Source organism: Anolis carolinensis, chromosome 4, assembly GCF_035594765.1.
Source record: "Anolis carolinensis isolate JA03-04 chromosome 4, rAnoCar3.1.pri, whole genome shotgun sequence".
In the NCBI taxonomy this organism is placed as follows: Eukaryota; Metazoa; Chordata; class Lepidosauria; order Squamata; family Dactyloidae; genus Anolis; species Anolis carolinensis.
In genome coordinates, this window is record NC_085844.1 from 3,031,306 (window position 1) to 3,171,518 (window position 140,213).

General features: G+C 41.8%; 6 protein-coding genes across 11 annotated transcripts in view; 3 read left to right on the forward strand and 3 right to left on the reverse strand.

Moving 5' to 3' along the window:
• Positions 1-3,395, forward strand: part of LOC103281576 (forkhead box protein H1) — a 22,045-nt gene extending 18,650 nt beyond the window's left edge. Inside the window, exon 3 of the mRNA XM_062979324.1 lies at positions 1,372-3,395. Coding sequence (XP_062835394.1) covers positions 1,372-2,155 — 784 coding nt within the window. The 3' untranslated portion in view covers positions 2,156-3,395. The remainder of the gene's footprint in view (positions 1-1,371) is intronic.
• A 5,863-nt stretch (positions 3,396-9,258) lies between these two features.
• On the reverse strand, positions 9,259-21,554 carry LOC134298742 (mucin-2-like). Of its 4 annotated transcripts, none has more exons than XM_062979879.1 (2): positions 20,615-21,554; positions 9,259-20,488 (listed from the first exon to the last, which is right to left on the reverse strand). In XM_062979879.1, exons 1-2 carry the CDS (start codon positions 21,552-21,554, stop codon positions 17,076-17,078), a joined length of 4,353 nt encoding a protein of 1,450 aa, XP_062835949.1. In that variant the 3' UTR covers positions 9,259-17,075. The 4 variants fall into 4 exon arrangements, with proteins under 4 accessions (XP_062835949.1, XP_062835950.1, XP_062835953.1 ...); XM_062979880.1 differs by having other exon boundaries at positions 9,259-18,850; positions 18,977-21,554; XM_062979883.1 differs by having other exon boundaries at positions 9,259-16,960; positions 18,095-21,554.
• On the reverse strand, positions 9,259-89,965 carry kifc2 (kinesin family member C2). Its single transcript, XM_008123437.3, has 19 exons — positions 89,665-89,965; positions 71,442-71,535; positions 62,243-62,397; positions 58,831-59,086; positions 57,863-58,050; positions 56,006-56,071; positions 54,988-55,125; positions 54,531-54,728; positions 52,949-53,122; positions 51,119-51,266; positions 49,111-49,241; positions 46,188-46,299; positions 41,633-41,817; positions 37,895-37,999; positions 36,243-36,373; positions 32,819-32,942; positions 30,348-30,477; positions 25,701-25,930; positions 9,259-24,028 (listed from the first exon to the last, which is right to left on the reverse strand). Exons 1-19 carry the CDS (start codon positions 89,815-89,817, stop codon positions 23,897-23,899), a joined length of 2,850 nt encoding a protein of 949 aa, XP_008121644.2. The 5' UTR covers positions 89,818-89,965; the 3' UTR covers positions 9,259-23,896.
• A 1,375-nt stretch (positions 89,966-91,340) lies between these two features.
• On the reverse strand, positions 91,341-121,017 carry LOC103281575 (probable flap endonuclease 1 homolog). Of its 3 annotated transcripts, none has more exons than XM_062979884.1 (11): positions 120,835-121,017; positions 115,774-115,859; positions 112,468-112,570; positions 110,587-110,632; positions 109,296-109,399; positions 108,158-108,291; positions 103,535-103,595; positions 100,794-100,925; positions 99,052-99,203; positions 98,710-98,857; positions 91,341-93,767 (listed from the first exon to the last, which is right to left on the reverse strand). In XM_062979884.1, the coding sequence occupies exons 1-11, from the start codon at positions 120,991-120,993 to the stop codon at positions 93,702-93,704; spliced, it is 1,191 nt and encodes a 396-aa protein (XP_062835954.1). In that variant the 5' UTR covers positions 120,994-121,017; the 3' UTR covers positions 91,341-93,701. The 3 variants fall into 3 exon arrangements, with proteins under 3 accessions (XP_062835954.1, XP_062835955.1, XP_062835956.1); XM_062979885.1 differs by having other exon boundaries at positions 109,296-109,381; positions 120,835-121,015; XM_062979886.1 differs by having other exon boundaries at positions 115,774-115,864; positions 120,835-120,969.
• A 4,186-nt stretch (positions 121,018-125,203) lies between these two features.
• Positions 125,204-130,913, forward strand: tmem276 (transmembrane protein 276). Its single transcript, XM_008123435.2, has 3 exons — positions 125,204-125,363; positions 125,626-125,726; positions 128,453-130,913. Exons 1-3 carry the CDS (start codon positions 125,246-125,248, stop codon positions 128,981-128,983), a joined length of 750 nt encoding a protein of 249 aa, XP_008121642.1. The 5' UTR covers positions 125,204-125,245; the 3' UTR covers positions 128,984-130,913.
• Positions 130,914-131,047: 134 nt separating this feature from the next.
• The window catches only part of LOC103282879 (ras-related protein Rab-19), a 31,203-nt gene continuing 22,037 nt past the window's right edge, over positions 131,048-140,213 (forward strand). The window contains exon 1 of the mRNA XM_062979912.1: positions 131,048-140,213. This exon is cut by the window's right edge and continues 889 nt beyond it. The gene's annotated coding sequence lies outside the window, so the exon portion shown is untranslated.

Genomic DNA, 140,213 nt, shown 5'->3' on the forward strand with positions numbered 1-140,213 from the left:
AAACACACACTTTGCCAAGCAAAGTGTGGGGAAATGACAGGGTCCTTTAGTCCAATGGAGCTTGACAACAAGGCTGGAAGCAAACTAGATTCTTGGCAAACAAGGCTTGATACGTGGCAACAAGAGGCAAGAAGCAAGAGCAAGGTCCGAGGCAAGGTCCTTGGAAACAAGGAAGCTTGATGCTAGAACAAGGTCCGTGAAACAAGGCTTGGAACTTGGTCCTGGAGGCAAGGGACTGGAGTAGCGTAGTCCACACACGATCTCACTCCACAAGGTGACGAATTGACTCCGCAAGGATTTCCTTGCGGGTAAACACCTATATAGGATCTTGTTTTCCCGCCAAGGAACACTTTCCCTGGGGAACAAGAAACGAAACCCATACTGTGTCCAGATGCATGACTCCTTAAGATTTCCCAAGGGAAACAGGCTTAATCAGCTAATTGTCTGGCAGCGATCCTGGCGCTTCTGCGATTCGCCTCCCTAGCGCCTCTATCTCGATTATAATAATCCCGGCGAGAAAATGGGGGAGATTTCTGCTCAAGGCTTGTTTGGCTGACTTCTTGTGGCCAAACATCTTGCAGGTTCGAGGGCTCCGTTTCTGGCTGAAACGGTGGGAAACCCAAGTTTTCCTCTTCATCTGCCACCATAGTACTAGGAACGGGACAACATGGCCCATGAGTCATCACAGTGTCCTTGAAGGACTGGCTTGACCTTGAAGGAACTGGGGGTGGAGATGGCCGACAGGGAGCTCTGGCCTGGACTGGTCCACGAGGTCACCAAGAGTCGGAGACGACTGAACGACTGAGCAGCAGCAATCCTTATCTGCTTGATTTTATTAATTGAATTGATCCAGTATTCAATGTCCGAGTCATCAATGTTCCAAGTCCTCTTTCTGAAGGGGTCACTGAACCAGAGTGACTCCATTTTAGAATGCCTGTCTGCTTGAAACCAGAGATCAGTCTCTCTTCTAGGAATAAAGAGAAAAATTGCAACTTGCTGTCTTGCGACAAGATAGCATGTGTCCTGTATGTTTAGCAAGAACCAGTTGTGGTTAGCCGATTCTGAGAAATGTATGAAATACATGTACCTTTGCCTAACCTGTTGAAATGTTCCACAGTTCGTGGTGAGCTACATCCTGAAGTGATGTACAGGTCAGGATGTCTGCCCACCACAAACCGGGCTGGTGGTTTTTCCAGTAAACCCAGTCCAGAATGAGGAACTAGAAAAGTGGTAAACAAGTAGGGTATATAAGACCCCGAGCAGATTCGTTCGGGGCAGACAATTTTTGCCAGCTTCACTGCCGTGTCGCTGTTGTCTGTCGGTAGCTACCTAAAATAAAGGTGTTTGTCCTCAACTTCATTGGTCTCCGAGTGGTGCTCATAGCGGCTTGGCAAACCCGGGGATTCATGTGATTGGGGTACTCCCAAATCTCCCCTTTCATTTCCATATCTCGGCCAATGTCTGTTTCAATTTATATTGTTTTTCAATTAATTTCTTATTCAATACCTGCTTTAGACTCCTAACTTGTCCTCCTCTGGCCCTTCTGCAGGAGGAGAGCGACAAGTGGAAGGGGAAGAGGAACTTCTGGCGGGTGGACGTGAGCCGCATCCCGTTGGGGCTCCTCAAGCGGCAGAACACGTCCCGGGGCCACGAGCGGGGCCCCCCCTTCGTGCCGGACCTGGCCCCCTTCGTCCTGCAAGGGAAGCCCTACCCGCCCGCCCCGCAGGAGGGTCCCGACCCAAACCGGACCCCGACTAAGCGGGACCTTCCTTCCCGCGGAGCCTCTTTCCGCATCGAGGAGCTGGTGCCCGAAGCCACGAAGAAGAAGACCCCCGAGGAAGAGAGCCCCCCGATCCTATACACACCCTGTTTCCGGCACTGCCCCCCTGCGATGCCCGGCCACTGTGGGGTGGGGATGGATGCCCACTGTGTGTCCCCTTTCCCGCTCCATCCTTTCCATCCCTTCCCACTTCCTTCTCCCTCCACCACGTGCCTCAACCCCGCTTGCTCCTTGCTTGTTGCCTCTCCCGCCTTCAGCCTCCACCTTGGGCACCCCAGTGGTGCAGAAGCGGGGCATGGCCTCCATTCGACCCCAATGGACCCCCAGCTTTGCTGTCTCTCTTACCCACCAGCGCCAGGTTGGCTCCCCTACTGAAAGGATGGCAGGGGGAGACTGGTTGGACTGGTCTTAGCCCACATGTGATGCAGCAACACAAATGGCCAATGCGATTCCAGGCTTTAGCAATAGGACTCAAATGAGATGCAGAGCTATACAATGGATGGCATTTGGCTTGAAACTCTATATGAAACGGATTTAGCCAAGGATGAGCCAACCATGTGGTGCAGCAGCACAAATGGCTAATGCGATTCCTGGTTTTAGCAATAGGACTCAAATGAAATGCAGAGTTATACAATGAGTGGCTTTTGTCTTGAAAGTCTATATGAAAGGGATTTAGAAATCTTAGTGGAAGCTGAGGATGAGCCAACGTTGTGATGCGGCAGCACAAATGGCCAATGCAATTCCCGGTTTTAGCAATAGGACTCAAATGAGATGCAGAGCTATACAATGGATGGCATTTGGCTTGAAACTCTATATGAAACTGATTTAGCCAAGAATGAGCCAACCATGTGATGCAGCAGCTCAAATGGCCAATGCGATTCCAGGTTTTACAATAGGACTCAAATGAGATGCAGAGCTATACAATGGGTGGCATTTGGCTCAAAACTATGAAAGAGATTTAGCCGAGGATGAGACAACCATGTGATGCAGCAGCTCAAATGGCCAATGCGATTCCAGGCTTTAGCAATAGGACTCAAACGAAATGCAGAGCTATACAATGGATGGCATTTGGCTTGAAAGTCTATATGAAAGGGATTTAGCCGAGGATGAGCCAACTATGTTGTGCAGCAGCACAAATGGCCAATGCGATTCCAGGCTTTAGCAATAGGATTCTAAAAACGTAATGCAAAGAAATAGGATGGGTGGCAGCTGGCTTGGAAGTCTATATGAAAGGGATCTAGCGATCCTAGTGAACCAGAAGCTGAGGCAACAGTGTGATGCGGCAGCTCAAAAGGCCAACGTGATTCCAAGCTGCAGCAATAGGATATTTGAAAGGATGTCACTGTCTTGTACTTCAAGTCTCCTTCTCTGGAACAGGCTGGATGTCCATCTGTCGGGAGGGCTTGAATGGTGCCTTCCTGCCTGGCAGAAGGGGTTGGACTGGATGGCCTTTAGGGGTCTCTTTCAACTGATTCCGGGTCTACCCCCTTTCTTTGCCATACACTAAATGTATTTCTTTGCATGATACGAATTGTACAAATCACAGCTTCAGAATGTCCGGTGGAGATGAAATGGTGTCAAAATACGTATGTCTGTAAAAATTAATTTATTGAAATACACCTTTTTTATATAAAAAAAAGAAAGCCTATGTGATTTTTTAAAAATTCCTATGTGTTTCTCTGGTGTCAAATCCATTCAGGTGTGCTGTACTGCACCTCCCATGATCCTCAAAACAAACAGTATGGACCCCCAGTCCGGAGCCAGCATTGTCCATAGACGCCTCCAAGGTCATGTGGCCACTGGCATGATTGCATAGAGTGCCGTTACCTTCCCACCAGAGCAGTACCTATTGATCTACTCACATTGGCATGTACATAGACCCCTCCAAGGTCATGTGGCCACTGACATGATTGCATGGAGTGCTGTTACCTTCCTGCCAGAGTAGTACCTATTGATTTACTCACATTTGCATGTTTTCGAACTGCTAGGTTGGCAGAAGCTGGGGCTAACAGCAGGTGCTCACTCCGCTCCCCGGATTTGAACCTGCAACCTTTCGGTCCGCAAATTCTGTATAGATGCATGCAAATAAATGAAAGCAAATAAATGTTTGCCCTAAACCATAAATGCCCTTCCAACCACTTCAGGCTTTTCTAAGTTGAATGGCATCTGGCAATTAATCTAGATGATTTATTTTGCAATTGTATTGTACAGCTGTGTGTTTCGACTTCCTTTTCTTCTCTCTGTGTGTATAGGCATAGGGATCCTATCATAGAGTCTCTTGGAGGATCTAGAAAATGACTAGAGAGGACAGGAACATACTATAGGGTCACCTTGGGGATCTAGAAAGGGCCTAGAGAGGACAGAGGGAACATACTATAGAGTCACCTGGAGGATCTAGAAAAGGCCTAGAGAGGACAGAGGGAGCATACTATAGAGTCACCTGGAGGATCTAGAAAAGGCCTAGAGAGGACAGAGGGAGCATACTATAGAGTCACCTGGAGGATCTAGAAAAGGCCTAGAGAGGACAGAGGGAGCATACTATAGAGTCACCTGGAAGATCTAGAAAATGCCCAGAGAAGACAGAGGGAGCATACTATAGAGTCACCTGGAAGATCTAGAAAAGGCCTAGAGAGGACAGAGGGAGCATACTATAGAGTCACCTGGAGGATCTAGAAAAGGCCTAGAGAGGACAGAGGGAGCATACTATAGAGTCACCTGGAGGATCTAGAAAAGGCCTAGAGAGGACAGAGGGAGCATACTATAGAGTCACCTGGAGGATCTAGAAAAGGCCTAGAGAGGACAGAGGGAGCATACTATAGAGTCACCTGGAGGATCTAGAAAAGGCCTAGAGAGGACAGAGGGAGCATACTATAGAGTCACCTGGAGGATCTAGAAAAGGCCTAGAGAGGACAGAGGGAGCATACTATAGAGTCACCTGGAAGATCTAGAAAATGCCCAGAGAAGACAGAGGGAGCATACTATAGAGTCACCTGGAAGATCTAGAAAAGGCCTAGAGAGGACAGAGGGAGCATACTATAGAGTCACCTGGAGGATCTAGAAAAGGCCTAGAGAGGACAGAGGGAGCATACTATAGAGTCACCTGGAGGATCTAGAAAAGGCCTAGAGAGGACAGAGGGAGCATACTATAGAGTCACCTGGAGGATCTAGAAAAGGCCTAGAGAGGACAGAGGGAGCATACTATAGAGTCACCTGGAGGATCTAGAAAAGGCCTAGAGAGGACAGAGGGAGCATACTATAGAGTCACCTGGAGGATCTAGAAAAGGCCTAGAGAGGACAGAGGGAGCATACTATAGAGTCACCTGGAGGATCTAGAAAAGGCCTAGAGAGGACAGAGGGAGCATACTATAGAGTCACCTGGAGGATCTAGAAAAGGCCTAGAGAGGACAGAGGGAGCATACTATAGAGTCACCTGGAGGATCTAGAAAAGGCCTAGAGAGGACAGAGGGAGCATACTATAGAGTCACCTGGAAGATCTAGAAAATGCCCAGAGAAGACAGAGGGAGCATACTATAGAGTCACCTGGAAGATCTAGAAAAGGCCTAGAGAGGACAGAGGGAGCATACTATAGAGTCACCTGGAGGATCTAGAAAAGGCCTAGAGAGGACAGAGGGAGCATACTATAGAGTCACCTGGAGGATCTAGAAAAGGCCTAGAGAGGACAGAGGGAGCATACTATAGAGTCACCTGGAGGATCTAGAAAAGGCCTAGAGAGGACAGAGGGAGCATACTATAGAGTCACCTGGAGGATCTAGAAAAGGCCTAGAGAGGACAGAGGGAGCATACTATAGAGTCACCTGGAGGATCTAGAAAAGGCCTAGAGAGGACAGAGGGAGCATACTATAGAGTCACCTGGAAGATCTAGAAAATGCCCAGAGAAGACAGAGGGAGCATACTATAGAGTCACCTGGAGGATCTAGAAAAGGCCTAGAGAGGACAGAGGGAGCATACTATAGAGTCACCTGGAGGATCTAGAAAAGGCCTAGAGAGGACAGAGGGAGCATACTATAGAGTCACCTGGAGGATCTAGAAAAGGCCTAGAGAGGACAGAGGGAGCATACTATAGAGTCACCTGGAGGATCTAGAAAAGGCCTAGAGAGGACAGAGGGAGCATACTATAGAGTCACCTGGAGGATCTAGAAAAGGCCTAGAGAGGACAGAGGGAGCATACTATAGAGTCACCTGGAGGATCTAGAAAAGGCCTAGAGAGGACAGAGGGAGCATACTATAGAGTCACCTGGAGGATCTAGAAAAGGCCTAGAGAGGACAGAGGGAGCATACTATAGAGTCACCTGGAGGATCTAGAAAAGGCCTAGAGAGGACAGAGGGAGCATACTATAGAGTCACCTGGAGGATCTAGAAAAGGCCTAGAGAGGACAGAGGGAGCATACTATAGAGTTACCTGGAAGATCTAGAAAATGCCCAGAGAAGACAGAGGGAGCATACTATAGAGTCACCTGGAAGATCTAGAAAATGCCCAGAGAAGACATAGGGATCCTATCATAGAGTCACCGGAAAAGCCTAAAGGACATAGGGAGAATACTATAGAGTCATCTGGAGGATCTAGAAAATACCTAGAGGGTACCCTAGGGAGCATGTAGATACCTGGAGGATCTAGAAAGTGCCCAGAGAAGACGGATCCTATCATAGAGTCTCTTGGAGGATCTAGAAAAGGCCTAGAGAGGACAGAGGAAGCATACTATAGAGTCACCTGGAGGATCTAGAAAATGCCCAGAGAAGACATAGGGATCCTATCATAGAGTCATCTGAAAAGCCTCAAGGACATAGGGAGAATACTATAGAGTCATCAGGAGGATCTAGAAATGCCTAGATGGTACATAGTGAGCATATAGATACCTGGAAGATCTAGAAAATGCCCAGAGAAGACATAGGGATCCTATCATAGAGTCATCTGAAAAGCCTCAAGGACATAGGGAGAATACTATAGAGTCATCAGGAGGATCTAGAAATGCCTAGAGGGTACATAGTGAGCATATAGATACCTGGAAGATCTAGAAAATGCCCAGAGAAGACCTAGGGATCCTATCATAGAGTCATCTGAAAAGCATCAAGGACATAGGGAGAATACTAGAGAGTCATCTGGAGGATCTAGAAAATGCCTAGAGGGTACATAGTGAGCATATAGATACCTGGAGGATCTAGAAAGTGCCTAGAGAAGACATAGGAAGCATACCATAGAGTCACCTGGAGGACTACAATTTATATATTGTAATTTTACATTGTATTTAATAGTTTTAACTGATTTTATGTATTGTTTGATTGTTTTTGTATAAGCATCGAATTGTGCCAGCGTTGTAAGCCGCCCTGAGTCCCTTCAGGTGAGAAGGGCGGGATATAAATATTGGAGATAAATAAATATGTGTTCATAGATAGATAGATAGATAGATAGATAGATAGATAGATAGATAGATAGATAGATAGATAGATGGATTGATAGAGGAATGATGGATAGATAGATGATACATGAATGGATGGATAGCTGATGGATGCATAAATAGTGGAATGGTATATAGACTGAGGAATTATTTATGTATTTATTTACAGTATTTATATTCCGTCCTTCTTTCTCATCCTGAAGGGGACTCAGGGAGGATTACAATGCACATATACATGGCAAACATTCAATGCCACTATCAGACATACCACATACACAGACAGACAATAGAGGCAATTTAACATTTTCCAGCTTCCGGCTTCCTGAGGGTTTGCTCAATTCCGGCCACAGGGGGAGCTGCCGCTTCATCATCCACTGTGACCCGAGTCCTTTTTTAAATCATAGTAGTACTTCCTCATTGCTCTTCCCGTTTTATGGTGTTGTAAATTAAGTTAAATTAGCCTCCCCACAATAAGCGGTACCTAAATTCTCTAGGCACAGCTTGCGGTTGTTTTCAAGCTGCTTAGGTGGACAGCAAGCTAGGTTATTAAATGGTCGGGAGCTTAATCTGACATGGGCTTCAAACCAATAACCTTTTGGTCAGTAATGATTTTTTGCTGCTGGCTACTAACTAGCTGCACCACAGCCCAGCCCAAGGAATAGATAGATAGATAGATAGATAGATAGATAGATAGATAGATAGATAGATAGATAGATGACATATGAATGGATGGATAGATGATGGATGCATAGATAGTAGAATGGGGATAGACTGAGGAATGAATGGATAGATGAATGGATGGAGAGAGAAAGAGATGCGGAATGATGCATAGATGACATATGAATGGCTGGCTAGATGATGAATGCACAAATAGTGGAATGGAGACTGACTGAGGAATGAATGGATAGATGCACAGAGATGGATGGATGAATGGATAGATGACATATGAATGGATGGATGAATAGACAGATGACATATCAATGGATGGATAGATGATGGATGGATAGATAGATAGATAGATAGATAGATAGATAGATAGATAGATAGATAGATAATGATTGATAGATGACATATAAATGGATTGATAGATGATGGATAGATAGATAGATAGATAGATAGATAGATAGATAGATAGATAGATAATGATTGATAGACGACATATAAATGGATGGATAGATGATGGATAGATAGATAGATAGATAGATAGATAGATAGATAGATAATGATTGATAGACGACATATAAATGGATGGATAGATGATGGATGCATAGATAATGGAATGGGGATAGAGGGATGGATGAATTGATAGATGTATGAATTGACAGATGGATAGATAGATAGATAGATAGATAGATAGATAGATTGATGGATTGATTAGGAATGATACATAGATGACATAGGCTGAATAGATTATGGATGCATAAATAGTGGAATGGGGATAGATTGAGGGATGAATTGATAGATGTATACATGAATAGATAGATAGATAGATAGATAGATAGATAGATAGATAGATAGATAGATAGGCAGATAGGCAGAAGGGAATGATTGATAGACGACATATAAATGGATGGATAGATGGTGGATGCATAGATAATGGAATGGGGATAGAGGGATGGATGGATGGATGGATGGATAGATAGATAGATAGATAGATAGATAGATAGATAGATAGATAGATAGATAGATAGATAGATAGATAGACAGATAGATGACAGATGAATGGATGGAAAGATGATGGATGCATATATATATAGCAACCATGGATAGATTGAGAATGAGAGGTGAATGGATAGGTAGAGAACAGAAGATAAATGCATGGACAGGTAGATGAGAAATCTGCCCATGCAAAGGAATAATTGTACTGCAACTCCCAGCATCCTGCAGCCCAAGAGTCCATGCTGGTTGGAATCTGGGCAGAGAGAATCCTCAAATGGGAACTTTGCCATAAGGACCCCAAAATTTCTCTGTCTCTCTAGGAACCTCCAATGTCTTGCAGTTGGAAAGGTGGATAACATGAAGAAATGTAGACAGAGAGGAACTTCCAAGAAAGCAGGCACAGCCGAGGAGACGGATTCTGGTTTATTGACCTAGACAGAGAGCATCAGGAGGAAGGGATGTACGGAAAAAACCAAGTCCAGAAGCACAGCAGCAGTCCCTTTATTTGTTGCCCCGCTGAAGCTTGAAGGCCAGGGAAACGGGGGCAATGGGGGTCTTGCATTAGGTTGAGGTGGAGCTGCCCCATATCTGAGAAGCAAGAGCCCCGATTGCATAGCCAGGACCCCAGAAGGAGGCGAGGAGGAGGAGCATTTCCTGGGGAAGGGGTCCCAAGGTGGGCAGGAACCGAGAAGTGGGGTGAATGGTGAGAGTGAATGCCATTTGGGGAGGGGGCACAAAGGGGCAGGCCAAAGATGCCAAGGATTCATTGGGGATCTTTGGAGAGAGATCCTACTTGCCTCTATCCCTCCATCGGTGCCGTTAATGTCTGCACGCACTCAGAAGAAGACCTACAAGCCACTCTCAACACCTTCGCAGAAGCAGACGAGAAGCTCGGCCTCTCACTGAACATCGAGAAAACCAAAGTGCTCTTCCAACAGGAACCAGCCAATCCCTCTGCAATGGAGGAAATACAACTTAATGTTGTCACATTAGAAAATGTTGACCATTTCCGCTCCCTTGGCAGCCACCTCTCACAAAAGTCAACATTGACACTGAAATACAACACCAACTGAGCTCTGCGAGCGCAGCATTTTTTCGAATGAAGCAGAGAGTGTTTGATGACCGGGACATCCGTAGAGATACCAAGATGCTCGTATACAAAGCCATTCCCCTCCCAACCCTGCTCTACGCCTGCGAAACGTGGATGGTCTACAGATGACACTGAAATACAACACCGCCTGAGCTCTGCGAGCGCAGCATTTTTTCGAATGAAGCAGAGAGTGTTTGATGAGAGGGACATCCGTAGAGAGACCAAGGTGCTTGTTTACAAAGCCATTCCCCTCCCAACCCTGCTCTACGCCTGCGAAACGTGGACGGTCTACAGATGACACTGAAATACAACACCGCCTGAGCTCTGCGAGCGCAGCATTTTTTCGAATGAAGCAGAGAGTTTTTGATGACCGGGACATCCGTAGAGAGACCAAGGTGCTTGTTTACAAAGCCATTCCCCTCCCAACCCTGCTCTACGCCTGCGAAACGTGGACGGTCTACAGATGACACTGAAATACAACACCGCCTGAGCTCTGCGAGCGCAGCATTTTTTCGAATGAAGCAGAGAGTTTTTGATAACCGGGACATCCGTAGAGAGACCAAGGTGCTTGTTTACAAAGCCATTCCCCTCCCAACCCTGCTCTACGCCTGCAAAACGTGGACGGTCTACAGATGACACTGAAATACAACACTGCCTGAGCTCTGCGAGCGCAGCATTTTTTCGAATGAAGCAGAGAGTGTTTGATGACCGGGACATCCGTAGAGAGACCAAGGTGCTTGTTTACAAAGCCATTCCCCTCCCAACCCTGCTCTACGCCTGCGAAACGTGGACTGTCTACAGACGTCACACCAAACTCCTGGAGCGATTCCATCAGCGTTGCCTCAGGAAAATCCTGCCAATCTCTTGGGAAGACAGGCGGACAAATGCCAGCGTGGTGGAAGAAGAAGCAAAGACCACCAGCATTGAAGTGATGCTCCTACGCCATCAACTCCGCTGGACTGAAGGCCACGTTGTCCGAATGCCCAAAGATCACCGTCTCCCAAACTCCGAACTCAAGAATGGGAAACGGAATGTTGGTGGGCAGGAAAAGAGATTGAAAGATGGGCCCAAAGCCAACCTTAAAAACTGTGGCAGAGAGACTGAGAACTGGGAAGCCCTGGTCCTTGAGTGCTCTAACTGGAGGTCAGCTGTGACCAGCAGTGCTGCGGAGTTCGAAGAGGCACGAACGGAGGGCTGAAGGGAGAAACGTGCCAAGAGGAAGGAGCGTCAAGCCAACCCCGACCGGGACTGCCTTCCGTCTGGAAACCGATGTCCTTACTGCGGAAGGGAGAAGATGCAGATCAAGAATAGGTCTCTTCAGCCACCTACGGATCCATCCCCAAGATGGAAGACAATCATCCTCAAACTACGAGGGATCGCGTAAGTAAGTAAGCCGTTAATGGTGTCTCTGCGCATGGACTCGAGAAGGAGAACATGCGCAGCAAAGGGAAACACACAAGCAGACGCTTTGCAGTGAAGCACTGTTTTGGTTGGGAAGGGGTGGAGAAAAAAAGCTAAAATTCATGGCAAATACAAGAAGACCATAAGAAAAAATGGGTTCCCAAGGGCTTGAACTAACAAGTGTCCACTAATGGAATAATAACAATGTATTAAATGTCTTTAAACATTGTATTGTGTACAATAAATGAATATAAATTTTAGATAAATGGTTACAAATGACAATCAAACTGTTGCATTCACAATATGATGAATGGTAGTTACATTCACAACGGAGTAAACTTTCTTGTTTATTTTCTTGTTTCTTCATAAAAGATGAGTAGACCCCTGATCCACAATCGGTTTTGACTACTTATAGTCTTCGTCTGGTGGTAGGGTCTGCTGGTATTGTTTTAAATGCAATTTTTTTATCCTGTATTTTTGTTTTAATTGATATATTGTATTACTGTTTTATCTTTTTATAGTGTGATTTGTATTATGTTGCCTATATTTTGTCCTATGTTGTTTGGGCCTCTGCCCCATGTAAGCCGCCCTGAGTGCCCACGGGGAGATGGTGGCGGGGTATAAATAAAGTTTTATTATTATTATTATTATTATTATTATTATTATTATTATTATTATTATTAATATTAGTATTGAGTAACATTAATACAATTGTACAAAGTGTTTTCTGGCTTAGTAAAATTGATACCTCTTAATGCATACTACTTACTTTTGTTATTTAGTTTAAACAATTCAAGAATGTTCTCAATGAACTGTAAAGTCTTTCATAGATATCGTGGAACCTCTTGGGAACATACAGTGGCTTACAAGTTGTTCTCTTGATACATTAAACACAGAATGGATAAAAATAAAATAATGAAAAGATATTATGTCTATACAGTAGAGTCTCACTAATCCAAGCCTCGCTTATCCAAGCCTCTGGATTATCCAATCCATTTTTGTGGTCAATGTTTTCAATACATCGTGATATTTTGGTGCTAAATTCGTAAATACAGTAATTACTACATAGCATTACTGCGTATTGAACTACTTTTTCTGCCAAATTTGTTGTAAAACATGATGTTTTGGTGCTTAATTTGTAAAATCATAACCCAATTTGATGTTTAATAGGCTTTTCCTTAATCCCTCCTTATTATCCAACATTTTTGCATATCCAACATTCTGCCGGCCCGTTTATGATGGATAAGTGAGACTCTACTGTAGTATGCATTAATAGCCGTCAATTTTACTAAGCCAGAAAACACTTTGTACAATTGTATTAATGTTACCCAATACTAGCAGACCCTACCACCAGACAAAGACTATAGGTAGTCGAAACCGGTTGTGGATCAGGGCTCTACTCATCTTTTATGAAGAAACAAGAAAGTAAACAAGAAAGTTTACTCCATTGTGAATGCAACTACCATTCATCATCCTGTGAATGCAACAGTTTGATTGTCATTTGTAACCATTTATCTGAAATTTATATTCATTTATTGTACATAATAATAATAATAATAATAATTTTTTTATTATTATTATTATTCCGGTCCCGGTGGTGATGGGCACACTGGGTGCTGTGCCAAAAGATCTCAGCCAGCATTTGGAAACAATAGACATTGACAAAATCACCATCTGCCAACTGCAAAAGGCCACCCTACTGGGATCTGCACACATCATCAGAAAATACATCACACAGTCCTAGACACTTGGGAAGTGTTCGACTTGTGGTTTTGCGAAACGAAATCCAGCATATCTATCTTGTTTGCTGTGCCATACAACGTCGTTGTGTTGATAATAATAATAATAATAATAATAATAATAATAATAATAATACATCACACAGTCCTAGACACTTGGGAAGTGTTCGACTTGTGATTTTGTGATACGAAATCCAGCATATAGATCTCGTTTGCTGTGTCATACTCTTGTCTTTGTGTCAATAATAATAATAATAATAATAATAATAATAATAATAATAATAATTTTATTCTTATACCCCGCCCCATCTCCCCGAAGGGACTCGGGGCGGCTTACATGGGGCCAACCCCGGACAGAACAATATAAAAACCCAATACAATGTTTAATGACATTTAATACATTGTTATCCTTCCATTAGTGGACACTTGTTAATTCAAATACAAGAAGACCCCCATAACCGCAGAAACGATATCCAGTTTCACAAAGCCACATCTGGAGGAAAATAGTTTTTCTATGGATTGGCCACGTCCACCGGATGATTTTATGATACACTACCCACCAATCTCTAGGTCCTCCAATGCAACTCTGGTACACTGTGACCACGTAATCTATCTATACACATAATAAAAGTGTCAACTTACACAGATAGCCTCCCACCTCCACAAAGAGTTATAATCCACAGTGCTGAGGAGCCACCAAAAGCACCTCCTCCAATGACACTTCAGGTTATAGTGAGCACCATGAACATGGAGCCCAAACCCTGCCCGTGTCCCCCACAAACACCATACAACCCCCCCACCCAAGTCAAGGATTTCCTATCCGATATTTCATGGTTTTCCTCCACAACTGGCATCCCAGAGTTCCTTACTCTCTCCACTGCTGTGGAATTTGCATGACCCCGCCCACTACCTCTCCCTTAACCCTTTCCTACTCTTTTCAACTGTCTGCATAACAAACAGAGCAGGACTGAGCAGAAACTGAACATACTGGAGGAGTTTGAGGTACTGATTCCACATGATAGAATCATAGAGTCATAGAACAGTAGAGTTGGAAGAGACCTCATGGGCCATCCAGTCCAACCCCATTCTGCCAAGAAGCAGGAAATCGCATTCAAAGCACCCCCGACAATAACAACAACAACAACAATAATAATAATAACAACAACAACAACTTATGCCTCAAGTACCACCTCCCAGCAGTAAAGAACTGGTGGGATCACAAACCTGCAAAAGTATTGGAAAATGAACACGCAAAGATACTGTGGGACTTCTGAATCCAGACTGACAAAGTTCTGGAACACAACACACCAGACATCACAGTTGTGGAGAAGAAAAAGGTTTGGATCATGGATGTCGCCATCCCAGGTGACGAAAAACAACAGGAAAAACTCAGCCGCTATCAGGACCTCAAGACTGAACTTCAAAGACTCTGGCAGAAACCAGTGCAGGCGGTCCCGGTGGTGATGGGCACACTGGGTGCCATGCCAAAAGATCTCAGCCGGTATTTGGAAACAATAGGCATTGACAACATTATGATCTGCCAACTGCAAAAGGCCACCCGACTGGGATCTGCGCACATCATCCGAAAATACATCACACAGTCCTAGACACTTGGGAAGTGTTCGACTTGTGGTTTTGTGATACGAAATTCAGCATATCTATCTTGTTTGCTGTGTCATAATAATAATAATAATAATAATAATAATAATAATAATAATAATAATAATAATAATATACATCACACAGTCCTAGACACTTGGGAAGTGTTTGACTTGTGATTTTGTGATACGAAATCCAGCATATCTATCTTGTTTGCTGTGTCATAATAATAATAATAATAATAATAATAATAATAATAATAATAATAATAATATATCACACAGTCCTAGACACTTGGGAAGTGTTCGACTTGTGGTTTTGTGATACGAAATCCAGCATATCTATCTTGTTTGCTGTGTCATATGATAAAATAATAATAATAATAATAATAATAATAATAATAATAATATGGAAGTTGTAGTTCACCCTGCATCAAGACACAGCACTGTGACCCCCACCGACAATGGACCAGGACCACATTTGGGACACAGACCTTCCATGACCAACAAAACATACTGGATGGATTTGGATGGAATTGGCCTTGACATTTGGGAGTAGTAGGTTCTGGAATTTCTAGTTCACCTGCACTCAAAGAACACTCTGGACCCCACCAACGATGGACCAGGACCAAACTTAGCATACTAGAAGGAACTGGAGGGAATTGGCCTTGACATTTGGGAGTTGTAGGTCCTGGGATTTATAGTTCACCTACAATCAAAGAACACTCTGGACCCCACTGTCATGATCTCCAATCTGTGACCTCTCCCAACGATGGACCGGGACCAAACTTGGCATACTGGAGGGATTTGGGCGGAATTGGCCTTGATATTTGGGAGTTGTAGGTACTGGGATTTATAGTTCACCTGTCCTCAAAGAACATTCTGGACCCCACCAATGATGGACTGGGACCAAACTTGGCATACTGGAGGGAACTGGAGGGAATTGGCCTTGACATTTGGGAGTTGTAGGTTCTGGAATTTCTAGTTCACCTGCACTCAAAGAACACTCTGGACCCCACCAATGATGGACCGGGACCAAACTTGGCATACTAGAGGCATTTGTGGGGAATTGGCCTTGATATTTGGGAGTTGTAGGTACTGGGATTTATAGTTCACCTGTACTCAAAGAACACTCTGGACCCCACCAACGATGGACCGGGACCAAACTGGGCATACTGGAGGGAACTGGAGGGAATTGGCTTTGACATTTAGGAGTTGTAGATACTGGGATTTCTAGTTCACCTGCACTCAAAGAACACTCTGGACTCCACCAACGATAGACCAGGACCAAACTTAGCATACTAGAAGGAACTGGAGGGAATTGGCCTTGACATTTGGGAGTTGTAGGTCCTGGGATTTATAGTTCACCTACAATCAAAGAACACTCTGGACCCCACTGTCATGATCTCCAATCTGTGACATCTCCCAACGATGGACCGGGACCAAACTTGGCATACTGGAGGGATTTGGGCGGAATTGGCCTTGACATTTGGGAGTTGTAGGTCCTGGGATTTATAGTTCACCTGCACTCAAAGAACACTCTGTACCCCACCAACGATGGACCAGGACCAAACTTAGCATACTAGAAGGAACTGGAGGGAATTGGCCTTGACATTTGGGAGTTGTAGGTACTGGGATGTATAGTTCACCTGCACTCAAAGAACACTCTGGACCCCACCAATGATGGACCTGGACCAAACTTGGCATACTGGAGGGATTTGGGCGGAATTGGCCTTGACATTTGGGAGTTGTAGGTCCTGGGATTTATAGTTCACCTGCACTCAAAGAACACTCTGTACCCCACCAACGATGGACCAGGACCAAACTTAGCATACTAGAAGGAACTGGAGGGAATTGGCCTTGACATTTGGGAGTTGTAGGTACTGGGATGTATAGTTCACCTGTCCTCAAAGAACACTCTGGACCCCACCAATGATGGACCTGGACCAAACTTGGCATACTGGAGGGATTTGGGCGGAATTGGCCTTGACATTTGGGAGTTGTAGGTACTGGGATTTATAGTTCACCTGTCCTCAAAGAACACTCTGGACCCCACCAATGATGGACGTGGACCAAACTTGGCATACTAGAGGGATTTGTGGGGAATTGGCCTTGACATTTGGGAGTTGTAGGTACTGGGATTTATAGTTCACCTGCACTCAAAGAACATTCTGGACCCCACCAGTGATGGACGTGGACCAAACTTGGCATACTGGAGGGATTTGGGCGGAATTGGCCTTGACATTTGGGAGTTGTAGGTACTGGGATTTATAGTTCACCTGTCCTCAAAGAACATTCTGGACCCCACCAATGATGGACCGGGACCAAACTTGGCATACTAGAGGGATTTGTGGGGAATTGGCCTTGATATTTGGGAGTTGTAGGTACTGGGATTTATAGTTCACCTGTCCTCAAAGAACATTCTGGACCCCACCAATGATGGACTGGGACCAAACTTGGCATACTGGAGGGAACTGGAGGGAATTGGCCTTGACATTTGGGAGTTGTAGGTTCTGGAATTTCTAGTTCACCTGTACTCAAAGAACACTCTGGACCCCACCAACGATGGACCGGGACCAAACTGGGCATATTGGAGGGAACTGGAGGGAATTGGCTTTGACATTTAGGAGTTGTAGATACTGGGATGTATAGTTCACCTGCACTCAAAGAACACTCTGGACTCCACCAACGATGGACCGGGACCAAACTGGGCATATTGGAGGGAACTGGAGGGAATTGGCTTTGACATTTAGGAGTTGTAGATACTGGGATGTATAGTTCACCTGCACTCAAAGAACACTCTGGACTCCACCAACGATGGACCGGGACCAAACTGGGCATATTGGAGGGAACTGGAGGGAATTGGCTTTGACATTTAGGAGTTGTAGATACTGGGATGTATAGTTCACCTGCACTCAAAGAACACTCTGGACTCCACCAACGATGGACCGGGACCAAACTGGGCATATTGGAGGGAACTGGAGGGAATTGGCTTTGACATTTAGTAGTTGTAGATACTGGGATGTATAGTTCACCTGTACTCAAAGAACACTCTGGACTCCACCAACGATGGACCGGGACCAAACTGGGCATATTGGAGGGAACTGGAGGGAATTGGCTTTGACATTTAGGAGTTGTAGATACTGGGATGTATAGTTCACCTGCACTCAAAGAACACTCTGGACTCCACCAACGATGGACCGGGACCAAACTGGGCATATTGGAGGGAACTGGAGGGAATTGGCTTTGACATTTAGTAGTTGTAGATACTGGGATGTATAGTTCACCTGTACTCAAAGAACACTCTGGACTCCACCAACGATGGACCGGGACCAAACTGGGCATATTGGAGGGAACTGGAGGGAATTGGCTTTGACATTTAGGAGTTGTAGATACTGGGATGTATAGTTCACCTGCACTCAAAGAACACTCTGGACCCCACCAACGATGGACCGGGACCAAACTGGGCATATTGGAGGGAACTGGAGGGAATTGGCTTTGACATTTAGTAGTTGTAGATACTGGGATGTATAGTTCACCTGTACTCAAAGAACACTCTGGACTCCACCAACGATGGACCGGGACCAAACTGGGCATATTGGAGGGAACTGGAGGGAATTGGCTTTGACATTTAGGAGTTGTAGATACTGGGATGTATAGTTCACCTGCACTCAAAGAACACTCTGGACTCCACCAACGATGGACCGGGACCAAACTGGGCATATTGGAGGGAACTGGAGGGAATTGGCTTTGACATTTAGTAGTTGTAGATACTGGGATGTATAGTTCACCTGTACTCAAAGAACACTCTGGACTCCACCAACGATGGACCGGGACCAAACTGGGCATATTGGAGGGAACTGGAGGGAATTGGCTTTGACATTTAGGAGTTGTAGATACTGGGATGTATAGTTCACCTGTACTCAAAGAACACTCTGGACTCCACCAACGATGGACCGGGACCAAACTGGGCATATTGGAGGGAACTGGAGGGAATTGGCTTTGACATTTAGGAGTTGTAGATACTGGGATGTATAGTTCACCTGCACTCAAAGAACACTCTGGACTCCACCAACGATGGACCGGGACCAAACTGGGCATATTGGAGGGAACTGGAGGGAATTGGCTTTGACATTTAGGAGTTGTAGATACTGGGATGTATAGTTCACCTGCACTCAAAGAACACTCTGGACCCCACCAACGATGGACCGGGACCAAACTGGGCATATTGGAGGGAACTGGAGGGAATTGGCTTTGACATTTAGTAGTTGTAGATACTGGGATGTATAGTTCACCTGTACTCAAAGAACACTCTGGACTCCACCAACGATGGACCGGGACCAAACTGGGCATATTGGAGGGAACTGGAGGGAATTGGCTTTGACATTTAGGAGTTGTAGATACTGGGATGTATAGTTCACCTGCACTCAAAGAACACTCTGGACTCCACCAACGATGGACCGGGACCAAACTGGGCATATTGGAGGGAACTGGAGGGAATTGGCTTTGACATTTAGGAGTTGTAGATACTGGGATGTATAGTTCACCTGCACTCAAAGAACACTCTGGACTCCACCAACGATGGACCGGGACCAAACTGGGCATATTGGAGGGAACTGGAGGGAATTGGCTTTGACATTTAGTAGTTGTAGATACTGGGATGTATAGTTCACCTGTACTCAAAGAACACTCTGGACTCCACCAACGATGGACCGGGACCAAACTGGGCATATTGGAGGGAACTGGAGGGAATTGGCTTTGACATTTAGGAGTTGTAGATACTGGGATGTATAGTTCACCTGCACTCAAAGAACACTCTGGACTCCACCAACGATGGACCGGGACCAAACTGGGCATATTGGAGGGAACTGGAGGGAATTGGCTTTGACATTTAGGAGTTGTAGATACTGGGATGTATAGTTCACCTGCACTCAAAGAACACTCTGGACTCCACCAACGATGGACCGGGACCAAACTGGGCATATTGGAGGGAACTGGAGGGAATTGGCTTTGACATTTAGGAGTTGTAGATACTGGGATGTATAGTTCACCTGTACTCAAAGAACACTCTGGACTCCACCAACGATGGACCGGGACCAAACTGGGCATATTGGAGGGAACTGGAGGGAATTGGCTTTGACATTTAGGAGTTGTAGATACTGGGATGTATAGTTCACCTGCACTCAAAGAACACTCTGGACTCCACCAACGATGGACCGGGACCAAACTGGGCATATTGGAGGGAACTGGAGGGAATTGGCTTTGACATTTAGTAGTTGTAGATACTGGGATGTATAGTTCACCTGTACTCAAAGAACACTCTGGACTCCACCAACGATGGACCGGGACCAAACTGGGCATATTGGAGGGAACTGGAGGGAATTGGCTTTGACATTTAGGAGTTGTAGATACTGGGATGTATAGTTCACCTGCACTCAAAGAACACTCTGGACTCCACCAACGATGGACCGGGACCAAACTGGGCATATTGGAGGGAACTGGAGGGAATTGGCTTTGACATTTAGTAGTTGTAGATACTGGGATGTATAGTTCACCTGTACTCAAAGAACACTCTGGACTCCACCAACGATGGACCGGGACCAAACTGGGCATATTGGAGGGAACTGGAGGGAATTGGCTTTGACATTTAGGAGTTGTAGATACTGGGATGTATAGTTCACCTGCACTCAAAGAACACTCTGGACTCCACCAACGATGGACCGGGACCAAACTGGGCATATTGGAGGGAACTGGAGGGAATTGGCTTTGACATTTAGGAGTTGTAGATACTGGGATGTATAGTTCACCTGCACTCAAAGAACACTCTGGACCCCACCAACGATGGACCGGGACCAAACTGGGCATATTGGAGGGAACTGGAGGGAATTGGCTTTGACATTTAGTAGTTGTAGATACTGGGATGTATAGTTCACCTGTACTCAAAGAACACTCTGGACTCCGCCAACGATGGACCGGGACCAAACTGGGCATATTGGAGGGAACTGGAGGGAATTGGCTTTGACATTTAGTAGTTGTAGATACTGGGATGTATAGTTCACCTGTACTCAAAGAACACTCTGGACTCCACCAACGATGGACCGGGACCAAACTGGGCATATTGGAGGGAACTGGAGGGAATTGGCTTTGACATTTAGGAGTTGTAGATACTGGGATGTATAGTTCACCTGCACTCAAAGAACACTCTGGACTCCACCAACGATGGACCGGGACCAAACTGGGCATATTGGAGGGAACTGGAGGGAATTGGCTTTGACATTTAGTAGTTGTAGATACTGGGATGTATAGTTCACCTGCACTCAAAGAACACTCTGGACTCCACCAACGATGGACCGGGACCAAACTGGGCATATTGGAGGGAACTGGAGGGAATTGGCTTTGACATTTAGGAGTTGTAGATACTGGGATGTATAGTTCACCTGCACTCAAAGAACACTCTGGACTCCACCAACGATGGACCGGGACCAAACTGGGCATATTGGAGGGAACTGGAGGGAATTGGCTTTGACATTTAGGAGTTGTAGATACTGGGATGTATAGTTCACCTGCACTCAAAGAACACTCTGGACTCCACCAACGATGGACCGGGACCAAACTGGGCATATTGGAGGGAACTGGAGGGAATTGGCTTTGACATTTAGGAGTTGTAGATACTGGGATGTATAGTTCACCTGCACTCAAAGAACACTCTGGACTCCACCAACGATGGACCGGGACCAAACTGGGCATATTGGAGGGAACTGGAGGGAATTGGCTTTGACATTTAGGAGTTGTAGATACTGGGATGTATAGTTCACCTGCACTCAAAGAACACTCTGGACTCCACCAACGATGGACCGGGACCAAACTTGGCATACTGGAGGGATTTGTGAGGAATTGGCCTTGATATTTGGGAGTTGTAGGTACTGGGATTTATAGTTCACCTGTACTCAAAGAACATTCTGGACCCCACCAATGATGGACCGGGACCAAACTTGGCATACTAGAGGCATTTGTGGGGAATTGGCCTTGATATTTGGGAGTTGTAGGTACTGGGATTTATAGTTCACCTGCACTCAAAGAACACTCTGGACCCCACCAACGATGGACCGGGACCAAACTGGGCATATTGGAGGGAACTGGAGGGAATTGGCTTTGACATTTAGGAGTTGTAGATACTGGGATTTATAGTTCACCTGCACTCAAAGAACACTCTGGACCCCACCAACGATAGACCAGGACCAAACTTAGCATACTAGAAGGAACTGGAGGGAATTGGCCTTGACATTTGGGAGTTGTAGGTACTGGGATGTATAGTTCACCTGTCCTCAAAGAACACTCTGGACCCCACCAATGATGGACCTGGACCAAACTTGGCATACTGGAGGGATTTGGGCGGAATTGGCCTTGACATTTGGGAGTTGTAGGTACTGGGATTTATAGTTCACCTGCACTCAAAGAACATTCTGGACCCCACCAGTGATGGACGTGGACCAAACTTGGCATACTGGAGGGATCTGGCCAGAATTGGCCTTGACATTTGGGAGTTGTAGGTACTGGGATTTATAGTTCACCTGCACTCAAAGAACATTCTGGACCCCACCAGTGATGGACGTGGACCAAACTTGGCATACTGGAGGGATCTGGCCAGAATTGGCCTTGACATTTGGGAGTTGTAGGTACTGGGATTTATAGTTCACCTGCACTCAAAGAACATTCTGGACCCCACCAGTGATGGACGTGGACCAAACTTGGCATACTGGAGGGATCTGGCCAGAATTGGCCTTGACATTTGGGAGTTGTAGGTACTGGGATTTATAGTTCACCTGCCCTCAAAGAACACTCTGGACCCCACCAACGATGGACTGGACCAAACTTGGCACACATACCCGATATCATGCCCAAATTTGAATACTGGAGTTGCTTGGGGAAGAGATTGACCTTGATGTTTGGGAGTTGTAGTTCACCTACAACCAGAAAAACTGTGAATCCCACTGATGATGGATCTGGACCACATTTGGCCCACAGACCTTCCATGGCCAACAAAACATACTGGATGGATTTGGATGGAATTGGCCTTGACATTTGGGAGTAGTAGGTACTGGGATGTATAGTTCACCTGCATCAAAGAACACTCTGGACCCCACCAACGATGAACCTGGACCAAACTTGGTACACATATCTGATATACATAAATTCGAATACTGGAGGAGTTTGGGAGAGATTGAGATTGATTTTTGGGAGTTGTAGTTCACCTACAACCAGAAAAACTGTGAATCCCACTGACGATGGATATGGATCAAATTTGGCACACAGAACCGTCACGACCAACTGAATCTACTGGAGGAGTTTCTGGGAATTGGCCTTGGTTTTGGAAGTTGTAGTTCATCTGCATGTATTTTCATCCTTTACAATTTTATCTTGTAAATCGCCTAGAGCATCGTGGATGGAGGGCGATTAATAAGTAATTAAATGATGATGATGATGATGATGATGATGCACCCAGAGATGCACTGGTCCCCACCAACAATGGACCGGGACCAAACTTGGAAATGGAGAAGTTGACTTGGAGAAGTTAAATCGAGTGACTCTTTGTCCATGAATTCAAGTTTGCTGAAACTGAAGTGAAATGAGGGAAAAGCAGCAGGAGAAGTACGAAGCATTGTAAAAGTAGCTGGAAAAGCAGGATGGCAGAGAATCAATTACGTCCAATGAAGACATGCAAGGTTTTGCTGGGCAAGGACTCTCTTGCAATTGCAAGTGTATAGATGGGGACCTCAAAGGACAGGTGAATTTGGACATGTGGGTCATACATCTCACCTGACAGGTGAGGAAGAGGTTTGGCTATGGTCTATCTATAGGAGGCATGGTCAAACTTGGGCCCTCCAGATGTTTTGGACTTCAACTCCCACCATTCCTAACAGCCTCAGGCCCTTTCCGCTTAAGCGGCTGAGGGGCAAAAGGAAGGGGCCTGAGGCTGTTAGGAATGCTGGGAGTTGAAGTCCAAAACATCTGGAGAGAGGGCCAAAGTGTGACCATTTCTGATCCATAGGTTTTCATCAGAAAGAGGGCAAATGCAAAGCGATCTTCTTGCAAAGAGGACATCTTGAGGACCAGCCTGTTTGGAGAGGAGGAGAATGAAGAAGACCTAAGCTAAATACTCTTGCTCCAAGTCCATTCAAAGGGATGCAAAAGCAGAGTCTCTTTTGAGGAAGGGCTCAGCCGTTGTGTTGCGCAGAAAAGGAGGAGTCCACCCGTCGGGAAGCCGGGCCCAGCTCCACTTTGCAGACGCGTTGGGCGAACTTGAGGGAGCAGACGGACTCGCCCACGTTCTTCTCCAAGGGAGAGATCTGAGGAAGAGAAGGAGGAGGAAGAAGAAGAATGTCACCGAGGAATCCTTTCCAACCTGGATGCAACGCGCCTCTTATTGCCGCAAGCCCAGGAGAACGCAATGCAACCAGTCAACAGGTCGTGTGTAGAGATAAAAAGAGATATTATATGAGGGTTTAATGAAAATTAATGCCTCCACCTTCATAACTCCTCAACAAATGGCAGTCCTGGTCTGCGGCAGGTCCTGGCTTGTTCAGGAGACTCTCTTCTACAGTTCCATTTGGCAGGAAGCCTTAGCATTGAACAGTTGTGTTGTTAAAGTGCAAAGTATGGAACCCTGCGCAGATGGAGAAGCCTTAGCATTGAATGGTTGTGTTGTTAAAGTGCCAAGTATGGAACCCTGCGCAAACGGGGAAGCCTTAGCATTGAATGGTTGTGTTGTTAAAGTGCCAAGTATGGAACCCTGCGCAAACGGGGAAGCCTTAGCATTGAACGGTTGTGTTGTTAAAGTGCAAAGTATGGAACCCTGCGCAGGCAGGGAAGCCTTAGCATTGAACGGTTGTGTTGTTAAAGTGCAAAGTATGGAACCCTGCGCAGACGGGGAAGCCTTAGCATTGAACGGTTGTGTTGTTAAAGTGCAAAGTATGGAACCCTGCACAGACGGGGAAGCCTTAGCATTAAACGGTTGTGTTGTTAAAGTGCAAAGTATGGAACCCTGCACAGACGGGGAAGCCTTAGCATTGAACGGTTGTGTTGTTAAAGTGCAAAGTATGGAACCCTGCACAGACGGGGAAGCCTTAGCATTGAACGGTTGTGTTGTTAAAGTGCAAAGTATGGAACCCTGCGCAGATGGAAATGCCTTAGCATTGAACGGTAGACTAGATAGCTCCCAAGCCTTTCTATCTACAATGGAGTTCTTTTTACCTGAATAAATACTTTTTGAACTTTTACTGAGACTCTGCAGTCTATTGCCATCCTAAATGGACAAAGGCTTCTCTTTGCTCACCCCGTGTAAGTAACTGTTGCATTTGAAAGCTTTTGCTTTTGCTACTCTGCTGCCTTTTGGTGGAATCTCCCCCAGAGAGGGTTAAATTGAGTCTAACTGCTCAGAAACTATTTATTTATTTATTTATTTATTTATTTACAGTATTTATATTCCACCCTTTCTTCTCACCCTGAAGGGGACTCAGGGCGGATTACAATGAACACATATATGGCAAACATTCAATGCCAACAGACAAACAACATTCAGTTTTAGACAGACACAGAGGCATTTTTTAACATCTTTCCAGCTTCACGATTCCGGCCACAGGGGGAGCTGTTGCTTCACTGTCCATTGGTGGTTGTTCTTCCTCATTCTTTTCCTCGTGAGCAGTTTTATGGTGTTGTAGATTAGTTAAATTAGCCTCCCGCATAAAGTGTACCTAAATTTTCCCTACTTGACAGATGCAACTGTCTTTCGGGGCTGCTAGGTCAACAGCAAGCCGGGGCTATTGGTCGGAGGGGCTTAACCCGACCTGGGCTTATGACCTCTCGGTCAGTAGTGATTTATAGCAGCTGGTTACTAGCCAGCTGCGCCACAGCATCTTCTTCCCTAACAGAAAGGGGCTGGACTAGATGGCCTTTGGGTGCCCTTTTCAAACTCTACGACTCTCTGGGCCCTGGCATGAGCACCTGCGGCGCATTCCTTACCTGCACCATCATGATGGTCTTGCTGCCCTTGCCCAGGGAGTCCTGGAGCAGGTAGGTGAGCTTGGAGTTGCGGAAGGGGACGTGGGCCTGCTTGGCGCGAAGGGCCTGGATGACCTCTCCCAAGGCCAGCAGAGACCGGTTGATGTTCTGCGCCTCCTTCAGCCGTTCGCCTTGCGCCCCGGACTTCCAGACCCGCTCCGAACCGGCCAGGTCCACCAGGTTCAGCTTCCCTGCGGAGGACGGGAGAAAAGGGGGTCACCAAGGGGAGAAGCCATAGAATCACAGAGCTGGAAGGGCCCCCCAAGAGTCCCTGGTGTTGCTGGATGTATGAGGACCCACCCTGCTTCCATGTCCCCATTTCATCCTTCCACACATTCAGGTATATGTTGAGGGCCAATAAGTGTCAAAATAACCAGACGGGCTCTGCAATCATCTCTTTGATGTGCAGAGTGTCTGAAATGTATCTTTACAATTTCAGTTCGACATACAATTAAAATAGTAAATATAATTTTGGATGCCCTGTATCAGGCCCATAGCCAGAAAAATGTTAATATGGGATTTGTGTATTGATAGTGTTTGAATGCAATTTGTGTCTTGCTTGTATTGCATACTGATTGCATCATCCAGAGTGTAACATAGTCTGGAAAGAGTTAATTACTGAGAAGCTGTGATGTCCTTGATGTGTGGCTGGAACAGGGGAGTAATAAGTAAATGGGTTCCTGGTTATGCATCAAAGTACTAGATACCCACAAATACAGTAATATGTTTTAGTAATGTTCAGTCAACAGGTATAAAGTAAAAACTCATATAGAATGAAATACAATATGTTCAGAATTCACAATTGTAATAAACATAATCTATACATCACAAATGACTGTCTAGCTCAACAATGTATGTTCTATATATAATTGTTCAGTTACTCAATCAGTTAGTTGAGCTGAAGAGCAAAGAAGACAAAAAAGAAGACATAAAAACACAACTACCCTGTTTCCCTGAAAATAAGACATCCCCTGAAAATAAGACCTAGCAGAGGTTTTGCTGAATTGCTAAATATAAGGCCTCCCCCAAAAGTAAGACCTAGCAAAGTTTTTGTTTGGAAGCATGCCCGGTGCCCGCCAAACAAAACACCAGAGTATGCAGGATTGGTAAATGTACATACCAGTTGCACATGGAAATAATGGTAGTAACAAGAAATTCTTGACAGGAGTCACAGTTTGTCTGGTTTGGTTATGTTGGTTTGTGATGACAACTACTGTACAGTATATAATAAATGTTCATTTTGTTGTTCAACAATAAATGTCAATTCTTCTTCATGGAAAAATAAGACATCCCCTGAAACTAAGACCTAGCACATCTTTGGGAGCAAAAAATAATATAAGACACTGTCTTATTTTTGGGGAAACACGGTAGAAAGAGGAACTTAAAGGGTATACATATGAATATACTATTGTAAGTCTCTATGTCAAATTTATAATGATATTTATGTGGATATGTTATATGCTTTTGTTAATCCATTATAATTTTCCCAGATTCATTCACTTGAAGAAGACCTAGTCGAAACCGGCCGTGATCTACTGTGACCTACTTGCTCTTCAGCTCAACTAACTGATTGAATAAGTGAACAATTATATATAGAACATACATTGTTGAGCTAGACAGTCATTTGTGATGTATAGATTATGTTTCTGAACATATTGTATTTCATTCTATATGAGTTTTTACTTTATACCTGTTGACTGAACATTACTAAAACATATTACTGTATTTGTGGGTATCTAGTACTTTGGTAGAACTGGGGAGTGTCCAGACACAAGTGTGTATGCATTACTGATTCCATCAGTTCAGTTCAGTGTTTGAGATGAGTGCTGTCTGCCTAAGTGTTAAGACCTGTGTCTATTGTCTGCATTCTGTTTGTCTTGTACAGTAAAACTTTGTATATAGTTTTACCAAAGTCTCTGGATGTCACTTCGTTCTGTGTTCCACTGACTCCATCCAACTACTGCTGCGCTGCTAATACTCTGACAAAAAAGAAATTGGGAGGGTTTAATTCCCCCCCCCCCCCCAATGACTTTTCCGGCCATTATCTCCTGATCATCAAGGCCCTGAAATTAGCATCATTGTGCAAAGATTCGTCACAGGTAACAGGTCTTAAATCATTGTCTCCTTCATAAAGCTGGCTACATAGGACAATAGTTTCCACAATTGGAAGGCATTTCTTTCTGTTTTCTTCTGCTTTCTTCTTATTTCCTTTCTCGTGATGATGGGTTACATCAAAACATTTTCCACTTGCCCAGAGGAAAGTATTGGCATTAACCCTACTTCTGAGGTTTTATGACCTAAGAAAACCCTATGAAATGAATGGGGATGCCGTAAGTCTACAGACAACTTGAAGGCACATGCACATAACACTGATCGTGGAAGCTAAGCAGGGTCAGCCCTGGTTGGCATTTGGATGGGAGACAGCCAAGGAATACCAAGCATGGCAGCCGTTATTGCAGACGAAGGAACTGAGTTGTCCTTGTCAGAGTAATTAGCAGCGCAGCAGTAGTTGGATGGAATCAGTGGAACGCAGAACGAAGAGACATCAGAGACGATGGTAAAACTATATACAAAGTTTTACTGAAAGCAGTAATAAAGACAAACAGACTTAAAGACAATGGACACAGGACTTGACTTCTCAGCAGACAGCAGTCAACTCAACTCACAACAAAACAGAACTGAACTGATGCAATCAGCAGTGCGCACACACTTGTGTCTGGACACTCCCCAGTTCCAGCCACACATCAAGGTCATCACAGCTTGTTGTCGAAGGCTTTCATGGCCGGGATCACAGGGTTGTTGTATGTCTTTCGGGCTGTGTGGCCATGTTCCAGAAGCATTCTCTCCTGACGTTTCGCCCACATCTATGGCAGGCATCCTCAGAGGTTGTGAGGTATGGATAAACCAAGTAAGGAAAGGAAAGAATATATATCTGTGTAGAATCCAAGGTGTGGCAAGTTAATCACCCTAATTAGCATTGGAAATGTTTTGTCCCTTGCCTGGGGGCATCCTGGGAGATTAACTGAAACATTAATGCTGGCTCCCAGTGACAAAGGACTCTTGCCACACCCTGGACTCTACACAGATATATTTTTTTTTCGCCTTCTTATTGTCATTATTGTCATTTCTAGTACTTTAATGACTATGTCAATTACGTAACTACCTCCCCCCGATTTGACACATTCGCCCTTTGGCCTAGACTTGTGTTTTATATCTGTTTTTAACGCTTTTTCCTGCAATATTGTTTTTATGATGGTTTTACTGATATTGTTGATTTATTGTTGTAAATTTATGTGTTTTGATTTGTTTTTATATTGTGATGTTGGGCAAGGCCCCATGTGAGCCGCCCCGAGTCCCTATGGGGAGATGGGGCGGGATACAAGAATAAAATTATTATTATTATTATTATTATTATTATTATTATTATTATTATTATTATTATTCCTTTCCTTACTTAGTGTCAGGTCCCAGGCTGCAGAGCACCAATAACCATGCGCAGAGACCAGAATCTAACTAATATCTTTATTAAGGAAATATATAAAGTCAATAAAAACAAGTGTAGAATATAGTTCAGATGTAGACCTTTCAGGAAAGGTCAAATATAGTCCAGGAAAATAATGTCCAATATGTGATATTAAAGTCCAAAGTTATAATCCAATAACCGAAACACACACTTTGCCAAGCAAAGTGTGGGGAGAAGACAAGGTCCTTAAGTCCATAGAAACTTGGCAAATAGGCTGGAAGCAAACTTGATACTTGGCTAGAACAAGACTCGAAACAAGGCAACAAGAGCAAAAACAAGGTCCGTGGTAAACGCGGGACAAGGCAAGGCTGGAAACTTGATCCGGGAAACAGGGAACTGGAGTACGAAGTCTACACACAATCTCACTCCTCCAGCTGACGAATTGACTCCGCAAGGATTTCTTTGCGGGCAAACACCTATATAGGATCTTGTTTTCCCGCCAAGGAACACTTTCCCTGGGGAACAAGAAACGAAACCCATACTGTGTCCAGATGCATGACTCCTTAAAGTTTCCCAAGGGAAACAGACTTAATCAGCTAATTGTCTGGCAGCTATCCTGGCGCTCCGGCGAGTCGCCTCCCGAGCGCTTCTATCTTGATTATAATAATCCCGGCGAGAAAATGGGGGAGATTTCTGCTCAAGGCTTGTTTGGCTGACTTCTTGTGGCCAAACATCTTGCAGGTGCGAGGGCTCCAATTCTGGCTGAAACGGTGGAAAACCCAAGTTTTCCTCTTCATCTGCCACAATAGTACTAGGAACGGGACTACATGGCCCATGAGTCATCACACTTAGTTTCTCCATACCTCACAACCTCTGAGGATGCCTGCCATAGATGTGGGCGAAACGTCAGGAGAGAATACTTCTGGAACATGGCCACACAGCCCGAAAGACATACAACAACCCTGTCATCACAGCTTCTTAGTAATTAACTCTTTCCAGACTATGCTACACTCTGGATGATGCAATCAGTATGCAATACAGGGAAGACACAACTTTCATTTAAACACTATCAATACACAAACCCCACATGAACAGTCCTTCCATAAGGAAACCCTCCAGAAATCCATGGGGTCACCAATATATACCTGTGAGCTTGGTGCCGCTGGCCACCTCGGTGCCCACGATAGTGACGGTGAGCAGGGCGTGCGAGCGAGAGCTGTGCTCGTTCATGTGCGTGCAAGAGGTGGCCCGGTTGCGCTTGCCCAGAAGGAGGATCTGCCAAAACAAAAGAGGAGGAGAAAGGGATTCATGGCAATGCTTTGGATGCATCGGGACAAACATTGCCATTGCCCGATCTACACTGTGCAACAGTGCCGGTTTGACACCGCCAACTGCCACCACGACTCAATGATATGGAATACTGGGGATTGTAGTTTTACAAAGCCTGAAGTTTTACTCTGCTCAAGAGCATTGGGTCCTCACCAAACTGCAACTGGCAGCTAAGCCAAACTGGGCTTTGTTGCTCTTTAAGGAAAGATACAGTTGTCCTATCTATATATATAAAAGAGTGATGGCATCACGGCGACCCACAAAACAACAAAACTACAGGCCCTCCAACCTCGAAATTTGACAACACAACCCATCATCCACGCTTCTAGGTTGATACAACAAAAAGAAAAGAAAAATAAAGTCCTAATTAGAGAGAGAGGAATAATTGCTTTTATCCCATTGCTGCCAGTTAGAAGGCTAAGCTCCTCCAACTTGGTCTCCTAGCAACCCAATAAAAAATAATAAAAAACACTAAAAATTAATACAATAAAATACTATAATAACAGAAAATAACTAAAAATAATACAAGAAAATAATAAAATATAATAAATAAAAATATAATAATAATAATAATACTAATAATAATAATAATACTAATAAAACTTTATTTATACCCCGCCACCATCTCCCCAACGGGGACTCGGGGCGGCTTACATGGGGCCATGCCCAAAACAATACAATGTAAACAGTATATAAAAGAACAGCACAACACAATACAATAAGCAATACAGTAAATAATATCCATTACAAAATAAAACAAGGAGACAATAAAAACAAGGGCAGACCACATGAACATTAAGTTAAAACTCGGGGTGAGAAAGACATATATAACTTACAATAAAATTAATAAAAAATTGCAAATAACGTCAAATAAAAATTACACAACAATTTTTAACCAATACCACCACCACTTTGCCACAGCAACATGTGGCCGGGCACAGCTAATTACTAACTAATATTCAAAATAAATCAATGGTAACAGACAAATTATAATCCTTACAGGCGCATGAGTAATACACAAATACAAACTGTTTATAGCATTACATCAAACATTATATTAATGTTTGTATGTTTTTTCAGTAACAAATAAGTCTGTTCAATAACTGAGTACAACACTTTAAATTCCAGTATTGTCCCACGTAGATAAACGTCTTAGAAATGCTTGGTCAAAGGAGTAAACAACTGTGTATTGTGGTTCACACTTTAGATAACTTTATCATAGTCCCATGTAAGTTAATGTCTTGGAGATGCGCAAAAGGAATATAAACCATAAAGGAATGTAGAACAAAGGAATGTAGAAACAACAACAACAAGGATTCCCGGGTATTTTTTTAACCCTTGTTTCTGGATCAAAATCCCTTCTTCAGGTAGCTTCTGAAGGTTCTTTCAAGCGTTTGTTGTAGACTTTTCTGCAGCTTTCTGGAATTTTGATCCAGAAACAAGGGTTAAAAAATACCCAGGAATTTATTAGCGACATTTATATCCCGCCCTTCTCACCCCGAAGAGGACTCAGGGCGGCTTACAAATTATTTATACATACAATATATTATATGTAATGTAATGTCAACTTTTATTACGGTCAATGACCAGCTCATATAATATATTATATTATTAGCATAGCACAATATAAGCACTATATAAGCCTTATATGTTATTATATTGTACTATTAGACTATATTGCAATATTACTAGTAATATGACATGTAATATAAATATACAATTGTAATAGTGTATGATTATATATATATATATACAATATTACATATATATATATGATTATTATTATATATATTATGTAATACAAATTGCACGAAAAATGGCTAACACCAGGGTTCATCTAAGATGTGTTGTAGCAGCCATATTATAATTTAAAGTGTTGTACTCAGTTATTGAACAGACGTATTTGTTACTGAAAAAACATACAAACATGAATATAATGTTTGATGTCATGCTAGAAACAGTTTGTATTTGTGTATTACTCATGCGCCTGTAAGGACTATAATTTGTCTGTTACCGTTGTTTTATTCTGTATATTAGTTAGTAATAGGACAACTGTATCTTTATACTTCTTATAGATTTCTGTGTACTTTAGTGCTCTTTAAGGAAAACCAGGGATGTATGTCATCCCAGAACAAGGGACTTCAAAGGTCATCTAGTCCCACCCCTTGCAATGCAGGAATATGCAACTTTTGGGTCCCCAAAAGTCCTGATTGAGTATAAGCCAGCTACACATGACCCTAAATTCGTGCCCCGGTTTTAGGAACATCCTCGAGGTGAGTCTGACTACCTTCTTGATCTCCCGGAGGCTCTTCACTTCCAGGCTGGTCAGTCCCGGCACATGCACTTGACCGCTGCCGTCCGGGTTCAGTTTGACGTCCAGTTTCTCCAGAGAATCCTTGGTCAGGAGGTCCCTAGAGAAAACAAGGCAAAAAAGCAGATTCCAATACAATTCTGCTTGGGAAGAAAAGCTTCCAGGAAGAGAGACCGAGCCAGTATGTTGACCTATGCAGCCCCGAAAGACAGTTGCACCTGTCAATTAGGGAAATTTAGGGACGCTTTATGCGGGAGGCTAATTTAACTAATTTACAACACCGTAAAACTGCCAGCAAAACACGAGGAAAGGAATGAGGAAGTACAGCCACTTCTGGACGGTGAAGCAACAGCTCCCCCTGTGGCCGGAATCGTGAAGCTGGAAAAATGTTAAAAATGCCTCTGAGTCTGTCTAATGTATGTTGTTTGTCTGTTGGCATTGAATGTTTGCCATATATGTTATGGTTGAGCCTTCGGGCTCTGGTAATGGAAGAAGGGGTCGTAAGACTCCTCGAGAGTCAGACACTCTCGAGGAGCGTGAAAGAAAACGTCTCCAGGATTTGTTTGCAGAGCCGACAGATGAGGACTCATTTGAGGGTTTTTCTCAGGGTTTGGAGGAAGAGATGGCCAGCTCGGAGGAGGATGACATGGAATGGACTCGTGTGAGGGAGGATTTGGGTGTTGGGGAAACAGGCAATGAAAGCGTGGGAGGTGATTGGCGGGTTGCAGGATCAGACCCATGGACTGGTTGGAGGGATGGAGCGGGATCCACAGCTGGGGATGCTGTGGGGCGTAGTCGAAGGTGCTTAAGCTCTGATGAGGATGATGATGTTGGGGCGTCTGGAATTGGGATGGCAGCTGACAGCGATGATGAGCTTGAACTGGGATAAAATGGGGTTTGGGACCAATGTCTAATTGCATTGGGCAAGGTAATCTGGACGGACGCTTGGGCTTTTGTTTGGGAACTTCCTGAAGACGGGTGTGATTTGCTACTGGATACGTAAGTTTACCAAGGACATTGGGCATCGACGGCAGGAGGAACTGTGTGGGGGTTTTCTCTGTGCAACTTGTGTTTAATCTCGATAGCTTGAACCTCCGTCGTCTTTTTGACGGGCTATACCTACTTACACTGGATTGACGCTGGACTGACTGACTACGATTCCGGATTAACCCTTCTGCAGGCTATCGGTGAGACCTTTGGATTCCTTGACGACTACGCTTGGCTATTGATCTTCTGGACCGGATTGGGACCCTGCTGACTGCCGTTACCCTAAACCTGAATCCTGACTACGACCACGCTTTCGTTCGCTGCAGGGAGGAATAAACAAGCCTGTTTTACTCCCCTGCTGTTTCTGAGTAGCAGAGAGGAATCTGCTACCAGTCTTTTGTTTACATTCTGACTCCTGTTGATCCTCTTTTGTTTGCATTGTTTGCCAAGCTGAAGTAAGCACTTTGATTTAATCCGGATTACACTGCTGTTTAACCCGGTTTATCCCTTTGAACCATTTAAGCTCAAACTGAGCTGTTTCTTGTTATTTATCCCACTGAAGTCAAGTGTTTGCCCTGTTCTTTGTTTCCTACGGGCGTTTTTAGTTCTGTAACCTCAATAAACTGAGTTTTGTTTTACTTGCTGGCGTTCTGTCTCTGACAATATATGTGTTCATTATAATCCGCCCTGAGTCCCCTTCGGGGTGAGAAAGAAGGGTGGAATATAAATACTGTAAATAAATAAATAAATAAATAAATAAATAAATACATTCCGGTTTGAGTACTGGGTTACAACTCTGTGGAATCATAGAATAATAGAGTTGGAAGAGACCACATGGGCCATCTAGTCCAACCCTCTGCCATGCAGGAAAAGCACAAAGCATCTCCGACAGATGGTCATCCAGCCTCTGTTTAAAAGCTTCCACCAGACTCCGAGGCGGAGAGTTCCACTGCTGAACAGCTCTCCTGTTGTAGCCTGGTCAGATTCTGAGTGCTCAGGAGTTGAGGAAGGGGATGCTGGGATAGATTCAGAGGACCCAGAGGATAGAAGTGGCCTGGAGAGAGTTAATTATTATTATTTATTACTTACAGTATTTATATTCCACCCTTCTCACCCCGAACGGGACTCAGGATGGATCACAATGTACATATACATGGCAATGTCATTAGACATACGACATAAAGACAGAGACACAGAGGCAATTTAACATTTTCCAGCTTCCAGGCTTCATGAGGATATGGTCATTTCCGGCCACAGGGGGAGCTGCTGCTTCATCATCCATTGTGACACCGAGTCCTTAGATACTTCCTCATTCCAAATGCTGCTGGACGATTTTTATGGTGTTGTAAATTAGTTAAATTAGCCTCCCCACATAAGCGGTACCTACATTTTCCTACTTGATAAATGCAACTATCTTTCGGGTTGCTTAGGTCAACAACGAGCTGGGGCTATTTAATCATCGGGTGCTCACTCCGACACAAGCTGGCTTCGAACTCAGTAGTGATTTATTGCAGCTGGCTACTAACCAGCTACGCCACAGCCCAGCCCTTGTTTTGGAATCTCCTGGCATTTCCCACGGGACTGGAAAAACGAGATCAGTTCTCATGAGAACCGGCCAGAAGTGCAGGCTGAGAGGAATGTGGGAGACAAATGTTTGTCTAGGTCAAGGTGCTTGGAATTGCAGAGACAGAGCATGCAACAAAGACAGACTCACCTTCCCCAGAGAATTAAGGATAAGGAGAGGAAAAGCAGGTGCATGAGAAATGATGTTATGGGAAGGATAGGGACCTACTGGTACAATCCTTTGTGAGAGCTGTTGAAGTGAGAATGATTGTATATAGAGTTGTTTAAATGTAATTGAGTCATAGTTGTGCAATGTGTACTGAGGATTGCATCATACACTGTGTGCTGCCTATTATGCCAGTGTGTAAAGGGTTAAGCTTGGATTGCATCAGACAGCAGAGGATGAGATAAATAGCCTCTACTTCCTATCTCTGCCCCTTCCCGTGTGTGCCTGCGTGAGAACTGTGTATCGTCTTATGAGATTTGCGTTCGTAAGTAAACTTTTGATAGAAAACTGAAGACTACAGTGTCGTCATTTATCCAGAGCTTCCTCGCCAGAGACTTCTGCTGCGTGTGTGCCTAGGAAGCCACTCTGATAAGAGCAATGTTGAAATCTTGGAATTCATGTATTCATGTTTCTAGGTTGCCTGCCTTGGATTCATGCTAACTTGTTTATGGATATATTCATGGATTGACTCTGGAGACTGTATTGTGGGTCTCTCACCTATCTTGGAAACAACCTTTTGAACTTCAAGATTATTTATATATATATACTCTTCTTACAATAAACTTCTACTTTCTGGATGACCTGGACAGAGTGTGGTTTGTGGTGAAAAGGTACAACACTCACCTGATACCCTCGTTGTAGATCTCCACCATGCAGAGGCTGACGCTGAACTTCCAGGCCTCTCCTTTGGCCTCCATCTCATGGTAGAGAGCCTGCAAGGCACGCTGGTTGATACCAGGGTTCTCAGGGACGCCCTGCAATAAGAAAGAGGAGGAAAAAATGGGAAGGATCAGGGTCCCAAAAGATCACGATCCCCCTTTAATGGCCATGGAGCAATGATGTGGGATCCTGGGAGTTGTAGTTTCACAAGTACTTTGGCCTTTTGATCTAAATAGTGTTGGTGCCAACTCCCAGGATTCCATATCATTGGACCACAACAGTCAAAAGGCGATATCAAACTGTGGTGTAGATGGAGCCTGGGATGTGTTGTGGTTCAGTCTGATGATGAAGGGGGATTTGGGTTTTCACAGTATGACACTGCAAATGTTGACAGTCTTGTTAGTGTTTCTGTGATATGGAGTGAAATGTTTAATCTATTGTTACTGTGGAAATGTATGTGTTTCATTCCGGCAAGCATTCCAGAAATCAAGAGGTTAATTGCAGCGAGCCCTGATTGATTGCTGGAAGGGCAAATGAACAGAGACTTCCGTTTGTGCTATGTGACAGGAAGATACATCACAGGCTGTGGAATGCAGAGGAGGTGCTTCAGTGTACAGAGAACGGACTCAGAGAGAGACGGAGAAGCTCCATGTTTTGATCTTGCGGATGCAATATGTGTCCTGATAGTTTTGGTAATTAGCACTGTAAATATTATACTAAATAAAGCATCAGTGCCGCTGGGATCAGCAGATATAAATCAGCAAAGTTGTCGTTCTTTGTCGGTGCCACTTTCTTTGTTTGCAGAGTGGTCTGACAGATGGGCAGAGGTGGGACCTGGCTCATCAATCAGTCGGAATCGCCCAATTCCCTGACAAGTCTGAGCAGCAAGAAAGTCTGAGCAAGCCGCAGGTAGGAAGCCAAGATGAGCTAGCAGGCCGAGATGAGATAACAGAGGCTTCAGATCAGTGTGACGCTTCACAGGGCTCAGAACGGGAGGAGGGCAAAGAAAGTCAACAACAGCCATGTGGTTCCGAAAGTGATAATGAGGAAGTCCAATTAGACAGAGAAACAAGGCTCAGTCTGAGAACCAAACTCCCTAGACGTTCACTACGGATTGCTGCCAAAAGACTGGGAACCCAAGGTCAAAGGAATGCCTTCATGTCTTGTAAGAATGGATAAATAAGGAGAACTGTGGGGACACATTTCAGATCAAGCAACTTTGCTTTCAGAGCAAGATCTCCTGCTTTGTTCCTGTTTCCAAGTCTCAAGTCTTCATTCAAGTTTTGCCTATGTATTTTGAGAAAGTATTATTGCCTTGTTTCATGTACTTTGGATCCTGCTTTGAAGATCACGTTCCTGTTTTAAGCCTTGTCATTTAAGGATTTACTTGCTGCTTTTGGGACAGTGAATTCCATTTGGATTTTTGCATTGGCTTATTGCTTTTTGCCTTACTTTTGCTACCTTTTAATCAATAAACTGTTTATATCAAGTCTGTCTCTGTGGTGTGTGTTGAGAGCAAAGTGGACCCTCACTGAAGTGCTATCTATTACAATGTCATCTCAGAGGTTTTGTGAGTCTGTCTGCAGGATAATTAAGAGTAGCAATAATAATAATACCTCCATGGTGTAGGTCTTTCCCGAGCCAGTCTGGCCATAGGCGAAGATGCAAACGTTGTAGCCGTTCAGACAAGACATGACCAGGGGCTCAATCTCCAGGAAAACCTGCATTTGGGGCAGAGGGAAGAGTTAAAGGCTGAAGGCAATGGCCCCCTCCCCAAAAACCCCACAGCGGTTGCAACAAAATGCAAAGAAGTGTGCATTATGATCTCAAATATCCATCAATAAATACTATCACAGTGACAATCACAATCAGTGAATACCAGCATGGTGTCACTCAATCAATAAGCACTATCATTGGGTCAATGTTAATAAACACTTATCATGGTGCCAATCCATCAATAAACACTAGCATTGGTGGCAAGCAATTAATAAAGGTTAGCAAGGTGGCAATCAATCTATAACATGGTAATCAATCAATGCTAGCATGATGCCAATAAATCAATAAACATTACCAAGGTGTCGATCAATGCCTAAAAGCTAGCATGATGACAATCAATCAATAAACGCTAGCATGGGGTCAATCAATAAACAAACACTAGCATGGTGTCAATCAATAACACAAGGATGGTGTCAATCAATAACACAAGGATGGTGTCAATCAATAACACAAGGATGGTGTCAATCAATAACACAAGGATGGTGGCAATTAATCAATAAAATCTAGTACAGTGTCAATTAACTAATAAGTGCTAACCTGGGGTTAATCAACCAATAATCACTATCACGGGGATCAATCAATCAATAAATGCTAGTATGGTATCAATTAACTAATAAATCTTAGCCTGGGATCATTCAATCAGTCAATAAACACTAGTATGGGGTCAAACAATCAATAAAAGTTTACAAGGTAGCAATCAATCAATCAATGTTAACATAATGCCAATAAATAAATAAACATTAGCAAGGTGTCAATCAATGTCTAAAAGCTAGCATGGTGTCAATCAAGAAATGCTAGCATGGGGTCAATCAATAAACACTAGCATGGTGTCAGTCAATCAATAAATATTAACCTGAGATCAGTCAATCGATCAATAACACTAAGATGGTTTTAATTAATGAATAAAAGCTAGAATAGTATCAGTCAATCAAGAAATGCTAGTACAATGCTAATCAATCATTAAACATTATCATGGGGGGGTCAATCAATCAATAAATGCTAGTATGGTGTCAACTGACTAATGCATCATAACCTAGGGTCATTCAATCAATCAATCAACACTAGCATGGGGTTAATTAATCAATAAAGGCTAGTATGGTATCAATCAATCAATAAACACTAGCATGGGGTCAATCAATAAATAAATGCTAACAAGGTGTCAACCCGTAAATGCTACAGTGGAACAATCAATCAATGCTAACATGGGTCAATCAATCAATAAACAATAGCAAGGTATCAATCAATAAACAAACACTAGCATGGTGTCAATCAATCAGTGAACACTAGCATGGGGTCAATCAATCAGTGAACACTAGCATGGGGTCAATCAATCAGTGAACACTAGCATGGTGTCAATCAATCAGTGAACACTAGCATGGTGTCAATCAATCAGTGAACACTAGCATGGGGTCAATCAATCAATCAATGCACACAAGCATAATGTCCAATGATCCTGAAATACTAGCATGAGATCAATAGATTAATAAATGCTAACATGGGATCAATTAATACTAGTATGGTACCCATCAATCAATAACTGTTACCTTGGTGTCAATCAATCAATAAAGGCTAGTATGGTGTCAATCAATCAATAAAGGCTAGCATAGGGTCAATAAATCAATGCTAGCAGTGTGTCAATTAACTAACAAAGGCTAGCATGATTTGACCAGGGTTCGAATCCCGGTTAAGCCGCTCCTGGTTTTAGTCCAAATTTGAACCAATTATAATCCAAAGGGCTGAACCTTTTGGTTCTTTTTGAGGTGAGGGTTCAGCATGTGCTTTGTGCAAGAAGTGCAGTGAGGCGGGTGCGAGGAGGTGCAGTGCAGGTGTGTGCAGACCGGTGAGGGAGGGGGGCAGGTCCCAAATAAGTGTGTTACCTGCGGCCACAGCCATTCCGGTCATCTTTGTGGGCTCCCCTTCCCAGCAGCCACCTAGTAAATCATAAGGGGTCACAAAGCAGCCGGGCTCTGGGTTCGCGTTATACTCAAAACGATGCTCAGGGGAAGAGTCATCTCCTGGCCCTCTGACACCCAGGAGCATGCCGGCTAAACACAGGGAAAGGCCCAATGCTTTGCACAACCCCACAATGGCATCAGTGCATCTGTGTTCCGGCAAGCTTTCCAGCAGCACACGAGTTAATTACCAGCCAGCCCTGATTGACTGCCTGCAGGGCCAATGGGTCAAGTCTTCCGGTTTCAACAGCGTGGACGGAACATTCGTCATGAACACTGGAATACCTCACAACCTCGGAGGATGCCTGCCATAGATGTGGGCGAAACATCAGGAGAGAATGCTTCTGGAACATGGCCACACAGCCCGAAAGACATACAACAACCCTGAACACTGGAATGTTGGGAGTTGCAAAGCATATTCAATGCTAATCAACGTGACCCTACACTCCTCCTCACCAACCCTTAAGCCTCAAGGAGAAGATTGGCTACGGCTGGCGAAATGCACAGACCTAGGATAGCCTGGAAACAAGTCTCAGTAGACTACAAGCTGAACATGATGTGTGATGCTGCAGCTCAAAAGGCTATTGCGATTCTAGGCTGCATCAATAGGAGAAAATAGTGCTTAGATAAAGGGGAACAGCTCAAAAGGCCAATGTGATTCTAGGCTGCATGAAGACGAGAGCAGTGTTTAGGGGAAGTCATAATCCCAATGGTGTTCTGCTTTGGTCAGACCTCACCTGGAATAATAATAATAATAATAATAAGCTGCAAGGCATCTAGAAGAAAGCATCCAAAAACAATCAAAGGTCTGGAAACTCTTAATTTCTCAATGGAGTGACTTTTAGGGAGCGGGGAATGTCTAGCCTGAAGAAGACAAGTGGGGTGCAGGATCCATGTGATCGTGGCAGAATGGGGCCGGACTGGATGCCTGGGATCTCTATGCCTCTAAGCAGAGTCTGGATGGCTATTTGTTGGGAGGGCTTTGGTTGTGTCTTTGTGGAAGAATACGGCTGGACTGGATGACCTTTGGGGGTCTCTTCCAGCTTCTATGTATCTAAGCAGAGTCTAGATGGCCATCTGTCAGGAGGGCTTTGGTTGTGTCTTCCTTCGTGGCCGAATGCGGCTGGACTGGATGACCTTTCAGGGTCTCTTTCAGCTCTATGCTTCTAAGCAGAGACTGGATGGCTATCGGTTGGGAGGGTTTTGGTTGTGACTTTATGGAAGAATAAGGCTGAACTAGATGACTTTTGGTGTCCATTTCCAGCTTTTATGTTTCTAAGCAGGGTCTGGATGGCTATGTGTTGGGAGGGCTTTGGTTGTGACTTTGTGTCAGAATGAGGCTGGACTAGATGACCTTTGAGGGTCTCTTCCAGCTCTAAGATGCCATAATTCAGGTGGCTATCTGTCGGGAGGGCTTGGTTGTGTCTTTATGTCAGAATGAGGCTGGACTGCATGACCTTTGGGAGTCTCTTCCAGTTCTATATCTCTAAACAGAGCCTGGATGACCATCTGTTTGGCTGTATCTTCCTTCCTGGCAGGATGAGGCTGGACTAGATGACCTTTGGGGGTCATCGATTCTACGGTGAGCGTGCCCAAAATGACAGAAGGGAGAGGGATCCTCCTCACCTCCTCCTGTGTTGCCTGTGGCAAGAAGACCTTGTCCAGCCGGAAGCTGTGCTCCTTGCCCTTGTAGCGGGCAGTCACGCAGGCCTCGTCCGAGGGGTCCGCCTCCACTCTGGCCCCTCCCTCGCCCTCCTGCTCCTCCTCGCCTTTGGTCAGCGGCTTCAGGCGGCACAAAACGCGGATGTTTCCTGCAAAGGACGGGGAGCGAAGGGCACGGCACAAGAAGAAAAGCATTACGATGCATCCAGACTATGGAATCAATGCTTTAACTGCCCTGACTCAATGCAATGGAATAACATTATATCACACAATATTTGTGTTGGTGTATTTTGTTGTTAGAGGGAAATGTTAGATCAATTGTTTGCTGTTTGGATTGTGCATCTGTGTTCCGGCAAGCTTTCCAGCAGCACACGAGTTAATTACCAGCCAGCCCTGATTGACTGCCTGCAGGGCCAATGGGTCAAGTCTTCCGGTTTCAACAGCGTGGACGGAACATTCGTCATGAACACTGGAATACCTCACAACCTCGGAGGATGCCTGCCATAGATGTGGGCGAAACATCAGGAGAGAATGCTTCTGGAACATGGCCACACAGCCCGAAAGACATACAACAACCCTGAACACTGGAATGTTGGGAGTTGCAAAGCATATTCAATGCTAATCAACGTGGCCAATGGCAACATTCACACTCGTCTCAAAAAACAATAGTTCTTTCTGCCACCCTGGACATTATTCCACAGATATATAAACCTCACTTTCCTAGTTTCCAACAGACCTTGTAACCTCTGAGGATGCCTGCCATAGATGTGGCTGAAACGTCAGGAGATAATGCTTCTCCAACATGGCCATACAGCCTGGAAAACTCACAACAACCCAAAGTTCAGAAATATATACACCACTTGCCTAGTTTCCAACAGACCTCACAACCTCTGAGGATGCCTGACATAGATGTGGGCAAAACATCGGGAGAGAATGCTTCTAGAACATAGGCATATAACCCAGAAAACTCACAGCGACCCAATCAAGTTCCTCACAACAGAGGATGCCTCTAGGCAACAACAGCCAGACTACCTCTAGGCAGATACTCTCATTGATTGACTTTGCAGCTGCAAGGCCACTCAATGCTATTCAAGCTTGCTAATTGCAACATCCACACTTACTTCAAACAGACAAGGGTTCTTTATTTCTCCCACCTGGGACATTATTCCACAGGTAGATATACACCCGACTTGCCAAATTGTCCAACAAACTTCTGAACAAACCTCTGAAGATGCCCCGATGCCCAATTAGCCATTCTGTAATCAGATTTACTCAACTTTTCTTATAGCTACAGTGCTTTTCAATGCAGTGCTTTTTTTTTGCAAAGGAAAAATAAAAATAATGAGAGGAAATGAGTAATTAAAAGTCTTTTTCCTCCCATTTCTTTTGGGGACAGAAACAGACACAAGGGGAATGAAGACTATGGATAGAGCAAGTAATTAAACATCCCATTTGCCACCAGCAAAAATGCTGAGCTTAAGAAGAGGAGAATCACCAAGGACTAAATATTGCAGGAGGATTCTAATTACTATTAGTTTCTATATTTTAAAATTAAATGTTTCATATGTTTAAACAAAGTATGGGCAAACTTCAGCCCTCCAGGTGTTTTTGACATCAACTGCTACAATTCCTAACAGCCCACCTTGGACATTCCTCAGATATATAAACCCCACTTGCCTAGTTTCCAACAAACCTCACCATTTCTGAGGATGCCTGCCAGAGATGTGGATGAAACGTAAGGAGAGAATGCAAAGGTAATAATCCAAACAGTTCAGAGCTGTTTCATAAAACAAGGTACAGAAATATCAAAATCCAACATGATAGTAAATCCAGAGAAACAAGGACCAAGACATGAACATGAATGCAAAAACCAGACTATAAAAACTTGGATACTATGCATCCAAACTGCCAAGATCTGGAACTAAGACATGAACTGGAAACGAGGCTTGAGATCCTCACTGTTAAGCGATGTTGCCTGATCTGACTCTAACGAAAACACTCTTTTCATTTAAGGATTACAGGTCATGCAAACATAGCCTTGAAATCATGCTGTTGGCATCTGCTTACATGCTTCAAGGTTTTCTCACTAATTCAGTTTGACCTCCGAAGCTTTGCTCCCTCCTCCCTAAAATTGAGCTTCAAACTCCTACTACTAACAGCAGGTGTGTTCTCAGGGGAAACTTCCCTCTCTTGCAGTTCCTTATCTGGCGTTGCTAAGGAACGATTAGGGCAAAGGATCATCTCCTTGTCATCCGATGCCAGCCGACTTGGCTCAGAAGTTGTTTCCCTCTCCGGCTCCTGTTCATAGGCAGAATCCTGCTGTAAAATCCCCTTATTTTCCTCACTGGAAAACCCATCGGTCCTCACAACCATCTCCTCATCGTCAGCATCTTTATTAACGACTTAGACGAAGGGTTAGAAGGCACAATCATCAAGTTTGCAGATGACGCCAAACTGGGAGGGATGGCTAACACTCCAGAAGACAGGAGCAGAATTCAAAACGATCTTGACAGACTAGAGAGATGGGCCGAAACTCACAAAATGAAGTTCAACAGGGACAAATGCAAGATACTTCACTTCGGCAGAAAAAAATGGAAATCAAAGATACAGAATGGGGGACGATGCCTGGCTTGACAGCAGTGTGTGCGAAAAAGACCTTGGAGTCCTCGTGGACAACAAGTTAAACATGAGCCAACAATGTGATGCGGCTGCTAAAAAAGCCAATGGGATTCTGGACTCATCAATAGGGGAATAGCGTCTAGATCCAGGGAAGTCCTGCTCCCCTTATTCTATTCTGCCTTGGTCAGACCACTTTACCTGGAATACTGTGTCCAATTTTGGGCACCACAGTTGAAGGGAGATGTTGACAAGCTGGAAAGCGTCCAGAGGAGGGCGACTAAAATGATGAAGGGTCTGGAGAACAAGCCCTATGAGGAGCGGCTTAAAGAGCTGGGCATGTTTAGCCTGTAGAAGAGAAGGCTGAGAGGAGACATGATAGCCATGTACAAATACGTGAAGGGAAGTCATAGGGAGGAGGGAGCACGCTTGTTTTCTGCTGCCCTGCAGACTAGGACACGGAACAATGGCTTCAAACTACAGGAAAGGAGATTCCACCTGAACATCAGGAAGAACTTCCTCACTGTGAGAAGGGCTGTTCGACAGTGGAACTCTCTCCCCCGGGCTGTGGTGGAGGCTCCTTCCTTGGAGGCTTTTAAGCAGAGGCTGGATGGCCATCTGCCGGGGGTGCTTTGAATGCGATTTCCTGCTTCTTAGCGGGGGGTTGGACTAGATGGCCCATGTGGTCTCTTCCAACTCTACTATTCTATGATTCTATGATTCTATGATCTTCAGCTGCTGGCTGAACTACAACATATCTGAGAAATATGCACCACGATAAAGGTTCAAAGCATAGAACACAATATGTATATTAGGGCATCATATACATAATAATGTTAACAATAATACAAATAATACAACTGATGACCAAATTCAGTCAGCTGTAGTGGCACACAGTCGTAACTTACAGAGTATAAAAATTTATAGACTGCAATCATCCAGATTTAAATGCTACACAGAGCAGTTTTCAGTATAAAACATATATCAAACATATATCAACCAGACTCCAACTGAAATTTGTTAGCAACACAATATGTTTACATTCAGTCTCTCCAAAATGGTATGTAATTTTGGGCCCGGGCTGTGGCGCAGGCGGGAGAGCAAGCCAGTGCAATTAACTGCAATGAATCACTCTGACCAGGAGGTCATGAGTTCGAGCCCCGCTCGGAGCCTATGTTTGTCTGTCTTTGTTCTATGTTAAAAGGCATTGAATGTTTGCCTATATGTATAATGTGATCCGCCCTGAGTCCCCTTCGGGGTGAGAAGGGCGGAATATAAATGCGGTAAATAAATAAAATAAATAATAAATGTAATATGCTGTGAAACTAAATATATCAGTGTACAAATCAATTAGCTCAAACCTGGCTTGGAGTCAAAACAAATCAAATCAAAGTCTCTGAAGTCTTGCAGCAATTCTATAGGACTCCTCAGGATGTAAATGCAGTCAATTACCCGTAGCTTCAGTTTGTTGACAATAAATTCAGTTTTTCGGAGATAAGCTTCCAAATAGGGGAACAGATGTTGCAGTCCTTTATAGTTCCTAGCCAGGAAGCCCGGTCAAATAGATGTTATTTTAGAGTGGCTGGCTGTGAGCCGACGTAAGCCATTTACATAAGCCGTTTACTACTGGTTCCCAGGTTTACTCCAGTTTACTACAGCTGACTGAATTTGGTCATCAGTTGTATTATTTGTATTATTGTTAACATTATTATGTATATGATGTTCTAATATACATATTGTGTTCTATGCTTTGAACCTTTATCGTGGTGCATATTTCTCAGATATTGTTTAGAATAGACAACTGTGTTTAGTTATTATTATATATTGAACTACAACATAGGCAAAATTGGGCCCTCCAGGTGTTTTGGACTTCAACTCCCACCATTCCCTCAATGCCGAGTACCTTTCAGTTCCAAGAGCTGGTCCTGGTATTTCTTGCGCAGCTGCACCTCTCGCTGGTAGCGCTCCCGCAGCGAATGGTTGGCGTTGGACACTTCGTTGATGGCCGAACTCATCTGGATGAAAGGGATGCAAGAAAGAGACAAGGCCAAGGATGCCCACTCATTTGGAATTCTAGAGTTGGAAGAGACCCCAAAGGCCATCCAGTCCAGGCCCCTGTCAATGTGAGGGTTAAATTGAGACTTATTCAGCTGTCCGTCTCAATCTCCCCTCCGTCGGCAATCTAGCAATCTGCTTAAGCCCACGACATACACACGTAGCTGTCTGCCAAGCCCGGCGGTTCTGAACTTTTATTGCAGTAATTTACAGCTATTTACAAAAGCACAGCTGGAGAAGCTCATCCACATGTCCTGCTCAATTGATGGCAACCGGCGAAGAACATTATCAGTTAGTTGTCGAAGGCTTTCATGGCCGGGATCACAGGGTTGTCTTTCGGGCTGTGTGGCCATGTTCCAGAAGTATTCTCTCCTGACGTTTCGCCCACATCTATGGCAGGCATCTTGGAACAATTTCTCCCCGTAGAGATGTTCAATGTGTTGTTGAAGGCTTTCATGGCTGGGATCACAGGGTTGTTGTATGTCTTTCGGGCTGTGTGGCCATGTTCCAGAACTTCTGGAACATGGCCACTCAGCCCGAAAGACATACAACAACCCCATTATCAGTTAACTTGTTGACGCCCACATTCCTTTCTGTTAGAGATGTCATCCTGCACTGCTCAAGTCTCTATTGTTAGATAGAGAGCTGAGGGACACATCTCTATAGTCACATGCACGCCAGATAGGCTTTTAACTGTTTCTTCCTTCTTCCTGTTCTGTTTAGATCCACCTATTCACTTGATGATCTAGGAATGTGATCTCTCCTAGGGATTTGAGGTAACTTCCTCAATTTAGATTGGAATTTTTATGGCCCTGAGCAAAAGGCACAGACCATGCAGTTTGGTCACCATTCTGATCCTGATTCTCTTTCTGATCCCTTTGTTTCATCAAAAGGGATGCATTTTGCCTCTTCTCATACGCAAAATGTAGCTATCTAGATTTGTTTATTATTTTCACCAGCCTACCTATCTTAGACCTAGATAAGATAAGCTAGTTAGCTCCAAACCAGGGGTCCTCAAACTTTTTAAGCAGAGGGCCGGTCCACGGTCCCTCAGAGTGTTGGGGGGACAGACTATAGTTTAAAAACAAATATGAACAAATTCCTATGCACACTGCATATGTCTTATTTGTAGTGCAAAAAAAAAGGCCAACAAAATGTTATGGTTTGCAAAGGCACTGTGCTATATTTGTGTGTTAACTGGAAAATGAAGTTCATGAAGCCGATTGGCTGAACCTGCAAAGACCTGTAATTTGATTTGAAACTGTTTCTGTTCTGATGCTGGAGAACCGGTTTGAACAAGTTTTTGTTCAGTGTGAGTCTGTGTGGTGACTGAGTACTGCCCGGGGAAGATGGCTCTGTACTCAGAGAGTCCTTGCTATTTCTGAGGACTGTATTCTTCACTGAAGCAGATTTATGGACTGAAAAGGGACTGTTTATGACTGCTGGGTTTCTGTAAGCAATCAGAGGGACCATTGTGAATACCATTGCTCTTTGGATCTCTTGGAATTAGTAAAGTTCTTGTATTATTTGTTCTGCAAATCTGAGTGGTGTGTCATTGTTCTGCAGGGTGACTCTGGGCTCATGGGCACATGTAAGAGCTTCCGTTTACCATCTACAATGCACAACATGAAAGAACAATACAATATTTAAAAATAAGAATAATTTTAACCCACATAAACCTACCAGGATTTCAATGGGATGTGTGGGCCTGCTTCTTGCTGATGAAATAGTCAAGTTAATTAGGATGGTTGTTGTTGTTGTTGTTGTTGTGTGCCTTCAAGTCAAAGTCTAAAACCGAGGGCGGGGGCCAGATAAATGACCTTGGAGGGCCGCATGTGGCCCCCGGGCCTTAGTTTGGGGACCCCTGCTCCAAACCTTTCCTATCTACGATGGATTTCTTTTACCTCAGTAAATACTTTTAAACTTTAAGCTGACTTTGCGATCCTTTGCCATGCTGAAGAACAAAGGCTTTCCTGAAACTCACTTCATGTAAGTTTCCTGCTGTTTTGGATGGGATACTTCCACACACTCTGCTGTTTTCCTGGGAATTTACCTCACAAAGGAGGGTCATTTGAGCTTATTCCCAACACTTTCCAGTGACTGATGTCCGGCTACATCTGCAGAAGCTACAAAGTGCCACTCTAACAATAAATCTTCCTCTATGCACTTAACCATTTATCTACTGGAATTGCACACACACTAGCTTTAACAATGAGTGAACATTTCATACCACACAAACCATTACTCCAACACCCCCTTCTGCCAAGCAGGAAGACACAATCAAAGCCCTCCTGGCAGACGGCCATCCAGCCTCTGTTGATTCCTGTAAGGTCCTAACCAAGCTGCATTTCCAACCCTTCCTTTGTGAAACTGAATGGCGGAAGGAGTATTATTATAATTACGAGCAGCCTTATTCCCAAAAGCCTTTAGTGCTTTGTTCCCTTTTGCTTGAGAAGGGAGCACCATGAGGCTTCTCTCTTACACGCAGTCATAAGAGTCAGCATTAGGGACTCTTTTACCAAAGTTAGGTCTCTTTATTGTATCTATCTACTCTTTTATCTGAGATGGATTACTTGAAACAATTGAAGTAAGTCTTTACCTTTTGAAACCTTTACTTTTTTGACCATTATTTTCTCTCCCGTTTCCTACCATACGCTGATATATAGCGATGGCTACGCTGTACTCAAATCTCTGCTGTAGATCCCTAATGTCCTTATTATCCCCAGCTATCAGGTGAAGCCCATCACCCTTCACCTGCCCAAGGCTCTCACCTGACTCCGAGCCTCATTGAGGGCGGCTTCATAGCAGTCGGCAAAGCTGCGCACTTGCCCACGCAGGCTGCCGTAGTCCGTTTTCATGCCCCGGAGGAGCGGCTGGAGGGAGTCTAGACGCTGTTGTATGCCTGGAAGAGAAGACAAGGAGAAGAGAAATGGTTTGTTATGCTGCTGATTCATGACTCTGCAAGGCCAGTGAGTCCAAGGAATTTCTGTATTTACTCGGATCTAACACTCACTTTTTTTGGCTGAACCACCTTGCCAAAAATGAGGGTGCACATTAGATTCACATCATATGTTAATTTAGTGCTGAGCCAAAGCTGCTTCAGGAGCTGCACCTGGAGCCCCTTTTGAGGGACGTCTGTTGGGACTCAGCAAGAGACTGGGGATTTCTCAAAGGACAAGGAGATGATGGGTTTCCTATTGAGGAGTCTGTGTATGATCAGGATTAATTGCAGGTCTTAGATCAGAGAGAAATGCAGGCAGTCAAAGATGAGACAGAATATGTTTTGGATTCCAATGTTTGTTCCTTAGCAACAGGAGAAAAGTCCAGTTCTCACGGGAATCAGCCTTCAGCTGATTGGGAGTTTTCCTGTGATATAAGATTATGTCTCCGGACAGAGAGAGTGAAGGATAGATAAATTAGACGTTCAGAGACACTATGTGAGAAAACCTTGACACCCAGATGTGTGAGGCATGATGTCATGGCTTCTTGGTTGGGCTTGGGCTTAAATTAAGTGATGTTTACTTGGCGTCTCTCAGAGCAGACAATGTTGCCAAAAGGTTCAGGTTCCTGTCTCAGCTCTGAAGTTCATGATTCAAGTCTTCTGTGTTTACTTATGTTCCTGCCTTGGGAAAAGTTCCTGCTTTCATGCTTATGGATTTATGCCTGTGATCTTTGTTGGAAACTGATGATCCGTTAAGCTCTAATCACCCACTTTATGAGATAAATTCCCATTAAAATAGCAGAGTAAAATGCAGCAGTAAGACTTACGCGGTGTGAGTTTTGGAAGGCCTCTGTGTCTTCAGGAAGGCAAAGGAATGCAAAGTTAGCTTTAAAGTTTAAAAGCATTTATTGAGGTAAAAAGAAATTCATTGATGGATAGAAAAGGTTTGGAGCTTACTATCTAATCTAATCTGATCTAATACACATAGACGGATCAAAATAACAAAGATCTAGATAGCTACATCTTGACTAGAAGAGGGACAAAAGTGCGTCCTCTCTCTGGAACAAAGCAGGAAACAGGAATGGCGACCAAACCTCGTGGGTCGCTTCTTCTCTAGGGCCATAAACATTCCAAAGGCCAAATTGGGAAGTTATGTCAACCCTAGGAGAGATCACATTTCTAAAGCATCAAAGGGTGGGTTGACCTAAATAGGACAGGAAGGAGGAAACAATAGTAAAGCCTAGTCAGAGCATGAATGGAACTGGGGAAGGTGTCCCTAACTCTTTTCTAGGCTTCCTATCTAACCATAGAGACTTAAGCAGTGCAGGATGACATTTTTCCAACAATCTTGACTTCCTTGACTTCATGTACCGTACCATTTTTGGACTACCGCTCTTTTGTCAATGGACTATTGCTATTTTATAGCTCCTTTTCTACTGCTCTTTTTCCCCTTTGTACCTGCTTTTCTTAATAAACTGCTGTAGTTAATACTGCTGGACTCGGGTGTGGTGCTGAGTGAAAAGATGTCTCCAGGCTAGAGCACAAGCTTCCAAGATGCTGAAAATGGGAAAAGCCTATATACCTCTATTGATGTACAATTGTCTGTCTTATCAGTGTATACACAGCATTGAATATTTGCCGCATATGTATGTTCTGTGATCCGCCCTGCGTCCCCTTCAGGGTGAGAATATCAATACTGTAAATAAATAAATATGTAATACAGTCTCAACCAATTCAACATAGTTTGTGCCACAAAAACAAAGTTTCTGGAGTAGAACAACTACTTTCAAAGAAAGAACTGCATAAACAATTTTCCAAAGTTTGTTACATAGTGTTACCTGCCAGTTGTTGGTGCAGGTGCTGCATTTGTTGCTGGGAGCACTGGGAGGCCTCCCGGACAGCCTCTTCCTTCCTGGCCTCTAACTGGTTGATCTCGCAGAGCAGCTCTTGGCGCAACCCTGCGATTTCGGACTCGTAAGCAGAGATCTGTCATCGATGGAGACAAAACAGTGCAAATAAAGAAACGGTATTTGGAGACGGCCATAGTGAAGAAATCATAGTTTCAATCAGCAGACCTTTTCTGGCTATGATCTCTGACATTCCCCCCTAGGAATCCATAAGAGATTTCCAGTAAGATATTGTGCACAGTAGCACTTTCTTCGAGAAATAGAAGTAGAAAATGAACAAGATGATGATGACATAGAGGAACAAGAGGAGAAGGGAGAGGAAGAAAAATAGTAACAGGAAGAAATAGAAGCAGAAACAGAAGAAGAAGATGTAGAACAAGAACAAGAAGAAATAGAAGTAAATGTAGGAGAAAAACAAGAAGATGATGACATGGAAAAACGAGGAAAAAAAGGAAGAACCACAAGAAGAAATAGAAACAGAAACAAAACAGGAACAAGGCAAAATAGAAGTAGAACAAGAAGACAACAAAATACAGGAACAAGAGAAGTAGGAGGAAGAAGTAGCAATAGAACAAGAAGACAAAATAGAAGTACAAGTAGAACAAGAGGACAACAAAATACAGGAACAAGAGAAGTAGGAGGAAGAAGTAGCAGTAGAACAAGAAGACAAAATAGGAGAAGGAATACAAGAAGAAATAGAAGTACAAGATGATGACACAGAGGAAGAGGAAGAAGAAGAACAACAAGAAGAAATAGAAACAGAAAGAGAAGAACAAGAAAAATAACAAGAAGAAAAATAGAAGAAGAAATGCAAGAAGAAATAGAAGTAAAAGAAGAACAAGAAGATGCTGACATAAAGGAACAAGAGATGAAGGAGGAAGAGAAAAAGAACAACAAGAAGAAATAGCAACAGAAGCAGAAGAACAAGAAGAGGAAATAGAAGAAGGAAAACAAGAAGAAATAGAAGAAAAACTAGAAGAACAGCAAAAAGATTAAGACACAGAGGAACAAGAGGAAAAGAGAGAACAGGAAGAACAACAAGAAGAAATAGAAACAGAAGAACAAAACAAAATAGAAGAAAGAATACAAGAAGAAGTAAAAGTAAAAATGAATAAGAAGATGATGGCACAGAGGAACATCAAGAAAAGAAGGGAGAAGAAGAAGATATAGAAACAGAAACAGAAGAACAAGAAGAACAAGAAGAAGATGAAATAGAAGAAGGAATAAGAGGAGAAATCGAAGTAAAAGAAGAACAAAAAGATGACAACATAGAGGAAGAAGAGGAACAGGAAGAACAATAACAACAAGAAAAAATAGAAACAGAAGAACAAGAAGAAAACAAAATAGAAAAAGGAAAACAAAAAGAAATAGAAGTAGTAGAAGAAATAGAAACAGAAATAGAAGCACAAGAACAAGAAGAAGACAAAATAGAGGAAAGAATACAAGAAGAAATAGAAGTAAAAGAAGAACAAGATGACAACATAGAGGAACAAGAGGAGGAGGAACAAGAAGAAACAGAAACAGAAACAAGAACAAGAGGATGACGAAATAGAAGAAGAAACAGAAACAGAAGAACAAGAAGACAACAAAGCAGAAAACGAAAACAAAAAGAAATGGAAGAAGAAGATGATGTTGATGATGATTATGACGACGACATAGAGGAACAAGAGGGGAAAAGAGGGAGAGGAAGAAGAAGAGCGCTTAGGCGTCCATCCCGCCCCCTTCCACCGCCTGTGCTGACCCCTTCCGTTCCTGCCTGACCTTGTTCCGCAGGCCTCGGGCGGCCTCCTCGGAGGAGTGGAGCTGCTGGGTCATCCGCTGGCAGCGCTGGGCCTGGCCGGAGAGCTGCTCGGTCAAGGCTCGGTTACGCTCCTCGGCTTCGGCCAGGGCCTGCAGGCTGCGCGGGGAGTCCACCTCCACCGTCTGGGTCACGTACTGGATATGCATTGGAGAAAAGAAACAGGTGGCCATCTGTCGGGAGTGCTTTGATGGTGTCCTCCCACCTAGCAGAAGGGGGCTGGATTGGATGGCCTCTGAGGGTCCCTCCCAACTCTAGGAGTCTATTATTCTAGATATAGATTATTCAGGATGAGAGATGTGGGAGGCGATGTTCTGTATGTGTGTGTGCAAACACATGCAGGTGCACTGTATTTTATTTACTTTGCAAACACATGCATATATATGATCATTATATACACAGGCAAATAGGAGGTGATGTTGTATGTGTGTGTGTGTATGTGTGTATATACACACATACATACATACATACATACATACATACATATACAGTAGAGTCTCACCTATCCAACATAAACGGGCCGGCAGAATGTTGGATAAGCGAATATGTTGGATAATAAGGAGAGATTAAGGAGAAGCCTATTAAACATCCAATTAGGTTATGATTTTACAAATTAAGCACCAAAACATCATGTTATACAATAAATTTGGCAGAAGAAGTAGTTCAATACACAGTAATGCTATGTAGAAATTACTGTATTTATGAATTTAGCACCAAAATATCACGATATATTGAAAACATTGACTACAAAAATGCATTGGATACTCTAGAACATTGGATAAACAAGTGTTGGATAAGTGAGACTACTTTATATGTAAACACATGCAGATGCACCGTAGTTTATATACTTTGCAAACACATGCATATATATGATCATTATATACACAGGCAAACAGGAGGCGATGTTGTATGTGTGTGTATGTGTGCATATACACACACACACACATACATACATACATATGCAAACACATGCAGATGCATTATATTTTATATATTTTGGCAAACACATGCTGGCAAACAGGAGTAGATGTTGTGCGCGCGTGCATGCATGTGTCTACATGACATTGATAACCCAGGAACAAAAATTGTGTTGCATAGTGTTATTACAGTAATTACACGGTGTTGTTACATGTTGCTGTTGTTGTGTAAATGTAATTTTTCCAAGGGTGCATCAAATAGTTTTGACTTATCATAACTGCTAATGGAAACATACTATACAATAGCCCGGAGGAATTAGAAAATTCCTTGAAGGGATGTATTTTTCAGGATGCATGTAGGTCATCCATGTACTGGATTCCAGCTGGTTAGGGCAGCATAGTATGGCGGTTTCAGTGTTGGATGGTAAGTCATGTATGTACGGATTTCCACCTGTTTAAGGCACCATAATATGGCGGTTTCAGCACTGGACAAGACCCAGGTTCGAATCTCCACTTGGCCACTGGATGGCCTTGGGAGAGACACTTTCTCAGCCCCAGAAACAGAAAGGACTTGAAGGCATCTTGAGTGGCCTCTAGTGGTCACATGAGAAATTGCACCCAGGCTCACCTGGATCTCAGGTGGGCGGCTCTTTTGGGCTTCCAGGGAGAGCTGGAGGCCGCGCAGGTGCTCTTCCAGGCGGCGGACTTCCTCCTCTTTGCGCCACTGGAGACGGTCCACCTGGGCCTCCAGCCCCACCGCCTCCTCCACCTTCTGCTGCAACGTGGCCTCCAGGCGCTGGACTTTGCCCCGCAGGTCCTCATTCTCCTGGAAGGAAAAAGAGAGATCAGAGATTGCATCGATGCAAGCAATGTGCTCAGACTATAAGCAAGGAAAGCTAGCTCTAAGTCATGGAGTCAGGCATGGGTCAACTTCAGCCCTCCCTCCAGGTGTTTTGGACTCCAACTCCCACAATTCCAACTTGGGTGGGAGACACTGCTAATAGCGGGAATCCGCTTGGACTAGATAGCCTTTGGGGGTCCCTTGCAACTCTAGAGCCCTGTGGTTCTCTGCCAGGAGGCCCGACCTTGAGGAGGGGGGCCGGAGGCTGAGCCGAGGCAGAGGCCAGCTTCTCCAAGAGGCCCTGCGTGAGGCCCAGGCTCTGCTTCAGCCCTTCGTTCTCCACCGTCAGGTTGTGGATCCGCTTCTCCGAGTCGGTGATCCCCTGCAAAGGAGACAATGCACAGAAGGTCCAACGTGTCACCGGAACCCTCTGACTTGAAACAGCATTACAGGTTGGTAAAATCAGCAAGCAGTTTAGTGTAGAGTATATGTAGGCAAAGCAATAAAAATAGTAATAAAGTATTAATCCAAAAATCCAAGATAATCCATAGAATTGCAGGAAAAAGCCAAGTCCAACATTACATCCAGATCTATAGAGCAAAGTACATGAAAAAGAGAAGGAACCAAAACAGCAAGAATCCTCAGGCATGAGCTTAACCTGACAAGAACCTGGTGTTTGAAACATGGAGCATGGAGCTTGAAACTAAACCAGCAAGGTTAAGAGATGTTGACTCAACTGAACTAATGTCTCAGATGAATCATTATAAACCCTTTCCAAGGGCTGGAACTGACAAGACAGCATTCTTCTTTGCTTTCCCATAAGATAATGAGTTGTTATCTTTTCTTAGCTGTAAACGAGCAGAGCACCTGAAGTTTTGACTGCCTTGCCTATGTTTATTGAAACTCTGCTTTCTGCTCAAGGTTTCATTATTGCCAGCACCTGGCAAAGCATTTTCAGAGTCACCGTCAGAGAAAATCAGTGAAAGGTCTTTCTCAGAAATATGACCTTGCTCAGGCCCCACTTCCTCTGAGCTTAACTCCGGCCCGCACCCATCAATAGGAACATCACCTCCATCCCCGTTATGCAGAACAATCATCATTCCCATCGTGAACATCAGACTCAATCAGAGGCTGAACAGGGACATCAACAATCACAAGCTGAACAGGCAGACATACAACACAAAGGAGCAGAAGTGGATCTCCATGATTTCCCCTTCTTTTTTGCAAGGGTTGGAAGGGATAGAGCGGGGTGCTTTTCTCACCGTTCCCATGCGGAGCCGGGCCAGTTCCTCCTCTCGCTCTTGAATCTGTTGCTTCAAGCGTTGGATCTGCCGGGAGAGGAGAAAGAATCAAGCACATTATCCTGGCCCCTCTTTGGAGGACTTGGATTGTGTCTTCCTGCCTGGCCAAAGGGGGTTAGAATAGATGACCTTTGGGGGTCCCTTCCAACTCCAACTGGAATATGCAGCTGCCTGGGAGTCTGCTTCTTTCAAACAGAGGCTGGGTGGCCATCTATCAGGAGGGCTTCCTGTCATCCTGGCAGAAGAGGGTTGGACTAGATGACCTTTGGGGTTCCCTTCCAACTGTAGGACTAAATAGCTCTTTGTCTTTGTGTCAGTAGTATATCCTAGGTTCCTCCAAAGCCAAGCATAATGTTTCAGAATAAGTTTAAAAACATAGCTATTTGTCTTTGTGTCAGTAGTATATCCTAGATTCCTTCAAAGCCATGCATAATATTTCATAATGCAGTTAAACTGCACTGAATTTTATTCTGAGCATTTACATTGCCATATAATGTAGCTCAATGCAGTTAAACTGCACTTCATAGCAGTATATATGGGGTGTGGGTGGCCTTTGGGCGTCCCTTCCAACTCAAGGATTCTTCGATCTTACTGCCATGCCCTGAATTGGATCTATCAATTCTATGATTGATTGATAGACACAGAGGCTACATGCATACATACTTATTTACTTACAAGGGGTTGGACAGGATGGCCTTTGGGGATCCCTTCCAATTCTAGTGTAACACATACTGCCTGGAAATCTGGTGGACCCTCTATCCTTCCCTGGAGGTCTTTAAGCAGAGGCTGGATGGGCATCTGTCGGGAGGAATCAGATGGTGCCTTCCCTTGTGGCAGAATGGGGTTGGTCTGGGTGGCCTTTGGGGATCCCTTCTAACCTTTTTAAGATCCTATGATTCTATGACAGTGGAATATATTGCCTGGGGGTGTGATGGGGGACTTTAAGCAGAGGCTGGATGGCCATCTATTGGGAGGGATCAGAATGGGGTTGGTCTGGATGGCCTTTGGGGGTCCCTTCTAATCCTTTTAAGGATCTTATGACTCTACACGGTGGAATATATTGCCTGGGAGTGTGATGGGGGACTTTAAGCAGAGGATGGATGGGCATCTGTCGGGAGGGATCAGATGGTGCCTTCCCTTGTGGCAGAATGGGGTTGGTCTGGATGGGCTTTAGGGGTCCCTTCCAGCTCTGGGATTCAAATGGCAGATAGAAGGCCCAGTCATGAACCAAACAAGACAGAATATAACGAAGGGGATGAAGAAAAATTTAAATGGAGAAATATAACGAATTGGAAAGGAAATGTATACTAAAATGGTAGAGGACCCCGGCCCAATTATCATACATAACAATGTGTTGGCATTGCGGGGCAAATAGGGTATGGTATTTCCACATGTGGTAGCTAAAAAATAATGGAGACGAAGGAGACAATATTAAAAGCATTACTACAGGTAGATTAGGAGGGATTTGTAGCTTGATCTCAAGCTTGGGTTTCTAGGATGCAGCTCGGCCAAGTGATGGCTGTAACGACTGCCACCAATTTGGAGCGATGCAACCACCAAAGATGCAGGGAGACATTTACTTTTCTTTAAAGGGTAGCGTAACTTGGCTTAGAATATATGTAACAGAGGCTTGGATGTAGGAAGAACAATAACAAGTTTACTCAGGTACAGAGCGTAGTGGTTTCAATGTTGCTTCTCACTTAGAGGTACACTTTCTTCAACAGTTACAATAATAACATATGATGGATTCCCTCTCAAAGGGAATTTTAAACCAAAATTCATACTTCATTACAATGGCCACTCCACTTGGGGCCTCACCTGTTGGCGGAAGGTGCCAGCCAGGCACTCGGTCTCCTTCTCCTGGTCTTCTGCCTTCTGCCGGAGTCCGGCCACTTCCTCTGTGAGGCGGCTCCTCTCTCCTTGGAGCGCATGGATGGACTCCACCAGCTGATGGACACCGGGCGGAGCCATTGGGTAGAGCAGGCAAGCCGAGGGCAGCGTCACACCTGGATGGAGGAGGGAAGACACCTGGGTTGCATCACAGGAAGCACATGTCAGCCGAACACCAAGACCAGGAAGGATCCTGGAGCAGATCATTACAGAGCAGATCATTACGGAGCAGCAATCATCTAGAAAGGAATACCATGATTGATAACTCAACATGGATTCCTCAAAAACAAGTCAATAGAGTTACAAGCTTGGTAGATGCAGGGAATGCTGTGGATGAAGAAGATCTTGACTTCTGCTGTCAAGAATTCAGTGACTGCACGTTGCTTAGGTCGCATTGACCGATCATCTGCGTAGGGTTCCATACTTCGCCCTTTAACAACACAACCGTTCAATGCTAAGGCTTTTTTTCTTCTTTTTTTTCTTTTTTTCCTTCTGTGATTCATATGTTATTTGAGTGATTATATTGCTTCTGTTTGTGTGATTGTTTTAGTCAATTGTTATGGGGTTTTTTTGTATTCTTATAGCGTTTTATAGTATTTTCAGTGTTTTATTGTACAATGTTTTATGCTGGTTTTATATTGGAAACCGCCCTGAATCCGCCCTTTTTGGTAGAGAGGGTGGTATACAAATAAACTTTTACTTACTACTACTTACTTACTTCCCTCCAAATGGAAGTGTAGAGAAGTCTACTGAACAAGCCAGGACCTGCCGCATAATAAGACTGCCATCCGTTGAGGAGTTATGAAGGGGGAGGCATTACTTTTCATTCAACCCTCGTACAAAGGGGAATGGATACAAGGGGCAGTGGCCTCTTTGGACGCCTCCCTGGGGCTCACCTGCGTGCACCTTCTCCAGGAGGCCCTGCTGCTCCGCGATGATGCGCTCCAGGCTCTCGATGAGGCTGAGCTTGTCCTGCATGCGCTGCCGGCAGACCCTCTTCAGGGCCCGGAGCTGCTTGCGCCGCCGGCTCTCCTCCTTGCGCAGCCGGGAGCGGTACTCGCCCGCCTTCTCCTGCAGCCGCTGCATCTGGGAGTAATGCTCCAGGAAGGAGAGCAGGTGGGACATCACTGAGACCAAGGGGGAGTCCGGAGGCTGCGGGAAAAGGTGCCCAAAGGTGAGGATGCCGGGAAGGGAGAAAGGGCAGCAGTGGGGCACACAAGTGCACCTTCCAATGGGACCATCCCCATCACTCCCTTGCCTTCTGTTGCACCTCAGCGCTGGTTCACCTTGCTCTTAACACACACTCCATCACAGCAGACTTGGTTTTTACAGTGTATTGATAAAAGATAGCAAAGTCTGAATAAAAAGCTGTAAAGAAAGCAATAAGCCAAATGCAAAGGCAGTCAGTGAAAACAATAATCCAAATGTAAAGGAAATCTGTAGAATATAGTTCAAAGTCTCTAATCAGTCATAAAACAAGGCAGCATGAACTCCAAAATGCAATCCAAAACAGGATCCAGGCATGAACAAAAGCAAGAATGATATTCCATGAGCATAGACAAGGCAGGAACTTAGCTTCCCAAAACCAACGTTGCTTCGTCTGAAATCTTTCCCTGGTTCTCTTATTTAACCATGCTTACAGGCTAAGAAAGCATTCCTTTGTCCTTGAGTTCCCACATGTTTGCCAGCTATTCTAAGAGAACGTCTGGGAAGATGACCTCTTAACCTTAACCTTGCATCTGTACCTAAGGAAGACTCCTCTGAGTCACTGCCAGAGCCACTTAGGACTTGTTGTTGTTTTTTTTAAATAATTTTTATTATGTTATAAGTAATATTACAGTGAAAGCTAGGAAAACATAGTAAATAAAGGATAGTGAGGGAAAGGTGCAGAAGAATAAACAAAACAAAAAAAGAACAAAAAAGAAAAAAATAATAGTAAAAAAGAAAAAAAAGAAAAAAGGAACTTTTTCTTCCCTCTTAGGGAAGTACTTTTCGTAGATTCGTCATTATCCATTGTGTTTCCCAGTTTTCCTTCTTTAGATTTTAGTGTGAGACTTGTTGATGTTCTGAATCCTGTGAAAGGTCACCCTTATCACTAATTTCTGCCTCACTATTATTCTGTTTATCAACAACTTCCCTGCTTCCCTGCTAGCCTGTGGCCTCTCTGAAAATTCAGAGCTTTCAACTGAAAATTCAGAGCTTTCAACTTTTCCTGGATCAGCCTGCATAAACCTAAATCCCCCTTCATCATCAGACTGAACCACAACACCTTCCCACTTTTCCAGTTGCTTTTTAAAATGTCCTGTTTTCTCTCTCCTCCTCCCGTCTCCATTTGTCTTCAGCTTTCTTCACCTGCTGCAAACCGAACCCATCTATCTATACACATAATAAAAGTGAAAATCTGTATGTGTGTATGTGGTACAGGTGTCCATTTACACAGACAGGCTCCTGCTTCCACAAACAGCTACAATTCCCAGTGCCACAAAGACACTCCCTCCAATGACATTGCAGGTCATAGCGAACGCCATGAACATGTCCAAGAGCCCTGCCAATGTCCTTCACAAACACCATAGTGCCCACCACACAAGTGAAACCTTTCATTCGGGGACCATTTCATCCTAGATTTTCTGTTTTCCCTCCACCCAGTGTTCCTTTCTCTCTCGACTGGTTTGGAATTTGCATGACCCCACCCACTCCTCTCCCTTAGCCCTTTCCTATCCTTTCTTATGCCGCACAACAAAGAGCGGAATTAATCAGCAACTGAACAACTACACATACTGGAGGGGTTCAGGGGGACTGACTCAACACAATGAAGGCTTTCATATCTGAGTTTTCTTGTTTTTCCTCCACAACTTGGCATCCAAGGGTTGCTTACTCTCTCCATTGGTGTGGAATGCATTCATTTATTTATTATGCATTTATTTACAGTATTTATATTCCACCCTTCTTTCTCACCCCGAAGGGGACTCAGGGCGGATTACAATGAACACATATATGGCAAACATTCAATGCCAACAGACAAACAACATACAGTATAGACAGACACAGAGGCATTTAACATTTTTCCAGCTTCACGATTCCGGCCACAGGGGGAGCTGTTGCTTCGCTGTCCACTAGTGGCTGTACTTCCTCATTCCTTTCCTCATGTTTTGCTGGAAGTTTTATGGTGTTGTAAATTAGTTATATTAGCCTCCCACATAAAGCGTACCTAAATTTCCTAATTGACAGATGCAACTGTCTTAGGTCAACAGCAAGCCGGGCTATTTAATGGTCGGTGGCTTAACCCGACCCGGGCTTCGAACTCATGACCTGTTGGTCAGTGGTGATTTATTGCAGCTGGTTACTAGCCAGCTGCGCCACAACCCGGGATTTGCATGACCCCGCCCACTGCCTCTCCCTTAACCCTTTCCTACTCTTTTCAACTCACTCTGCATAACAAACAGAGCAGGACTAAGCCGCAACTAAGCATACTGGAGAAGTCTGGGGGATTGACTCCACATGATGGAAGTTGTAGTTCACCCTGCATCAAGACACAGCACTGTGATCCCCACCAACAATGGACCTGGACCACATTTGGCACACACAACCCCCATGACCAACTGAACCTACTGGGGGAGGGGGCTGGCCTTCATTTCTGGGAGTTGTAGTTCACCTACATTTGAGACTCCATGACCAGCACCAACAATAGACCGGGACCAAACTTGGCACACAGAACCCCCATCTATATATATAAAAGAGTGATGGCATCATGGCGACCCACAAAACAACAAAACTACAGGGCCCCCAACCTCGAAATTTGACAACACAACCCATCATCCACGCCTCTAGGTTGATACAACAAAAAGAAAAGAAAAATAAAGTCCTAATTAGAGAGAGAGGAATAATTGCTTTTATCCAATTGCTGCCAGTTAGAAGGCTAAGCTCCTCCAACTTGGTCTCCTAGCAACCCAATAAAAAATAATAAAAAGCCCTAAAAAATTAATACAATAAAATACTATAATAACAGAAAATAACTAAAAATAATACAAGAAAATAATAAAATATAATAAATAAAAATATAACTTACAATAAAATTAATAAAAAATGCAAATAACGTCAAATAAAAATGACACAACAATTTTTAACCAATACCACCACCACTTTGCCACAGCAACGCGTGGCCGGGCACAGCTAGTGACCAATATGTATCTTCAATGTGTGTGTTTACAGAATTTGTGCAATGTTTGTGTGTTTAGTGTAATAATGATGATGACAATATCAACACATCCTAACAGGACCAGGGAAAACCCAGGGCAATGGGAGCCATACCTTTTCTCCGGGGGATCCCATTTCTGCAAGGGAGAGCTTTGCGGCGGCTGCTTGTTTCAATGACCGAAATTCGGAGAGCGGGGTGGGGGCTTCTCCCAGATCTAGGTCTTCCTCCTCTTCCTCGGTGCTACTTCGGGGGTCACTTTCTGAGCTGCCTGCCAAAAGAGGAACAATTCTGAACGAAAAATAAATGCTGAAAATCCCAGCAACCATACTTTTTTGTGCTGGCCTGCCTCCTTTGTTATAAAGGTCAGGAAACTATTACACTATGTCACACGATTTTCATTCCTGGGTTACCAATGCCATTTCCATTTCACCCATTTTTACCATTTAATGGTAGTCTCTGCATTTTATCATTTTTATTTTATTATGTTAATACTAGCTGTGCCCGGCCACGCGTTGCTGTGGCGTTGCCTGGTGGTGTCTGTATTTTATAGGCAGTGTGGAAGAGGCCTAAGTGAGGCCTAAGTTTGCCTGTCCCCTGGGCTGAGTGGGTTGCTAGGAGACCAAGTGGGCAGAGCTTAGCCTTCTAACTGGCAGCGATTGGATAAAAACAATTATTCCTCTCCCTCTAATTGGGACTTTATTTTTCTTCTCTTTTTGTTGTATCAACCTAGAGGCATGGATGAGGGGTTGTGCTGTCAATTTTCGAGGTTGTGGGGTGTTTAGTTTTGTTGTTTTGTCGGTCGCCAGGATTCCATCACTCTTTTATATATATAGATTGTATTACAGTAGAGTCTCGCTTATCCAAGCTAAACGGGCCGGCAGAAGCTTGGATAAGCGAATATCTTGGATAATAAGGAGGGATTAAGGAAAAGCCTACTAAACATCAAATTAGGTTATGATTTTACAATTTAAGCACCAAAACATGTTATACAACAAATTTGACATAAAAAGTAGCTCAATACGCAGTAATGTTATGTTGTAATTACTGTATTTACAAATTTAGCACCAAAATATCATGATATATTGAAAACATTGACGACACAAATGGCTTAGTTTATCCAGAGGCTTGGATAAGCGAGGCTTGGATAAGTGAGACTCTACTGTATATTGCTTTATTCTGGTTTTAATATGTTTATTTTCTCTGTTTGAAGATGTTGTCTATACATGTATTTTATTTTGCTTACTCTTTGTTCTTTGGGCTTGGCCCCATGTTAGCCGCCCCAATTCCCAGCGGGGAGATGGAGGCAAAATATAAAAATAAAGTACCATATATACTAAAGTATAAGTCGATCCAGCTATAAGCCGAGGCACCTAATTTTACCACAAAAAAACTAGGAAAACATTGACTCCAATATAAGCCGAGATGCCAATAAAATTACATTAATTGAGGCATCAGTAGTTTCAATGTTTTTGAATATTTACATCAAGCTCTAATTTGAGTTAAGACTGCCTAACTCTGATCAAATCATTATTCTCATCTTCTTGAATGTAAATGTGCTTATGTATCCTTTTAATAATAATAGAGTGAAATAATACATGTAATAATAATAATAATAATAATAATAATAATAATAATAATAATAATAATAATAATAAATACAGGAAAATAATACATGTAAAACTATTACACTATGTCACACGATTTTCATTCCTAGGTTACCAATGTCATTTCCATTTCATCCATTTTACCATTTAATGGTAGTCTCTGCATTGTATCATTTTTACGTTTTTATTTTGTTGTTTTATTATTGTATTACATTGCTTTGTCGTGGTTTTAATATGTTACTTATTTCCTGATACAGCACTTTATGAAACCTGTCCCCACTTTTAATTACTCTGATTTCGTCTGCTTGGATTTTAATGTATTGTCCATTATTTTATTTTGTGTATTGTTGGAATGTTTTAAGTTTTTGTCAAATATGTTGTGTTGTTGTTTCGGGCTTGTCCCTGTTGTGAGCCGCCCCGAGTCCCTTCGGGGAGATGGGGAGGGATATAAAAATAAAGATTATTATTATTATTATTATTATGTTTATCTGTTTGAAGATGTTGTCTATACATGTATTTTATTTTGCTTACTCTTTGTTCTTTGGGCTTGGCCCCGTGTTAGCCGCCCCGAGTCCCAGCAGGAAGATAGTATTATTATTATTATTATTATTATTATTATTATTATTATTATTGCTGTATATACAGTTGAGTCTCACTTATCCAACATAAACGGGCCGGCAGAATGTTGGATAAGCGAATAACTTGGATAATAAGGAGGGATTAAGGAAAAGCCTATTAAACATCAAATTAGTTTATGATTTTACAAATTAAGCACCAAAACATCATGTTAGATACCATAGTTGACAGAAAAAATAGTTCATTACACATTAATGCTATGTAGTAATTACTGTATTTACGAATTTAGCACCAAAATATCACCATGTATTGAAAACACTGACTACAAAAATGCGTTGGATAATCCAGAACGTTGGATAAGCGAATGTTGGATAAGTGAGATTCTACTGTACTTGAATATAAGCCGACCCAAATATAAGCCAAGGCATCTAATTTTACCACAAAAAACTGGGAAATCATTGACTCCAGTATAAGCCAAGGGTGGTAAATTTCAGAAATAAAAATAGATACCAAAAATTACATTAATTGAGGCATCAGTAGGTTAAATGTTTTTGAATCTTTACATCAAACTGTAATTTAAGATATGACTGTTCAACTCTGATTAAATCATTATTTTCATCTTCTTCAATGTAAATGTGCTTATGTATGCTTTTAATAATAATAGAGTAAAATAATAAATGTAAGAATAATAATAATAAATACAGGAAAATAATACATGCAATAATAAATAGAGAAAAATAATAAATGCAATAATAATAATAATAATATCAGAGTGAAATAATAAATGTATTATTAATAATAATAAAAATAGAGTGAAATAAATGTAATAGTAGCAACAATAATAAAAATAATAAATGTAATAATACCAATAATAATAGAAACAATAATAAAAGGGGGAAAGTTTATGAAACTGCACAAACTTGGCTTTTGCAGGAAGGACTTCCTGCATCACATTTTGTTATAGTTTTTCAATGAATACTGTATATACTCAAGTATAAGCCTAGTTTTTCAGCCCTCTTTTTAAGACTGAAAAAGACCCCCTCGGCTTATATTCGGGTGAGGGTCCTGGTTGGCTTATATTTGGGTCAGCTTATACTCAAGAATATATGGTACATTTATTATTTTTCTCTATTATTGTTGCTACTATTACATTTATTTTACTCTATTTTTATTATTATTAATAATACATTTATTACTTCACTCTGATCATTATTATTATTATTATTGCATTTATTATTTTACTCTATTATTTCATGTATTATTTTCCTGCATTTATTATTATTACATGTACTATTTTACACTTATTATTATTAAAAGAATACGTAAGCACATTTACATCGAAGAAAATGAGAATAATGATTTGATTAGAGTTGGACAATCTTATCTTAAATTAGAGCTTTATGTAAATATTCAAAAACATTTAATCTACCAATGCCTCAATTAATGTAATTTTATTAATATCTATTTTTATTTCTGAAATTTACCACCCTTGGCTTATAGTGATTTCTCAGTTTTTTGTGGTAAAATTAGATGCCTCGGCTTATATTCGAATCGGCTTATACTTGAGTATATACGGGTATCTAGATTTTCAATGAATAGTGGAAGCTCCTTCCTTCGAAACAGAGGCTGGATGGCCATCCGCCAGAGATACTTTGATTGTGTTTTCCTGCAGGGCAGGGGGTTGGAATGCAAGGTTGAATGAAAAGTAATGCCTCCACCTTCGTTACTTGGGTTTGGATGGGAATATTTTAATAAACCAAACGCAGAAATAATCCTTAGACTGTGCTCTTTAACTTCCACTATTCACTTTTCCACATCATCACCAGACAATTGGATACATTTCTGCCAATGAGGGACATGTTTTCTGAAGCCGTCACGGAAGAAGTCGACACTCTGTTTCCACAACCGGCGTCTCACAGGACCCACCGTGCACAGATCTTCTGATAGCCAAGCAAAGTAATAATGTGACCCACATGTTCTTGTGAAATGCCGATGGTGCTTGAAGTTTCTCTCTGAGTGATACGACCATCATCCTGAATCAATCTGTCCACCTTTTGCTTGTGAAACTCGGTGGTTTCTGTCACAGAACGTCCAACTCTTTGTTTGTCATGCAAGTCAGATGTTCCCACCTCAACATCTTTAAACTTACTCGCCCAACGACACACAGTACTCACATCAACACAATCCCCATAAACATCTTGCATTCTCTGATGAACCTCCTTTGGGGTGACACCTTTTCCGGTCAAGAATTCAGTGAATTCAACTTTTGGGACAATTTACTTTAGAGAAATAAGAAATTGATAATGATTTTATATAATAAATTAATAGAATGGAATACAGAATCGGAAATAATTAAGGATTCAATGATAAAATGGTCCAGGAATATAGGCAGATCTATAACTATGGAGGAATGGGAAAATATTTGGAATAAAAAAATAAAATACTGTTATTCAATTGATTTGAAAGAGAATTGTCTAAAAACCATTCACAGATGGTATTTAACCCCTAAAAAATTGGGATTAATGTATGAAAATAGAGATAATAAATGTTGGCGCTGCAGGGAACAAATAGGGTCATATTTCCATATATGGTGGAACTGTAAAAATATTAAAAGTTCTTGGAAATCAATTCATTTAGAATGTAAGAAAATCTTAAAAATCAACTTGGAATGTAAACCTGAATATTATCTGTTAGGGTTATATGAAATGCAAAATCAGGATAAATTAGACTCTTTAAAAGAAAAAGAAAATAAGATAAAAATTTTCACATATGCAGTAACTGCTGCAAGATTGGTACCGTGTTTCCCCGAAAATAAGACAGTGTCTTATATTAATTTTTGCTCCCAAAGATGCACTAGGTCTTATTTTCAGGGGATGTCTTATTTTTCCATGAAGAAGAATTCACATTTATTGTTGAACAAAAAAAAATGGACATTTATTATATACTGTACAGTAGTGGTCATCATAAACCAGCATAACCAGACAAACTGTGAATTCTATCAATAATTTCTTGTTACTACCAATATTTCCATGTATGGTACGTACATTTACCAATCCTGCATGCTCTGGTGTTCTGTTCGTTGGGCATGCTTCCAAACAAAAACTTTGCTAGGTCTTACTTTCAGGGGAGGCCTTATATTTAGCAATTCAGCAAAACCTCGGCTAGGTCTTATTTTATGGGGATGTCTTATTTTAGGGGAAACAGGGTAGTAGCTAAAAATTGGAAGAACCCCGTGAGTCCCACAATAACAATGTGGTTGGAAAAAATATTGGATATTAAAGATATAGACAAATTAACTTATTTGGTAAAAAGAAACACAGGGAAAGCAATGAAACAAACGGACTGGTCTGATCTGGAAGTTTATTTACAGGAAGAACTGAAAGGAAAATGAAATACAAGAATGCGGAAGGAAGAAAGAAGAGTGGAAGTCCATCTCCCTCCCCCAACCCCCCTCCCACTTTAGATAGGGACTCAACCCGGGAGTCGTTCTTAGACCCCCAACCCCATTTTTTCCCTAGCTTTCCCTCTTTTTCCCCTAATCCAGAACCTTACCCTGATTCACACGAGTTATCCCTTCACACCCCTAAATCCGTGTCAGGGCCATTCCCTTCCCTATTTCCTACCCCTCCCATTCCCACCTACCCCGATCCTCCCTCCCTACTCTTTGTGATGACTCATGGGCCGTGTAGTCCCGTTCCAAGTACTATTGTGGCAGATGAAGAGGAAAACTTGGGTTTCCCACCGTTTCAGCCAGAATTGGAGCCCTTGCACCTGCAAGATGTTTGCCCACAAGAAGTCAGCCAAACAAGCCTTGAGCAGAAATCTCCCCCATTTTCTCGCCGGGATTATTATAATCAAGATAGAGGCGCTTGAGAGGCGACTCGCCGGAGCGCCAGGATAGCTGCCAGACAATTAGCTGATTAAGTCTGTTTCCCTTGGGAAACTTTAAGGAGTCATGCATCTGGACACAGTATAGGTTTCGGTTCTTGTTCCCCAGAGAAAGTGTTCCTTGGCGGGAAAACAAGATCCTATATAGGTGTTTGGCCGCAAAGAAATCCTTGCGGAGTAAATTCGTCGGCTTGAGGAGTGAGATCGTGTGTAGACTTCGTACTCCAGTTCCCAGCTCCCGGGTCAAGTTTCTTGCCCAGCCTTGTACCATGGACTTCTATGGACTCAGTTTTTGATTCATGTTTGCCTTGTTTCAAGTTTGATCTTGCCAAGTTTCAAGTCTTGCCTTGCCTTGCGTTTTAAACCACGGACCTTGCTTCTCAGTTTCAAGCCTTGTTTTCCAGTTTCCTTCGGATTTACCTTAAGCCTCAAAGACTATGGACAGTTCCCCACACTATTGCTTGCCAAATAGTGTGTGTTTCGGTGAAGTGGATTATAACTTTGGACTCTAATATCTCATATTGGACATTGTTTTCCTGGACTATATTTGACCTTTCCTGAAAGGACTACTTCTGAACTATATTCTACACTTGTTTTTATTGACTTTATATATTTCCTTAATAAAGATATTACATAGATTCTGGTCTCTGCGCATGGTTATTGGTGTTCTGCAGCCTGGGTCCTGACACTCTTCCCTTTAGATCAGGGGTCCCCAAACTTTTAAAGCAGAGGGCTGGTCCACAATCCTTCAGACTGTTGAGGGGCCGAATTATCATTTGGGGGAAAAAAATTCCTATGCACACTGCACATATCTTATTAGTAGTGCAAAACAACAACAATAACAATGAAAGAACAATACAATATTTAAAAATGAAAACAATTTTAACCAACATAACCTATCAGGATTTCAATAGGAAGTGTGGGCCTGCTTCTGGCCAATGAGATAGCCAAGTTAATTAGGATTGTTGTTGTTGTGTGTCTTCAAGTCATTTCAGACTTTGGGTGAGCTTAAGTCCAAAATTATTTATTTATTCATTTACTACATTTATTTACTACATTTATATCCCATCCTTTTCACCCCAAAGGGAATTCAGAGCAGCTGTATGTACATATTATATTATTAGCATAGCACAATATTAGCATTATATATTACTATATTGAACTATACCACTATACTGTAATATTATATGTAATATAGAATATATAATTAATATTATTATATGGTATTATTATTAGTGTTATATTGTATTACATTGTAATATTATTATCAATATAATATGCATGTACAATATATTATATTATTAAAACGGATATAAAAATATTATATTATAAATGAGGCCGGGGGCCAGGTAAATGACCTTGGAGGGCCACATCCGGCCCCCGGGCCTTATTTTGGGGACCCCTGCTTTAGATAGATCGATGCAATAATGGAAAAAACCTTCAATAAAGATTATTATTTTTAAAAAAGAATTCAATGACTGCACATTGCTTAAGTCGAATTGACCGAACGTCTGCGCAGGGTTCCATACTTGGCACTTTAACAACACAACCGTTCAATGCTAAGGCTTCCCCGTCTGTGCAGGGTGCCATACTTCGAACTTTAACAACACAACCGTTCAATGCTAAGGCTTCCCCGTCTGCGCAGGGTTCCATTCTTCGCCCTTTAACAACACAACCGTTCAATGCTAAGGCTTCCCCGTCAGTGCAGGGTTCCATTCTTCGCCCTTTAACAACACAACCGTTCAATGCTAAGGCTTCCCCGTCTGCGCAGGGTTCCATACTTCGCCCTTTAACAACACAACCGTTCAATGCTAAGGCTTCCCCGTCTGTGCAGGGTTCCATTCTTCGCCCTTTAACAACACAACCGTTCAATGCTAAGGCTTCCCCGTCTGCGCAGGGTTCCATTCTTCGCCCTTTAACAACACAACCGTTCAATGCTAAGGCTTCCCCGTCTGCGCAGGGTTCCATACTTCGCCCTTTAACAACACAACCGTTCAATGCTAAGGCTTCCCCATCTGCGCAGGGTTCCATTCTTCGCCCTTTAACAACACAACCGTTCAATGCTAAGGCTTCCCCGTCTGCACAGGGTTCCATTCTTCGCCCTTTAACAACACAACCGTTCAATGCTAAGGCTTCCCCGTCTGCGCAGGGTTCCATTCTTCGCCCTTTAACAACACAACCGTTCAATGCTAAGGCTTCCCCGTCTGCGCAGGGTTCCATACTTCGCCCTTTAACAACACAACCGTTCAATGCTAAGGCTTCCCCGTCTGCACAGGGTTCCATTCTTCGCCCTTTAACAACACAACCGTTCAATGCTAAGGCTTCCCCGTCTGCGCAGGGTTCCATTCTTCGCCCTTTAACAACACAACCGTTCAATGCTAAGGCTTCCCCGTCTGCACAGGGTTCCATTCTTCGCCCTTTAACAACACAACCGTTCAATGCTAAGGCTTCCCCGTCTGCACAGGGTTCCATTCTTCGCCCTTTAACAACACAACCGTTCAATGCTAAGGCTTCCCCGTCTGCGCAGGGTTCCATTCTTCGCCCTTTAACAACACAACCGTTCAATGCTAAGGCTTCCCCGTCTGCGCAGGGTTCCATACTTCGCCCTTTAACAACACAACCGTTCAATGCTAAGGCTTCCCCGTCTGCGCAGGGTTCCATTCTTCGCCCTTTAACAACACAACCGTTCAATGCTAAGGCTTCCCCGTCTGCACAGGGTTCCATTCTTCGTCCTTTAACAACACAACCGTTCAATGCTAAGGCTTCCCCATCTGCGCAGGGTTCCATTCTTCGCCCTTTAACAACACAACCGTTCAATGCTAAGGCTTCCCCGTCTGCACAGGGTTCCATTCTTCGCCCTTTAACAACACAACCGTTCAATGCTAAGGCTTCCCCGTCTGCACAGGGTTCCATTCTTCGCACTTTAACAACACAACCGTTCAGTGCTAAGGCTTCCCCGTCTGCGCAGGGTTCCATACTTCGCACTTTAACAACACATCCGTTCAATGCTAAGGCTTCCCTCCAAATGGAACTAACTGTAGAGGAGAGTCTACTGAACAAGCCAGGACCTGCCGCAGACCAGGACTGCCATCTGTTGAGGAGTTACGAAGGTGGAGGCATTACTTTTCATTCAACCCTCATATGATCTCTTCTGACTCTTATTATTCTATGAGTCTAAGTGGTCTCAACCCGCATGCGTTCTACAGTGCAGACGCAGCCAAGGCCTGGCTCTTGGACTACCTACTGTCCAGCTCCGCCATCTCCTTCCAAAGGTCCTCCTTCTGCGCCGGCTTCTTGGCCCTCTTTGGTGGCGGATCCAGGGAAAAGGCTTTCAGGTCCTGTTTGAGGTAAACATGGAAAAAGATAGGAATCAGGACCATTCTGCACAGGGTCAACATACCATGGATCAAAGAGCATGGCATTTCTTATTTTCCCCCTTACTTTTCATAATAACCGTTCATTTATCTTTCTTAGAGACGATTCCGTTTGTTAATGTGTTAGCAATGCCTGTATAATGGGAGCCCCCCGGTGGCGCAGCGTGTTAAAGCGCTGAGCTGCTGAACTTGCGGACCAAACGGTCGCAGGGTTGAATCCGGGGAGTGGGGTGAGCTCCCGCTGTTAGCCCCAGCTTCTGCCAACCTACCGTGTTTCCCCGAAAATAAGACAGTGTCTTATACTATTTTTTTCTCTTGAAGATGTGCTAGGTCTTATTTTCAGGGGATGTCTTATTTTCCATGAAGAAGAATGCACATTTATTGTTGAACAAAAAAAATGAACATTTATTTTATACTGTACAGTAGCTGTCATCACAAACAAGCATAACCACAAAAACTGTGAATCCTATCAAGAATTTGTTACTACCATTATTTCTATGTACAACAATCTATGGTACATACATTTACTGATCCTGCATGCTCTGGTGTTCTGTTTGGCAGGCATGTTTCCAAACACAAACTTTACTAGGTCTTACTATCGGGGGAGGCCTTATATTTAGCAATCCAGCAAAACCTCTACTAGGTCTTATTTTCCGAGGATGTCTTATTTTCGGGGAAACAGGGTAGCAGTTCGAAAACATGCAAATGTGAGTAGATCAATAGGTACTGCTCCAGCAGGAAGGTAACAACGCTACATGCAGTCATGCCTATGAATATGGACCACTGCCTCTCCCTTAACCCTTTCCTATTCTCTTCTATGGCACACAGCAAACAGAAGAATTGAACAGCAACTGAATATACTAGAGAGAGAGATTTGGGGAGAATTTACTACGATTTCTAGGAGTTGTAGAGACTGGGATGTATAGTTCACCTATAATCTAAGAGCACTCTGAACCGCACCAACGATGGACCTGGAACTAACTTGGCACACTTTCTCCAACTTAGATCTGTTTTAACGCCACCATCAACAACATCAAGGAGAACCTCAAGAAGAAAACACATTGGCTGCCCTGCTTTCACAGGAGACCCAGCCGATGCAATATTGCCTTGTATCGTCAGATGCTGAAACTTGTTTATCGTTTTGACCTTGCAATTTTTTGCAAAATAGCAATGCAAGGAAGGAGAGGCCTTTGGGCAAGGAGAGGCTGCAAACACCACACTCAGCATTATTTTCAGGCGCTGCTAGGTTCTGTAGAGCTATTTCTATCAATGTAATTTCGATCTTGGCCTGAATTGCCTTTGTCCTGATGTCTTGCTCCTGGGCTGCAAGGACCAGGCCTTCTGTCTCCTTCTTCAGTGTCCCATTCGTGAGCCACAGCCAGGTCTTCTCCTTATCAGCTTTTCCTTCAACTTTGTCAAGGAACTTTCCATGCAATGTTTTGTTGTGCCAGCTGTCAGCTCTAGTTTGTAGTGCGGTTTTCTTTTACTGGTTTTTTTGTCTGCTGTGCTTTCTGTCTCCTTCTTCAGGGTCCCATTCGTGAGCCAGAGCCAGGTCTTCTCCTTATCAGCTTTTCCTTCAATTTTGTCAAGGAACTTTCCATGTAATGTTTTCTTGTGCCAGTTGTCAGCTCTAGTTTGTAGTGCGGTTTTCTTGTACTGGTTTTTTGTCTGCTGTGCTTTGAGGAGTTTCTGATTTTTTACTTCAGTCAAAGCAGGTTCTTCACTTTGTTTTACATATTCTGCCAGGACATGTTCTTCTTCTTTGACTGCTTGTTTGACTTGCAAGAGTCCTCTGCCCCCTGATCTTCTAGGCAGATATAGCCGGTCAACATCACTGCGAGGGTGCAGTGAATGATGAATAGTCATGAGTTTTCTTGTTTTTCTGTCCAAATTGTCCAGTTCCGCCTGTGTCCAATTATTATTATTATTATTATTATTATTATTTTATGACACAGCAAACAAGATAGATATACTGGATTTCATATCACAAAATCACAAGTCGAACACTTCCCAAGTGTCTAGGACTGTGTGATGTATTTTTGGATGATGTGGGCAGATCCCAGTAAGGTGGCCTTTTGCAGTTGGCAGATCGTAATTTTGTCAATGTCTATTCTTTCCAAATGCCGGCTGAGATCTTTTGGCATGGCACCCAGTGTGCCCATCACCACTGGGACCACCTGCACTGGTTTCTGCCAGAGTCTTTGAAGTTCAATCTTGAGGTCCTGATAGCGGCTGAGTTTTTCCTGTTGTTTTTCTTCAATGCGACTGTCACCTGGGATGGCAACAGCAATGATCCAAACCTTTTTCCTTTCCACAACTGTGATGTCTGGTGTGTTGTGTTCCAGAACTTTGTCAGTCTGGATTCGGAAGTCCCACAGTATCTCTGCGTGCTCATTTTCCAATACTTTTGCAGGTTTGTGATCCCACCAGTTCTTTGCTGCTGGGAGATGGTACTTGAGGCATAAGTTCCAATGAATCCTTTGGGCCACATAGTTGTGCCTCTGTTTGTAGTCTGTCTGTGCAATTTTCTTACAGCAGCTGAGGATATGATCCATGTTTTCGTCGGTTTCCTTGCACAGTTTGCATTTTGGGTCATCAGCGGATTTTTCGATCTTGGCCTGAATTGCCTTTGTCCTGATGTCTTGCTCCTGGGCTGCAAGGATCAGGCCTTCTGTCTCCTTCTTCAGGGTCCCATTCGTGAGCCAGAGCCAGGTCTTATTATTATTATTAGGGTTAGGGTTATTATATAATTATTATTATTATTATTATTATTATTATTATTATTATTATTATTATTAAAATTGAGGCTGGGTGGCCATCTGTCAGGGATGCTTTGTTTGTGCTTTTGGTGCACAAAGGCAGAAGGAGTTGGACTCAGTGGCCCAAGGGGTCTCTTCCAACCCTCTTTATTATTATTATTATTATTATTATTATTATTATTATTATTATTATTATTAAAATTGAGGCTGGGTGGCCATCTGTCAGGGGTGCTTTGCTTGTGCTTTTGGTGCACAAAGGCAGAAGGAGTTGGACTCAGTGGCCCAAGGGCTTTCTTCCAACCCTCTTTGTTGTTGTTGTTGTTGTTGTTGTTGTTATCATCATCATCATCAAGGCTGTATTTGTTCCTGTTTTGTTTGGTTTTTTTGCTTCAAAATGAGGCATGTGCAGAGTGCATAGGAATTTGTTCATAGTTTGTTTGTTTTTAACTCTAGTCCAGCCCTCCAATGGTCTAAGTCCAGCCCTCCATGTCTTATTTGTAGTGCAAAAACAACAACAACAACAACAACAACAACAACAACAATGAAAGAACAATACAATATTTAAAAATAAAGATAATTTTAACCAACATACATTTATCAGGATTTCAATGGAAAGTGTGCTCCTGCTTCTGGCCAATGAGATAGTCAAGTTAATTAGGATTGTTGTTGTTGTTGTTGTTGTTGTGCCTTCAAGTCATTTCAGACTTTGGTCGAGCCTAAGTCTAAAATGTATTTATTTATTATTTATTTATTTACTGCATTTATTTACTACATTTATATCACACCCTTCTCACCCCAAAGGGGACCCAGAGTGGCTTACAAATTATATGTACAAACAATATATTATATTATTAGCATAGCACAATATTAGCATTATATATTACTATATTGAACTATACCACTATACTGTAATATTGTATGTAATATAGAATATATAATTAATATTATTATATGGTATTATTATTAGTGTTATATTGTATTACATTATAATATTATTATCAATATTATATGTATATACAATATGTTATATTATTAGCATAGCACAATATTAGCATTATATATTACTATATTGAACTATACCACTATACTGTAATATTATATGTAATATAGAATATATAATTAATATTATTATATGGTATTATTATTAGTGTTATATTGTATTACATTATAATATTGAGCTAAAACTGAGCTAAAGCTCAAAAGTGACATGCACAAGAAGTGGAAAAGGGGAGAAATCACCAAAGAAGAATTCAAACGTATAGCCAACACCTGTAGGGAAAAGGTTCGCAAGGCTAAAGCGCAAAAGGAGCTCAGGCTTGCCAGGGACATAAAAAACAACAAAAAAGGCTTTTTTGCTTACGTTGGTAGAAAAAGGAAGAAAAAGGAGGCGATAGGGCCATTGCAAGGAGAAGATGGGGTGATGGCGACAGGGGATAGGGAAAAGGCAGAACTACTTAATGCCTTCTTTGCCTCGGTCTTCTCACAAAAAGAAAGCCATCTTCAACCTCAGCAACATGGAATGGACGAAGGATTGGGGGAAATCCAACCCCAAATAGGGAAGCAAGTTGTCCAGGAACACTTGGGCTCTCTAAACGAATTCAAGTCCCCAGGGCCAGATCAGCTACATCCAAGAGTATTGAAGGAACTAGCGGAAGTTATTTCAGAACCACTGACAATCATCTTCGAGAGTTCTTGGAGAACAGGAGAAGTCCCAGCAGATTGGAGGAGGGCGAATGTGGTCCCTATCTTCAAGAAGGGAAAAAAGAACGACCCAAACAATGACCGTCCGGTCAGCCTCACATCAATACCAGGCAAAATTCTGGAAAAGATCATTAAGGAAGTGGTCTGCGAACACTTAGAAACAAATGCGGTCATTGCTAATAGTCAACACGGATTTACCAAAAACAAGTCATGCCAGACTAATCTGATCTCTTTTTTCGATAGAGTTATGAGTTGGGTCGATACAGGGAATGCTGTGGATGTAGCGTACCTGGATTTCAGTAAGGCCTTCGACAAAGTCCCCCACGACCTTCTGGCAAACAAACTAGTAAAATGTGGGCTAGACAAAACTACGGTTAGGTGGATCTGTAATTGGCTAAGCGAACGAACCCAAAGGGTGATTCTCACCAATGCGTCGTCTTCATCATGGAAAGAAGTGACAAGTGGAGTGCCGCAGGGCTCCGTCCTGGGCCCGGTTCTGTTCAACATCTTTATTAACGACTTAGACGAAGGGTTAGAAGGCACGATCATCAAGTTTGCAGACGACACCAAACTGGGAGGGAGAGCTAACACTCCAGAAGACAGGAGCAGAATTCAAAACGATCTTGACAGACGAGAGAGATGATTGGCCGAAACTCACAAAATGAAGTTCAACAGGGACAAATGCAAGATACTTCACTTCGAGTGGAGTGTTGCAGGGTTCTGTCCTGGGCCCGGTTCTGTTCAACATCTTTATTAACGACTTAGACGAAGGGTTAGAAGGCACGATCATCAAGTTTGCAGATGACGCCAAACTGGGAGGGATAGCTAACACTCCAGAAGACAGGAGCAGAATTCAAAACGATCTTGACAGACTAGAGAGATGGGCCGAAACTAACAAAATGAAGTTCAACAGGGACAAATGCAAGATACTTCACTTCGAGTGGAGTGCTGCAGGGTTCTGTCCTGGGCCCGGTTCTGTTCAACATCTTTATTAACGACTTAGACGAAGGGTTAGAAGGCACGATCATCAAGTTTGCAGACGACACAAAACTGGGAGGGATAGCTAACACTCCAGAAGACAGGAGCAGAATTCAAAACGATCTTGACAGACTAGAGAGATGGGCCAAAACTAACAAAATGAAGTTCAACAGGGACAAATGCAAGATACTTCACTTCGGCAGAAAAAATGGAAATCAAAGATACAGAATGGGGGACGCCTGGCTTGACAGCAGTGTGTGCGAAAAAGACCTTGGAGTCCTTGTGGACAACAAGTTAAACATGAGCCAACAATGTGATGCGGCTGCTAAAAAAGCCAATGGGATTCTGTCCTGCATCAATAGGGGAATAGCGTCTAGATCCAGGGAAGTCCTGCTCCCCCTTATTCTATTCTGCCTTGGTCAGACCACACCTGGAATCACACTGGGTCCAATTTTGGGCACCACAGTTGAAGGGAGATGTTGACAAGCTGGAAAGCGTCCAGAGGAGGGCGACTAAAATGATTAAGGGTCTGGAGAACAAGCCCTATGAGGAGCGGCTTAAAGAGCTGGGCATGTTTAGCCTGCAGAAGAGAAGGCTGTGAGGAGACATGATAGCCATGTACAAATATGTGAAGGGAAATCATAGGGAAGAGGGAGGGAGCTTGTTTTCTGCTGCCCTGCAGACTAGGACGCAAGGGAACAAGGGCTTCAAACTACAGGAAAGGAGATTCCACCTGAACATCAGGAAGAACTTCCTCACGGTGAAAAGGGCTGTTCAGCAGTGGAACTCTCTCCCCGGGGCTGTGGTGGAGGCTCCTTCTTTGGAGGCTTTTAAGCAGAGGCTGGATGGCCATCTGTCAGGGGTGCTTTGAATGCGATTTCCTGCTTCTTGGCAGAAAGGGGTTGGACTGGATGGCCCATGTGGTCTCTTCCAACTCTACTATTCTATGATTCTATGATTCTATTATTATCAATATTATATGTATATACAATATGTTATATTATTAGCATACCACAATATTAGCATTATATATTACTATATTGAACTATACCACTATACTGTAATATTATATGCAGTATAGAATATATAATTAATATTATTATATGGTATTATTATTAGTGTTATATTGTATTACATTATAATATTATTATCAATATTATATGTATATACAATATATTGTATTATTAGCATAGCACAATATTAGCATTATATATTACTATATTGAACTATACCACTATACTGTAATATTATATGTAATATAGAATATATAATTAATATTATTATATGGTATTATTATTACTGTTATATTGTATTACATTATAATATTATTATCAATATTATATGTATATACAGTATGTTATATTATTAGCATAGCACAATATTAGCATTATATATTACTATATTGAACTATACCACTATACTGTAATATTATATGTAATATAGAATATATAATTAATATTAGTATATGGTATTATTATTACTGTTATATTGTATTACATTATAATATTATCAATATAATAATAATAATAATAATAATAATAATAATAATAATAATAATTTTATTTTTATACCCCGCCCCATCTCCCCAAAGGGACTCGGGCGGCTTACATGGGGCCTAGCCCGATAAAACAATCAAATATTAATGATAAAACAATAAAACAATTATACCAATAAAACCTCAATTATCAGTAAAACAATCGATAAAATCGACATGAAGCATACAATATTAAAACAGGAGACTAATTCATAAAACCCAGTACAGAATGTGCCGGAATGGGGAAGGTATTTTACGATTGAAATGGACAATACAGTGTATATATGCATATACAATATATCTATATATATAAAAGAGTGATGGCATCACGGCAGCGGACAAAACAACAAAAGTAAACACCCCACAACCTTGGAAATTGACAGCACAACCCCTCATCCATGCCTCTAGGTTGATACAACAAAAAGAAAAGAAAAATAAAGTCCTAATTAGAGGGAGAAGAATAATTGTTTTTATCCAATTGCTGCCAGTTAGAAGGCTAAGCTCCGCTCACTTGGTCTCCTAGCAACCCACTCAGCCCAGGGGACCCTTTATCTTAACTACCACCAATTCCTCAATACTTTATTTCCCATACCACCATACTTCGCCACAGCAACGCGTGGCTGGGCACAGCTAGTTATATTATAAAACTGAGGGCGGGGGCCAAGTAAATGACCTTGGAGGGCCGCATCCGGCCCCCGGGCCTTAGTTTGGGGACCCCTGGTCTAAGGGACCGTGGACTGGCCCTCTGTTTAAAAAGTTTGGGGACCCCTGGGCTAGAGGATGGTGCCTTCTTGCAAAGCAGGAGGGGTTGGACTAGATGGCCTCTGGGGCTCCCTTCCCACTCTACGGATCCTATTGTGTTGCCATTGCCACACACAGGCTCCTAATGGCAAAACCGGCCATTAAAATGCCAGGCGCTCACTTGTGGGTTTCCAAAGAGGGGAAATCGTGCCAAAGCGAAGGCCTCCCATTGATGAATACCATGGAGAGCGCATCCTTTTTCCTTTTGTTGCCTCTTTCCTCTCTTTCACTTGGATGCCTCATTTCCCAATCCAATTACGGCCCTTTTCCCTCCTGGCAACGAAAAGCAAGCCGGCCCAAGGCCAGGACCACCAACCTTTGCAACCACTGCAGAAAACCCTTCCTTCCCCTTGCTCCCAATATTCATTCTGCATATATATATATATATATATATATATACCCTGTTTCCCCGAAAATAAGACATCCCCAAAAAATAAGACCTAGCAGAGGTTTTGCTGAATTGCTAAATATAAGGCCTCCCCCGAAAGTAAGACCTAGCAAAGTTTTTGTTTGGAAGCATGCCCGGTGCTCGCCAAACAAAACACCAGAGCATGCAGGATTGGTAAATGTACATACCAGTTGTACATGGAAATAATTGTAGTAACAAGAAATTCTTGACAGAAGTCACAGTTTGTCTGGTTTGGTTATATTAGTTTGTAATGACAACTGCTGTACAGTATATAATAAATGTTCATTTTTTTGTTCAACAATAAATGTGAATTCTTCTTCATGGAAAAATAAGACATCCCCTGAAAATAAGACCTAGAGCAGGGGTCCCCAAACTAAGGCCCGGGGGCCGGATGTGGCCCTCCAAGGTCATTTACCTGGCCCCCGCCCTCAGTTTTATAATATAATATTTTTATATCAGTTTTAATAATATAATATATTGTATATACATATAATATTGATAATAATATTATGTTATACAATATAATACTAATAATAATTATTAATTAATTAATAATTAATAATTAATTAACTAATAATAATACCATATAATAATATTAATTATATGTTATATATTACATATTATATAATAGTATAGTGGTATAGTTCAATATATTAATATATAATGCTAATATTGTGCTATGCTAATAATATAATGTATTGTATGTACATACAGCTGCTCTGAGTCCCCTTCGGGGTGAGAAGGGTGAGATATAAATGTAGTAAATAAATGCAGTAAATAAACAATTAATTTTAGACTTAGGCTGGGCCAAAGTCTTATATGACTTGAAGGCACAAAACAACAACAATCATAATTAACTTGACTATCTCATTGGCCAGAAGCAGGCCCACACTTTCCATTGAAATCCTGATAGGTCTATTTTGGTTAAAATTGTTTTCATTTTTAAATATTGTATTGTTCTTTCGTTGTTGTTGCACTACAAATAAGACATGTGCAGTATGCATAGAAATTTCTTCGTATTTTTTTTTCAAATGATAATACAGTCTGAAAGATAGTGGACCGGCCCTCTGCTTCAAAAGTTTGAGGACCCCTGACCTAGAGCATCTTTGGGAGCAAAAAATAATATAAGACACTGTCTTATTTTCGGGGAAACACGGTATATACCTTATATGTCAGAGTTTTATATTATTTGGGTCATTTCTTATGTGAAAATGAATAAGTGTTTGCAAGAATCATGTCCCATCTATGTTTGATCAGCAATCAAGACACCTGCTTTAGATTGAGGGCTATTAATAGAGATTGAGTAAGTCTTATGGTGGTGTTGTAGTGGTGTTGTTGTAGAGTGAGAGGAGAGGTGTGAAGGTAAATATGAAGATGCTGTGATGGTGGCAAAGATGGTATTGCTGCTGAAAAGCTACTGAAGTGGAACCGAAGAGAGGTTTGAAGAGGTTTGAAGACGGAGAGTCCAGAAACCAGAAAGGTTAAAGCTTGAAGGTAAGAAAGCTTTGTTTTGCTGCTGATAAAAGCAAAGGACTGTGTTTTGTATGTTTTGTTTATATAAATCTTTCTTTACTAAAAGACAGTTTGTTTTGGGGTTTTCTCCTTGGACAAAGGGTGCAACTTCCGCAGAAGGGGTTGAATGTTTGAAACCCGATTGGCTAGCTGCGACACTATATACTCGAGTATAAGCCGAACCGAATATAAGCCGAGGCACCTAATCTATATGTATAAAAGAGTGATGGCATCAGGGCAGCGGACAAAACAACAAAACTACAGGCCCCCCAACCTCGAAATTTGACAACACAACCCATCATCCACGGCTCTAGGTTGATACCACAAAAAGAAAAGAAAAATAAAGTCCTAATTACAGGTAGAGGAATAATAGTTTTTATCCAATTGCTGCCAGTTTGAAGGCTAAGCTCCACCCACTTGGTCTCCTAGCAACCTACTCAGCCCAGGGGACAGGCACAGTTAGGCCTCACTTAGGCCTCTTCCACAGATTATCAGATTTTAACTGGATTATATGGCAGTGTAGACTCAAGGCCCTTCCACACAGCTATATAACCCATTTAGAATCTTATATTATCTGCTTTGAACTGGATTATCTTGACTTCACACTGCCATATAATCCACTTCAGTGTGCATACTAAACATAAAGACAACCATACAACAGACATTCAATGCCACCACTACCTCAACAATTTCTAACCAACACCACCAGACAACGCCACAGCAACGCGTGGCCGGGCACAGCTAGTCTATATATATAAAAGAGTGATGGCATCACGGCGACCCACAAAACAACAAAACTACAGGCCCTCCAACCTCGAAATTTGACGACACAACCCATCATCCACGCCTCTAGGTTGATACAACAAAAAGAAAAGAAAAATAAAGTCCTAATTACAGAGAGAGGAATAATTGCTTTTATCCAATTGCTGCCAGTTAGAAGGCTAAGCTCCTCCAACTTGGTCTCCTAGCAACCCAATAAAAAATAATAATAAACACTAAAAATAATTAAAAACTCTAAAAAATTAATACAATTAAATACTATAATAGAAAATAACTAAAAACAATACAAGAAAATAATAAAATATAATAAATAAAAATATAACTTACAATAAAATTAATTACAAAATACAAATAACGTCAAATAAAAAATTACGCAACAATTTTTAACCAATACCACCACCACTTTGCCACAGCAACGCATGGCTGGGCACAGCTAGTATATATATATACCGTATATACTCGAGTATAAGCCAACCTGAATATAAGTCGAGGCACCTAATTTTACTACAAAAAAACTGGCAAAACATTGACTCCACTATAAGCCGAGGAGGGTAAATTTCAGAAATAAAAATAAATCCCAATAAAATTACATGAATTGAGGCATCGGTAGGTTAAATGTTTTTGAATATTTACATGAAGCTCACATTTAAGACAAGACTGTCCAACTCTGATCAAATCATGATTCTCATCTTCTTCCATGTAAATGTGCTTATGTATTCTTTTAATAATAATAGAGTAAAATAATACATGTAATAATAATAATAATAATAATAAATACAGGAAAATAATACATGTAATAATAAATAGAGTAAAAAATACAGGAAAATAATACATGTAATAATAAATGCTATAATAATAATAAGAAAAAGATCAGAGTGAAATAATGAATGTATTAATAATAATAATAAAAATAGAGTAAAATAAATGTAATAGTAGTAACAATAATAGAGAAAAAGTAATAAATGTAATAATAATAATAAAATAGAGTAAAATAAATGTAGTAGTAGCAACAGTAATAGAGAAAAATAATAAATGTAATAAAATAATAAAAATAGAGTAAAATAAATGTAATAGTAGCAACAATAATAGAGAAAAATAATAAATGTAATAATACCAATAATAATAGAGAATAATAATAAATGTACCATATATTCTCGAGTACAAGCTGACCCAAATATAAGCCAACCAGGACCCTCACCCGAGTATAAGCCGAAGGGGGCTTTTTCAGTCTGAAAAAGAGGGCTGAAAAACTAGGCTTATACTTGAGTATATACAGAGTGTGTGTATATGTGTGTGTGTGTGTATATATATATATATATATTAGGATGCAAATAAGGAAGAAATGCCCCTCTTGTATCTTCTTTCATCCCTACACACCCCCATTCCCATAAGAGAAGACCTTTAAACAACTGGGGCTGGCTGAGCATCCTGATGCAGAGGATGCAGCTCAGTTTCCATGGTAACAGCTGTCATGGAAACACCATCAAAGCTGTGGTCCTTGCTGATGATGGATGGGAGAAATAAAGCTTCAGCCTTGGGGTCTCTGCCTGCTGGAATGAATGAATATATATATATATATATAGAGAGAGAGAGAGAGTATATGTATATGTGTGTGAATATGTGTGTGTGCGTATATATATATATACAGTAGAGTCTCACTTATCAAACATTCTGGATTATCCAACACATTTTTGTAGTCAATGTTTTCAATATATCGTGATATTTTGGTGCTAAATTCGTAAATACAGTAGAGTCTCACTTATCCAAGCTAAACGGGCCGGCAGAAGCTTGGATAAGCGAATATGTTGGATAATAAGGAGGGATTAAGGAAAAGCCTATTAAACATCAAATTAGGTTATGATTTTACAAATTAAGCCCCAAAACATCATGTTATACAACAAATTTGACAGAAAAAGTAGTTCAGTACGCAGTAATGTTATGTAGTAATTACTGTATTTACAAATTTAGCACCAAAATATCACGATATATTGGAAACATTGCCTCCAAAAATGGCTTAGATTATCCAGAGGCTTGGATAAGCGAGACTTGGATAAGTGAGACTCTACTGTACAGTAATTACTACATAGCATTACTGCGTATTGAACTACTTTTTCTGTCAAATTTGTTGTATAACATGATGTTTTGGTGCTTAATTTGTAAAATCATAACCTAATTTGAGGTTTAATAGGCTTTTCCTTAATCCCTCCTTATTATCCAACATATTCGCTTATCCAACGTTCTGCCAGCCCGTTTATGTTGGATAAGTGAGACTCTACTGTATGTATGTATGTATATATATATATATATATATATATATATATGGCAATTTCTTGGGGAGTTGGACTAGATGGCTATAAAGGGGTAATGAACGACCGAGGTTCTTTTAGGCAGGGGGAATCTTTTTATCCCACCGCTGCCACCAATTTGTAAAGGACTATGAACGACTAACACCAGTTTGGAAAGATGCAAACCACCAAAGACTCAAGGAGGAGACTTTTTACTTTAAAGAGTAGCATAACTTGGTTTAAAATATATGCGACAGAGGCTTAGTTGTTGGAAGAACAATAACAAGTTTATTCAGGCACAAAGCTTAGTGGTACAATGTTGTTTCTCACGTAGAGGTATTCTTATTAACAGTTACAATACTAGAATGAGATGAATCAAACTCTCTAAAATGTCACTGCTTTTACTTAAGGTAGTTAAAACCTATTCCTCTGCCACTTTCTAACTGTTACTTCAAAACTTGGACTATACAGCGACTTCAAACCACAGTCACCCCTGTGATATACTATCATAGATTCTCTGTTCCTTACCAGGACACAGACTACATTAAATAAGTCACCAAACTTATTTAAACCGACTCAAAATGAACAATTGAGTCTCCTTGATCCCATCAACCTGGAATCAATCTTCCCTGTGCCTCATCAGAGCACAGACTGACTCTCTTTTTTTAAACTCTGCACTTCTTCCACTAAACGGCGGTTGGCTCCACCTACTTCTCCATGGCAACCAGCCTCTGAGTGCTGAGATGCAATAACTGTAATACTTGCCCTTTTAAAACATAAACACACAATTAAACATAACATCTGTAAACCAAAATTCGTACTTCATTACAATGGCCTTTAAGGGTCCCATCTGCACTGTCAATATAATCATGCAGGTTGAAACTGCATTATGCAGTCAGTGTAGACTCATATAATGCCACTTAATGCCATTAAACCGCATTATATGAGTCTGCACCGACCATATTATGGACATTTCTTGGGGAGTTGGACTAGATGGTCTTTAAGGGTCCCATCTGCATTATATAGTCAGTGTAGACTCATATAAAGTAGATTGATGCCATTAAACTGCATTATACGAGTCTGCACTGACCATATTATAGGCATTTCTTGGGGTTAGACTAGATGGCCTTTAAGGGTCCCATTTGTATTGTCAATATAGTCGTGCAGGTTGAAACTTTAAACACATATAATGCAGCTTGATGCTGTTAAACCACATTATATGAGTCTGCACCGACCATATTATATCCATTTCCTTGGGAGTTGGACTAGATGGTCTTTAAGGGTCCCATCTGCACTGTCAATATAGTCATGCAGGTTAAAACTGCATTATATAGTCAGTGTAAACTCATATAATGCCGCTTGATGCCGTTAAACCACATTATATGAGTCCGCACCGACTATATTATTGCCATTTCTTGGGGAGTTGGACTAGATGACCTTTAAGGGTCCCATCTGCACTGTCATGTATAGTAATGCAGTATGGAACTGCATTATATTGTCTCATATGCCATTAAACTGCACTATATGTGTCTGCACTGGCCATATAATGCAGTTTGGGACTGAACATTATAACAATGTCGATTGTCTTAAAAAATAATTCTACATATATAATATATATGCTTTGCAGAGTTGCTACTATCCTAAGGCTTTGCAATCAGGAAAGATGTAGTTTTATGAGGTCTTGAGACTTTTCTGCTACATAATGCTGTTACTTCACTAAATTACATCTCCTGTTGCATTGAACCAGGGCAGTTAAAGAGAGTCCAAACTGCATTAAGTCTACAGTGTAGATGCGGCTGAGCCAAAGGAAGGACTTTGGGGAAGTTGTATCTTCTGCAAAGCTGCGAAATGTTGTCTCCCATTATCCCCAGAATTAATTAATCCGCATTAGTTCCACAGTGTGGATGCACCTGACATGTCACGGAAGTGAGTTGGAAGGGAACCCCAAAGGTCATCCAATCCAACCCCATTCTGCCATCAAGAAAGCTGGTTGGGAATACAACAATATCTTTCATTTCTATCCAGAGAGTGGGAGACAGTCTTATCTGCCCAAAAGTGCTGCTGCCAAAAGTGCAATTCCCCGGATTCAATGGCACGAAGGAGTTACAAGTGGGTATCAAACTGCATTAACTCTGCAGCGTAGACTGGCCTTTGCAGAGAAAGAGAAGGAGGCAGAGAAGCCTGTCGAATGCCATTCGAAATTGGGCAGACCTCTGGATGAACCCTCATGCGCCAACATGCGCAACGGCAAAAAACGTCTGGCTTCTCTTCCCATAGAGACACAGTGTTCCCAAACCGAGAGACTACAAACCCCATCAGTCTGCAAAAAGTGGGTGGGTGGCAGGCAGCTATTTTTGCACCGTGCAAAACCCCTTTTCTTCTGATATTTGCAAGCATTGAAAAGCATAACCCGATGCATTGAATTCCATTTCCCACCCACAACATTTGCATCGTGTGCAGATGTTCATAGTCTGCTTTGCAGGGCCAATAATGGGCACAATTATTCCATGCTACATTAAAAAAAATATTAATTATTTGGTCTCTTTTTAAAAGGATCAAGATCTATATATACCTATATCTATCTATGTCTCTATCTCTATCTGTCTCTCTCTTTATTTACTGTATATACAGTAGAGTCTCACTTATCCAAGCCTCGCTTATCCAAGCTTCTGGATAATCCAAGCCATTTTTTGTAGTCAATGTTTTCAATATATCATGATATTTTGGTGCTAAATTCGTAAATACAGTAATTACAACATAACATTATTGCGTATTGAACTACTTTTTCTGTCGAATTTGTTGTATAACATGATGTTTTGGTGCTTAATTTGTAAAATCATAACCTAATTTGATGTTTAATAGGCTTTTCCTTAATCCCTCTTTATTATCCAAGATATTCGCTTATCCAAGCTTCTGCCGGCCCGTTTAGCTTGGATAAGTGAGACTCTACTGTACTCGAGTATAAGCCTAGTTTTTCAGCCCTTTTTTTAAGACTGAAAAAGCCCCTCTCGGCTTATACTCGGGTGAGGGTCCTGGTTGGCTTATACTTGGATCAGCTTATACTCGAGAATATATGGTACATTTATTATTTTTCTCTATTATTATTGGTATTATTACATTTGTTAATTTTCTCTATTATTGTTGCTACTATTACATTTATTTTACTCTATTATTATTATTATTATTAATACATTTATTATTTCACTCTGATCTTATTATTATTATTGCATTTATTATTTTACTCTATTTATTATTACATGTATTATTTTCCTGTATTTATCATTATTATTATTATTACATGTATTATAGTAATTTTATTATTACATGTATTACAGTAATTTTTTCTATCTATCTATCTTCTGGTCACCATATCTGTTCATTCATTATATATCTATCTGTATAGATACACACACACACACACACACACAACAAATAGATATGGTGACCTTCTTCTTCTTATTATTATTATTATTATTATTAATGCCCCGCTTTTTCTCTCAAAGCAGCTAATATATATATTCACCATATGTAGGTATGTATGTGTATAATAATAATTATTATTATTATTGTATGACACAGCAAACAAGATAGATATGCTAGATTTCGTATCACAAATTCACAAGTCGAACACTTCCCAAGTGTCTAGGACTGTGTGATGTATTATTATTATTATTATTATTATTATTATTATTATTATTATTATTTATAACCCGCCCTATCTCCCCGATGAGTAACAAAACTGGCAAACATTCAATGCCAGAATCAGATAAACAACAAATCAAAACAATAGGTAAAACAATCTCAACATAACTCGTAAAACTAACCAAAATCTAACCAAAAACGGAACATAAATAAACATAAATATAATATAGATTCATGCAAATTAAGCTAAATGCATTCAAAGCGTAAGATAGTTTTTGACATACCAAGATTTGCAAAACCTATTATTTTGGAGGGAGACCCAAGTGGAAATCCTGATTGTATGTATGTGTATATGTGTGTATGTATGCGTGCATATATTGTGTGTATGTGTGTGTGTGTGGATGTGGGTGTGGGTGTGCTGAGCGCATGCCGGTTCCTGTCCGGCGCATGCGCAGATCGTTTTTGCCTGTTTTGGGGGTTTTGTGGGTCCCAGTTTGGTTCTAGACGTTGGGTTTCGTGGTAGGAACCTAGCGGCAAGGCTGTTGGGTTCTGTTGCCAAGTTTCGTGGTTCTGGGGCGTTTTGTTTTGTTGCTTACTTCAAGGCCCAAAATCCATTACATTTTTATATATATAGATGTGTGCGTGTGTGTATCTAGAGCAGTCCTTTAATAGTAAACACGGTGATCCATTTTGATCCATTTTTAACCACGGAAGTGACTAGGAATTGATGTGGCCGCCTGTGCATTTTCTATTTTTAATTTGATTGATTTTCCGCTTCTCTTCCGCCCTCAAGGCAGCAAAAAAAGGCTTCACGGTAATACAATATTCAAAGACGATTACAGCCTGACACAGTGACACCTAAAACCAACATAATGAAAGGGTCCTAATCCAGATTATAGGGGTGCGTCTACACCAGGCCTGGGCCAACTTCGGCCCTCCAATTCCTAACAGCCCACCGGCCCCCAAATGCATAATGCAAATGCTAATGTAAAATATCCCTCAAAAATGTAATATGTGACCCCAAAATGTAACACGTCCCCCAGAACCTATGAAGTGCCCCAAAATGTATTATGCACCCCTTAAATGTACTAATCCTCCCCAACATATATAATTCCCTGCAAAATATATGTCTCACACAATGTAAATATCCCTCCAAAATGTAGCATGTGACCCCAAAAATATAATATGATCCCCAAAAATGTACGCCTACCCAAATGTAAAGTATCCCTCCAAAATTTAATATGTGACCCCAAAAGTGTAAATGTGCCCCCCAAATATATATATATATATATATATATATATATATATCTGCAAAGGTAAAATATTCCTCTAAAATATAATATGTGACCCCAACCCAAAATATAACATGTTCCCCGAGAATCTATCAAGTGCCCTAAAAAAGTATCATATACAATGTCCCCCGGATATATAATATGCCCCCCAAAAATATGATGTCCCCCAAATGTATCATGTCTGCCAAAATGCAAAATATCACCCCAAAATGTATATATGTGACCCCCAAAATGTAACACAACCCCAAATGTAACTGAACCCCCCAAAAATGTATCATGTCCTCTATAATATCCCCCCAAAAAAAATTGAATTAAAAAAATGTAACATGCCCCCAATGCATCCCTCTTGCCCCCCAAAGGAGCCCCAATTTGCCAACCCCAAGGACAGGGACGTCCTTACCGTGATGCCTCCGCCCATGCATTTAGGGGGTGCTGCTGGGGGTCCCCTTTGCCCCCCTTCTTTTTCCTCCTCCTCCTCTTTCTCCTCCGGGCTGCCATCCTTCTTGAAGAGGGTGTAGAAGATGTAGACCACCAAGGAGTAGAAGGCGTACATTGATTCGCTAAACAGATCCTAGATTTTGGGAGGCGAGTGTCTCATCCTTTGCAAACGCGCCTCCTTCTCTTCTTCTTCCTTCCAGGCGCGCCCCCGCGGACCAGCGCGCTCCCGACACGGCTCTGCCTGGATGGCTGGCTGGCTGGCACCTCCTTTGCCGCAGCCTCGGCTTGGAAGCAGGCCACCCCAGAGAGCGAAGGAAAGGGAACCCCAAAGGGCATCTAGTCCAACCCCGTTCCTGGCAGGCATCGGCCAAGCCCGCCCCAGAGATGGCCACTATCCAACCTGTGCTTAAATACTTCCAGAGACTCCTAGAGTTGAAGCAGAGGCTCATAGCGCTGAAAAGGGACCTCCAAAGGCCATCTAGTCCATCCCCCTTCTGCCAGGCAGGCAGGCACAATCTGAGCCCTCCCAACAGATGCCCATCCAGCCTTGTTCAATCATTGAATCCTACAATCCTGGAACTGGAAGGGGACCCCAAAGGCCATCTAGTCCAACCTCCTTCTGCCAGGCAGAAAGGCACAATCTAATCTCTCTCAACAAATGGCCATCTAGCCTGTGCTGAAATACTTCATAGACTCCTACAGTGGAAGCAGAGGCTCCTAGAGCTGGAAGGGGACCCTAAATGGCATCCAGTCCAACCCCATTCTGCCAGGCAGGCAGGCACAATCTGAGCCCTCCCAACAGATGGCCACCTAGCCTGTGTTCAAATATTTCCATAGAATCCTAGAGTTGGAAGGGACTCCCAAAGGCCATCTAGTCCAACCCCCTTTCTGCCAGGCAGGAAGGCACAATCTGAGCCCTCCCAACAGATGGCCATTCAGAGTGTGTTTAAATACTTCCATAGAATCCTAGAGTTGGAAGGGACCTCCCAGAGGCCATCTAGTCCAACCCCTTCTGCCAGGCAGGAAGACACAATCTAAGCCCTCCCAACAGATGGCCATCCAGCCTGTGCTTAAATACTTCCATAGAATTCTGGAGCTGGAAGGGACCAGCAAAGTCCATCTAGACCAACCCCATTCTGCCAGGCAGGAGGACACCACCAAAACCCTCCCAACTGATGCCCATCTGGCTTCTGTTTAATCATTGAACTCTATAATTCTAGAGTTGAAAGGGACCCCCAAAGGCCACCTAGTCCAGCCCCCTTCAGCCAAGCAGGAAAAGCACAATTCAAACCCTCCCAACAGATGGCCATCCAGCCTCTGTTGAAAGGCCTCCAGATACTTGAGTTTGGGAGTTGTAGTTCACCTACATCCAGAGAGCACTTGGAGTCAAACAATGATGGATCTGGACCGAACTTGGCACAAATACCCGATATGCCCAAATGTGAACACTGGTGGAGTTTGGGGAAAATAGACCTTGACATTTGGGAGTTGTAGTTACTGGGATTTATAGTTCAACTACAATCAAAGAGCATTCTGAACCCTACTAACGATAGAATTGGGCCAAACTTCCCACAAAGAACTCCCATGACCAATAGAAAATACTGTAGATCAACTGAGATGTTGACTAATTTCAAGGCATTTATATATTTTTTTCATGTTTATTGTTTTAACATATATATACATTTATTTATTTTAAAACATTTCTATTCCACCCTCCCTTCTCACCCCGAAGGTGAGTGGAGCACAACATATATACGGCAAACATTCAATGCCGGAACATAAAATAAACCATAAATATACATAAACACTCAAATCAGTTATCCGAAATGCAACACTTCATTGCTTCGATGAATCTCAGATGTACATACAATCATATACAGTAGAGTCTCACTTATCCAACATAAACGGGCCGGCAGAACATTGGATAAGCAAATATGTTGGATAATAAGGAGGCATTAAGGAAAATCCTATTAAACATAAAATTAGGTTATGATTTTACGAATTAAGCTCCAAAAATATCATGTTTTACAACAAATTGACAGAAAAGGTAGTTCAATACATGGTAATGCTATGTTGTAATTACTGTATTTACGAATTTAGCACCAAAATATCACGATGTATGGAAAACATTGACTACAAAAATGCGTTGGATAATCCAGAACGTTGGATAAGCGAGTGTTGGATAAGTGAGACTCTACTGTATATATAAACACTAAAATCAGTTATCCGAAATGAAACATTTCATTGGTTCGATGAATCTCAGATGTACATACAAACATATACAGTAGAGTCTCACTTATCCAACATAAACGGGCCGGCAGAACGTTGGATAATAAGGAGGGATTAAGGAAAATCCTATTAAACATAAAATTAGGTTATGATTTTACGAATTAAGCACCAAAACATCATGTTTTACAACAAATTGACAGAAAAAGTAGTTCAATACATATAAAATGCTATGTAGTAATTACTGTATTTACGAATTTAGTACCAAAATATCACGATGTATGGAAAACATTGTCTACAAAAATGTGTTGGATAATCCAGAACGTTGGATAAGCGAGTGTTTGATAAGTGAGACTCTACTGAACTTCCACTGGTTTTGCATTGCCTTTAACTTGCATTTGTTTTAATACATTCTTAGACTAAATGACTTGTGTGGTCTCTTCCAACTCTATTTATTCTATGATTCTATGATTCTAATCCAGGGAGTTGTAGATTCCCAAGGTCTTGCTGCCTCGACAAACTACAACTCCCAGCATAACATGGCACTACACAGAGAAGCCGTTGAAATCCACAAGAAGCATGTGGACAATTTCAGCATAAAGGAGAAAATCAGGAAAATGAACAAAATCTGGCTCCCAGTATTAAAAAAAACTCCAAAATCAGAACAGTAAATAAAGAGCAGCACTCTGGAAACAGAAGAATTCCAGACAGGAATCAATCAGGGGCAGCTAACACCTCTGAACAAAGGATTCCCCCCAGGCCAGGATATGAAGCTTGGAAGGCTATTTAATGCTAATCAAGGTGATTAATTACAACATTCACACTGGCCTCCAACTAACAAGAATTCTTCTTTCAACGTGGACTTTCCACAGATTTATATGTACAGTAGGTTTATATACTTATACTTATATCACTTATCCAACGTTCTGGATTATCCAACGCATTTTTGTAGTCAACGTTTTCAATGCATTGTGATATTTTGGTGCTAAATTCGTAAATACAGTACAGTAGAGTCTCACTTATCCAACATAAACGGGCCGGCAGAAGCTTGGATAAGCGAATATTTTGGATAATAAGGAGGGATTAAGAAAAGCCTATTAAACATCAAATTAGGTTATGATTTTACAAATTAAGCACCAAAACATCATGTTATACAACAAATTTGACAGAAAAAGTAGTACAATACGCAGTAATGTTATGTTGTAATTACTGTATTTACGAATTTAGCACCAAAATATCACGATATATTGGAAACATTGACTACAAAAATGGCTTGGATTATCCAGAGGCTTGGATAAGCGAGTGTTGGATAAGTGAGACTCTACTGTAATTACTACATAGCATTAATGTGTAATGAACTACTTTTTCTGTCAAATTTGTTGTATGACATGATGTTTTGGTGCTTAATTTGTAAAATCATAACCTAATTTGATGTTTAATAGGCTTTTCCTTAATCCCTCCTTATTATCCAACATATTCTCTTATCCAACGTTCTGCCGGCCCATTTATGTTGGATATTTGAGACTCTGCTGTACCTTCCTTGCTGAGTTTCTCCATACCTCACAACCTCTCAGGATGCCTGCCATAGATGTGGGTGAAACGTCAGGAGAGAATGCTTCTGCAACATGGATATACAGGCCGAAAAACGCACAACAACACTGTCAGATGGGTTTTTTTCTCCCTGAGTGCTTGAGCAGCTTCAATATCCAAGGCTTTGGCTAATGCAAGGCAGAAAAAATAAATTCAGGAATAAATAAATAAATGCTTTATTTCTCAAGTCCCGACTGCAGTTTCTGGCTGCTGCTTTGGCTTCTTCCTGCAAAGTGGGCTGCGCAGCACCTGCAAAGAGGAAAAGCACATGAAATAAATGCCACTCAAATGTGAGAGACAGGTATTATTATTATTATTATTATTATTATTATTATTATTATTATAGTAGGGTCTCACTTATGCAACATAAACGGGCCGGCAGAATATTGGATAAGTGAAAATGTTGCATAATAATAATAAGTAAGGATTAAGGAAAAGCCTATTAAACATCAAATTTCATTATGATTTTACAAATTAAGCACCAACACATCATGTTTTACAACAAGAGAAAAAGCAATTCAATACACAGTTGAATTGTTACTATGGAAGTAACACAATACTGTTACTTGTCACACTTATTCCCTCTGTCCTCTGTGTGAATTCAGAGAGAATGCTGTATATATTGTTGCCCTGTTTGATCTTTTGAACTGAAGTAAAGATACTGTTACTTGTTACACTTATTTCCTCTGTCCTCTGTGTGAATTCAGAGAAACTGCTGTATATATTGTTGCCCTGTTTGATCTTTTGAACTGAAGTAAAGATACTGTTACTTGTTACACTTATTCCCTCTGTTCTCTGTGTGAATTCAGAGACTGCTGTATATATTGTTGCCCTGTTTGATCTTTTGAACTGAAGAAAAAATACTGTTACTTGTTACACATTCCCTCTGTCCTCTGTGTGAATTCAGAGAGACTGCTGTATATATTGTTGCCTCGTTTGATCTTTTGAACTGAAGTAAAGATACTGTTACTTGTTACACTTATTCCCTCTGTTCTCTGTGTGAATTCAGAGACTGCTGTATATATTGTTGCCTCGTTTGATCTTTTGAACTGAAGTAAAGATACTGTTACTTGTTACACTTATTCCCTGTTCTCTGTATGAATTCAGAGACTGCTGTATCTATTGTTGCCTTGTTTGATCTTTTGAACTGAAGAAAAGATACTGTTACTTGTTTCACTTATTCCCTCTGTTCTCTGTGTGAACTCAGAGACTGCTGTATATATTGTTGCCCTGTTTGATCTTTTGAACTGAAGTGAAGTTACTGTTACTTGTTACACTTATTCCCTCTGTTCTCTGTGTGAATTCAGAGAGACTGCTGTATATATTGTTGCCCTGTTTGATCTTTTGAACTGAAGTAAAGATACTGTTACTTGTTACACTTATTCCCTCTGTTCTCTGTGTGAACTCAGAGACTGCTGTATATATTGTTGCCCTGTTTGATCTTTTGAACTGAAGTGAAGTTACTGTTACTTGTTACACTTATTCCCTCTGTTCTCTGTGTGAATTCAGAGACTGCTGTATATATTGTTGCCCTGTTTGATCTTTTGAACTGAAGTAAAGATACTGTTACTTGTTACACTTATTCCCTCTGTTCTCTGTGTGAACTCAAGAGACTGCTGTATATATTGTTGCCCTGTTTGGTCTTTTGAACTGAAGTAAAGATACTGTTACTTGTTACACATTCCCTCTGTTCTCTGTGTAAATTCAGAGACTGCTGTATCTATTGTTGCCCTGTTTGATCTTTTGAACTGAAGTCAAGTTACTGTTACTTGTTACACAAGCCTGAATGACACTTTATTACACTGCAGGGTATATCTTGGTTCAGGAACTGTGGTAAAGCTTCTATTTGTTTATTTCTACAACCTATATCACATCCTGGCCTCCACAGTTTCCCAAAGATGTAACTATGACTCTCTTCATGGTGGAACTATGTCTTTGTTGTGACTCAGACTCAGCAGCAGCAGAGCCAGACTGAAGTCGAGGAAGGGGATTCTGGGTTTCAGATGCAGGAGCCAGATGATGGGATGCAGGATGAATTTCAGGATGATGGCATGGGGATGGGAATTATACAAGCTGGTTCAGAAGAGCAAGAAACACAGCTTGTGGATGAACTCTTGAGCCAGCCTGTCATAGATAACAACCAGGGAGACATTCCTATGGGAACTAATGAGCTGGATTCATCTCAGGCCCTTCTGTAGCACCTTAATCTTCCTTCTTGTTTACAAGTTCCACTCAGTGCACTTTGCCCAGCTCATTTTATGTTTTTATTGCTGTGTTTTTCATGTGTTTTATAATGATTGTGATTTTTAATGCCTTTTTAAATTTATTTGTGTGTTTTTGTAAAACCATATACTGTATGCTGGTTTTATATCTGTAAGCCGCCCCGAGTCCCTCTGGGGAGATGGTGGCGGGGTACAAAAATAAAATTATTACTATTATTATTATTATTATTATTATTCAGGTGCAAGATAATGATGCAGTTGGTCTTGAAGCGTCATTGCTATCTAGAGCAGATCATTTGCAATGGAAAACAATGCCTCAGCCTCGCCGTAGTCTGAGATTAGCTGGAAAACGGTAAGCCTCTGAAGGAAAGAGAAATGCATTTTTGGGTTGCTTTTAAAACTGTGTGTTGAGAGACATATCTTTGTCAAAGCAAATTCTCGCTTCATCTGAGTGGATGTCTATGTTTTCCTGCCTTGGAGATTCTCCTGTTCCTGGATCTTTGTAACCTAGGGACCATTGTTCTGTTGGATTTACTGACTCTTGTTTTACCTACGGATTATTGGATTTATAATAATAATAATAATAATAATAATAATAATAATAATAATAATAACAACTTTATTTTTATACCCCGCCCCATCTCCCCGAAGGGACTCGGGGTGGCTTACATTTATTTATTTGTTTGTTTGTTTATTTCAATTATTTATACCCCGCCCTTCTCACCCAAGGGGACTCAGGGCGGCTTACAAGTGGCAATTGATGCCGTTATACAATAAACTAAAACGATTAAAACAGTTAAAACAGTCATAAAATAGTCATAAAATACAATATACAAAGTTTAAAACAATGCAAAGTGCATTACATGGGGCCTAGCCCGATAAAACAATCAAATATCAATGATACAACAATACAACAATTATACCAATAAAATCTCAATTATCAGTAAAACAATCGATAAAATCGACATAAAGCATACAATGTTAAAATATTAAAACAGGAGACTAATTCATAAAACCGAGTACAGGATGTGCCGGAATGGGAAAGGTATTTCACAGTTGAAATGGACAATAAAGTGCAAAATAACATTGGCAACACCTCAAGAATGGGGCTATTATAAAATTTACTGACTTGTTTTGCCTATAGACCAGGGGTCCCCCAACTAAGGCCCGGGGGCCGGATGCGGCCCTCCAAGATCATTTACCTGGCCCCCGCCCTCAGTTTTATAATATAATATTTTTATATCAGTTTTAATAATATAATATATTCTATATACATATAATATTGATAAAAATATAATGTTATACAATATAATACTAATAGTAATACCATATAATAATATTAATCATATGTTATATATTACATATTATATAATAGTATAGTGATATAGTTCAACATAGTAATATATAATGCTAATATTGTGCTATGCTAATAATATAATATATTGTATGTACATACAGCTGCTCTGAGTCCCCTTCGGGGTGAGAAGGGTGGGATATAAATGTAGTAAATAAATGCAGTAAATAAATAATTTTAGACTTAGGCTCGGCCAAAGTCTGAAATGACTTGAAGGCACACAACAACAACAACAACAACAACAACAACAATCCTAATTAACTTGACTATCTCATTGGCCAGAAGCAGGCCCACACTTTCCATTGAAATCCTGATAGGTTTATGTTGGTTAAGATTGTTTTCATTTTTAAATATTGTATTAATATTAGACTTAGGCTCACCCAAATTCTGAAATGCCTTCAGCACACAACAACAACAACAACAATCCTAATTAACTTGACTATCTCATTGGCCAGAAGCAGGCCCACACTTTCCATTGAAATCCTGATAGGTTTATGTTGGTTAAGATTGTTTTTAATTTTTAAATATTGTATTAGTTTTAGACTTAGGCTCACCCAAAGTCTGAAATGACTTGAAGGCACACAACAACAACAACAATCCTAATTAACTTGACTATCTCATTGGCCAGAAGCAGGCCCACACTTCCCATTGAAATCCTGATAGGTTTATGTTGGTTAAGATTGTTTTCATTTTTAAATATTGTATTAATTTTAGACTTAGGCTCACCCAAATTCTGAAATGACTTGAAGGCACACAACAACAACAACAACAACAACAACAACAACAATCCTAATTAACTTGACTATCTCATTGGCCAGAAGCAGGCCCACACTTCCCATTGAAATCCTGATAGGTTTATGTTGGTTAAGATTGTTTTCATTTTTAAATATTGTATTAATTTTAGACTTAGGCTCACCCAAATTCTGAAATGACTTGAAGGCACACAACAACAACAACAACAACAACAACAACAACAATCCTAATTAACTTGACTATCTCATTGGCCAGAAGCAGGCCCACACTTTCCATTGAAATCCTGATAGGTTTATGTTGGTTAAGATTGTTTTCATTTTTAAATATTGTATTAATTTTAGACTTAGGCTCACCCAAATTCTGAAATGACTTGAAGGCACACAACAACAACAACAACAACAATCCTAATTAACTTGACTATCTCATTGGCCAGAAGCAGGCCCACACTTTCCATTGAAATCCTGATAGGTTAATGTTGGTTAAGATTGTTTTCATTTTTAAATATTGTATTGTTTTTTCATTGTTGTTGTTGTTGCACTGTGCAAGACATGTACAGTATGCATAGGAATTTGTTTTGTTTTTTTCAAATGATAATTCGGCTCCTCAACAGTCTGAAGGATTGTGGACCGGCCCTCGGCTTCAAAAGTTTGGGGACCCCTGCTATAGACTATTGGATTTACTAACTCTTTTGACAACTACTTTGGAAACTTTATTTCTGCCTGCTTCGTTATATATTTGCTTTTGCTCAATAAAATTGCAAAAGACTATTCTCTGTGTGTGATTTGGTGTCAAGAGCAAGGTGACCTATTCTGAGGTGCGAGTCTTCCTTTTTATTAGGGTTATTCGTGCTCGATAACATCACCTGTCGCTGGCGTTTCTTGACCTGGAAGAAATTCTCCATCTTTGACTGTTGGGAGCCGTCCTCTGCCCCAAATCTTGGCTGCACGGGCTCAGGCAACTTCGGCAAACTCTCTCTCCATTTTTCCATGGCGTGACGGACACGGCGCTCGCTGCAAAACACGGGCTCCGATTAATGCATGCATGGGCCAACTTCGGCCCTCCCTCCAGGTGTTTTGGACTCCAACTCCCACCATTCCTAACAGCCTACCGGCTGTTAGGAATGGTGGGAGTTGGAGTCCAAAACACCTGGAGGGAGGGCCGAAGTTGGCCCATATTAATGCCTTCCCACCCCATCCGCACTCACTTCATGTGCTTCTCATGCGCCAGGAAGCACACCAGCCTCTCCTCGTCCGGGTCACTCCACCCCAGGGCCACCTGATTCAGAGGAGCCACCACCGGGTCAAGAAAGAGGGTCCGGGCTTCGGCCAGCGGCCAGTTGTCCGGCAAAGGGTGTTTCTGCAAAAGAAAGAATGCATGCATCTATCTATCTATCTATCTATCTATCTATCTATCTATCTATCCATCTTTTCATCCAGCCATCTCTCTATTCTCTATCAATTTGCCTTTCCATCCACCTGCCTCTTCATCTACCCATCCCTCTCTTTACCTACCGTATATACTCGAGTATAAGCCGACCCGAATATAAGCCGAGGCACCTAATTTTACCACAAAAAACTGGGAAAACATTGACTCCAGTATAAGCCGAGGGTGGGGAATTTCAGAAATAAAAATAGATACCAATAAAATGACATTAATTGAGGCATCAGTAGGGTAAATGTTTCTGAATATTTACATAAAGCTCAAATTTAAGATAAGACTGTCCAACTCTGATCAAATCATTATTCTCATCTTCTTCATGTTAATGTTAAATGTTAAATTGCCTCTGTGACTCTCTCTCTGTCTCTGTCTGCATCTGTATGTCATACGGCTAATGGCATTGAATGTTTCCCATGTATATGTACATTTTGATCCACCCTGAGTCCCCTTCGGGGTGAGAAGGGTGGAATATAAATACTGTAAATATAACTATTTGTCTTTACAACTATTCATCTATTATGTGTCCCCCACCTATCTGTTGTTGTGGTTCAGTCTGATGATGAAGGGGATTTGGGTTTATGCAGGCTGACCAAAGCAATGCTGAGGAGAGAAATCTCGAAGGCTCTGATGCTGGAAATGTTGAAGGCTCTGGCTGTGAATTGTCAGAGAGGCCGCAGGCTAACGAGGAAACTGAAACTAATGATAAGGGTGACCATTCACAAGATTTAGAACATCAACAAGTCCCAGGTGTTTCTGGCAGCGACTCAGAGGAGTTTTCCTTAGATAGAGATACAAGGTTAAGGTTAAAGGTTCGTTGTCCGAGACGTTCCCTTAGAATCACTGGCAAATGTGTGGGAACTCAAAGACAGAGAAATGCTTTTCTGGCTAGTAAACATGGGTAAATACGGGAGAGACAGGGAAAGATTTCAGACAAAGCAACGTTGATTTTTTGGAAGCACATCTCCTGCCTTGTCTAAGGATTCTCGTTTATGTTCATGCCTGGAAACTGTGTTTTGGATTTTATTCTGAAGTTCACATTGCCTTGTTTTCAGGACTAATTTCCTATATCAGAGACTTGGGACTATGTTCTGCAAATTGCTTTTACCTCTGGATTATAGCCTTTTTGACTGACGGCCTTTGCATTTGAATATGGCTTTTTACTGACTGCCATTGCATTAGGATGTTTGCTTTCTTTACTGCTTTTTATTCATACTTTGCTATCTTTTATCAATAAACTGTTTATACCTAGCCCGCTGTAGTGAAGTGAGTGTTAAGAGCAAGGTGAACCAGCACTAAGGTGCAACATCTGTCTACTTACCTACCTACCTATTTATCTATCTATCTATCTATCTATCTATCTATCTATCTATCTATCTAATATTCCACCATGTCTTGAATGGAGCCCAGAACGTTCTATGTCCTTTTCTCCCTTGACCCGCATCTTGGACCCCGTGGGCCTCTCCAGCCCCAAATCCCATCCCCAAACGCTTCTCTTCTCTGGATGCGTACCTGGCGGGAGGTGTGCTCCACCACCTTCTCAATGCTGCCGTGTTGCCGGAGAAGCTTCAGGGCCTTTTTGGGGCCCAGACCTCGGATCTTCTCGCAATAGTCGCAGCCCAGGAGGATGCAGAGGTCCACAAACTGGGAAGGGAAGAGAAGATGAAGAAGGCATAGTATCTCCAGGTATCTCAGACTACAACTCCCATCATTCCCAGCCACTGTGTCCCTTTGCGGAAGGCCGGTTTAAACAAAGTTGGAGATAAGATATAGAAATATCTTATGGCCGACCGGGTTAGTAGCCAGATGCAATAAATCACTACTGACCAAGAGGTCATGAGTTCGAAGTCCAGGTCGGATTGAGTGCCCGACCATTAAATAGCCTTGCTTGCTGTTTACCTAAGCAACACAAAAGACAGTTGTATCTGTCAAATAGGAAATTTAGGGATCGCTTATGTGGGGAGGCTTTTTTTTTCCGTGTCAGGAGCAACCGGAGTTGCTTCTGGAGTGAGAGAATTGGCCGTCTGCAAGGACGTTGCCCAGGGGACATTGCCCGGATGTTTTGATGTTTTACCATCCTTGTGGGAGGCCTCTCTCATGTCCCCACATGGAGCTGGAGCTGATAGAGGGAGCTCATCCACACTCTCCCCAGGTGGGATTCGAACCTGGCAGCCTTCAGGTCAGCAACCCAACCTTCAAGTCACGAGGCTTTTATCCCCTAGGCCACCGGAGGCTCCTGTGGGAAGGCTAATTTAACTAATTTATAACACCATAAAAACCTCCAGAAGCCTGCAGAAAGAATGAGGAAGTACTCCATCAAGGACTTGGTGTCACAGTGGATAATGAAGCAGCAGCTCCCCCTGTGGCCAGAATCAAGCATACCCTCACAAAGCCGGAAGCTGTAAATGTTGAATAGCCTCTGTGTCTCTGTCTGTGTGTGTGTCGTATGTCTAATGACATTGAATGTTTGCCATGTTTGTGTACATTATGACCCACCCTGAGTCCCTTTTGGAGTGAGAAAGAAGGGCAGAATATAAATACTGTAAATAAATAAACAAACAAAAGTATGGAACCCTGTGCAGACAAGGAAGCCTTAGCATTGGACAGTTGTGTTGTTAAAGGGCGAAGTATGGAACCCTGCACAGACAGGGAAGCCTTAGCATTGGACGGTTGTGTTGTTAAAGGGCGAAGTATGGAACCCTGCACAGACGGGGAAGCCTTAGCATTGGACGGTTGTGTTGTTAAAGGGCGAAGTATGGAACCCTGTGCAGACTGGGAAGCCTTAGCATTGGACGGTTGTGTTGTTAAAGGGCGAAGTATGGAACCCTGTGCAGACTGGGAAGCCTTAGCATTGGACGGTTGTGTTGTTAAAGGGCGAAGTATGGAACCCTGTGCAGACTGGGAAGCCTTAGCATTGGACGGTTGTGTTGTTAAAGGGCGAAGTATGGAACCCTGTGCAGACAAGGAAGCCTTAGCATTGGACGGTTGTGTTGTTAAAGGGTGAAGTATGGAACCCTGCGCAGACGGGGAAGCCTTAGCATTGGACGGTTGTGTTGTTAAAGGGCGAAGTATGGAACCCTGTGCAGACTGGGAAGCCTTAGCATTGGACGGTTGTGTTGTTAAAGGGTGAAGTATGGAACCCTGTGCAGACAAGGAAGCCTTAGCATTGGACGGTTGTGTTGTTAAAGGGCGAAGTATGGAACCCTGCGCAGACGGGGAAGCCTTAGCATTGAACGGTTGTGTTGTTAAAGGGTGAAGTATGGAACCCTGCGCAGACAAGGAAGCCTTAGCATTGGACGGTTGTGTTGTTAAAGGGCGAAGTATGGAACCCTGCGCAGACAAGGAAGCCTTAGCATTGGACGGTTGTGTTGTTAAAGGGCGAAGTATGGAACCCTGTGCAGACAAGGAAGCCTTAGCATTGGACGGTTGTGTTGTTAAAGGGCGAAGTATGGAACCCTGTGCAGACTGGGAAGCCTTAGCATTGGACGGTTGTGTTGTTAAAGGGCGAAGTATGGAACCCTGCGCAGACGGGGAAGCCTTAGCATTGAACGGTTGTGTTGTTAAAGGGTGAAGTATGGAACCCTGCGCAGACAAGGAAGCCTTAGCATTGGACGGTTGTGTTGTTAAAGGGCGAAGTATGGAACCCTGCGCAGACAAGGAAGCCTTAGCATTGGACGGTTGTGTTGTTAAAGGGCGAAGTATGGAACCCTGTGCAGACAAGGAAGCCTTAGCATTGGACGGTTGTGTTGTTAAAGGGCGAAGTATGGAACCCTGTGCAGACTGGGAAGCCTTAGCATTGGACGGTTGTGTTGTTAAAGGGCGAAGTATGGAACCCTGCACAGACGGGGAAGCCTTAGCATTGGACGGTTGTGTTGTTAAAGGGCGAAGTATGGAACCCTGTGCAGACAAGGAAGCCTTAGCATTGGACGGTTGTGTTGTTAAAGGGCGAAGTATGGAACCCTGTGCAGACTGGGAAGCCTTAGCATTGGACGGTTGTGTTGTTAAAGTGCCAAGTATGGAACCCTGCGCAGACGGGGAAGCCTTAGCATTGAACGGTTGTATTGTTAAAGGGCGAAGTATGGAACCCTGCGCAAAATAGAGACTATTTCTAAGTCAGCATTTCTATTTCAACCCCATAGCATTGGGCCTTAGCAGTTAAAGCGGGGTCAAACTACATTAAGTCTATAGTGTGGATGCACCCAAAGTGGGGCTCAAAGACACACCCAAAACCCACTGCTCCCACCTGGCCTCACCTGCTCCTGCGTCATGCTCAGTTTTTCTAGAAGAACAGGTAAGGAGATTTCTTCCACAGTCCTAGGAATTAAAAGACAAAAGGCATCACTCTCTAATCAAAGTGCTGTCCCCAAATGTGTTGACCCATGTGGCATTCTAGTGCTGTCAGAGTCCTGCCCGAGCACACAAGCATAGTCAAGGCGCGTGGTAAATCGGATTGAATGAAATTGTATGAAATGTGTATGAATGAGGTCTGGCAAGACGGAAGACACCATCCTAAGATTGAGGTCTGGAAAACAGCAAAAGGAGGCTAAGAATTCATGAACTGCTGAACCGTAGACATGACCGGAGACAAGGATTAACACTTGGTTGAAAACAACATGTTTACATGACCAGAGACAACAATCCTTTAAAAGTCAACGCAATGGTTCCTTATTTTAAGAAGGAAAACTAACATCACTTCAAGAAGAAAGGTCGATATCTGTACGGGAAATGATGGAGTCAGTATGTTTTAGCGAGGCAAAACAACTTGTCAGTCATTTACAACTTTTTGGAATAACAACAACAAGAATATCTATATATATAAAAGGGTAATGAAATTTCGGCCTAGGACAAAACAACAAAACTACACAACCCAGAAACACTAAACTTGGCAGCACAACCCCTCATCCATGCCTCTACGTTCATACAACAAAAAGAAAAGAAAAATAAAGTCCTAATTAGAGGGAGAGGAATAATTGTTTTTATCCAATTGCTGCCAGTTAGAAGGCTAAGCTCCGCCCACTTGGTCTCCTAGCAACCCACTCAGCCCAGGGGACAGGCAGAGTTAGGCCTCACTTAGGCCTCTTCCACACTGCCTATAAAATACAGATTATCTGATTTTCACTGGATTATATGGCAGTGTAACTCAATGCCCTTCCACACAGCTATATAACCCATTTATAATCTTCTATTATCTGCTTTGAACTGGATTATCTTGACTCCACACTGCCATATAATCCACTTCAGTGTACAGTCGGACACAAATGGACTTAATGTCAGGAGAAAATCTTTACCCTTTACCTTAACTACCACCAATTCCTCAATACTTTATTTCCCATACCACCAGACTTCGCCACAGCAACGCGTGGCCGGGCCCAGCTAGTTGCTATATAAGAGACCTTTTTACTTTCCAAAAGTGTGGCAAACAGGAAGAGTCTGGTCATCCGCCGTTTTCTCCAAGAGACGAAGAATGATGATGTATTGGCTGAATGGCAGATTTGCAGGGAACGCGATCTGGCCTATGTTTGTCTCCCTTCTCCAGGAGAGGGAAAAAGGGATGGAACCTTCTCACGGAATGGGACCTTGAATTTCCCATAAGAAGCCTTGCATTCTTCTGCGGCCTTGTATATCCTTCCAGCCTTGCTTGTTCCTGTGTTTCCAGCTGATTTTGCAGTTTGGATTTCTGTTCCAGTGAAGACCTTTGCCTTGTGTTCCAGCCGAGACCCTTGTTATGTCTGCCAGCTTGGACTCTGTACCTTGGACTAAAATTGGAGTCTTCTTCCTGCATTCCAGTGTACTTTCCTGTTTCCAGTTTGATTCTGTGATGTCCCATGGGCCATAGAGTCCTGATCCCAGTGCCATTGTGGCTGATGAGGAGAAAAATAGAGGATTTTTGCCGGCTCAGCAAGAGCCGGAATCTTTCCAGATGCCTGATGTTGATGTTTCTACCCGAGAGCCCATTACGGAAGACCTTGACCAGGCCTTTTCCACTGCCTCCCCTCCTTTTCCCAGGAAACAGTCCTATGCGGTGGGCAGGAGCAAGAAAGAGCAGGTTCGGAGGAGCTTGAGAATAGCAGCTAAACAAGACGCTAATTAGCCATGTTCCCCAGGGAAATTCTAGGGAGGAACGCATCTGGAGGGAGATGTGTTTCGTTCTCCTTTCCCTTGGGAAAGGAAGCTGGACACCTGCTTTACAGAGAAATGAAACTGGGATAAAAGTGCCCGACACGAAGAATTCCGTGCGGAGTCAACAGATCTACTTCGGGAGTGATTTCGTGGTTCCAGCCAAGTGTGGACTTCGCAAAGTCCGCAACTCCAGTTCCTTGCCTTGCCTTGTCTAGCCAAGTATTCAAGAACTATCTTGCCTTGTTCCCAGCCTTGGACCTTGTTTTTAGTATCAAGCCTTGTTTCTAACTTTGCTTTGGACTTACTCTGAACTTTGGAAAGAATTTGGACGTTTCCCCACTCTATTGCTTGCAAATAGAGTGTGTTTCGGTTTGGATCTTCAACTTTGGACTCTAATATAAAATATTGGACAATATAATTTTGGACTATTTCTGACCTTTCCTGAAAGGTCTTTTATTGGACTATATTTTCTACTTGTTTTTATTATTCTTACATATTTCTTTAATAAAGATATTAGATAGTTTTTGGCCTCCGTGTGTCGGTTCTTAGTGCTCTCGTTGCCTTGGGCGTGACAGATTCATGCCTTGGATTAATCCTTGAAATCCTTGATATCTTTCGTGGGACTTACTTTGATATCCAGTTTGGACTATGTTCTTTGAGTGATTTTTATAGATTCTTGCTTCAAGATTATCAAGTACTTTGTTCTTGTGGATTTAAACCCATTCTATTGACTCTGAACTTTAATTTGCTACTGCTTGTATATAATCCTCAATAAAAAAACTTTCTTGCTTGTATTCTGGGGCTCCAGTGTGGTTTTGAGGTGCCTACGCATCTTAGGGGCCTATGGTGCTTGACTACGGATTGAGATTACTATATTTTAAGTTATTTTAACTTTTGTAGGAAGTATTATTATATTCTGATTTTATTGTGTTACTGTTTTTATTGATGTAATACTGTTTTGGGCTTGTCCTAGTGTAAGCCGCCCCGAGTCCTTCAGGAGATTTAGTGGGGTATAAATAAAGTATTATTTTATTATGACACAGCAAACAAGATAGAAATGATGGATTTCGTATCACAAAATCACAAGTCGAACACTTCCCAAGTGTCTAGGACTGTGTGATGTATTTTCGGATGATGCGTGCAGATCCCAGTAGGGTGGCCTTTTGAAGCTGGCAGATTGTAATTTTTTCAATGTCTATTGTTTCCAAATGCCGGCTGAGATCTTTTGGCACAGCACCTAGTGTGCCCGTCACCACCGGGACCACCTGCACTGGTTTCTGCCAGAGTCTTTGAAGTTCAATCTTGAGGTCCTGAGAGTGGCTGAGTTTTTCCTGTTGTTTTTCGTCAATGCGACCGTCACCTGGGATGGCAACATCAATGATCCAACCCTTTTTCTTTTCCACAACTGTGATGTCTGGTGTGTTGTGTTCCAGAATTTTGTCAGTCTGGATTCGGAAGTCCCACAGTATCTTTGCACTTTGTCCATTTTAACTGTGAAATTACCTTCCCCATTTCGGCCCATTTCGGCACATTTTGCACGTTGCCTGGGTTCTATGAATTGGTCTCCAGTGTTAATATTGTATGTTTTATGTTGATTTTAACGATTGTTTTTACTATAATTGATGTTTTTATTGGATAGCTGTTTTATTGCTGTGTTTTGATATTTGATTGTTTTATCGGGCAAGGCCCCATGTAAGCCGCCCCGAGTCCCTTCGGGGAGATGGGGCGGGGTATAAAAATAAAGTTATTATTATTATTATTATTATTATTATTATTATTATTATTATTATTATTTGCGTGCTCATTTTCCAATACTTTTGCAGGTTTGTGATCCCACCAGTTCTTTGCTGCTGGGAGGTGGTACTTGAGGCATAAGTTCCAATGAATCATTTGGGCCACATAGTTGTGCCTCTGTTTGTAGTCTGTCTGTGCGATTTTCTTACAGCAGCTGAGGATATGATCCATGGTTTCGTCGCTTTCCTTGCACAGTCTGCATTTTGGGTCATCAGCTGATTTTTCGATCTTGGCCTGAATTGCCTTTGTCCTGATGTCTTGCTCCTGGGCTCAAGGATCAGGCCTTCTGTCTCCTTCTTCAGGGTCCCATTTGTGAGCCAGAGCCAGGTCTTCTCCTTGTCAGCTTTTCCTTCAATTTTGTCAAGGAACTTTCCATGCAGTGTTTTGTTGTGCCAGCTGTCAGCTCTAGTTTGTAGTGCGGTTTTCTTGTACTGGTTTTTTGTCTGCTGTGTTTTGAGGAGTTTCTGATTTTTGACTTCAATCAAAGCAGGTTCTTCACTTTGCTTTACATATTCTGCCAGGGCATGTTTATTTATTTATTTATTTCCAGAATTTATACCCCGCCCTTCTCACCCGGGGGGACTCAGGGCGGCTTACACAGTTGGCAACAATTCAATGTTCTTCTTCTTTGACTGCTTGTTTCACTTGTAAGAGTCCTCTGCCCCCTGATCTTCTGATATTATTATTATTATTATTATTATTATTATTATTATTATTATTATTATTATTGGGGTGCAACAGCTATAAACCCAATCGACAATGGATCTGGACCAAACCTGGCACACAGACCCATTATGACCACCTTTAACCAGTGATATGGTTTGGGGATAATGGCAAATGATGATGGGAGTTGTAGTTTACCCACATCCTTACGCATTTTCAAGCGGGACGAGTGTAGAGGCATCCCATGTTCCTGAACCAAAGAGGCCAGAGACAAAGGCTCTCCTGGTCGCAGCTCTCACCCGTTTTTGGTGTTCAGGTGGCGCAGGAGACGTAGGCTCCCAAAGGGCAAGGCGTCCATGTCTTCGGTGGCCGTGGCGGAGGCAAGGCCGGCCTTCACCAGGGCAGCGCACGTTGCTTCTGCTTCCGCAGGAGCCTAAAAGAGAAAGAAAAGTCCGGGAAAATCCAAATCTTGGGACTTGTAGTTTTACAAGGTCTCAGGCCTTCTATACATGCATCTACATGGCAGTTTTGACACCACTTTCCCTGCCATGACTCAATGCTATGGGACCCTGGGAGTTGTAGTTTTACAAGGTCTTGAGCCTTCTACGCGTGCATCTACATGGCAGAAAGAAAGCAGTTTTGACACCTATACAGTAAATGAATGTGGTTTTGACATTACCTGAACTGTCATGACTCTTTGCTATAGAACAATGGGATTTGCAGTTTATTGAAGCACCAACACCCTTAGGAAGAGTAAAGGGCTTTGTAAAACTAACATTCCCAGGATCTCATAGGGATGCTGTCAAAATGCAGAGGAGGCCAGGGACTTTGTAAAACTGGAGCTTCTAGAACTGCAAAGCATGGAGGCATGGCACTCAAAGTGGCATCAAACCACGTCAGTGTAAATGCCTCTTTTCACGCTCTTTTCTTTGGCAGAGAAAAGACATGTTACTGTTTTTGTTGTTATAGTGTGAAATTTCAATCAATTGTTACTGTTGGATTGTGTCTATGTGTTCTGGCAAGCTTTCCAGCAGCCCAGGAGTTAATTACGTGCCAGCCCTGATTGATTGCCTGCAGGGCCAATGGGTCAAGACTTCCGTATGTGGACGGAACATTTGTCATGAACTGTGGAATGTAAGGAGGTGCTGACTTGCACTGATAACGGACTCGGCAAGCTGAAAGGACGTGCTATGCATTGCCCTTGCCAAGGGAACATGTGTCCAGAGAGTGATGGTGTTTAGTGTTGTACATAGCTTGTAAATAAAATGTATAGAACCATTGGGATCAGTAGATAATTTACGACTGAGTTGTCGTTTGTCGGTGCTGCTTTCGCCGATGCCTAAGTGGTCTGACTGATGAGAAGAAGGTGAGACCTGACTCATCAATCGGTCAGGGTGGCGGATTCTCCTGACAAGACATACAGGCCAAAGATGTTACCTGCACATAGGGAACGCCTAAGCAACTCAACAGAGTCTCATAGTCTTGTTTTGGAAGTCGCTGCGGGAGGCCACTTGTGGTAGGATCTGGAAAACAATGCAAATCTACATCTGTAATGAAGTATGAATTTTTGGTATACAGACGTTATGTTTAATTGTGTGTTTGTGTTTAAAAGGGTAAGTATTACAGTTATTGCATCTCAGCACTCAGAGGCTGGTTGCCATAGAGAAGTAGACGGAGCCAACTGCCGTTTTGTTGAAGAAGTGCAGAGTTTTAAAAAAAGGAAGTCAATCTGTGCTCTGATGAGGCACAGGGAAGATTGATCCTAGGTTGAGGGGATCAAGGAGACTCAATTGTTCATTTTTGAGTCGGTTTAAAATAAGTTTGGTGACTTATTTAATGTAGTCTGTGTCCTGGTAAGGCACAGAGAATCTGTGATAGTATATCACAGGGGTGACTGTGGTTTAAAAGTAGCAGAGGAAGAGTTCTAACTACTTTAAGTAAAAGAAATGACACTTTAGGGAGGTTGACTCACCTCATTCTAGTATTGTAACTGTTAATAAAAGTGCCTCTAAGTGAGAAACATCTTTTGTAACCACTAAGCTCTGTGCCTGAATAAACTTGTTATTGTTCCTCCAACATCTAAGCCTCTGTTGCATATATTATAAATCAAGTTGCGTTACCATCTAAAGTGAATAAGAAGAAGAAAGAAAAAAAATTAAAAGGTCTCCTCTCTGAGTCTTTGGTGGTTGCATCTTTGCAAATTGGTGGCAGCGGGTGGATAAAATGATTCCCCCTGCCTGAAAGAACCTTGGTCGTTCTTAGTCCTTTACAAATTGGTGGCAGTCGTTACAAATTCTTTACAACATCAAATGGAAATACATAGAATATAAAGAAAGGAAGGTCACAGGGATAGTATGGATTGACAAGAGTCCATGGGAAGGGGATCCAGGAGTCTTAATAGACCACAAGCGGAACATGAGCCAACAGTGTGATGATGCGGCAGCTACAAAAGGCGGCTCTCCGTGGACAGTTCCTGGGAAAAATTGAGAGAAGGACTCACGGGCAGCATATCCCACCATCGAACAGCTCTGACTTTCAAGAAGTTCTTCCAAAAGTTTGGATGGAATTTCTTCTCCTGCCCTTTGAACCCATGGCTCCATTGAGTCCTGGTCTCTGGAGCGTCAGAAAACGAGCTCCTCTCCCATCATCATTGTCATCATCATCCTCACCCTTAGGATGTTTCCCAAACCTGTGATTCTGGACATCAGAGAGTTTGGAAGCTTCTTACCTGCGGCGTCCTTTGAGGCCCCAGAAATCGCAGCCCTCTTGGCCAACTGCAGGAAGGAAACGAAAAGTTTAGGAAACTACATCTCCCAAATTCCCATCCCTTCATCGTTCCACATTCTCCAATAACAGGGGCACCAATCCACACAGACATCCTGTTGTTGCCTGACTTTGGGTGCATCTACAGAGTAAACTTAATTCACTTTGACCTCACTTGGGACGGACAGGGTTCAACGCTGTGGAATCCTGGGAGTCGTAGTTTGAAAAGGTCTACAACTCCCAGGATTCCACAGCACTGAGCCATGGCGGGGAAAGTGGGGTCAAACTGAAGTAATTCTGCAATGTAGATGCGCCCCTTGGCAGAGGAAGCAAAAGGCCTTGGAAAACTACAATTCCCAAGATTCCATAGCACTGAGCCATGTCAGTGAAAGTGGAGTCAAACTGAAGTAATTCTGCAATGTAGATGCGCCCCTTGGCAGAGGAAGCAAAAGGCCTTGGAAAACTACAATTCCCAAGATTCCATAGCACTGAGCCATGTCAGTGAAAGTGGAGTCAAACCACATTAACTCTGCAATGTAGACGCACCCCTTGGCAGAGAAAGCAAAAGGCCTTGGGAAACTACATCTCCCAGGATTCCATATTTATTTACTTATTTTATTTACTACATTTATATCCCACCCTTCTCACCCCGAAGGAGACTCAGTGCAGCTTAAAAATTATATGTACATACAATATATTATATTATTAGTATAGCACAATATTAGCATTATATATTACTATATTGTACTATGCCATCATACTGTAATATTGTTGGTAATATTTCATGTAATATAAACTATATAATTAATATTATTATAGTGCATTAGTATTAGTATTGTATTGTATTACATTATAATTTTATTGTCAATATTCAATATATTATATTATTATATATCATTGTACATTAAATTGTACATTATATACCAGTGATGGCCAACATATGACACGTGTGTCAGTGCCAGCACTGACACGCCTAGCCATTTTTGCTGACACGCAGCCGCATGCAGATTGATTGGATGACTATGTCTTTTGTGGCCAAATTTGGTGTGATTTGGTCCAGTGCTTTTGTTGTTTACTCCATGGGAATTATATATATATATATATATATATATATATATATATATATATACACACACACACACACACACACACACACACACACATACACACACACACACACACATACACTATCATTCTGTTATTATTCTATTATTATTGTAGTATATTATCATATTATTGCTATTATATTATTCATTATTCATGACTACATTGAAACTAGAATAGAGAAAAATTAGCATGGAAACTGCAAGAGGTACCATAGATTGCTGTACATGGAAATAATTGTAGTAAATAGTTTTTGATTTATTGAATATATTACAATTATACATTTTTGTTATTTAAACTATACATATTGCGAAATTATATTGTTTTTTTCTCGAAGTGACACACCACCCAAGTCATGCTAGGTTTTTTGGTGAATTTTGACACACCAAGCGCAAAAGCTTGCCCATCATTGTTATATACAATATACTATACATGCATAACACATATTATATTATTAGCATAGCAGTGACTCATGGCGTTGAAAGTGGGGTCAAACTGCAGTAACTCTACAGTGAAGATGCACCGCTTGGCAAAGGAAGGGGTGTCAAACTGTATTTGTTCTACCGTGTGTAGATGCACCCCTTGAGTCTCCAACTGGGGTAAAGGCAGCGTATAAATAAACAATATCCTCGTCTTCATGTTTATTTTTCCTCCTCCATTGCAAGAACAGCTCTCTAAATGGGGGTTCATTCTCCTATATTTTTGGGGGGCACCCAAAGTGGGGGGTCTCTCACTTACTCACCACGGGACGTTTCAGGTCTGGAGGTTTCCCATCAAAGACAAAGACCGGCCGGATGCCCTTTTTCAGGAGATGCAGCGTCCGATAGAAGAGCCCTTGCAAGAGACTGCAAAGAGGAAAACCGGCATTCATTTCATCCTTGCAGGCGAGGAAATGATTTGCAGCTGCCCCTCTATGTTTGTAGCAAAGCCACAGCACCCAGGGGTGCATCTAAACTGTGGAATTAATGCAATTTTATACAACTTTACCTGACATAGGGTTGTTGTATGTCTTTCGGGCTGTGTGGCCATGTTCCAGAAGTATTCTCTCCTGACGTTTCGCCCACATCTATGGCAGGCATCCTCAGAGGTTGTGAGGTATGGAGAAACTAGGTAAGGAAGGTTAATATATATATAGTAGAGTCTCACTTATCCAAGCCTCGCTTATCCAAGCCTCTGGATTATCCAAGCCATTTTTGTAGTCAATGTTTTCAATATATCGTGATGTTTTGGTGCTAAATTCGTAAATACAGTAATGACAACATAACATTACTGCGTATTGAACCGCTTTTTCTGTCAAATTTGTTGTATAACATGATGTTTTGGTGCTTAATTTGTAAAATCATAACCTAACTTGGTGTTTAATAGGCTTCTCCTTAATCTCTCCTTGTTATCCAACATATTCACTTATCCAACGTTCTGCCGGCCCGTTTATGTTGGATAAGTGAGACTCTACTGTATATGTGGGAAGTCCAGGGTGCGAAAAGAACTCTTTGTCAAGGCCAAGAGCAAGCCATGAGAGCCAAGGGAAAGATCCACCCAGAGGAAATGTGTTCTTACATACATCAAGGGAACCACTGACCGCATAGGCAAACTGATGAAGAAGCACAACCTACAAACTATCTACAGACCCACAAAGAAAATCCAACAAATGCTACGGTCAGCGAAGGACAAGAGGGATCCTCTCATGTCTACAGGAGTCTACCAGATACCATGCAAGTCTACATAGGGACCACCAAACGCAGCATTGCCCAGACACAAGTCAAAGAACATGAAAGGCACTGCAGACTAATTCAACCAGAGAAATCAGCCAGAGCAGAGCACTTGATGAACCAGCCTGGATGCAGAATATTATTTGAGAACGCAGAAATGCTGGACCACTCCAACAACTATCATGTCAGACGACACAGAGAAGCCATTGAAATCCACAAGCATGTGGACAACTTCAACAGAAAGGAGAAAACCATGAAAATGAACAAAATCTGGCTACCAGTATTAAAAAAAACTCAAAAATCAGAACAGTAAATAAGAAGCAACACTCTGAGGGCAGAGGAGCCCCAAGGACGGCTAATGACTGAACAAAGGATGCCCCCCAGGCAAGGGACCAATCTTTCCAATGCTAATTAGGGTGATTAACTGAAACATTAGCACTGGCTTCCAACTGACAAAGGACTCTTGCCACACCCTGGACTCTCCACAGATATATATAAACCTTCCTTGCTTAGTTTCTCCATGCCTCACAACCTCTGAGGATGCCTGCCATAGATGTGGGCGAAACGTCAGGAGAGAATACTTCTGGAACATGGCCACACAGCCATACAACAACCCTGTGATCCCAGCCATGAAAGCCTTTAACTGACATAGCTCAACGCTATGTGAACCTGGGAGTTGTAGTTTTCCCAAGGTCTTCTCTGTACAAGAGTGCTGGTGCATCATCAAGCTACAACTCCCAGGCGTCCATTAGCATTGATCCTTGCAGAGGATTGCTTTCAGCTGCCACCAAAAATATGGAGGATTCGAACTCATTACCACTATGAACACTGTCACCGATGTTATATTCAGGAGCCTTTTCTGTGTTAGGATATTTAGAGAGTCACAAGAGACATTTTATGCGAGGAAAAACAAGTTGTAGTTTATTTGTTCTTAAACAGTAAAAATGTGTAGTGGTTTCAATAACAAGTTAGGCTTTTCTCTTACAAAGGATGGTTTTATATCTTGAATTCTGTGGAAGTACGTTTCTTTACACAGTAAATACAAACAGGACAATGTAAACCTTTAAATCCATTTCTCAACAGAAAGGATTTAACACCAGCACTCTAAACTATAGAGTCTCAATATAGTTCTCAGCCTTTCTTCCCTGGTGTGATGCCCCATGGGCCTCTGAGTCCTGACCCTAGCGCCATCATGGATCATGATGATGAAGACGTGGGATTTCTGCCGTCTCAGCAAGAGACTGTTTCATTCCAGATGCCTTTTGTTGACAATTCTTGCCAAGAACTCATTAAAACGGACCTTGAACAGGCTATCCCCAGCGCTTCTCCCCCTTTCGTGAGAAGGGAGTTTTTTTAAACAAGTCGCTCACAGAAAGCGCAAACAAGGAAAAGCGCGAGATTAGCAGCCAGACAGAGTGCTAATTAGCTCATTTCTCCTGAGAGCTTTCAGGGAGGAACGCATCTGGATGAGGATGTGTTTCAGTTCTTTTCCCTTGGGAAAAGAAGCTCTGGACACCTGTTTGCAAAGATTTGAAATTCCTTAAAAGCTTCCCGCACGGGCTAGCCCGCGCGGAGTCAACAAGTCAGCTCAAGGATTAACTTCGGTTCCAGCCAAGTGTGGACTGCGTTTTGAGTCCGCTAACTCCAGTTCCATCGTGCCTTGCCTTGTCGTGTTCTTGACCCGTCTCATCGTGTTCCCAGCCTTGTATCTTGTGCCAAGTATCCTGTCTTGTCTCCAGTTTCCTGCCTTGGACTTACTTTGAACTTTAGTAAAATCTTGGACGTTTTCCCCACTCAAACTGCTTGGAAGTTGAGTATGTTTCGGTTTTGGATTATAACTTTGAACTCTAATACTATATACTGGACAATATATTTCTGGACTAAAACTGACCTTTCCTGAAAGGTCTATTGATGAACTTTATTTCCTATCTGTTTTTATTCTAATTACTCATTTCCTTAATAAAGATATTAGACTGTTATTGGCCTCCGTGTGTTGGTTCTAGTGCTCTGCGGCCAGGGCGTGACACCTGGAGGCTTTTAACTATATTCCTCAAAGACGCTTCTTTTGAAAAACACAGTTCCCAGGACTATCTCTATCTTCAAAACTCCAAAGACCTTCCAAAATAACTCCCTAACTCAACGAATAATTCTCTGGCTGCATAGCTCCAACTGTCACTTTGGCTCCGCCCGTCTCCAGTTGCTAAGCAACTCTCCCCATTAACATCAACCAATAAGACTGTGCTTCAGAATAAGGTAACCCACTTTTCAGGATCCAAGTTACCCCAGAAGCACACAAAAACACAGAAAAAGTAACTTCCCTGATCCTGGCCATTACTCACCTGATATTTTGACCGTGGCGGTTGATTATCGGTGGCATTGCGGTGCGGAATTGGGAAATGGCCACCGAGGCATCCAAGGCCACCACCTGGTCTGGGCCAAGCAAGTAGAATTATTATTATTATCATCATCATTATTTTCATTATTATTAATGAAATAACCCCTCCGACTACCAATAACGAGACTCAAAACTGTTTACAGCATATTTAAAAACAATACCTATTAAACAATACAGATTGAGCATCCCTTACCCGGAAGGAAGGCTACGAGAAAGGCTGCATCACAGGAACAGTTTTTGCGGACCTTACGGCAGCCTATGACACGGTGCAACATAGAAAAATGCTGCATAAAGTCTACCATATCACCCGGGACTTTGACTTTACAAAAACTGTCCAGACCCTCCTAGAAAACCGCAGCTTCTATGTGGAGTTTCAGAGCAGGAAAAGTAGACGGAGGAGGCAAAAGAATGGCTTACCCCAAGGCAGCGTTCTTGCACCGACCTTGTTTAACATCTTCACCAACGATCAGCCACAACCACCACTCACAAAGAGCTTTATATATGCTGATGACCTGGGCCTCACAACACAAGCAAAAGAGGGTTGTTGTATGTCTTTCGGGCTGTGTGGCCATGTTCCAGAAGCATTCTCTCCTGACGTTTCGCCCACATCTATGGCAGGCATCCCCAGAGGTTGTGAGGCATGGATAAACTAGGCAAGGAAGGTAAAAATATATCTGTGGAGAGTCCAGGGTGTGACAAGAGTCCTTTGTCAGCTGGTTTCCAGCTGACAAATTATATTTATAACTAGCTTTGCCCGGCCACGCGTTGCTGTGGCTTATGCTTTCAGAGTGTTGTTCTTTATTTACTGTCCTGATTTTAGAGATTATATTGTTCTGTATTATTATATCACAGTAATTATTACATATTATATTTATAGTCTTTTATTATCTGCTTAGAACTGGATTATATGAGGCCCCTTCTACACAGGTGTATAAAATGCACACTGAAGTAGATTATATGGCAGTGTGGAATCCAGATAATCCAGTTCAAAACAGATAATATAAGATTATAAATGGGTTATATAGCTGTGTGGAAGGGTCTTGAGTCTACACTGCCATATAATCCAGTTAAAATCAGATAATCTGTATTTTATAGGCAGTGTGGAAGAGGCCAAAGTGAGGCCTAACTCTGCCTGTCCCCTGGGCTGAGTGGGTTGCTAGGAGACCAAGTGGGCGGAGCTTAGCCTTCTAACTGGCAGCAATTGGATACAAATTATTCTTCTCCCTCTAATTAGGACTTTATTTTTCTTTTCTTTTTGTTGTATCAACCCTGAGGCGTGGGTGATGGGTTGTGTTGTCAAATTTCGAGGTTGGGGGGCCTGTACTTTTGTTGTTTTGTGGGTCGCCGTGATGCCATCACTCTTTTGCATATACAATATGTTATATTATTAGTATAGCATGATATTTACTTACTTATTTATTTATTTATTTACAGTATTTATATTCCGCCCTTCTCACCCCGAAGGGGACTCAGGGCAGATTACAATGAACACATATATGGCAAACATTCAATGCCAACAGACAAACAACATACAGTAGACAGGCTCAGAGGCATTTTTAACATTTTTCCAGCTTCACAATTCCGGCCACAGGGGGAGCTGTTGCTTCACTGTCCACTAGTGGCTGTACTTCCTCATTCCTTTCCTCGTGTTTTGCTGGCAGTTTTATGGTGTTGTAAATTAGTTAAATTAGCCTCCCGCATAAAGCGTCCCTAAATTTCCCTAATTGACAGGTGCAACTGTCTTTCGGGGCTGCATAGGTCAACAGCAAGCCGGGGCTATTAATGGTCATGGTCGGAGGCTTAACCCGACCCGGGCTTCGAACTCATGACCTCTTGGTCAGTAGTGATTTATTGCAACTGGTTACTAGCCAGCTACGCCACAGCCCGCCCCCCCCCCCCATATAATAATATGATTATTATATATTATTAGCTTTGCCTGGCCACGCGTTGCTGTGGCTTATGCTTTCAGAGTGTTGTTCTTTATTTACTGTCCTGATTTTAGAGATTATATTGTTCTGTATTATTATATCACAGTAATTATTACATATTATATTTATAATCTTATATTATCTGCTTAGAACTGGATTATATGAGGCTGTATAAAATGCACACTGAAGTGGATTATATGTCAGTGTGGAATCCAGATAATCCAGTTCAAAACAGATAATATAAGATTATAAATGGGTTATATAGCTGTGTGGAAGAGCCTTGAGTCTACACTGCCATATACTGTAATCCAGTTAAAATCAGATAATCTGTATTTTATACGCAGTGTGGAAGAGGCCTAACTCTGCCTGTCCCCTGGGCTGAGTGGGTTGCTAGGAGACCAAGTGGGCGGATCTTAGCCTTCTAACTGGCAGCAATTGGATAAAAACAATTATTCCTCTCCCTCTAATTTGGACTTTATTTTTCTTTTCTTTTTGTTGTATGAACGTAGAGGCATGGATGATGGGCTGTGCTGGCAAGTTTAGTGTTTCTGGGATGTGTAGTTTTGTTGTTTTGTCCGGTGCCGTGATTCCATTACCCTTTTATATATATAGACTAGCTGTGCCCGGCCACGCGTTGCTGTGGCTAGGACTTAATTTTTCTTTTCTTTTTGTTGTATGAACGTAGAGGCGTGGATGAGAGGTTGTGCTGTCAATTTTCGAGGTTGTGGGGCATTTAGTTTAGTTGTTTTGTCCGGTGCCGTGATTCCATTACCCTTTTATATATATAGATTATATATTGTTATATTAACACAGGAGACATGCCAGCTTTGCATAGAGCTGATAGAGAGAGGACTCACCAAGAACCGCAAACTCAAAAAACCAATGTTTATTCACAGCTGTGAAAAGGCTGGCAATATGCAAGTATCTTTAATACACGCAAAACAAAGGATTGCCGCGCTGCATCCAAGGCTTTTGCTGCCTTTTATACGGGGTAACAAACAACTTACATCCTCTTTCCAAAAAGGTGATTCTTTAGAAAAACCACAAACCACAGCGGTGACAACTTGCATCATCTCCTCTCTGCTTGGGATGGGTAAGTTATTTCTTAAACTTTGGTTCCTTCTAACCCGCTGAGCTGCTGAACTTGCTGACCGAACAGTCAGCGGTTCAAATCTGGGTAGCGGGGTGAGCTCCCGCTGTTAGCCCCAGCTTCTGCCAACTTAGCAGTTCGAAAACATGCAAATGTGAGTAGATTAATAGGTACCGCTGTGACAGGAAGGTAACAGCACTCCACGGCCACATGACCTTGGAGGTGTCTATGGACAACGCCGGCTCTTTGGCTTAGAAATTGAGATGAGGACACTAACCCCCAGAGTCGGAAACGACTGGACTTAATGTCAGTGGAAAACCTTTATCTTTAATAATAATAATTACAGTAGAGTCTCACTTATCCAACATAAATGGGCCGGCAGAACATTGGATAAGCGAATATGTTGGATAATGAGGAATTAAGGATAACCCTATTAAACATCAAATTAAGTTATGATTTTACAAATTAAGCACCAAAACATCATGTTAGACAACAAATTTGTCAGAAAAAGTAGTTCAGTACAGAGTAATGCTATATAGTAATTACTGTATTTATGAATTTAGCACCAAAATATGACGATAAATTGAAAGCATTGACTACAAAAACGCGTTGGATAATCCAGAACGTTGGATAAGCGAGTGTTGGATAAGTGAGACTCTACTGTATTATTATTTTATTTTTATACCCCTCCCCATCTCCCCAAAGGGACTCGGGGCAGCTTACATGGGGCCAAGCCCAGGCAGCAGACAATATAAAAACATAACAATAAAATAAATCAATCAAGAATAAAACAAATCTTTACCTATAAAGATATATGTGTCAAACTAAAATTATTTAATTTTAAATATAGAGAAAATTAGTATATACAGTAGAGTGTCACTTATCCAACACTTGCTTATCCAACGTTCTGGATTATCCAACGCATTTTTGTAGTCAATGTTTTCAATATATCATGATATTTTGGTGCTAAATTCATAAATACAATAATTACTACATAGCATTACTGTGTATTGAACTACTTTTTCTGCCAAATTTGTTGTCTAACGTGATGTTTTGGTGCTTAATTTGTAAAATCACAACCTAATTTAATGTGTAATAGGCTTTTCCTTAATCTCTCCTTATTATCCAACATATTCGCTTATCCAACGTTCTGCCGGCCCGTTTATGTTGGATAAGCGAGACTCTACTGTATTTTGGTGCTAAATTCATAAATACAGTAATTACGACATAGCATTACTGTGTATTGAACTACTTTTTCTGCCAAATTTGTTGTCTAACATGATGTTTTGGTGCTTCATTTGTAAAATCATAACCTAATTTGATATTTAATAGGCTTTTCCTCAATGCCTCCTTATTATTCGCTTATCCAACATTCTGCCGGCCCGTTTATGTTGGATCAGTGAGACTCTACTGTAATAATATATTATATGTCTATTTAATATAATTTGTAAAATCATAACCTAATTTGATATTTAATAGGCTTTTCCTCAATGCCTCCTTATTATCCAACATATTCGCTTATCCAACATTACGCTGGTCCGTTTATGTTGGATAAGTGAGACTCTACTGTAATTCATAATATAAAGAAAGCATGCCTCACAACCTCTGAGGATGCCTGCCATAGATGTGGGCGAAACGTCAGGAGAGAATGCTTCTGGAACGTGGTCATACAGCCCGAAGGACGTACAACAACCCTGAAATCCTTAAAAGACAAAGCTTAAAACAGAAACATGGTCTTCAAAGCAAAATCCAAAGTACAGGATGCAAACAGGAGCATGAAAGCAAGAATACTTTGCCAATAAACCTGGCATGATGGGAGTTGTAGTTCACCTACAACCTTATGCATTTTAGACATAATTTTAAACACTTTCGCCTTCTCTGCTTTCCCAAGCCATTGATCTATGGGTCGCATCCTTGAGCCCGGGCATTAGAAGCGCATTAATTTCCCAATGTGGATGCAACCAAGAGAGGGAGGGGCGGGACTTACCCCGGTATCGTTCCAGCGGGATAGTGCGGACGGCCTCGGGGGCTGCTTCCTCGACCAGTTCGGCCAGTTTGACGATGCCCATGGCTGGGCCCCTTCGACTGGGAGAAAGAGGAAGAAGAAGAGCCTGGCCCAGCCCTCTTTCCCCGCCCACTCTTCCATTGCTCTGTACAAGAGTGCCTCTGAGCATGTGCAGAGAGCTCCTTTCTCACTTCCTCCTTATGCAGAAGCCAATATCCCAAAATGCAAAGCATGAAAACAAGGATTAGCCATACAATCCCTTAGCTCGGATTTTATTTATTTATTTATCACAGGGTTTTGCAATATATTTTGCATATGCATAATGAGATGTCCTGCAGATAGCACCCAATGCAAAATGTGTGTGTATGATTTGCAGATACATTACATTCCTTATTATATTTATTTATCATAGGGTTTTGTAATATTTGCATATGCATAATGAGATGTCCTGCAGATAGCACCCAATGCAAAATGTGTGTGTGTGATTTGCAGATACATTACATTCCTTATTATATTTATTTATCATAGGGTTTTGTAATATTTGCATATGCATAATGAGATGTCCTGCAGATAGCACCCGATGCAAAATGTGTGTGTATGATTTGCAGATACATTACATTCCTTAGTATATTTATTTATCATAGGGTTTTGTAATATTTGCATATGCATAATGAGATGTCCTGCAGATAGCACCCAATGCAAAATGTGTGTGTATGATTTGTAGATAGCTTATTCCATGCAGAGAGCCCAGAAGTCATATTAAATAGACATATAATATATTATTACAGTAGAGTCTCACTTATCCAACATAAACGGGCCGGCAGAATGTTGGATAAGCGAATATGTTGGATAATAAGGAGGGATTAAGGAAAAGCCTATTAAACATCAAATTAGGTTATGATTTTACAAATTATATTAAATAGACATATAATATATTATTACAGTAGAGTCTCACTTATCCAACATAAACAGGCCGGCAGAATGTTGGATAAGCAAATATGTTGGATAATAAGGAGGGATTAAGGGAAAGCTTATTAAACATCAAATTAGGTTATGATTTTACAAATTATATTAAATAGACATATAATATATTATTACAGTAGAGTCTCACTTATCCAACATAAACGGGCCGGCAGAACGTTGGATAAGCGAATATGTTGGATAATAAGGAGGGATTAAGGAAAAGCCTATTAAGCATCAAATTAGGTTATGATTTTACAAATTATATTAAATAGACATATAATATATTATTACAGTAGAGTCTCACTTATCCAACATAAACGGGCCGGCAGAATGTTGGATAAGCGAATATGTTGGATAATAAGGAGGGATTAAGGAAAAGCTTATTAAACATCAAATTAGGTTATGATTTTACAAATTATATTAAATAGACATATAATATATTATTACAGTAGAGTCTCACTTATCCAACATAAACGGGCCGGCAGAACGTTGGATAAGCGAATATGTTGGATAATAAGGAGGGATTAAGGAAAAGCCTATTAAGCATCAAATTAGGTTATGATTTTACAAATTATATTAAATAGACATATAATATATTATTACAGTAGAGTCTCACTTATCCAACATAAATGGGCCGGCAGAACGTTGAATAAGCGAATATCTTGGATAATTAGGAGGGATTAAGGAAAAGCCTATTAAACATCCAATTAGGTTATGATTTTAAAAATTAAGCACCAAAACATCATGTTATACAACAAATTGGACAGAAAAAGTAGTTCAATGCGCAGTGATGTTATGTTGTAATTAATGTATTTATGAATTTAGCACCAAAATATCACGATATATTGAAAACATTGACTACAAAAATGTGTTGGATAATCCAGAATGTTGGATAAGTGAGTGTTGGATAAGTGAGACTCTACTGTATTCCAAAATGCAAAGCATTCACTTTGTGCATAAAAACAAGGATTTGCCATACAATCCCTTAGGTCGAATTTTATTTCTTTATTTATCACAGGGTTTTGTAATATAATTTGCATATGCATAATGAGATGTCCTGGAGATAGCACCCGATGCAAAGTGCCTTTGTGTCATGATCTGTGGATCCCTTATTCCATGCAGAGAGCCCAGAAGTCATATTAAAGAGACATATAATATATGATTGATTGCGTTATGCTAAGTTATGGAAAAATCAAGATATACCTGATGAAGAAACCTGGATTACAAAAATCTTAGAAATTAGAAATATACGTAGATAGGCTTACCTTTCTCATGACTAAGAATAAAGGAATGAAAATAAAGGAAACCAACTGGAAACAAGTAAATGAATATCTCATGTCAAAGAATAAAAAAATATTGATATGATAAGAACTATTCGTAAAAACAAAATTATGTACAAAAACAAAGGGGAAGAAAGAAGAAAGAGAGAAAAGAACATGAATAGGAAAGAAAAATAACCAATCATCTTTCTATGTAACATCGTTTCTCTATCCTGATAATTTTAACCTATGTTTATATCTCCATTTCCTTTTCGCCTACGCGCTATATATATATATATATATATATATATATATATATATATATATATATATATATATATTCTATTTACTGCAATTAAGCAATTATAACAATAATAAAAAAAATGTTAATTAATTTTTTTCCTGAACAAGCACACATAGTAAAATAGATGCTCCAACTTGCAGTATTAAATCTGCTCTATGTATAATACAATAATAATACAATAGTAATAAAGAGGAGAAAAGAAAAGAAAAGAAGAAAGGAAAAAAAGAGAGAAAAAGAAGGGTTAATATCTATAGATTAACCCTTCTTTTTCTCTCTTTTTTTCCTTTCTTCTTTTCTTTCCTTTTTTTCGTCTTTATTACTATTGTATTATTATTGTATTATAAAAGAAATCTTAATAAAAAGTATTAAAAATATATGATTGATTGCAATATTGCGATTAATTTTGTGCAGGAAAGCCATGATTTGCATACAAGATGAGTGAACCTCCGTTAGATCCCAAAAGCTTTGGATTTATCCGAATGCTTTGCATTTTGGAATACAGTAGAGTCTCGCTTATCCAAGGTTCTGGATTATCCAACGCATTTTTGTAGTCAATGTTTTCAATACATTGTGATATTTTGGTGCTAAATTCGTAAATACAGTAATTACAGTAGAGTCTCACTTATCCAAGACTCGCTTATCCAAGGTTCTGGATTATCCAACGCATTTTTTTAGTCAATGTTTTCAATATATCGTGATATTTTGGTGCTAAATTCGTAAATACAGTAATTACAGTAGAGTCTCAATTATCCAAGACTCACTTATCCTACGTTCTGGATTATCCAAAGCATTTTTGTAGTCAATGTTTTCAATCCATCATGATATTTTGGTGCTAAATTCGTAAATACAGTAATTACTACATAGCATTACTGCGTATTGAACTACTTTTTCTGTCAAATTTGTTGTTAAACATGATGTTTTGGTGCTTAATTTGTAAAATCATAACCTAATTTGATGTTTAATAGGCTCTTCCTTAATCCCTCCTTATTATCCAACATATTCGCTTATCCAACGTTCTGCCGGCCCGTTTATGTTGGATAAGTGAGACTCTACTGTATATATATAGAGAGAGAAGTGCAATTAATTTTGTGCATGAAAACAATGATTTGCATCCTTTATTCATTTATTATTGACTTCTGTAATATTTGCATATGCATAATGAAATGACCCAAATTCTAATACAAAAATGTATTTGTATGTTCTGCTATAGATACCTTATTATAGACAAATAGCCTGGAATTAATATTATATTGCAATTAATTTTGTGCATGAAAACAATGATTTGCATCCTTTATTTATTTATCATTGACTTTTGTAAAATTTGCATATGCATAATGAGATACACCCAAATTCTAACACAAAAATGCATTTGTATGCTCTACTGTAAATACCTTATTATAGACAAATAGCCTGGAAATCATATTTTGTATATATACAGTATTGCAATTAAGTTCATGCATGAAAACAATGATTTGCATGCTTTATTTATTTATTATTGACTTTTGTAATATTTACATATGCATAATGGGATGTCTTGGAGGTGATACCCAAGGCTGTCTCTCTGTGTGTGTGTATATATTTGTGTGTATAAGTTTAATACAGTTTAGCTCCACTTTCACCTCTCTGAAAAGTTTCCAATCATCCTGTTCCAAATTAGCTTTAGAAAGTTTCGATTGGGAGCCTGAAGTGTAACGAAGCGACTCGAATCCCCTTTTCTCTACAGCCAGGGTGGCATTGCGCATGCTCACAACTCCAAATGGGGAACCTGGAGTCGTTTAGAAAGCCACTCTCTTTTCCCTCAGTGCGCATGCTCATTTGCTTTTCCTCACCGGAAGTATAGAGGTGGCGCTCAACTCGCTTTTCCTCTATGGCGTTGGCGCTTTGTCGTGTGCTTTCTGCGCCTGCGCAAGGAAAAAATTTTCCTGACGTAAAGAAAAGACATCGCTTCGAAGATCAGGCTGATGGGAGTTGTAGTCCTATAGCAGGTGAGGAATAAAATGAGGCTAGCCCAGGCCTGGGCCAACTTGGGCCCTCCGGGTGTTTTGGACTACAACTCCCACAATTCCTAACCGCCTACCGGCGGTTAGGAATTGTGGGAGTTGTAGTCCAAAACACCCGGAAGGCCCAAGTTGGCCCAGGCCTGGGCTAGGCCTTCCCTCTATTTGAACACTATCCTCCTCTTGATGTAGCCTAGGATCGTATTAGCCTTTTCTGCCGCCGCCTCACGCTCTCTGCCTTCCTCCGCAGTGTCCGCCCCAATGCCCTCTTGGGCCGAAGCGGTGCTGGGCCTGCTCTCCAACCTCCTGCTCTGTGCCGCCTGCCTGGGCTCGGCTGTGGGGACCTTCCAGGTGAGAAAGACAGGTAGATTGATAGGTAGGTAGGTAGATAGATAGATAGGAAACAGGAGTTCATTTCTACTAAACTCTTAAGACTGAATTGAATTGATAGATTGATGGATTGAACTTGATGGACTGTATAGTTTGGTGGATTGTATTGTTTGATGGACTGAATCTGATTGACATATTGACTGATGAGTTGAACTTGATGAATTGTATTGTTTGATAGACTGAATTTGATTGACAGATTGACTTATGGATTGAACTTGATGGATTGAATTGTTTGATGGACTGAACTTGATCGACAGATTGACTGACGGACTGTACTTGGTGGATTGTATTGTTTGATGGATTGTGTTGTTGGATGGACTGAATTTGACTGACAGATTGACTGATGGGTGGAACTTGATGGATTGAATTATTTCATGGATTGTATTGTTTGATGGACTGAATTTGATTGATAGATTGACTGATGGATTGAACTTGATGAATTGTATTGTTTGATAGACTGAACTTGATTGATGGATTGAACTTGATGGATTGTATTGTTTGATGGATTGTGTTGTTGGATGGACTGAACTTGATTGACAGATTGACTGATGAATTTAACTTGATGGATTAAATTATTTGATGGATTGTATTGTTTGATGGACTGAATTTGATTGATAGATTGACTGATGGATTGAAGTTGATGAACTGTATTTTTTGATGGATTGTATTATTTGATGGATTGAATTTGATTGACAGATTGATGGACTTAACTTGCTTGACAGATTGACTAATGGGTTGAACTTAATGGATTGTATTGTTTGATGGATTGAATTGTTTGATGGACTGAATTTGATTGACAGGTTGACTGATGGACTGAGCTTGATCGACAGATTGACTAATGTATTGAACTTGATGGATTGAATTTAATAGATTTTATTATTTGATGGATCTAATTTGATTGATGGATTGACTGATGGACTGAATTTGATTGACAGATTGACTGATGAATTGAACTTAATGGGTTGTATTGTTTGATGGGTTGTATTATTTGATGGACTGAATTTGATTGACAGATTGATGGATTGAACTTGATGGATTGTATTTTTTTGATGGACTGAATTGGTCTTATTATTGTTGTTATTATTATTATTATCCTAGCATCCCCTTCCTCAACTTCTGAGCACTCAGAATCTGACCAGGCTGTTGCACTCTGGCAATGGAACACCTTTTCACCCAGCAGGACACACAAGACCAATAGTTTATTGAAGCAAGCAGGCAAAAGGGGGGAAAGGCAATTCCAAAAATGGTCAGGAGGATGGCAAATACAAATACAAAAATACAAAAGTAGTAATAATCCAAAAAGGACAGAGTGCATAAAGTCAGTAGTGCCAAAATCCACAGCATTTCTGCAAACATAAATCCATAAACAAGGCCATAGGAACTTTTCCAAGGTAAACCCTTCAGGGAAACATAGGCATAAACTTAAACAGGAAACTTGAGGATACTGGAAGCATGAACTTGAGACCAGAGACATCCATCCTTTGGCAACATTGTCTCCTCAGAGAAGCGTAAAGCCAACACCACTTAATTTAAGTCCGACCAAATAGCCATGAGATCATGCCAAACGCACCTGGACTTCAATGTCTTCTCGCTGATTCTTTCAGACTGTCTAATTAGTCTATTTTTCACTCCCCCCATTCTCAAACCTAAGCTGGTTCCTCAGGAAAACTCCCCATCGGCTGAAGGCCGTTTCCCAAAAGAACTGGTTTCACTATCCCTGGTTGCTTGGGAATGATCACGGGAATGCAGAACATCATCTCTCCTAGCACTGACGGATTCATCACTTTGAAACCCAGTCAGAGAAATCCTCAGCCATTTGCTGAGCTACAACAAAATCCATCAAAATCCCCAATCAGAACCCATCACATTCTACCTGTTTATCTGATGCTTGCCTTTCCTTGACTGTGGTGGTTCAGTCTGATGATGAAGGGGGATTTGGGGTTTTGCAGGCTGGCCAAAGCAATGCTGAAGAGAGGAATCTCGAAGGCTCTGATGCTGGAAATGTTGATTTGTCTGATACTGGAAATGTTGATTTGTCTGATACTGGAAATGGGGAATTGTCAGTGAGGCCGCAAGCCAGGAGTAAAATTGAAACTAATGATAAAGGTGACCTTTCCCAGGAATTCGAACATCAACAAGTTCCAGGTGTTTCAGGCAGTGACTCAGAGGAGTCGTCCTTAGATAGAGATACAAGGTTAAGATTAAAGGTTTGCCCCAGACACTCCCTTAGAATAACTGGCAAATGCATGGGAATTCGAGGGCAGAGAAATGTCTTTCTGGCTTGTAAACAAGGGTAAATACAGGAGAAACAGAGGGAGATTTCAGACGTAGCAACGTTGATTCTTGGATGCACATCTCCTGCCTTGTCTTAGTTCATGGAAAAGGATTCCTGTTCATGTTCATGCCTGGGAACTGTGTTTTGGACTTTAATCTGAAGCTCACAGTGCTCTGCTTTCAGGACTAAGTTTTTATATCAAAGACTTGGATTTATATTCTGCATATTGGTTTTACTATTGGATTACATTGCTTTTATTGACTGCCATTGCATTTGGAAGATTGCTTTTTATTCAGACTTTGCTATCTTTTATCAATAAACAGTTTAAACCTAGCCCGCTGTGCTGGAGTGTGTGTTAAGAGCAAGGTGAACCAGTGCTGAGGTCCAACAGACTGCCCTCTTTGTTTTCCAGATCAACCGTGGTGCCTCCGCCGGCTTCCTTCTCCAGGCGCTGGTGCCGCTGCTGGACCTGGCTGCGCTGGTGCTGAGTGTGGACCCCTTGGAGCCCTCCTCGGTGGCCGCAGAGGGGTCCTGGGTGGCCGCGGTGCTGGGCCTTCCTCTGCTGGCCTTCGGCTTCCACTGGCTGCACGGCGACTCCTCGGCGGCCAACGCCATCCTGGGCGGAGCGCTCCTTCTGGCCGCGGCCCGGGGACGCTTCTCCGAGGAAGGACAGGCCTTGGCTGGACACTCCGCCACCGCTGTCACCGCCATCACCATCCTCATCATTTCGGTCTTCACCGGGAACGCTTATGGGATGGCCGGCAGCCTGCTGGTTGGCCTCGCCGGGCTCTTGGAAGGAACTCTGTGGACGATTTGGCAAAAGAAGGATGCTCTTCGCATCATCATGGCCGTCGCCAACCTGGCCTTGCGGAAGGCTCTCCAGACGCAGCAGCAGGAACTGGAGCAGGGCTACGGGGGCCTTTTTGCTTCTGCGTTGGACTGAGGACTGCGTCTCCTGCGTATCCCAAAGGCCATCTAGTCCAACCCCTTTCTGCCATGCAGGAAAAGCACAACCCAAGCTCTCCAGACAGGTGGCCAACTAGCATCACCTTAGCCTCCACCATTTTTTTGTGGCGGCAAAGAAAGCCAATGGGATTTTGGCCTGCATCAATAGCAGTCTAATGCCTACATCCATGGAAGTCATTCTCCCCTCTATTCTGCCTTGGTCAGATCACACCTAGAATAATACTGTGTCCAATTCTGGGCACCGCAGTTGAAGGGAGATGTTGAATCTAGGCTGGAAAGTGTCCAGAGGATGGTGATTCAAAGGATCAAGGGTCTGGAGAATAAGCCCTATGAGGGGCGGCTTAAAGAAATGGGCATGTTAATAATAATACTAACAACAACAACAACTTTATACCCTGACTCCATCTCCCCAAAGGGACTCGGGGTGGCTAACATGGGTCCAAGCCCAGGTAATAATTATATAATAATAATAATAACTTTATTTTTATATCCTGCTCCCATCTCCCCCAGGGGGACTCGGGGCGGCTCACATGGGGAACAAGCCCAGGCAATAATAATAATAATAATAATAATAATAATAATAATAATAATAATAATAATATTTTTATATCCTGCTCCCATCTCCCCCAGGGGGACTCAGGGCGGCTCACATGGGGAACAAGCCCAGGCAATAATAATAATAATAATAATAATAATAATAATAATAATAATAATAATAATTGTATATCCTGCTCCCATCTCCCCCAGGGGGACTCGGAGCAGCTCACATGGGGAACAAACCCAGTATCACATACAATAAACAGTCATAAATTAAAACCAATATAAACAATAAAACCATATAAACAGCATAAAACAACATATCAGGACATATGAGTGCAAGATATATAGAGGCAAAAATTATACAGACTCCAGGTAAGGTTCAGAATAAAATATAGGGCGATCAGGAAGACAAGAAGTCTTATTTAAAGATAAACTCAATAAGGAAGGAACATCAATAAAATCACAATACAACAAGATCAAATACATACATAACACAAAACAAAATAAAACACATTTATCTGCAATAACATAATCAAATAATAAAATGATAGGAATGACATAAAGGAACATAATTTTAAAAACAGAACAAGGATTAGATGAGTGCCAAAAGTGCAAGAGGTGTAAGTTGTAAACCTGAAGGGCAAGGTAGATGGGTAAAGAGCTGCATTTCATAGGAGACTTGGAGGTGAGATGAAGAATGAAATTATTTCCAACAAATGGAGCAGAATAAGGGAGCGTCAGTCATCATGATTGACACTGAGGAGGACCTGTCATGCGGATGAATTGCTCAATATTCGAAGGCACACTGAAAAAGCCAAGTTTTTGAATTTCTGCTGCCCTGGAGACTAGGACACAATGGAACAATGGGTTCAAACGACAAGAAAGAAAGGAGATTCCACCTGAACATTAGGAAGAACTTCCTCACTGTGAGAGATAGCTGTTCAGCAGTGGAACTCTCTGCCGCAGAGTGTGGTGGAGGCTCTTTCTTTGGAGGCTTTGAAGCAGAGGCTGGATGGCCATCTGTCAGGGGTGCTTTGAATGAGATTTTCCTGCTTCTTGGCAGAATGGGGTTGGACTGGATGGCCTGTGAGGTCTCTTCCAACTCTAGGATTCTACGACCAAACTCCTAGGCAGCAACGTATTCCACTGCCCAACAATAATAGCATTTGGAAGTTCCTTCTAATTCAGGTGTGGACAAACATGGGATTCTGTGAGTAAGAGTCTGCAAGGATAGCTGTTCCCATGCATCTAAACCAGGCATGGGCAAACTTCAGCCCTCCAGGTGTGTGGGACTTTCATTTCTGCAATTCCTAACAGCATATTATTTGTATATTTTATTTTTTTTGTTATTAAACTATTGTAGCGTACATTTCTCCCCGTTGAAGTCCATTCTGTTAGTTTTGGCCCAACTCTCCACTCTGTGAAGGTCCCTTTGGATCCTGATTCTGCCTCTGAGATATTTGCTGTCTCTCCTAATTTAGGTGCCAGGATGATGACGATTATTATTATTATTATTATTATTACTAGCTGTGGCCGGCCACGCGTTGCTGTGGCGAAGTCTGGTGGTATGGGAAATAAAGTATTGAGGAATTGGTGGTAGTTAAGGTAAAGGGTAAAGGTTTTACCTTACATTAAGTCCATTATAAATGGGTTATATAGCTGTGTGGAAGGGCCTTGAGTCTACACTGCCATATAATTCAGTGCAAATCAGATAATCTGTGGAAGAGGCCTAAGTGAGGCCTAACTCAGCCTGTCCCCTGGGCTGAGTGGGTTGCTAGGAGACCAAGTGGGCAGAGATTAGTCCTCTAACTGGCAGCAATTGGATAAAAACAATTATTCCTCTCCCTCTAATTAGGACTTTACTTTTCTTTTTGTTGTATCAACCTAGAGGCGTGGATGATGGGTTGTGTTGTCAAATTTCGAGGTTGGGGGGCCTGTAGTTTTGTTGTTTTGTTGGTCGCCGTGATGCCATCACTCATTTATATATATAGATTATACTAGCTTGGGGACCTGGTGGTGACCGGGTCATTTGAGAAAGGCATTGTTTGCCTGTGTTCCAAGTGTAGTCTCGATCCAATGTCAGCTGGGTTCAGTGGCTGCGGGTGAACTACAACTCCCATATGCAAGTTCCATCGTCCATGGTCCATCCCTGTCCAAACGGCACCAGGATGTAGAGTGCATCATCGGGGCTCTATGTGCCAAGTTTGTTTTTGATCAGTCATTCGTGGGGGTCACAGTGCTCTCAGGAAGTGTGTAAAGTCCCCTGTTGGGTGAGAAGGGCGGGATATAAATATTGTAATAAATAATAAATTGTAAAGATACTGCAAGTCCCATCACCCTTGGTCCAAAGTCTTCCAAACTGCACAAGGATGTAGAGTGGGGCATGTGGGCTCTGTGTACGAAATTTGGTACTGATTTGTCACTGGTGGGAGTCGCAGTGCTCTCTGGAAATGAGTGAAGGCATTGCAAGTCCCATCGTCCATGGCCCAATCTCCTCCAAACCGCACCAGGGTGTAGATATAAATATAGATAGATATTGATATATATTTATTTACACCCTGCTTTATTTCCCCCGAACGGGACTGAAAGCGGCTTCACATAAAAGCATCAGCATAACTATTTAAAATATCCCAATATACAGTAGAGTCTCACTTATCCAACATAAACGGGCCGGCAGAACGTTGGATAAGCGAATATGTTGGATAATAAGGAGAGATTAAGGAAAAGCCTATTAAACATCAAATAAGATTATGATTTTACAAATTAATGACTGTATTTACGAATTTAGCACCAAAATATCACGATGTATTGAAAACATTGACTACAAAAATGCGTTGGATAATCCAGAATGTTGGATAAGTGAGTGTTGGATAAGTGAGACTCTACTGTACCAGCATTTCTCAACCTGGGGGTTGGGACCCCTGGGGGGGGTCACAGTGGGATCACCAAAGACCATCAGAAAAGACATATTTCTGACTGTCTTTGGAACCCCTTATCACCAAAAAACCTAATTTGCCCAATTCTATCATTGATGGGGTTCAAGGGGTGGTTTGATTGCAGGTGAATTATAATTAAATGCAACTACTACTCCCAAATGTCAAGGTCTATTTTCCCCAAACTCCACCAATGTTCAAATTTGGGCTTATTCAGTATTGGTGTCAAGTTTGGTCCAGATCCATCATGGTTTGGAGTCCACTGTGCTCTCTGGATGTTGGTGAACTACAACTCTCAAACTCAAGGTCCATGCCCACTAAACCCTTCCAGTATTTCCTGTTGGTCACAGGAGTTCTGTGTGCCAAGATTGGTTCATTTCCATCATTGGTGGAGTTCAGAATGCTCTGATTGCAGGTGAACTATAAATCCCAGCAACTACAACTCCCAAATGTCAAGGTCTATTGTCCCCAAACTCCACCAGTGTTCACATTTGGGACTATTGAGTATTCGTGCCAAGTTGGGTCCAGATCCATCATTGTTTGAGTCCACAGCGCTCTCTGGACATAGGTGAACTACAACTCACAAACTCAAGGTCAAGGTCAATGATTGCAGGTGAACTATAAATCCCAGCACTCCCAAATGTCAAGGTCTATTTCCCCCAAACTCCACCAGTGTTCACATTTGTGCCTATTGACTATCCATGCCAAGTTGGGTCCAAATCCATCATGGTTTGGAGTCCACAGCGCTCTCTGGACATAGGTGAACTACAACTCACAAACTCAAGGTCAAGGTCAATGATTGCAGGTGAACTATAAATCCCAGCACTCCCAAATGTCAAGGTCTATTGTCCCCAAACCACCAGTGTTCACATTTGTGCCTATTGACTATCCATGCCAAGTTGGGTCCAAATCCATCATGGTTTGGAGTCCACAGCGCTCTCTGGACATAGGTGAACTACAACTCACAAACTCAAGGTCAAGGTCAATGATTGCAGGTGAACTATAAATCCCAGCACTCCCAAATGTCAAGGTCTATTTCCCCCAAACTCCACCAGTGTTCACATTTGTGCCTATTGACTATCCATGCCAAGTTGGGTCCAAATCCATCATGGTTTGGAGTCCACAGCGCTCTCTGGACATAGGTGAACTACAACTCACAAACTCAAGGTCAAGGTCAATGATTGTAGGTGAACTATAAATCCCAGCACTCCCAAATGTCAAGGTCTATTTCCCCCAAACTCCACCAGTGTTCACATTTGTGCCTATTGACTATCCATGCCAAGTTGGGTCCAAATCCATCATGGTTTGGAGTCCACAGCGCTCTCTGGACATAGGTGAACTACAATTCCCAAACTCAAGGTCAATGCCCAGTAAACTCTTCCAGTATTTCCTGTTGGTCATGGGGGTTCTGTGTGCCAAGATTGGTTCATTTCCATTATTGGTGGGGTTCAGAATGCTCTTTGTTTGTAGGTGAACTATAAATCCCAGCAACTAAAACTCGCAAATGACAAAACCAACCCCGATGGTTAGTCCTAATCTGCCTTTAAAATAAGTGCCAGCCTTGTTTCGGGCCTCTCTTTCGGACCCTTGAGGATTGAAATTTGAGAGCAAAACAAAGAGCCAGGCTCTAAAGTACACTCAAGGGCCCTTGGGATTCCTGAGCGGAGGAGAACGGACACGAGAAGCTGAACCAGTCATGCAAGCCAGCCATGTGTTGTAGATAGATACCACTATGTAACATTATGATTATTTGTCCCTGGGTTATCAATGCCATTTCCTAATTGGTTCTGTGATCATAAAAAACATGGGCAAAGTTTATCAAACTACACAAACTTTGTTTCATCCTGCAGCACATTTTGCTTTAGTTTTTCAATGAATGTCTTATTGCAGTGACGGCCAACCTATGACACGCGTGTCAGCACTGACACGCCTAGCCATTTTTGCTGACACGCTGCTGCATGCAGATTGATTGGATGACTATGTCTTTTGTGGCCAAATTTGGTGTGATTTGGTCCCGGGGTTTTGTTGTTTACTCCATGGGAATTATGCACATTACATTTATTGATATATATATATATATATATATATATATATATATATATATATATATATATACTAGCTGTGCCCGGCCACGCGTTGCTGTGGCAAAGTGGTGGTGGTATTGGTTAAAAATTGTTGTGTAGTTTTTATTTGTCGTTATTTGTATTTTTTTAAAATTAATTTTATTGTAAGTTATATTTTTATTTATTATATTTTATTATTTTCTTGTATTATTTTTAATTTTCTGTTATAGTATTTTATTGTATTAATTTTTTAGTGTTTTTAATTATTTTTAGTGTTTTTAATTATTTTTTATTGGGTTGCTAGGAGACCAAGTTGGAGGAGCTTAGCCTTCTAACTGGCAGCAATTGGATAAAAGCAATTATTCCTCTCTCTCTAATTAGGACTTTATTTTTCTTTTCTTTTTGTTGTATCAACCTGGAGGCGTGGATGAGGGGTTGTGTCGTCAAATTTCGAGGTTGGGGAGCCTGTAGTTTTGTTGTTTTGTGGGTCGCCGTGATGCCATCACTCTTTTATATATATAGATATATATATATACACACACACATACTAGCTGTGCCCGCCCGGCCACGCGTTGCTGTGGCGAAGTATGGTGGTATGGGAAATAAAGGAATTGGTGGTAATTAAGGTAAAGGGTAAAGGTTTTACCTTACATTAAGTCCATTATAGATGGGTAATATAGCTGTGTGGAAGGGCCTTGAGTCTACACTGCCATATAATCCAGTTCAAATCAGATAATCTGTATTATATAGGCAGTGTGGAAGAGGCCTAAGTGAGGCCTAACTCTGCCTGTCCCCTGGGCTGAGTGGGTTCCTAGGAGACCAAGTGGGCGGAGCTTAGCCTTCTGACTGGCAGCAATGGGATAAAAACAATTATTCCTCTCCCTCTAATTAGGACTTTATTTTTCTTTTCTTTTTGTTGTATGAACGTAGAGGCATGGATGAGGGGTTGTGCTGCCAAGTTTAGTGTTTCTGGGATGTGTAGTTTTGTTGTTTTGTGCTAAGCTGAAATTTCATTACCCTTTTATATATATATACAGTAGAGTCTCACTTATCCAACACTCGCTTATCCAACGTTCTGGATTATCCAACGCATTTCTGTAGTCAATGCTTTCAATATATCGTGATATTTTGGTGTTAAATTCATAAATCCAGTAATTTCTACATAGAATTACTGTGTATTGAACTACTTTTTCTTCCAAATTTGTTGTCTAACATGATGTTTTGGTCCTTAATTTGTGAAATCATAACTTAATTTGATGTTTAATAGGCTTATCCTTAATCCCTCCTTATTATCCAACATATTCGCTTATCCAACATTCTGCCGGCCCGTTTATGTTGGATAAGTGAGACTCTACTGTATGTAGAGTGTGTGTGTGTGTGTGTGTGTGTGTGTGTGTGTGTGTATATATATATATATATATATATATATATATAAAATACAATTTCTATTAGTATTCTATTATTATTATTCTATTATTATTGTAGTATATTATCATATTATTACTATTATATTATTACTAGCTGTGCCCGGCCACGCGTTGCTGTGGCAAAGTGGTGGTGGTATTGGTTAAAAATTGTTGTGTAACTTTTATTTGACGTTATTTGCAATTTTTTATTAATTTTATTGTAAGTTATATTTTTATTTATTATATTTTATTATTTTCTTGTATTATTTTTAGTTATTTTCTGTTATTATAGTATTTTATTGTATTAATTTTTAGTGTTTTTTATTATTTTTTATTGGGTTGCTAGGAGACCAAATTGGAGGAGCTTAGCCTTCTAACTGGCAGCAATTGGATAAAAACAATTATTCCTCTCCCTCTAATTAGGACTTTATTTTTCTTTTCTTTTTGTTGTATCAACCTAGAGGCGTGGATGATGGGTTGTATTGTCAAATTTCGAGGTTGGGGGGCCTGTAGTTTTGTTGTTTTGTCCACTGCCCTGATGCCATCACTCTTTTATATATATAGATTATTATTATTATATTCATTGCTCATGACTACATTGAAACTAGAATAGAGAGAAATCAGCGTGGAAACTGCAAGAGGTACCATAGATTGTTGTACATGGAAATAAGGGTAGAAAATAGTTTTTCATTTATTATACAGTTATAGAATACAGTTATATATTACAATTATATATTTTTGTTATTTAAACTATACATATTGCGAAATTATGGGGTTTTTTTTTCTCAAAGTGACACACCACCCAAGTCATGCTGGGTTTTTTGGTGAATTTTGACACACCAAGAGCAAAAGGTTGCCCATCACTGTCTTATTGAGTCTCAAACAACTCAAATGATTTTATTTTACTGCTGTTTGTGTTTAATTCTGTTTTAATTTTTGTATATTTGTATATTTTGAATGGTTATGCCAGGGGTCCCCAAACTAAGGCCCGGGGGCCGGATGCGGCCCTCTAAGGCCATTGACCTGGCCCCCGCTCTCAGTTTTAGACTTAGGCTTGCCCAAAGTCTGAAAATAACAAAGGCACACAATGACAACAATCCTACTTGATTATCTCAATGGCCAGAAGCAGGCCCACACTTCCCACTGAAATCTTGATAAGTTTACAGTATGTTGGTTAAAATTATTTTTATTTTTTAAATATTGTATTGTTCTTTCATTTATCAATATTGTAAATGAAATATTGTAAATGAATGATATGGTAATAATATAATATATTGTGTATACATATAATATTAATAGTGATATTATAATGTAATACAATATAATATTTATTAATTTATTACAGTATTTCTACCCCCGCCCTTCTCACCCAATAGGAGACTCAGGACGGCTAATAATAATAACAATACAATATAATAATATTGTACAATATAATAATATTAATTATATATTATATATTAAATGTAATATTACTAATAATATTATGGTATAATGGTATAGTACAATATAGTAACATATAATGCTAATATTGTGCTATGCTAATACTGTAATATAATATATTGTATGTACAATATATTATTAGCATAGCACAATATGCTATGTGGGGTATAAATGTAGTAAATAAATAAATAAGTAATTGTTGCTGGGTTTTTTTTTGTTGGTTTTTTTTGGGGTTTTTTGCACTACAAATAAGACGTGTGCAGTGAGCATAGGAATTTGTTCATTTTTTTTTTTTCAAATGATAATTCGGCCCCTCAACAATCTGAGGGACCATGAATCGGCCCTCCACTTAAAAAGTTTGGGTTATGCTAATGCTTTTATATTAAGCTGCTTTGAGAAAAAGCGGGGTATTATCTATCTATCTATCTATCTATCTATCTATCTATCTATCTATCTATCTATCTATCTATGTAAATAATAAAAGTCAGTGTTTGTATGTGTGTATGTGGCATCTTTCTGATTGGCTGCCACTTTCACAGGCCACTGTGACCGCCACGAATGACAGACCTGGTCCAAACTTGGCACACATCACCCCCATGATGCACTTTTCATCCTGGTGCCGTTTGGGGGGCAATGGGCCACAGATGATGGGATTTGCAGTACTTTCAATTGCTTCGCTTCCCACAGACCACTGCGATGCCCACCAGTGAGGGAACTGGACCAAACTTGGCACACAGAACCCCCATGACCCCCTTGACATCCTGGTGCTGTTTGGAGGAAGATGGATCATGGATGATGGGATTTGCAGTACCTTCACTCACTTCCTGGGACCACTGCAAATGCCAGGAATGACACAACTGGACCAAACTTGGCACACAGAACCCCCATGACCCCCTTGACATCCTGGTGCTGTTTGGAGGAAGATGGATCATGGATGATGGGATTTGCAGTACCTTCACTCACTTCCTGGGACCACTGCAAATGCCAGGAATGACACAACTGGCCCAAACTTGGCACACAGAACCCCCATGACCCCCTTTACATCCTGGTGCTGTTTGGAGGAAGATGGATCATGGATGATGGGATTTGCAGTGCCTTCACTCACTTCCTGGGACCACTGCAAATGCCAGGAATGACACAACTGGCCCAAACTTGGCACACAGAACCCCCATGACCCCCTTTACATCCTGGTGCTGTTTGGAGGAAGATGGATCATGGATGATGGGATTTGCAGTACCTTCACTCACTTCCTGGGACCACTGCAAATGCCAGGAATGACACAACTGGACCAAACTTGGCACACAGAACCCCCATGACCCCCTTTACATCCTGGTGCTGTTTGGAGGAAGATGGATCATGGATGATGGGATTTGCAGTACCTTCACTCACTTCCTGGGACCACTGCAAATGCCAGGAATGACACAACTGGCCCAAACTTGGCACACAGAACCCCCATGACCCCCTTTACATCCTGGTGCTGTTTGGAGGAAGATGGATCATGGATGATGGGATTTGCAGTGCCTTCACTCACTTCCTGGGACCACTGCAAATGCCAGGAATGACACAACTGGCCCAAACTTGGCACACAGAACCCCCATGACCCCCTTTACATCCTGGTGCTGTTTGGAGGAAGATGGATCATGGATGATGGGATTTGCAGTGCCTTCACTCACTTCCTGGGACCACTGCAAATGCCAGGAATGACACAACTGGACCAAACTTGGCACACAGAACCCCCATGACCCCCTTTACATCCTGGTGCTGTTTGGAGGAAGATGGATCATGGATGATGGGATTTGCAGTGCCTTCACTCACTTCCTGGGACCACTGCAAATGCCAGGAATGACACAACTGGACCAAACTTGGCACACAGAACCCCCATGACCCCCTTTACATCCTGGTGCTGTTTGGAGGAAGATGGATCATGGATGATGGGATTTGCAGTACCTTCACTCACTTCCTGGGACCACTGCAAATGCCAGGAATGACACAACTGGACCAAACTTGGCACACAGAACCCCCATGACCCCCTTTACATCCTGGTGCTGTTTGGAGGAAGATGGATCATGGATGATGGGATTTGCAGTGCCTTCACTCACTTCCTGGGACCACTGCAAATGCCAGGAATGACACAACTGGACCAAACTTGGCACACAGAACCCCCATGACCCCCTTTACATCCTGGTGCTGTTTGGAGGAAGATGGATCATGGATGATGGGATTTGCAGTGCCTTCACTCACTTCCTGGGACCACTGCAAATGCCAGGAATGACACAACTGGCCCAAACTTGGCACACAGAACCCCCATGACCCCCTTTACATCCTGGTGCTGTTTGGAGGAAGATGGATCATGGATGATGGGATTTGCAGTGCCTTCACTCACTTCCTGGGACCACTGCAAATGCCAGGAATGACACAACTGGCCCAAACTTGGCACACAGAACCCCCATGACCCCCTTTACATCCTGGTGCTGTTTGGAGGAAGATGGATCATGGATGATGGGATTTGCAGTACCTTCACTCACTTCCTGGGACCACTGCAAATGCCAGGAATGACACAACTGGACCAAACTTGGCACACAGAACCCCCATGACCCCCTTTACATCCTGGTGCTGTTTGGAGGAAGATGGATCATGGATGATGGGATTTGCAGTGCCTTCACTCACTTCCTGGGACCACTGCAAATGCCAGGAATGACACAACTGGCCCAAACTTGGCACACAGAACCCCCATGACCCCCTTTACATCCTGGTGCTGTTTGGAGGAAGATGGATCATGGATGATGGGATTTGCAGTACCTTCACTCACTTCCTGGGACCACTGC

What these genes read in the sequence shown, in the direction of transcription:
- LOC134298742 (XM_062979879.1), bottom strand. Translation starts at nt 21,554, where the DNA reads ATGCCAAGTTTGGTCCCGGTCCATCGTTGGTGGAGTCCAGAGTGTTCT. An exon ending in AGAGTGTTCTTTGAGTACAG is followed by an intron (nt 20,489 to 20,614) that starts GTGAACTATACA and finishes CTTTGAGTGCAG; the next exon opens with GTGAACTATACATCCCAGTA.
- kifc2 (XM_008123437.3), bottom strand. Translation starts at nt 89,817, where the DNA reads ATGTACGCCTTCTACTCCTTGGTGGTCTACATCTTCTACACCCTCTTC. An exon ending in CCAGCTCTTGGAACTGAAAG is followed by an intron (nt 41,818 to 46,187) that starts GTACTCGGCATT and finishes CGTCCTTTGCAG; the next exon opens with GAAACATCCGCGTTTTGTGC. An exon ending in AGACCATCATGATGGTGCAG is followed by an intron (nt 24,029 to 25,700) that starts GTAAGGAATGCG and finishes TCTCTTCCTCAG; the next exon opens with ATCTCTCCCTTGGAGAAGAA.
- LOC103281575 (XM_062979884.1), bottom strand. Translation starts at nt 120,993, where the DNA reads ATGGAAGAGTGGGCGGGGAAAGAGGGCTGGGCCAGGCTCTTCTTCTTC. An exon ending in TAGGCGTTCCCTATGTGCAG is followed by an intron (nt 108,292 to 109,295) that starts GTAACATCTTTG and finishes TTTCTCTTTTAG; the next exon opens with GCTCCTGCGGAAGCAGAAGC. An exon ending in TGGAGCACACCTCCCGCCAG is followed by an intron (nt 99,204 to 100,793) that starts GTACGCATCCAG and finishes TTTCTTTTGCAG; the next exon opens with AAACACCCTTTGCCGGACAA.
- tmem276 (XM_008123435.2), top strand. Translation starts at nt 125,246, where the DNA reads ATGGCGTTGGCGCTTTGTCGTGTGCTTTCTGCGCCTGCGCAAGGAAAA. An exon ending in GAGTTGTAGTCCTATAGCAG is followed by an intron (nt 125,364 to 125,625) that starts GTGAGGAATAAA and finishes CTTCCTCCGCAG; the next exon opens with TGTCCGCCCCAATGCCCTCT. An exon ending in CGGCTGTGGGGACCTTCCAG is followed by an intron (nt 125,727 to 128,452) that starts GTGAGAAAGACA and finishes TTTGTTTTCCAG; the next exon opens with ATCAACCGTGGTGCCTCCGC.